This window comes from Cryptomeria japonica, chromosome 8, assembly GCF_030272615.1.
Source record: "Cryptomeria japonica chromosome 8, Sugi_1.0, whole genome shotgun sequence".
Classification (NCBI taxonomy): domain Eukaryota; kingdom Viridiplantae; phylum Streptophyta; class Pinopsida; order Cupressales; family Cupressaceae; genus Cryptomeria; species Cryptomeria japonica.
This window is the reverse complement of record NC_081412.1, coordinates 701,027,626-701,171,804: the sequence shown is the minus strand read 5'-3', so window position 1 is coordinate 701,171,804 and position 144,179 is coordinate 701,027,626.

Sequence of the window (144,179 nt, the reverse complement as noted above, 5' to 3'; positions counted from 1 at the left end):
TTTAGTAAAAATATCTACAATGTTCCCTTTAGTATTCACATAAACCAGTCTAACTTCATTTGCTTCCACCTTTTCCTTCAAAAAGTTATACTTGATAGATATGTGCTTTGTTTTAGAATGAAATGCTAGATTCTTTGATATATCAATAGCAATAGAGTTATCACAGTGAATAACTACTGATGCATCAAAATCCACCTTTATATCCTTCAATATTTGCTTCATCCATAAAACTTGTGTACAGTTAGTAGCAGTAGCAACATACTCAACTTTGTTAGGATTCCCAAAGATACTGAGAGGGAGGGGGTGAATCAGTATCTAACCGGTTTTTGAATTTACTTGAATTAAAACATGTAAAGCATATCAATATTGTGTACTGGTAAACCAAAAATAATGCAGTAAACAAGAATAAAAACAACCACATGAAAAGCACACCATAACACAATAGTTTAACAAGGAAACCCGGTGTGGGAAAAGCCTCGGTGGGATTTGTGACCCACAATATTCACTTATTGGCCAATAAGGGAATATTATTGTTTTACAAGAGGGGCCTGCACATGCAGGAAGGCCAAGTGCCTAGAGCTCACTGCTCAATTACAAAGGAAGTCACACTAAATTACAGAAATGGATTATACAAATCCAATGTCTTGTACTGCTTCAAATTAGCATTTGCTATGCCAGATCCAATACCAGTTTTAGCTTTGTTTCATACATAAACCCTTAACCTATAATTCACATATTAGGTCTGCATAATTTTGCCTATCACATTATTACTAAATGTTCTACAATGATCTCATACATATATGAGTCATATTACAACTCACCATGTCGGCTTACAATGATTTTACAATTAATTACAAAATATATTATCAACAAAATTCCTATCGCCCAGAGTATCGGTATCCATCCTTTCACTGCTGGTGTTCTGTGTGTTGGTGTAGAGTTTGTCATTGCTGATATATTTGTTTTGCCGGTATCATATGATTGCAAGGTTTTCATGTATGACAAAACCTTCAATCACCTACAATTTCTCAATCGAGTGTGCATTTGCCAACAATCTCCCCCTTTTGCATTGATGGCAATACTCATGAGAAAAAAAAAAAGTGTTCAAAAATGATATCCAAAAAATAGTTTGCCAAAAATGTCTTACCAAAACTGTATGCTCAAAACTGTGTGCTCCCCAAGAGTAGATGAACCATTTTTCTCATTCCTCTACTCCCCCTTTGATATCAATGACAAAGGTTGTCATTCGTTGTTAGTGGAGTCCTGCCTGAATTCTTGTAACTAGTGGGTTACAATCTGAAAAATGCCTATCAAAACTAGATTTATTCCATTGCTAAATGTTTTGCAGTCTTTTATGGCTTCTTGAGTCCTCTGCACTATATTAGTGAGTATGTGCATTTTCTCTTCTAGTGTCTTTAGTCCAGGAACCAGAGCCTTAGATATTTCTTTTCTCAAAGAAATAAGATACTCTAGTCTTGGACCAAGTCTGCATTTTAAGTCCTTTGCTTTGTCCTTTATTCTTTATTTTTCATTTTCCAGTTTCTTGATTTTCTCTTCCTGCTCAGCAATTTTCTTCTCTAATTCCAAAAATGAGCCTGATGTTCCAATCAAATTATCAATAATATTATTAATCTTATCCTGTGCTTTTCTGATTTCTTTGTCAAGATCCTCTATTAATACATCCATTTTGCAAGTGTCCCTGTACAATTTCTTGAAGTCAAGAATGATTTCATTGAGTTCCAGTAAAAGAGTATCCATTTCCCCTTTGTTCTTATTCACAATTTCCATAAAGAATTTTTCTTTCTCTTTTATCATTCTTTCCTTAAATGTATCCTCATTTATTTTGTCTAGTGTTATTAGGTTGTCGATTATATACTTAGACAATGTGTCTAATTGGCTCAAAGAATCTTTATTCTCAACACTACACTTTGGTGCTATCATCTTCAAAATTGGTAAAGTGTCATCTATAGCCTTATAGGCTTGTGCATTGCACTCTGTTATTTTCTTTATTGAATCTAATAAGACCTCAACTACATTAGTAGGTCTGAATTCTATCATGGCTGTACTGGATGTTTGTCCAACAGTTTTTACAATCTGTAATCCATCAGTTGTAGTTGTAGCTTTGCTTTCCTCTTTCTCTAGAGGATCTGTTTGAGTTTGCATTTCTACAAACAAAATTTTAGGATTTTCATTTTGGGTCGGTGGCACTATCTCTATCTGTACCTATGAAGGAGCCTGTTGCTCTACCTATTTCTCTATGTTCTCCACTGCCAGTTTTTCCTCTTTGTTGCCTGTTGCCAATGACTCAATTGGTTTTTCAGTTTCAGTAGTTGTCGGTGGCTCAGTGGATGCATTAGTATGCACATATGTGGTTTTTGCCTTTCCAGTGTCTGAGGGTTCACTTGATCTTTCAGTTTGTTTTAGTTCCCCAATTTCAATGTTTTCTACTGCAATATTTCCTACTAGTGGCTCTGTTGCCACATCTAATTTCTCAGTTGATTCCTTATCCACCACAATATTGACTTCCTGAGTGTCAATTTTCATTGTATATAACACCTTAAAATTAGGATTTGTATCCTCATGTGGTGTGTCTATACTCTTAGTTGCCAGTTGATTGTCAGTAGTGTCTACCAGTGGAGTATCTAGAGGTGGTGGGGGTAAGTTGTCTGTTATCTTTATACTGGGAGGTCCACCTACCTTACCTTTTCCTTTGTCCCTATCCTTTTGATATACCTTGAAGGTTTTAGGTTTTTTATACTCTTCCCGTTTCTCTTTTTCTACCAGGAATATGTCCCATGCATCTATTGTTTCCTTTGTTACCTGATTCACTCTTCCTGCCATCAGTGCTACATGTCGGTGAGTAGTTGAGAATACTAATAGGTTATCCTTAGAGATTAATTGATCTATCTCATTAGGTGAGTTAACAGGGTGCACTGCAAGTAGTTTTTCAATCTTTATTTTCTTATCTAGCTCAACAATAGCTACTCTTCTAGCTTCTAGTCTATTATATAGATCTGCTGGTATTTCATCAACAACTTGCATAAAAAATTTCTTGAAAATATCTAAGTGTAAGACTACACTATTCTCTACTTTCTCTTTGTCATCAGCAGATAGTGTGTCATATAATTTGTTGATGTTCTTCAACTTTCCATCCTCTATAATTTCACTGAGAATTTTATCAATGGGAGCAATAGTTTGTTGTGTCTTCTTCTTAGGAGTCATTTTCTTTTTCTTTGGAGTTAATTTCTTTGTTGAGGGCCTCACTTCTTGTTGCTTCTATCTTGTCCTCTTTGGTGTAGGAGAAGGTGCCGGTGAAGGTTTTCTTTTCCTTTCAACTCTCCTAAATACAACAGGTATGTCACTTTCTGAAGAAGTTCCAACCGGTGAAAGGTGAGTTTCTGGTTGAAGTGCTTCCAAGTCACTTTCAGTTATACTGGTTTGTTTTAGCACATCTTCTTTAATAGCTTTTGCCTGTCAGGTTCCTTTTCTAACAGTTGCCTCAACCTTCTTAACTCTTTTCCTTGATTGAATTTGGATTTTTATAGTTTGAACACTACCAAATAATTTTTCTTCCAGTTCCTTAGGAGCTTCTAGGAGGACTTTTGCATAAGTTTCTATTATGCTGTCATTAGTCTCATACCCAATTTCAGTTACCCAGATGGTTCTAGGAATAACTACCTCCATCCAAATTTCATCTTTCTTTATTACAAAATAGATTTCCTTTTGGTACTTATCCACAATAGCTTGTGATAGCCTTACTCTTGTTTTCATTCGAGCCTTTAGTGCTTGAAAGTGCTCATTTATGGTTTTCTCCCTATTCTCTCCCATATTGTTCAACAATTCTGATAGTTTTTTTCCTACTGGTATATCAAATCCAAAATCTTTGGCACCAATACCAGGTACTTGTTTGGTTATGTATAGCATCAGACAAACAAGTAGGTTTCCAAATCTGAATGTTCCTTTCTTTTCCCTTTTGATCTTTCCTAGATTGTCTATTAGCTCATCTTTAAGCCATTCACATATGTCTATCCTTGCATTATCATCTACCATATCATAGGAACTCTTAATACATAGGCTAGAAACTGAGTTTAACCTATTTGCATGTGTAGCCTTGTAACCTAAGATCATACTGATAAATCTTATATTTGTATCCTTTACATCGTTTACCCTTAGTGATCTTTTATCAAATGTTGCACCAGTTAGGTTTGTCACTAAGTCATTTGAGACCTTCTTAGTTTTGTTAGATCTATTGCCGGTGGAGGGTAACCTTGTTACTACCCTTATCACTTCTTTTGTGATCTTGTGAATAGAGTCTAACCAGAAAAACTCACCATGTACTTTTCTTAACACAATCCTTATGATATCCTTGGGGAAATCCGGGATACTAAGTATTTCAGTGAAACCTAGGGTTTCTACTATCTTGTGTTTAGGTTTGACATTTCCGGATTCATCACAGATTACAATCTCATACATATTTTTAATTTCATCATCACCTAGTTCATCAATATGACAATGTATATACATTCTAGGGTCTTCAGCATATACTACTCCTTTAGGGATTTGGGAGAATGCACCTATGTTGTCATCTTTCTTAGCAATTTCGGGAACTAGCTGAAAAACGGGTCTAGGTTGCTTAACAACTTCAACAACAGTAGGGTTTGCAATAAATTCAGGAGTGGATGAAGATGCCATAGCTATAAATACCTCAATTTGCCTTAAGGATGGATGCTTTGATGGATTGCTTCACTTCTTTGCTTGGAGTACCTTCACTCAGGAGTCTTCATGCTCTTGAAGATTTGAATGCTCGGTGAATGAAAAAGAGCCAAAACACTTTCTTTATAATGTTATTTTTGCCAACTACCACATTTAATGCTTGTTAGTTAAATTACAAATTAAGTCATATGCCGGTATAGAAGTAATTTCAACTTCTCACCATCAACTGAGGGAATAATAGCACATTTTTCATTTTGTTGCTAAACCCCCAAAAGAATTTTCTTCAGTTAGATGAGGAGTCTCCTACCGGTGGAGTGTTACTCTATTCTACCGGTGGAGGTGTAATCATATCAACATTCTGATCCATTGTTTTGATAATTCTTGCTTTACCTCTTCAACTTTTTCTTTACCTTTCAAACTAGGACCTTTGTTATTTGTCGGTGATGCCTTACTTTTGCAAAATTTAGCAATATGTCTGATCTTGTTACAGGCATAACAAGTCACATTGTTCTTTTGAATAGCTTTCCCATATCCTATGTCGGTATGTGTTCTGCATTGATTAGATAAGTGCCCAAATCTTCCACAAACATAACATCTCACATTCATTCTGCAAATTTCTGAATTATGACCAACTTTGTTGCATTTAGAACATTGACTAGTGGGTGTATTAGTGTTCTGATAATTTCTAGATCTACACTGATTTGCTCTATGACCATACTTATTATAGTTAAAGCATTTGCCATTAAACTTGTAAGCAGTAGGTTGTCTTACCAGTTTTCTATGATCATGATTGTTTTCAGTACCGGAGCTTTCACCAACTTCAAAGCCAAGCCCATTTGTATCACCATTAGGTTTCTGATTCTTAAGCATGTCACCAAGTTCTTCTAAAATTTCTTGAATTTTTCTTTGTGATGATTTGCAGCAGTTAGTTTACTTTCCAAGATTCCTTTCTGTCTTATGAGTTCAATTCTATCATTTTATGTGCATTATATCTGTCTTCAACATATCATTTTCATGACTAAGTCTTGTGTTTTCATTTCCAGCATCATTTAGTCTTCTGGCCAAGTCTTCTTCATTCTTCTTCCTATCTTCAATTTATTTACAAAATCTCATAGTCATATCTTGCATCTCATTTTGTGTTGTACTGATCTCTTGTCTTAGCTTGTTTATGAGATCATTAAGTGTTTCTTTTTCATCATTCTCATTCTGCATCTTTTCACAAAGTTCTCTTCTCTTATTTCTTGCAATGGTAAGATTTTCTTGAAGTGCTTGAATGATATCCTGAGCAGCCTTTAGATCATCTTTAAGTTTGATATTATTCACCTTTTCTGCATCATAGTCTAAAAGAGCTGTTTTCAATTATTCTCTCAAGTTTTCCATTTCCACCGGTGACAAGATCTTCCTCAAGCTATTAGGCTTCTGAAAATAGAGGACCAGGCTCTGATACCAATTGTTAGGATTCCCGAAGATACTGAGAGGGGGGGTGAATCAATATCTAACCGGTTTCTGAATTTACTTGAATTAAAACATGTAAAGCATATCAATATTGTGTACCGTTAAACCAAAAATAATGTAGTAAACAAGCATAACAACAACCACATGAAAATCACACCATAACATGATAGTTTAATGAGGAAACTAGGTGTGCGAAAAACCTCGGTGGGATTTGTGACCCACAATATTCACTTACTAGCCAATAAGGGAATATTACTGTTTTACAAGAGGGGCCTGCACATGTAGGAAGGCCAAGTGCCTAGAGCTCACTACTCAATTACAAAGGAAGTCACACTGACTTACAGAAATGGATTATACAAATCCAATGTCTTGTACTGCATCAAATTAGCATATGCTATGCCAGATCCAATATCAGTTTTAGCTATGCTTCATACATAAACCCTTAACCTATAATTCGCATATTAGGTCTACATAATTTCACCTATCACATTATTACTAAATGTTCTACAATGATCTCATACATATATGAGTCATATTACAACTCGCCATGTCGTCTTACAATGATTTTACAATTAATTACAAAATATATTATCAACAAAATTCCTGTCGGCCAGAGTGCCGGTATCCATCCTTTCACTGTTGGTGTTTTGTGTGTCGGTGTAGAGTTTGTCATTGCTGGTGCCAGTAGATTTGTTTTGCCGGTATCATATGATTGCAAGGTTGCCATCAATGACAAAACCTTCAATCACCTACAATTTCTCATTGGAGTGTGCATTTGCCAACAAACTTCAGCAGTAGATAAAGAAGTACATGACTATTTCTTGTTGATCCATAAAACCAACTTCTTTCCAAGAAAGAAAGCTCCACTGAAAGTGATTTTCCTCTCATCAATATCTCCAGCCCAATGAGCATCTGTATATGCACATAAAGTAAAGTTATTATCCTTAGGGTACTACAAACCATATTCTAATGTACCTTGCAAGTATCTAAAAATCCTTTTCACCACAATCTCATGATTTTCTCTAGGATCACTCTGAAATCTTGAAACAATACAAACAACAATCATAATGTCAGGCCTAGTCTGAGTCAAATAAAGTAGACCTCCAATCATAGATTTGTATCTTGTAGGATTTACTGGTGCAAAAATTGTTAGAAAGTTCAGATAATCGGAAGACAATTGAGAGGGGGGGTGAATCAGTTGTCATAGATTATCGGAAGCAATTAGAAATTAAAACTTTAATACTGGAACCCAAAATAATAATATTGGAATAGCAGTTAATCCAATTAAGCATAAACAATAATCATGGAATAAAATCCATCCACACAACACCAAGATTTGTACGTGGAAAATCCGGTAAACGGAAAAACCATTGTGGGAAGCCTACCCACAGTTAGTTAATACTTTTGCAGTAAGTATGTGAATTACAATGAAGGGGCTTGCACTTGCAGGAAGTATAACAACCTAGATCACACTGGTCATCTGATACAGAGTGGGCAACAAGAAGGTAAGAAGACCCAATTCACCCTTCTAAGCCTAGACAAGGCTTGTTTCAACCCATAACTAGGTTCTACACACACACCAATGTACTCAATCAACCACAACACTTCCTAAGGAGGGTTAGGGATATTTGACAACCAAGGTCACTCATCCTATTCCTTTCACCCAAGTTTGAAGACTTCCTACTGCACTCGGGTCAAGGAACCCCCAATTAGGCCTATTACTTGTAGCCCTATCTGACTGGTATTTCTCAAATAATTCACATTTTCCTCAACACACCCTATGAAAAAAATACATTTTAGAGTACCCATTTGGGGCTTACATCCAATTACAAAAGATAGAGTTATGACCTTGCTCCAGTACCCCTAAGCACCTACTGGGTTTCCATACCTAATAGGCCTAATTAGGCCTATTTTCCAAAGCAACTACTTAAGAATGGGGTTGCAAAACCTAAATCACTCCTTGGGAATGTTCCTTAGGCTTCTAATGGACTAAATCTACCATTAAAATGGTTCCCAAATGCTCCCTAGGTGACTGCTTTCTCATTCCTCCTTATGGCTAGGCTAAACACATGGTTTTGTTTAACCTAGGGTTTGGTGGAAACCACAACAAACTCACTCCCAGATTCCACCCTTTTGTAACCACAATATACACACCCTCAACCTGCATTTCCCAAAGGGCCTTTGAATTCCTCAGTAGGATCTGTAAGTTAGGGTCATGTTTTTATTAAAACCCTATGAACTGGTCTTTAAGTGACAGTTTTTGGTAAACTGCCCACAACTTGCTCCAAAATCCACCAATTCAAGTTAGACCACTTGCATTTGAACTTGCATTCACACCAAAATCCAACCAATTCAAATTTTCATTCCAACCAATCCTTTGTCAGATCGTACAGTATGGAAAACCAATGAAAATGGGCAAAATTTGAGTTTTTTGTTTATTCAAACCACCAACTTCTTACATCCATCATCCAACCCACTCATAGATGATCTCAAAGGGAAAAATAGGCCTTCCCCCAATAGCTACAACTGATTTACAACTAGTTATGAGCATTGGAACTTCTTTTCCAATCGGTGGGTAAATGTTGCTTTAGCAATTTTTGCAACTTTTGACAACTTTTGACAACTTTTCACATTTGACATTCCAAAGTCCCTAATGGACTTGTAGACCAACCCTAAGCCTAAAACAACATAGGAAAACCTAACAACATACCTCCTGACTGTTGGCAATATTACATTATAAGGATATTGAGAAGGTTGTTGATGATTATGGACATAACTGATTAAAGATGTTTTACTGTCTTGATATTATTATTTTGTCATTGATGTCAAGAAATTGATTTTCTAATTCAGTATGATGTTTCCATATCTTAAGAAATATGATATGAAGATTATAAAGAAGCTAGTAAAGACACAAGAAAGAATATGATGAATAAGGGGATAAGTTATTCAATGGGCAACTCTACCGAGTCAAACAATGATGAGATCTTGATGTTTTAGATTGTTTTAACATCATACATATGTTGTAAAATGTAAAGGTTAATACTATACTATGTTATCAAGCAAAGAACCTAGTTGATAAACCCTAAGGTTATCGCAGTCGGTTAATGAAGACAGAATGTCTACCGAGTGAAGTTTAGTATTCACCGAGTTGTAACCGAGCTATAATAGAATGCATTAAATGTTTACATGTGATATTTAATGAAAGATGATGATGAGCTAGAGTGGATCAATGATTAGAAAGTCGTAGAAGAAGTTTGTTAGCAAATATAAGGCAAGGGAAATTCAGCAAGAAGATCTATAGCTCAGATTGAACCGCATTACCCTAGCACAAGTTCCAAGGTAGGGTAAAACATTTTCAGATCGAAAGATACAATGAACCTGGACAAGATTGAAGATCTAATGGCTATGATTGATCATGGGAAATGTGATCAAGGAGATTAAGTGGTTAGAAGATTGTTTATAAATAGGAAACTATTGATAAACAATGTAAGCGAGAAAGTGTATGCACAGGGATGCTACATAGTGATTACCGAGCACAGAAGCTTGAAGACCTATTATAATAACAAAGTATTGATGCCCAATAGATAGACAAGATTAGTTCTATGTCTAGATTGTATTGAACAAATAGGAATCTGCTTTAGCATTTTAGATGTGAAGTTGCAGATAGATTGTATTACTTTTATTTTGTGAAAGTAACAGGAAATCTTTTAACCGAGTGGACTTAACAGTCTTATATGAAAATCCTCTAACAAGGTGACATTCTGATTGAGTGTTTGAAATCCTTTGACAAGGTCACTTCTAACAAAGTGAAGATCCTAATAGATCTGCGGGAAATCCCTTAACCGGGTCACATCTAGCAATGTGTTTGTAATCTTTAATAGGATTTTCTTTTAACCGAGCATACTCTAGAAGAGTATATTTCTTAGTGGGTCTGAAATCCCATAGTGGTTTTTCCCTATTTGGGTTTCCACATTAAATCTGGTGTTATGAGGTTCATATTGTTCATGTGTTTTTGAGTTTGCATGTTTGACAGTTTTTGGTTATATGACTAATATATATGTTACCGAGGTTGAATTTGATGTTTTTATGGATGATTAAGTTTGTATGATTCACCCCCCCCCCTCTCATCTTGTTGGCTATTAGATTTGTACTTATATTAAGTATCAGAACTATCACTGACTACATGAACCCATGGTCAAAGTTAGTTTCTAGGTTTATAAATGACCTAGAGCCAATTGACCTTACAAGAGGTTCTTTATCACAATCATAGGATTCAAAGATCCAATCTTGATCCAAACACCATCCTGAAGTGTAGGACCACCTACCAAAACATAAAAAAAAATATAAAAAAATCCAAAACCAAGAGGTGCCCTGCACCATCATCACAAAAGGAGTCTCATTGACTATATACAAAATATAGACTACAATCTGGAGAAGTGTTGAACTACAAAAGATAGCATCTCCTATGCCTGAGTAGAGTTCTGGTTAAGATCAATACTGAAGGACTAAATCCTCTTACATAAACCCAATTTGATCTTAAATGATCGACCGACTCCTATTCCTGAATGATATTACATTTATTCACACATTAAATTCCTTGACCATGACCTCTTACATTAACCATAATGATCTACAATGAGATTTTACATATATATACAAACCCTCAACCATAAACAATCAGGTCAACCACCAAACAATAAACCAATTATATAATTACAAATCATGTCATCCTTAGACCAAACAAGTAATATCAACACATAAGACATCCCAAAAATACATCAATAGGTCTTATCCAGGCGTTACATTAATGTCAGTGCATAACCTAGATCAACCGGGACCAAGTATAGGTCCACACACTTCAACAATGATCTCCAACCGCAAAGTCTCAAACATGATCACCAACAACATCTTGGAACTCCATTAGAAGCTGCACCAACACAACTTATGCAATTCATGAAATATCTCCATCAAAAGCTTTACCGGTGAAACCCTCACCAGAACCTGAAACCAAGCTCTTAAGTAAGCAGGATAGAATCCAATCTCTAGACCAAAACCAATTGACCAAATAAGAGTATAAGTATCAAGAAAAAGCCAATTCTATCACTAGATTGTACCAGAGCCTATCGGATCATGTTGGATCCAAGTTAACTAGAAACCAGTTAACCTCCTGGGACTAAAAGGGTGTCGGTAAAACATGCAAACAAGTAGTGTTGGCATCAATGACAAAACGTCAATGCAACATATAATCAATTCCAAATGGCCAACAATCTCCCCCTTTGGCATTGATGGAAACACTAGATGTAAAAAAAATCTAAGTACTAAGAAATGCCAAACAAGTATCCCCCTATGAAAGACAACCAACAATCAACTACATATAACTCTAAATATCTCTCCCTTTTCATATTTCTCCCCATTTGACTTTTTCTTTTTCTTTCTTTAACTTTTTCATGTCAATATCACTCCCCCTTTGACATCAATGCCAGAATTATGAAAGAAATATCATAGTAAAAACATAAGCCTCTGAATCTCAAAGTTGACTACTCCACCTGAGCAGTAGCATCCCACATCAGTGTCAGAATGAATAGTATCTCAGATAATGAATGTCGCGCTAATGCCAAACCGCATCAATCAAGTCTTTGTCGGAGGGACAGAAACCCTTAATCTATCTCTCAGGTACTCAAATGATTCCTTGGATAAAGGTTTAGGGAAAATATCTGCAATCTACTCTTTAGTGTTCACATAAACCAGTCTGACTTTATTTGCTTCCACCTTCTCCTTCAAAAAGTTATACTTGATAGATATGTGCTTTGTCTTAAATAAAAATACCAGATTCTTTGATATATCAATAGAAGAAGAGTTATCATAGTGAATAACTACCGGTGCATCACAAACCACCTTTATATCCTTCAATATTTGCTTCATCCATAAAACTTGTGTACAGTTAGTAGCAGCAACAAATACTCAGCTTCAACAGTAGATAGAGAAGTACAAGACTATTTCTTGTTGATCCATGAAACCAACTTGTTTTAAATAAAGAAAGTTCCACCAGAAGTGATTTTTCAGTCATCAACATCTCCATCCCAATCAGCATCTGTATATGCACATAAAGTAAATTTATTATCCTTAGGGTACCACAAACCATATTCTTATGTACCTTGCAAGTATCTAAAAATCCTTTTCACCGCCATCCCATAATTTTCTCTAGGATCACTCTGAAATCTTGAAACAACACAAACACCATTCATAATGTTAGGTCATAGTCTGAGTAAAATAAAGTAGACCTCTAATCATAGATTTGTATGTTGTAGGATTTATCGGTGTAGAAACATCTTTTCTTGTCAATTTCTCACTTGTAACTATAGGAGTACTTACTGGTTTAGAATCTCCCATACCAAATTTATTCAACAATTCCTTAGCATATTTAGTTTGACAGATAAAAATTCATTTGTCATTCAAAGTAATCTACAAACCTAAGAAAAATTTCATCTCACCAATCATAGACATCTCAAATTCTTTCTCCATATTCTTAGAAAGTTCTATGCATAGTTTATCTTCACCTCCAAAAATAATGTCATCAACAAATACTTCAACAATCAGTATATCATCATTAGTGATTTTATAATATAAATTACTATCAGCACTGACCTTAGTAAAACCAAACTTCAAAATATATTTATCCAACGTTGCATACCAAGCTCTAGGTACCTGTTTCAATCCATATAAAGCTTTCCTTAACTTGCAAACCATATCAGTATCATCTAATAGTGAAAAACCATTAGGTTTCTCAATACAAACTTCCTCATCAAGATCTCCATTCAAGAATGCACATTTAACATCCATCTGATAAACTTTGTAGTTTTTGTAAGTAGCATAGGCAAAAAATAATCTTACAACTTCAATCCTAGCTACGGGTGCAAAAGTCTCTCCATAATCAATCCCTTCCTTCTGAGAATATCCCTTACAAACCAATCTAGCCTTATTCCTTATAACTTTACCATCCTCATTCAATTTATTTCTAAAAAGACATTTAGTTCCAATGACATTTTTATTTTTAGGTCGGGGAACCAAAGTCCATGTGTTATTTTTCTCAATCTGATCTAATTCTTCTTCCATAGCTTTTTAACCAATGTTCATCTTTGCATGCCTCAATTGCTGATACCGGTTCAACTTGTGAAATTAAACATACCTCATTAGTTGTCAACCTTCTTCTTGTCATCACTCCATTTCTCTTATCCCCAATGATTTGATCTTCAGAATGATTCAGTATCACATACCTAGGAGTCTTCTGACTCTCTGTTCCTCTTCCATGTTCTTCAGTTACTGTAGAATTCTTTGATGTTGCCGAAGTAACTAGTTCAACTCTCAGTTCTGGTAAAGGTATTACCTGTTTAGATATATTCATTTCCACTATTAGTTCCTTCTCATAAACTTTGATTTGACTTCTGTTTAGCTCATCTACTTTGACATTAACACTCTCCACAATTCTCTGCAATCTCTTGTTATAACATCTATATGATTTTCTTTTATTAGAATAACCAATAAATATGCCTTCATCACTTCTAGGATCAAATTTCCCAATAGTTTCATCTCTCTTGATATAACATTTACTACCAAAAATTCTAAAATACTTAACTGTTGGTGTATTGCCAAACCATAATTCATAAGGTGTCTTACCAGTTTCTCCTTTGATATGTACTATGTTGAATGTATAAACCATTGTACTCACTACTTCTTTCTAGTAGATATGAGGTATATTAGCTTCCATCATCATTTTTCTAGCAGCAGCCAAGATAGTTATGTTTTTCCTTTCCACAACTCCAATCTACTGAGGTGTCTGGGCAGCAGAAAATTGTCTTCTTATACCATGCTTGTCACAAAAGTTATTGTAGACACATAAATCTGTCCACTTAATTAAATGAATATTTAATGTTTATTTGATTAATAAACCATCAATAACCAATTAATTAAATTGAATATTTAATTAATTCACCCTCAACCCCTTCTCCAGTTAATTCATTAAACCACTCTAAACAATCAGTTAAATGGATAAAACATATTTATGTAATTTAACCCCCTTTCCTCCTTTAGATAAATAGATAAATATTTATTTAAATCCCTAAACTACCCCCCCACTTGCATTCTCCTACAAAACCAAGTTGCGACTATTTTGTTGAAATAAATGAATTTTATTTTAATTAAAATCTTATTTTCTCTCACCCACCAAACCCATTTGCATCCTAATTCCCCTTCTAGACTCTTCTAATCCCCTTATAGACTCTTCTAACCCCTTCTAATTAGCCTAATCCATCTCCTAATTATTGTCACATTCCTAAGCAACTTGAAGTCACTTCTCAAAGCCTCCAAAGTCTTTTAAATACATTAAAGGCTTTATGTCTTCAACAGCTTAACCCCTAAAGTCTTCCAAACCACTTATGGCTCTTACATAACCATTAATGGTTAACTCAACTCACCCAAATGGTTAGAGACTTTCCCTCTAGCCTAACCCACATCTAACTCATGTGTCTCCTCAAGCATTCATTGCTTTGACCATGGTTATCCCCACTAACTCTTGCACAAGAGTTTGTCCATTGGATAAAGGCATTATTCATTGGATAAAAGTTTTTATTCACAAATTTAAGCCTAAACTTACCTCCTAAGGTAACCTTCATGTCATCTCAAGCATTTAATGCTTCTTCCCTCTCCTCTCAAGCCATCTCATGATGATATTTTTCATCTTGGGATTGGGTTGAAATCCCTCACATGGATCATAAACCTTTCAATCTTAACCCTTGTTGAGATTACTTAATCTCAACCATCCATTTCTCTATTTTTCCTATAAGTAGAGCCCATTTCTTCATATCCAGATCCAAAAATCTTGTATGCATCAAAGTTATACCAATTTTAAGAGAGCATTCTAGGAGCATTTTTAATTTGTTATTTTGGATAAAATTAACATAGGATAATTAGGTGCTTTCTCATATCTAGTTTGTTTGCATTTGTATAGTCTTTTATCTTCATTTTCATAATCTTGAATCTCCATAAGACATCCATAATAGTGCAAAATGCTAAGAGCTACACTCATGCATAACTTGGAGAGGATATGAACAAGGGAGGAGCAACTATGAGCATAATGGAAGGCATCTTGGAGGGTTTTGTGTCTTTCCTTTGTTTTTGTGTGTTTTCCATAATCTATTTTATATCTCTCTTGATATGCATGCTTAGGATTGCAGTTTCAATCATCTTTTATTTTTGTTTGTCAATAAAAAATCTAACTTTTAAATCTTGTGTTTCTTGCATCCTTTTCGACGCGCATCATTTGGTGAAGCTGACGTGAATTGAACACGCAACCTTCTGATCTTAACTAACTTTTTTTTTGATTCCCCCATAAATTGCCACACACAGTGTGTGCTTTAGTGTTATTGAGATGTGTTTTAGTGCCTTTGACATCAGAAGATCTAGTGCTTTGGTCCGAGTTCTAGCGCTTTTGTTGCAGAATTAGCGCCTTTGTCTGAGTTATAGCACTATTGTTGGTTAAATAACGCTATTGTAAATCTTTTAGCGTGTTTGCGCTCTTTGTCTGACAGAATTTTCATTTGGTTGAGAAGTTTTAATTAGCACGTCTGTCTATATTTTGGCACTTTTGGTGTTCTTTTAGTGTGTCTGTTAGTCCTTCAGCGCTCTTAAAGTGGTGTTCTTGTGTTTATAAAGAATAGCGCTTTTGTAATAGAGAGTTGAAAAAAAAGACTTGTGTAATCGAAAAAATTAAAAATTTTAGGCTTGTAGAAGCCCACCAAAAACCTTCATTTGACTAACTGTTTCCTTTTCTTGTGCAGGTTGCTAACCACTTGTTTGCAAGATTCAAGGAGTTAGAAAGTTAGGAATTTAATTTCTTTTTTCTTTCTAGCTTTGTTTCAAAGTTAAGATTAAAAAGAATTCACTTTCCTTTTGGACTAAAATCAACTTCATCTTTCCTTTTGGACTAAAATAAACAAAATTTTCAATTTGGACTTAAAAAGGATTTCATTTGCAAAGCTAAAAAGAACCACAAATCAAACAAACAAACTTTGCTTTCTTTTGAAAGTTAGGAAATAAACTTTTCATTTTGGTGCTTAAAACAAACAAACACATTTCATTTCTTGTAAGAATAAAAATTCACAATCAACTTTTCATTTTTGCAAGTTAAAAAGAACAAACAACTTGTCCATTTTGTTTACAAAATCGCTTTTACTTAAAGCAACGTGCTTTGAAATTTTTTGACCAGGATTTTCAATTTCCTAGCTAGACAACAAATTGCTTTGTGGGGATTAAAAAAAAGAACACCATGATTGTTGGAGAAACATCTCCAAATAGCAAATAAATCACATTGTGATAAAAGGGTTAAAAAGAACAAGTGTTTTCCATGTTTGGCATGCTTGTGCAAGTCTGTTGAGTGGTCCCATTTCTAACACACACTATCCTCTCCCTTGGCTCTTGTGGTCCTAGGTGCAAGAGAAAGTGTTAGTAATGCTCTAATTATCTATTTTTAAGAGAGGCCTACAAAGAGACACATCACTCTTGGGAATGACTTTGTGCGGTAAATCCTTTGAGTCGCTATAGAAATCAGGTGAGAGCTAATGTTGTAGCCTTGGGTGTAGTTGTTCCTATAGTGTAACTTGCCGAAAGGACATATGGGCCCCACCAGAATTTGCAAGGCTCTTAAGTGAGTCACTATAGAATGAACTTACGTCCAAAAACATTGTACATTACTAGACACCTTTTATTATAGAAGCCCACCCATTCTATTGATTGAGGATATTTGTGAAAATTTCAGTGCAAGAGCATAGATGGTTTTGCTCCCAAGATACTCACCATACATATTTCCTTGAGTAGAAATAGAGCTTTTTGAAAGGCTACTTGTAGCTTGATAAAAGTGGTGACTCCCCCATCATAGGGATCATCTATCTATTATGCTCACACAAGACTTAGTATATCACATCCTTACCTACCACGACAGGATTCATAAGGTATGTAGTACCAAAGTCGAAGAAATATCAAGCTGTGGACTGAAAATATCGCAACTAGCCATGACCTTAGGGATAAAAAGTGTTTGAGTTGTCTTCATCTTGTTTCAGACCAGTAACAATTTGAGCCGACTTTAGGCTTTGGAAAAACAGGAAAAACATTTGAAAATGGTCAAAAAGTTCATGATTGGGTTGATTTAGATCCACACCTATTGTGCCTTTTATTGAAAAGGGGCAAGATTATTGTGCTTGTGTGCTTCTTGTGTTTTCTTGTCAAATAAATTCAAAACAAATTAAAACCAAGTATCAATCCAACAAATCTACATCAACATTGACCAACAAAAACAAACATCAACAAGTGAAGCAAAATATCAGTTTGTATGACTATCACTCATATCTTGAGAAGACGAAATCTTCATCAAAATACCAAATTGAAGAAGAGACAATTGATTTCAAAAGCTCTTATCAAAACAAGGAAGTTTTTCTATATAAATAGACAAATTTTTCTCTCACACAGAGCCTTCTTGCGCCATATGCACTTGTATCTTCAAGGAAAATCCAATGAATTTGGCAAAGAACCTTTGAAAAATAGAGCTTTTACTCAGTATAGAGCCTTCGGTTATCCCTAAAACAATGGGGGCAAGATCAATCCTGCTTTCTTTCAACAAATCTGTATCACATACAATGAAGCTCGAGGGGAACCACCAACCCCTAAAAGAGAGGAAGAAGTAGAAACCCCCTTTGTGACATAAAGTTTTTATTGAGGTCCATATTCTATCCACTTTCACCTTCATACATCACAAAAAACATTCAACTCTCAAAACACAAAAAGGTTGTTGTCCTTAGCACTTTCAGATATTGCTTGAATCAAACCAACAAATCACTTTTATGATGTCTCTACATCTAGGATCAATCATCCTAACAGACATTTCTACATATCTAGATAGGTTAAAACTAGTTTATGAGTGTATCCTCTCATTCCTAGGTAGCTTGGTTTGTAACACATCTCAAACCCTGTTATACCTCATCACATCAAAATTGTTGAAAAATACAAGAACAAGCAATTCAAAAAGATCTCTGTTAACATCCAACCTTTAGTGTTAGAGATCCATCTTCCAACAAATATTTCACAAAACTTGTCTTCCATCAAACACTTCATCAACACCTCATAATCATTTTCACCAAAATCAAAACATAAAACTTTCAAAAACATGGCTCAAACAAGATCAATGAGGAACTGACAACCAAAAATTGAAGAAGAGGAAGAAAACCTCAATGATTTTCATGAGGCTGTTGGAGGGGGTACTAATGATGAAGAACCTAGCACTCCAACTCCAAAAGATATAGAAAGAGCACAACATAATCCTAAATTCAATAGACTCTTTGATGAGATTCTCAGAAACAATACAAATTCTCATTTCTTAAAACTTGCTCAAGAGGGTACCAAACTACCCTCCAATTTTGATACAACATAGCCATGACAAATATCCAAACAAAATACATCACAAAGGTGGAAGAGGTAGAGACTACTTATTCTATGACCTTGGTCATCAAGGAAATCCCCCCCCTTTATAAATGGAAATGTTGAGACAACAAGTAGAAAATATCGCTCAACAACTAAACAGTGGTGTAAAGACCAACCGATTCTCACTTAATGACGTTTGTCCATATCCATTTGATAGGGACACACTTATGCAACCTTTTCCACGAGGGTTTGAAACACCCAAGTTTGAAAAATATAGAGGCAAAGGAGATCCTAGGGACCATGTGCGAGAATTTCACTCAGCTTGCTTAGAGGTGGTTTATGAAGACACATATCTGATACACATTTTTCCTCAAGCTTGGGGGCCACAACTACACAATGGTTTTCATGATTACCAAGTGGCATTAGAACATTTGAAGAACTAGTCCAAAAATTCATCGCTCATTATTCACATAACATAGAATGGGATGGTGTTGAGACATGGACTAGCTAGGACTCAAACCTAGGACCTTCCATACGCTGCTGGAGTTCTCTACCACTGAGCTACTGGCCCCTCTTGGACCAGTCCATCATTGGTCTAGGTGTGGCTTATTTCCAACACCAACACCCCCCCTTAAGCCACACCTCTCATGTGTTTGGGGCTCTTAGCCTAGACCTGGCTCTAATACCATATTGAGACATGGACCGGCTAGGACTCGAACCTAGGACCTTCCATACGCTGCTGGAGTGCTCTAACACTGAGCTACTGGCCCCTCTTGGACCAGTCCATCATCAGTCCAGGTGTGGCTTATTTCCAACACCAACAGATGTCACCATGGAAGATGTGTGCAACACCAAACAAAAACCAGGAGAATTATTCTCAACTTTCCTAAAATAGTGGAGGCAATTATCTAGCTGACTCTCCCTTCATCGACCTGAGCAAGACCTAGTGGAAATTTTCATTTCCAACTTGAATGATGAGATGGAATTCCATTTGTACATGAAGGGTACAAAATCCTTTGAAGAAATGATCACTCACGGACTGAAAAGTGAAAGGGCCCTCATCAAAAAGGGACTTATCAAAATCTATAATGAACCTAAAGATGGCCCTCGACCATGTTTTAATAGTGATAAACCAAATTTTTGGAACAAAAACAAGAACATTGTCAATGACAGAATAGTAGATGCAAGAATAGTAAAGACTACACAACATGTGGTCAGATTTGTAGGACAAAATCCCCCTCCTAATAACAAAAACATCAATAATCAAAATCAATGTCACAATGCACAACAAGAGGCACCAAAACAACAACAACAAAACTACAAGCCAAAATGTACATACACACCCTTAGAGGAACCCATCAAAACAATATTGCATCAATTGGTCTCTTCCAATCTTGTGACCTTACCAAAAACATCCAACTATGAGCCTCGGGTCAAACCATCATGGTGGCGCGATAATTAACATTGTGACTTCCACCAGGGAAGAGGAGACAAAACAAGCAATTGCCATCGACTGAAGGATCTTGTTCAAGATCTTATTGATAGAAGAGAAATTTAAATAGAAGGACATAACCCTAAAAAATCCAATGATGATCATCTAATGTTCAAGAACCCACTTCCATCGCATGATCAAAGGGATCCTTCCACCTCAGGGTGAAACATAGATACTACAACTAATTATACCCAAGCTGCATATAATTATACTATGAATCACCTTTATGATGTTGATGAACAAGTTACAACTCTTACCATCAAAGATCCAAATCCTACATGCAACTTTGTTACGCATCGTAGCAAGATTACCATTAGAGTGGCATCACAAGGAACGACACCCTTGCCCCAACAATATAATCTTATGGAACAATTGGATAAGACCCCAACCCTCATCTCTATATTAGAACTTTTGTGCTTATCCCCCTCACACAAAACAATCTTGGACCAAGCTCTCCAAGAAGCATTCATCCCCACCAGCTTCAACACAGATCAATTTCAAGCCATGGTTGGTAGTTTGAAGTCATCACCATGTCTTGTTAAACACAATGCACCATTGAGAGGGGGAGGGGGTGAATCAGTGGTTCTTAAATATTTTCCCTTTAGCAATCCTATGTGAGCATACTGGTTAATAGATCTATCTCAATGTAGACTTGCTAGTTAGTGGGGAGACCAACACAAATGCAATCACACAAGGAGCATCACATAACACTAGCATATACAAGCAAAACCCAAGATGGGAAAAACCTTGGTGAGAAATTTTGCTGGAGTCTACTGCTCCAATCTAGCCTCACAATGAAAATATAGTTACAAAATTTAGGGCACCAACCCCTAACTTTAGGGCACCAAACCAAGGAGATACAACCCCTGCACCGAGCTACAACTCAGTGTTTTCAATGTAAACTTCAATTACAAAAGTAGTTATCTTGTTACAAGTGAATCTTGCAACCATTACATATATCTTACTCTGTCGGTGAGATACCTTCTCTGCTTCACTGACTCACTTTTCTACTGCATCTTTGCCAGTATAACACTTTGTCGGTTCTCTGTCTGCCTTCTCTGCAGCCTCCTTCACTTTTGCTCTGCCCGTATGAACACTACCGGTTCTTCTCTCCTACTGGTTGAACATTTCAACTAGGTTCTCCCTCACTCTCACTCACTTCTCAAATGCTTGTTAAGCACTTGGCTGATTTTCTCTTACATGCAAAGGTATCACACTTCGCAGTAGCACTATGTTCTTCTCTTTAGTAGCAGAAAACAATCTCGCTAGCCTTCATACTTATATGAACACCAGTGAGATTGTACCAACCCAAAAAGCACCAACCCCTGACTTTAGGGCACCAAACCAAGGAGATACAACCCCTGCACCGAGCTACAACTTAGTGTTTTCAATGTAAACTTCAATTACAAAAGTAGTTATCTTGTTACAAGTGAATCTTGCAACCCTTACATATATCTTACTCTATCGGTGAGATACCTTCTTTGTTTCACTGACTCACTTCTCTGCTGCTTCTTTTCCAGTATAACACTTTGTTGGTTCTCTGTCTACCTTCTCTGCAACCTCCTTCACTTCTGCTCTGCCCGTATGAACACTACTAGTTCTTCTCTCCTACTAGTTGAACATTTCAACTAGGTTCTCCCTCACTCTCACTCACTTCTCAAATGCTTGTTAAGCACTTGGCTGATTTTCTCTTACATGCAAAGGTATCACACTTAGTAGTAGCACTATGTTCTTCTCTTTAGTAGCAGCTAAAAATCTCGTTGGCCTTCATACTTATATCCAAGTTTTCCTGCCAAAACATAATTCAAAATCCAGGTGGTTAGGATTTCCTCACCATCCTCGAGGCAAATCGAATTCAATCAGATCTTGCTTGATCTAATCACTCTGACATCCATCTGCACAACTCCGCCAATAACATGCCTTCTAAAACATGCCTTCCTTCTTCAACAACTTGAAAACAATCTATCTACATACTTCTTGGTCAATCACTATTAATGGCATGATGGGTTGCTTCAACTACTCTAATCTGCTCGATCAGTCTATCCTCAGTCCTCTCTTGTACATTTAATCTCGAGCCACGGACTTCTTCAACTTCACCTCAAGCTTCACAGTCTCCTTTAATGTCGACCATCTCTACACCTACCCCGTCGGTGTACATTTCATCTTCATCCGGTGCATATTCACCACCTTGATTCCATGTGGCAAGTCAACCAACTCTACCACCTTGACTCTTCATGTCGGTCCTCATATGATCATCGACCAAACATTCTACCGGTTCCTCCTTTCTGTCGATTTACCAACTCTGTCGGTATTTCACATTCTACTGGTTTGCACATCATGTTTGCACTATATTGAACTATCGATGGAACACGTAAACTGGTCTTTAGACATGACTAACCTAAGCATACACATTCCCATCAAGTATGAAGTCTTTTGTATTTGCACCTTGTCCATATTGTCGGTGGGCTTACAAACCAGTTACCACTCTTGATGACACCATGTCATCAACCTTCACAAGACTCCATCTTCAATTAGGTCATTCTACTTCTGATTGTATCTGCTTAGCCTTTCCTTCTCCCTGATCAATTTTCTTCATTCCTCTACTAGTTTGTCAAGGTGGCAAACACTTCACACTTCCTTTGTATTGGCATCTCAACATGCCTTCTTTGTCGGTCTAGTGCATAACCCTGATCTCATGCACTTAAGGCATTCCCTTAATTCATTGGTAGATCTGGTGTGATCCTTCAAGTACTTGCCTTTACCTCTTTAATCTTATCTCACCTAACTATGATGTACACAATGCATAATAGGAGATAAGCTCCTCTTACCAGTGGAGTAACACCTTGTCTTCTGTATACTGTAGTGCACTTCATGTGACTTCCCTGGTTGTGCAGCATCTCTTCAAATAGACACATGTGATCCAGTGTGGGCACACTCACTGTCAATCATTTCTTCTGATGATGATTGCACCTTCATTAGGTGGGAGTCCTATTTTTTTGCAACCTCATAGCATACCTGTGATCTATTCATTCTCCTCTTCTTGTGTTGCTTTGATTCAGATAACATTTTGCCTCTTCATCACAAACAACTACCCAAACACTTTTCTATCTTATCACACAAGTCAGGCACTAAATTGTGTATTGGTGACTGCTGAGGTCATCTTCCTTACCTTATTGGTGTTCTATGACACAAGGTGATATCCAAGATATCACATCCTATACTCCTTCATAACTATGTTGCACAACCATCTCTACTACCGGTAGTCATCCCATACCGGTTGACATCAATGACAACACAGTGCCAACAATATCCCCCTTTGGCATTGATGTCAACACATGTATTATCCGGTATACTACATAGTCTTTCTCCCCCTTACTATGATCTATGGATTCACACACATGTAGTATGTGGTATACTACATAATCCTTTTCCCCCTTTGACAACAATGGAAAAGGGCACTATCAGGATATTATTTCTCTTTGTATGTACCGGTAGCTGATAGAATACTTTCTCCCCCTTTGTCTTCATTGGATGCAACACTTTCTTTGATACCACTTGTTATCTTGTCACCGGTTGTTACATCTTCTCAAGTCACAGTACTTGAGATGGGGAACTTAACCATCAACTGACACCAATTGAGCATGCAAGTCTGATTCTATTTGAACTGAATTTGCAGAAAGATTGATACCAATTGTTGATGTGTTAGTGAATACTACTCACTTGTTGGTCAACCTGCAACACCTCTCCAATTTCCATCTCTTGCAGTTTGAGCAGTCAATATCCTTGCAAGTTCAAGCAAGCCCACTCTTCATTATGAGACTCTTCATGATGAGCACTTGAACTCCCCCTAAGTCATACATCTCAAGTTCATATCTTCGGTCAGGTACAATTCCCAAACTCAAATCTTCACCATATACCAATTTAGTTGTGCATATGTGATCATTTGATGATCCTTTAGCTTCATTGTATGCATCACAACCTATGACATGATCCTGGATCTACACAATTCCAGACAATGTTATTATCAAGCCAAGAATTAAACCGGCTAGCCCAAGAGCATGCATGCCTACATGAACAACCACGGGGCCAATGTATGTCATTTCAGGTCTTTTCCAATACCACCTGAGACATGAACTCCACATTCCATGCTATTGGGGCTAATGCAATTAAATTCCAACTTCATTGTCTTAAATAACCTACAAATACCTATTAGCATACATATCAGTAACATCTTGCACATACCGATCAACATCTGATGCCAATTGTTAACCTCCACTTATTGACACATGCATTAGTGATCCATCACTGGTCTGTAGGTGTGTAGTCAAGGCAACATCTACACACACTTATCTTTACATTTTCTTCTTTCATACCGGAAACAACATGTTCTTCCATGTTGCCTTCTTCGGGGGTGAGTAACAAATTCAATGTACTACTCCCCCAAAGATCCTACATCTCCTTTAGGCCTTAGGAGATATCACCTGTGCAAAGGGTGCATAGTGCTAGTCCATGGTCTTCTTCCTCCATACCTGCTTGGACTCATTCTTCTTCCCATTTTTCAGGCTTGGGAGAAAATCTTTCCTTCTTCTGCTGATGGGTCCTTCCATTTCCTGATTCTCCATTATAGCCAAAAGCAGTGCTATAGTAGCACACAACATCCATCCCAAATTCATGTTTGGGGAATCTCTTGACATACCAGTTTAACCATCTCCTTCTGGTCATGTTGTGACTAGCAACCAAAACCAGTGGACCTCTTGCTCCTGCAGGGACATTTCTTCTTTGGTTCCAAGCAGGACTTTGATTTTCATATGCTCTGAATTTATTTTTCTGTAGAGCATAGTTGTTATACTGACCTCCATGTGACTACAAGTTCCTCTTCATGCATTCAAACATTTTATGGCCAAGACCATTGTAGTTATGACAAACAACATTTGCATAACCGGGAGAGGGAACATGCGTGTATCTATTCCTAGATACATTTTGCTGATGTGCATGTTGTCTATGAGATCCCATATTGTTCTTTCTAGATCTCTTTCTACATTCTTCTACCCTATGGCCATAGGCATTACATGCAAAGTAGTAACTGATAAAGGATGGCGTATGACTTACAAATTCATTTTTCCATGCATGGGGAGATCTTATCGGTTTTGCATCTCCATTTCTTCTTCTTTGAGAATGGATCCTTGGATGTCCATTCTGTGCAACTCTTCCATTTGATCTTTTCTTCTCCCACACTTGCTTCCCCCTATGGGTGGTAGCATTTTTTTTTCCTCTGCCAGTAGAGGGTCTTCTTTGTTGCTTCCTTATCTTCCTACCTTTGGTGAAGTTGTCTTCTCCCATCTTCCCTTTTCCTTTGGGATCTTTAGTGTTCCTTCTTCTTGCAGCACCAGTCTTCTTTCTTGTCTACAAGTCCTCTCTGATTGTATCTAGATCAACCTTCTTTTGGGGAGCATTTCTCACTGAGAAGGTTTGGCCTTTGTTTTCTCCATTGGAGGAGACAAACAAAATGCCATTGTGGCAGACATTCTTGCTGGTGGAGAATTCATTGGCACCACTGCCTAAACCTTCAGTGTCCTTGGCATGCTTCTGCTTCTTCAACATTTTATCCAAGGCATCACTACTTCCATTAAACCAGATTCTTACCTTGAGCTCATCCTAACACTTCTCAAGGTCATTTTAGAGAACCTCCATTTCTCCAACCAGCTATAGATATTCTACAGTTTTTACTTCTAGCCTTGATGCTAGATCTTCACACTGGCATCCCTTGGTGTTCTTTACCTGAGTCTTCATTTCTGAGATACTTTTCTCAGATTATTCAAGGCATCTTGTCAGCTGGTTCTACTCTACTATGGCAACATTCTTGAATATCTTGTATTCCTTTCTCACTCTATTGAGTTCTTCAAGTGCATTTACAAGCTCAGCTTCAAGATCAACTTTGGCTTCATCCTCTTCTTCTTCACCTTCACTATCACTCCCTAACACATCTTGTCGGTAGGAGTGTTTTGTACGATCATTTTCAGAAGTGTGTCTTTTATCTTTTTATTCTTGAGCAATGAAGAGGTGGGTTCCTACATCATCATTGCTGCAGTTGCTAGTGGATCTGCCTTCATCATCTGTACATGTATCAACTGCATTGTTCATCTCACTTCCACACACTGATCTAGTAGTCTAGGGTTCATTTCCATATAGCTTCTTCAGTCTATCTCATAGACTCTTTGATATTTTGCATTTATCAACCTGTGAGGAGATATCACCGTTGAGCCCACTAAATATGGCCTTCATGACTTCTTCATTACATATGCATCTTCTTTCATCTCCAAATCTGGTGGGAGGACTGACATTTCTAGGGAGACCATTGATAACCGACATCCATACATCAAACCCTAGAGAGGAAAGGAAGACTTCCATTTTGAAACTCCAAATAGCATAGTTAGATCCATTAAACATTGGAGCAGGGATTGACACCAAACAGACCATTGTATCCTTAGGCCAAAATCTACTAAAGCTAGAGAAAGCTTGTCTAGCTGGGAACCTATTCTCTGATACCAATTTTTAGACACAATGCACCACTGAGAGGGGGAGGGGGTGAATCAGTGGTTCTTACATATTTTCCCTTTAGCAATCCTATGTGAGCATACCGGTTAATAGATCTAAATCAATGCAAACTTACCAGTTAGTGCGAACACCAGCACAAATGCAATCACACAAGGGCCATCACAAAACACTAGCATATACGAGGAAAACCCAAGATGTGAAAAACCTCGGCAAGAAATGTTGTTGGACTCTACTACTCCAATCCAGCCTCACAATGAAAACAAAGTTACAAAGTTTAAGGCACCAACCCCTGACTTTAGGGCACCAACCTAAGGAGATACAACCCCTGCACCGAGCTACAACTCAGTGTTTTCAATGTAAACTTCAATTACAAAAATAGTTCTCTTGTTACAAATGAATCTTGCGACCATTACATATATCTTACTCTGTTGGTGAGATACCTTCTCTACTTCACTGACTCACTTCTTTGTTGCTCTTCATCTACTGCTTCTTTGTCGGTATAACACTTTGCTGGTTCTTTGTCTACCTTCTCTACAGCCTCCTTCACTTTTGCTCTTCTCGTATGAACACTATCAGTTCTTCTCTCCTACCATTTGAACATTTCAACTAGGTTCTCCCTCACTCTCACTCACTTCTCAGATGCTTGTTAAATACTTGGCTAATTTTCTCTTACATGAAGAGGTATCACACTTCAAAGTAGCACTATGTTCTTCTCTTTAGTAGCAACAAACAATCTTGTTGGCCTTCATACTTATATCCAACTTTTCTCACCAAAGCCCAATTCAAAATTTAGGCGGTTAGGGTTTCCTCACCATCCTCAAGGTAACCCGAATCCAATCAGATCTTGCTATATCTAATCACTCTGACATCCATCTAAACAACTCCACCAATAACGTGCCTTCTAAAACATGCCTTCCTTCGTCAGCAACCTGTAAACAATCTGTCTGCATATTTCTTGGTCAATCACTATTAATGGCATGATGGGTTGCTTCAACTACTCTGATCTACTCGATCAGTCTATCCCCCATCCTCTCTTGTCTATTTAATCTCGAGTTGTGCACTTTTGCAACTTCACCTTGAGCTTCACAGTCTCCTTTAATGTCGACCAACTCTACACCTACCCCGTCAGTGTATATTCACCACCTTGATTCCATGTGGCAAATCAACTAGCTCTACCACCTTGACTCTTCATGTTGGTCCTCATAAGATCACCGACCAAACATTCTACTAGTTTCTCCTTTCTGCTGGTTTACCAACTCTGTTGGTATTTCACATTCTACTGGTTCACACATCATGTCTACACTCTACTAAACTATCGATGGAACACTTAAACCAGTCTTCAGACATGACTAACCTAAGCATACACATTCCCATCAAGTAGGAAGTCTTCTGTATCTGCACCTTGTCCATATTTTTGGTGGGCTTACACACTGGTTACCACTCTTGATGACACCATGTCATCAACCTTCACAAGACTCCATCTTCAATCAGGTCATTCTACTTCTAACTATATCTGCTTAGCCTTGCCTTCTCCCTGATCAATTTTGTTCATTCCTCTACCAGTTTTTCAAAGTGACAAACACTTCACACTTCCTCTATACTAGCATCTCAACATGCCTTCTCTATCGGTCTAGTGCATAACCCTAATCTCATGCACTTAAGGCATTCCCTTAATTCACCAGTAGATCCGGTGTGATCCTTCAAGTACTTTCCTTTACCACTTTACTCTTATCTCACCTAACTATGATGCACACAATGCATAATAGGAGATAAGATCTTCTTACCAATGGAGTAACACCTTGTCTTCTTCATACTTTAGTGCACTTCATGTGACTTCCCTATTTATGCAACATCTCTTTAAATGGACATATATGATCCGGTGTGGGTACACTCACTGTTAGTCATTTCTTCTCATGATGACTGCATCTTCATTAGGTGGGAGTCCTTCTATTCTGCAACCTCACAGTATACCTATGATCTATTCATTCTCCTTTTCTGGTGTTGATGTGATTTAGATAACATTCTACCTCTTCATCAGAAACAACAGCCCAAACACCTTTCTATCTTATCACACAAGTCAGGCACTAACTTGTGTACTAATGACTCCTGAGGTCATCTTCCTTACCTTACCGGTGTTCTGCAACACAAGGTGATATCCAAGATATCACATCATATACTCCTACATAATTGTGTTGCATAACCATCTCTACTACCGGTTGACATCAATGACAGCACAATGCCAACATGTCTCACTTTCACTGAAAGTGACAATGCATGATTCCAACAACCTCATAATGCATCCCTTCATATTGAAGGATTTATAAACTAACATAGAATCAAGCGAGTCTTGATTGACAATGGAGCAGGCTTAAACATATGCACCTTATAGTTGGTCACAACACTGGGCTATGCAGTAGAATCAGTGGATTCCAGGAAAAGGATAAGCATTAAAGCCTATGATGATGCAGAGCATTCTTCCAGAGGAGCTATTGTATTACCTATCAGAGTGGGACCAATGGTGAAACATATAGTCTACAAAGTTCTAGACCTTCCTTTTCCATATAATCTCTTGTTAGGAAGACCTTGGATACATGCCATGCAAGCTGTTCCATCTACCTATCATCAGTGTATCAGGTTCCCACATAACGGTGTAGAAATTACAATCCTTGGCGATGCAAATACATTTGCATATTGTAATAATATTAACCGTCAGCCAGAGATTGTCGTACCTAACAACAGAGAAGTTATCTCTTCCTCATCATATGTCAATCCATCCTCTCTTTCCAGCTCAATAACTCATATGCCAAAGTAGGAGAAATTGAAGATGAAAATGGGCGAGGAACGTCCCAGTGAATATAATCTTATCCAACTCTTTTGTGTTGGGAAGTTATCCACATCCCTTAGAACTCATGGAAAACCCCAAAAGTTGCTTCAAACACCATGGGGCAAAAGAACTTTAACTTTGGCACAATTCATCCCTGGTAAAAGTCAGGAGGAAGAAACAAGGGATGAGGACCTGGCAGAATTGATCTACAAAGACCCTATCAACAACAAAAGCATGAAGGCTAAGCTTCCCACAGACAACCCACCATCATGCAAAGAATGGGCTATGATGGCCATAGTACTTTGGGACATTGCAAACAAGGATGACACGAGCCCTTACAATCCTAGCCTGGTACAGTAATTGGATTTTACAAAGTGATTCTGAGACAGACTCACATGAGTGGGAATGGGATTCAGTAAATCTAAATACTTCAGATTAGGAATACAAATCATCTCCCCCACCTCGTAAAGATATACCAGTATATGGAGAAGCATGGATACAAAAAAATTGGGTTCTTGAGCTCGCGAAAACTTCCACAAGCTCTACGTCACATCCCACACCCAAATCTGACAAGGAGAGTACCATCAATGCACTTCACTGATCTATATTAACCCTCACTGATGCCTCCTCTGAACTCAACTTAATTGATGAGGTAATGCCTATCATCCACCCCAAACTCATCGACTAGAACCAGCCAAATCCCCCATGTCTTGATCATTTCCAAAATAATGAAGCGCTCATACATGTTTTAGAATTACGGGATAACATACCAAGTGGGGATCATAAACCTGGGTTTTCCATTGAACTCAACAATGCTACATACTTTGGGGCAGATGCCAAACCTTTTAGCTGCAAAAATATCAAGATAAAACATGGATCTTCTAGTGAAAACCACACAGTGGCACTTACTGATCCCAAAAAAGTAAAAATAAAGAGCTTATCCGAAGGTGAAAACCTCTCTGAGGCACTTGAGGATGAAAGGTTTGACATCCTCCCCTTTAGTACAAATTAGGAGAGATCAACAATCCTAATCAAAGAAACAAAGGAATTCAATGTGGGAACTCCTGAGACTCCTCACCAAATACATTTGGCATCTTTATTAACTTCAAAGGAACAACCAAAATTTATGGAATTATTTTAGAAGTGTCAAATCAAATTTGCATGGTCTTATGCAGACATGCCCAACTTAGATCCTGACTTAGTCATGCATCATCTAACTGTAGCAAAAGAAGCTAAACTAGTCAAATAAAAGCTTTGAATGATGCACCCACAAACTGTTGTTCTTGTCAAGGCTGAACTCAAAAAGCTCTTGGATGTTGGTTTCATCAGACCCATCGATTATGTAGATTAGATTTCCAATATTGTACATGTCGGTAAACCTAATGGGGGCATCTGTATCTATACAGACTTCAAATATTTGAACAAGGCATGTCCTAAAGATGACTTCCTATTAACAAACATTGACATGATTGTCGATTTAACAACAAGTCATGCAATGCTTTTTCTTATGGATGGTTTTTCAGGGTACAACCAGATCAAGATTGCTCCAGAGGATCAACATAAAATTGCTTTCACATGACCATGGGAAACATACTGTTGGAATGTGATGCCCTTTGGTCTGAAGAATGCAGGGGAAACATATCAAAGAGCTATGACTAATATCTTTCACGATATGATGCACACCATAATGGAAGATTATGTCGATGATTTAATAGCTAAATCATTAACAAGAGAGGGTCATCTGGAAATATTGGGTAAAATCTTTGACAGATTAGAGCAATATCATGTACATCTCAATCCAAATAAATGTGTCCTTGGAGTAACCTCTGGGAATCTCTTAGGATACATTGTCTCAAGCAAAGGCATTGAAGTAGATCCAATGAAAGTCAAAGAAATCATGGACATGCCACCTTCGAAGAACATCAGTTAGTTAAGGACACTACAAGGGCGGTTACAATCAATTTAGAGATTCATTGCACAATTGGCTGATAAGTGTCATCCCTTCACCCATCTGTTACACAAGAATATTCATTTTCAATGGGATACAAAGTACCAGCAAGCATTCCAAATGCTTAAATATTACTTAATGCATACACCATTGTTGATCCCACTAGATCGAAGTAGACCTCTATTTCTATATATTTCAGCTACAAATACGATATTAGGAAATATGTTGGCACAACACAATGGAGAAGGAAAAGAATGTGATGTATACTATACTTCAAGCAAAGGCATTGAAGTAGATCCAATGAAAGTCAAAGAAATCATGGACATGCCACCTTCGAAGAACATCAGTTAGTTAAGGACACTACAAGGGCGGTTACAATCAATTTAGAGATTCATTGCACAATTGGCTGATAAGTGTCATCCCTTCACCCATCTGTTAATATTCATTTTCAATGGGATACAAAGTACCAACAAGCATTCCAAATGCTTAAATATTACTTAATGCATACACCATTGTTGATCCCACTAGATCGAAGTAGACCTCTATTTCTATATATTTCAGCTACAAATACGATATTAGGAAATATGTTGGCACAACACAATGGAGAAGGAAAAGAATGTGATGTATACTATATCTCTCACACATTGGTAGGCTATGAACTCAATTACACACCTATTAAGTGAGCTTGCCTAGAAGTTATCTTGACAACCACCAAATTGAGGCACTACATCTTAATACACAAGGTACAACTCATTGCTAAAATAGATCCACTCAAGTACCTACTCAGCAAGGCACCATTGACAGGCCGCTTGGCCAAATGGGTTATGGTCCTGGGTGAATTTGACATTGAATACGTGGCTTGCAAGGCTATAAAAGGGAAATTTATTGTAGATCAGTTGGCCAATGCACCACTCACAGGAGACCATCCTCTTTTTTCTAACTTTTCAGATGAAGAACTCTTCATGATTACAACTACACAACCCTGGAAGCTATATTTTGATGGCTCCTACACTAGAGATGGCTCGGGAGTAGGTATTATTTTCATCACACCTCAAGGTGACAGCATCCCGAAGTCATACAGGCTCACCTTTCCATGCACAAATAATATCGCCGAATATGAGACCTTGATCACAGGACTCAGATTGGCTATACAATGGCATCTAAAAAAGACAGGTATATGGAGAATCCCAGCTAGTCATTCGACAAGTCATCGATGAATATTAGACAAAGGCTAATAAATGCATGTTGTATAAAAGGATGGTGGATAGTTTCAAAGACTCATTTACAACTATCACATTTGAGCAAGTACCCAGAGATCAAAATCGAGTTTCCGATGCAATGTCTGCAATTGCATCTCTCTTGGATCTTCCATAAAATTTGACATGCTATGAGTTCTTGGTAGAACAGCTTTGGATCTCTTCTTATGATATCCTTGAAACTCAAATGATATGTCGCCTTACCGGTTCTAACTCCCCATGGTATGGTGATTTCTTCACTTGCCTACGTGATCAAACACTTCCTCCCAACCAATCAAATAACCAACGAAAGACCTTCATCCGCCAAACTACTATATACACCATCATTGTCGAAACCCTATACTAGTGAAGTCTTGATGGTACTCTCCTTTGATGCTTGGAACAAGATGAGATAACAAAAGCTTTGGAAGAGGTACACAAAGTAATTCATGGGGCTCACTCAAGTGATCCTTCGCTAGCAAATAAAATCATGCGAGTCGGATACTATTGGCCCTCCATGGAGAAAGATTCCTACTACTTTGTCAAAAAGTACAAGAAATGTCAAGTTCACAGAGATTTGATACATGCCCCAACACATGAATTACAACCAATCATAACACCATGGCCCTTTTTTCAATGGGGACTTGACCTTGTGGGTGAAATCCATCCATCTTCATCCAACGATCACAAATTTATCATTACCACCACTGAATACTTCACAAAGTGGATTAAAGTTGTTCCACTTACCCAAGTCATTGGCAAGAAAATCGCCTCATTCATCCTTAATTACATCATTTGTCGGTATGGTGTACCCATGTCCATCATCACAGATAACAGACTCCCCTTCAAAAATCAGGATGTCTATGAGCTCTATGAACAGTTTCATATCCAACATCGCTTTTCCACCCCATATTACCCACAAGGCAATGGTCAGGCTGAAGCATCAAACAAAAACATATTAAGGATCCTCAAGAAAATAGTCAATGATGCTGGTAATGATTGGCACATTCCATTAAATCCAACACTATGGGAATATCAAACCAGCATTCAAACCCCTACAGTCGCAACTCCCTACCCACTGGTTTATGGAGTAGAAGCGATCTTGCCTATTGAGATTGAGATGCCTTCTCTATGGGTCTCCTTGCACAATTTGATAGATGGTGAAGCATACCGATTCTCATGTCTTCAAGACTTGGAACTACTTGATGAAAGGCGACAAGCTGCATACAACCACTTAAAAGCATATCAGCAGCGTAAGACCAGAAGTTATAATCATAGAGTCAAACCTCGCACATTTGAGCTAAGCAATCTTGTTCTCAAAGAGAATCCTCATAACCAACCAAACAAAGAACATCAGGGGAAGTTTGAATCAAATTTTCTAGGTCTGTATGTCATCACTGTCATCTTCGGGTCTGGGGCATATCAGTTGGTAACTTTAGATAGGGAACCAGTAGTAGATCCAATCAACAACATGCATGTCAAATGGTTTCATAAATAAGCTATACAAATAATCAGACTCCACCATATACCAAAAAATACCAAAACATTTAGAAAAATGTCCTAAAGAAAATTTAAAAAAAATCAAGAAAATAGTAAAGAAAAGTCATGCATCCAAACGGTGAAAACTACTTTGGTGGCACCTTGGGTAAGTGCGGTGGTGAAAACCTGGTAAATAGGAGCTATTCATAAAAATTTATAGCTCCATTATCTTTCAAGCTTGTGGCGATTGCATCCATTATATCCATTGCATCCATTCACTTATCATTCAAATCATGGCTTGTTATTGATCTGCACTCAGGGTTATTACTTCTTGTGTCCTACATCCTACTTTTATAGCAACATCTAACTAGGGGGCACTACTCTTAAACCTACTGAGGAAAGTATATTTGACATTACTTGTGATTCATTAAGTTCCTTATTCAAAAATGTCTTGAAATACATACCAAAAACATTCATAAAAACTCAGAAAATACCAAAAACATTCACAGTGATGGTATGGTGAAAGAATAAGTATCTGGTAGATTATTGAGAGGGAGGGATGAATCAATTTCAATCACTCAAAGTAAACTTATCAATGAAATACCACTGTCAAGATAAAAACTCATAAGATAAATCGGTTGACTGTTACAACAAATTAACAGTAAACAACATCAAACTTATAAACATCCAAATGCTTTATCACATGTCATCAGACTTCATTTCTTAATGCTTATGGTTATCATGACTTGTCAGAATAGTTAAGTAGTTAATCAAATCAACCAGATCATAACTACAAAAAGATTCACCACATGACACAAATATTTTTCATGTGGAAACCCAAATGGGAAAAACCACGGTGAGATGAGACTCATAAGATAACTATCTGAACTCTTCTAAAGTTTGCCCTATTAGGAGCCAAGCCTGTTAAGGCTTTACAAAAGTCCTGTTAAGAACCACCCAGTTAAGGGATTGACTACAAATGCCTTATTAGAAGCAATACCCTATTAGGAGTAACCTCGGTAGAGGATTTGAAAATCTAAGCTAATGGACCACCTTGTTAGAGGATTTGAAAAGTAACCAAGCTTGTTAGAGATTACCCAGTTAGGGGATTTCAGTTCTATTGTAATTGTTAGAAAACAATAGGGGTTTGCTTGATCTGTCTGAATAGCACTACACTTGCTTGATTAGATCCTTTTTAACTTCCTATTTGCCTTTACTCAAACTGCAGACACATCACCCATTTCAGCAATCAGACACTAAACTGATCTCTGCCAACACTCTCAACAAAACAACTTTATTGACCTTATAAGCAAATCAATTAGGTCAGAAACATCATTCAAAATCTCATAGAGATTACAAACAAGTCGATTCAAGTATGACAATTGGATTACATAGAAATCTCTACAAATTAATCAAGAAAGCCTTGATCGCTCATTGATCACCTCTTCGATCTCCATAACTCATCACATGCTTTGCATTAGATACAATACACTTTTCTCATTCCCTATACAAAAAAGAGTTACAATAATGTGCCAAAAACATTTTGAAATTGTTTTCATACAATGACCATACGTGTCACCATCATTATTGCTCATCATCAGATCATAAACCAACACAACCAATTCAACAACCTTAATCAGTTAGGGTTTAACAAAAGCAACAGGTAGGGGCTGCCGGTTACACCAAATAGACAGGGTTTAACCTTTTACCAGTTACTGGTTCAACTCACAAACTTACATACCGATATACAATTTCCTTCACATAGCTTATCCTACCAGTTACAAGACAATATCAACACTAACAATAATATCATTAGCAATTAATTGACATCAATGACAATGTAGCATATCATTAATGCAATCTTCATGCAAATGCCAAAAATATCCCCCTTTGGCATTGATGGCAATACAAATATCAACACCATTGATTGTTGTTGTGATTGTGAATGATTGTGAATAGGAATCTTGGTTTACATTACCAAGTATTCACCATGCTCTCCATAACTTCAGCTTGTCACTGGTTATCCTTCTCATAATCACATAATTCTTCTCCCCCTTTGATAGAAATGCCAAATTGAAATTAAAACATGTAATGCTAAATTTCACTGTGCAACAACAACAATCTGCAACTTGATGCTCCCCATGTGGAATAACTTCCACTACTACACCAATCCTTCTATAAAATTCTGCAAGTGGCTCAAGGACTAATGTAATCTACATCATGCTCAACTAACCTCATGAAGGGGTACAACCCCTAGTTGACTTCTAAGATACTCAAATGTATTCTTAGGTAGAGGTTTAATAAAAATATCTACAAGTTTCTCCTTGGTAGAAACATGCTCTAAGATAACATCTTTGTTCTGCACTTTTTCCCTCAAGAAATGATACTTCAATTCAATGTGCTTGGTTCTTGCGTGCAAAACAGGATTCTTGGAAATATTTATGGCACTTGTATTATCACATTAAATCTTTATAGGTTTTGAAATGTTCATCTTAAAACCTTCCAAAATGTGCCTCATACAAATAGCTTGTGTGCAATTTATGTAAGTTGCAACATACTCAGCTTTAGCAGTAGATTATGAAGTACAACTATTCTTCTTACTACTCCATGAAACAAGTCTTCCTCCAAGAAAGAATGCTCCATTGATTGTGCTTTTCCGATCATCAACTTTTCCTGCCCAATCTGCATCTATGTACACCTTCAAATCAAAGTTTCCTCGATATGGATACCATAATCCATAGTCAACAGTTCCTTTTAGGTATCTAAAAATCCTCTTGGTTGCTATCAAATGTGTTTCCTTAGGATTCTTCTGGAATCTGGCAACTATGCCAACTGCATGATCTATATCCAGTCTACTGTGAACAACATAGTGCAATTTGCCAATCATTGACATGTATTCCTTCTCATCAATAGAATTATATTCATCTTCCTTAGACAACTTACAAAATGTAACCATTGGTGTCCCAACTAGTTTACAGTCACTCATGCCAAATGTCTTCAAGACCTCTTTCACATAATTAGACTGTGTAATGAAAATACCATCCTTCATTTGTTGTATTTGCAAGCCTATGAAATTTTTTATTTCCCCTACTAAAGACATTTCAAACTCATTTTTCATTTCATCTGCAAAACCATTACTCATGACATCATTACGTCCAAATATGATATGATCAACTAATACTTCAATGACCTATGTTTCATCTCCTTCAGATTTGAGATATATGCTACTATCATAATTGGTTCTTACAAAGCCTCTCATCATCAGATGTGTATGAAGCCTTTCATACCATGCTTTGGTTGTCTGCTTTAATCCATATAAAGCCTTATGTAATCTGCATACCATATCTTTCTCATTAGTCAAAGCATAACCATCTGGCTGCTCTATGTATACTTCTTCCAATATCCCATTAAAAAATGCAGATTTAACATCCATCTGGTATACCTTGAATTTCTTATAGGCTGGAAATGCAAGTAAAGTTCTGGGACCTTCCAGTCTTGCTACTGGTGCAAAATTTTTGCCATAATCTTCTCCTTCTTCTTGTGCATAACCCTTGCAAACCAACCTAGTCTTTTTACGAATTACAATGCCATCTTCATTCAACTTGTTCCTGAATATCCATTTAGTGCCTATTACATTTTTATTTACCGGTCGGGGTACTAGGGTCCAAGTATTGTTCTTCTCAATTTGATCCAATTCCTCCATAAATTTCCTTCAAAGAAATAAATTTGTTCGGATCATCAGTCATATGATGTGAACAACCACTATCAATGATCCAATCATCTGAGTTGTCCATCCTAGACACTAATGTTTTCTGGTCTGATATCTCTTCCTTAATAGCTACAAACACAATATCTTCATTAGCATCACCATCAGATTCTTCATGAGTGATACCACAATCAACAACAATAAGACAATCTCTCTTGCCTTTTCCCTTGTACTTCTTTAATTTCTCTTTCTTGTGTTCATTTTCACCATTAGGATAGTTAGTAGCTATGTGACCAATCTTGTTGCATGTAAAACATTTTAAAGGTAATTTACCTCTATATTTACCAGTGCCTCTAGGCAACCGCTTTGCCAATAATTCTTCAAGCTCCACTAAACTGTCTTCATCATCAACATCTCTGCTAGATCTAGATTCATAACCGTGACTAGTATCTCTTCTTTTTCTCATAGATGGGTTAGAAACATAAGCTCTAAATGCAGACTCAAATTTTTGTACACTACCATCATAATCGTTCAATTTAAAAGCAGTAAGTTTTCCAATTATGGAGTCAAGAGTTACCTTAGTTTTTTCTATGGACTTCAGCTCTTGAATAGCTGCAAATCAGATAACGTAGACTTTTAGTAGGGTTCTCAGTATCTTATTGATCACTATGGCATCTTCCACTTTCCCTCCTGCACTCTTAATTTCACCATCTCTTTTATCCTTTGACCATATTGCTGGATATTCTCACCTTCAGCAATCTGCATGTCATCAAACTTTACTCTTAGACTCTCCTCTTTAGCAATCTTAACATGTTCATTACCACTATAAATCTCTTCAAGTTTTTGCCATACCTCATGTGCAGTCTCTAGACCATGAACATCTACATATTCAGCATCAGACAAGGAACTAATAATGGCCTCTAATGCTTGATGATTTTCTTGTTGTTCTTTCCTTTGATCATCAATCAAAATCCCAATGGGTGCAGCATATTTAGTATTGACATGTTCCTAATAATGACTTCCCAGACTCTTGATGTAAATTTTTATTTTGTCGCTCCATATCCTATAGTTCTCTCTATTAAACTTTAGACCTTCCTTCTTCATCATGATCTGTAAGATCTTTACCTGAAGTTGTTAGGCTTAGATCTTAGAGGATCTGAGATGCTCCAATACCAATTGATGCTATGATAAAATAATAAGTATCTGGTAGATTACTAAGAGGGGGGGGGGGTTGAATTGATACAAATTTTCCCAATCTCAATTTCAATCACTCAAAGTAAACTTATCAATGAAATACCACTGTCAAGATAAAAAATCATAAGATAAATCAGTTGACTGTTACAACAAATTAATAGTAAACAACATCAAACTTATAAACATCCAAATGCTTTATTATATGTCAACAGACTTCATTTCTCAATGCTTTCGGTTATCATGATGTATGAGAATAGTTAAGTAGTTAATCAAATCAACCATAAGAGCATAACCACAAAAACATTCACCACTAAACACAAATATTTTTGACATGGAAACCCAAATGGGAAAAACTATGGTGAGATGATACTCACAAGATAACTATCTGAACTCTTCTAAAGTTTGCCCTGTTAGGAGCCAAGCTTGTTAAAGCTTTACAAAAGTCATGTTAAGAACTAATCCTATTAAGAACCACCCGGTTAAGGGATTGAATATAAATGCCTTGTTAGAAGAAATACCTTGTTAGGAGTAACCTCGGTAGAGGATTTGAAAATCCAAGATAATGGATCATCGTGTTAGAGGATTTGAAAAGTAACCAAGCTTGTTAGAGCTTACCTGGTTAGGGGATTTCAGTTTTGTTGTAATTGTTAGAAAACAACAGGGGTTTGCTTGATTTGTCTGAATAGCACTACACTTGCTTGATTAGATCCTTTTTAAGTTCCTATTCGTCTTTACTCAAACTGCAAACACATCACCCAGTTCGGCAACCACACACTCAACTGATCTCTGCCAACACTCTCAACAAAATAACTTCATCGACCTTATAAGAAAATCAATTAGGTTGGCAACATAAGTCAAAATCTCATAGAGATTACAAACAGATCAGTTCAAGTATGACCGTTGGATTACATAGCAATCTCTGCACATTAATCAAGAAATCCTTGACCGCTCTTTGATCACCTCTTCTATCTCTGTAACTCATCACACACTTTGCTCATTCCCTAGACAAAAAAGAGTTACAACAATGCACCAAAAACATTTTGAAATCATCTTCATACAATGACCATACGTGTCACCATCATTACCATTCATCATCGGATCTTAAACCAACATAACCAATTCAACAACCTTAATCGGTAAGGGTTTAACAAAAACAACAGGTAGAATTTATCGGTTACACCAAATAGATAGGGTTTAACCTTTTACCAGTTATCAGTTCAACTCACAAACTTACATACCGGTTTACAATTTCCTTTACATAGATTATCCTACCAGTTACAAGACAATATCAACACTAACAACAATGTCATTACCGGTTAATTGACATCAATGACAACATAGCATATCATTAACGCAATCTTCATGCAAATGCCAACAATCTCCCCCTTTGGCATTGATGGCAATACAAATATCAACACCATTAATTGTTGTTGTGATTGTGAATAGGAATCTTGGTTTACATTACCAAGTATTCACCATGCTCTCCATAACTTCAGCTTGTCACTGGTTATCCTCCTCATAATCACATAATTCTTCTCCCCCTTCGATAGAAATGCCAAATTAAAATTAAAACATGTAATGCCAAATTTCACTGTGCAACAACAACAATCTGCAACTTGATGCTTCCCATGTGGAATAAGTTCCACTACTACACCAATCCTTCTATAAAATTCTGCAAGTAGCTCAGGGACTAATGTAATCTACATCATGCTCAACTAACCTCATGAAGGGGTACAACACCTAGTTGACTTCTAAGATACTCAAATGCATTCTTAGGTAGAGGTTTAGTAAAAATATCTACAAGTTTCTCCTTGGTAGAAACATGCTCTAAGATAACATCTTTGTTCTGCACTTTTTCCCTCAAGAAATGATACTTCAATTCAATGTGCTTGGTTTGTGTGCACAAAACAAGATTCTTGGAAATATTTATGGCACTTGTATTATCACATAAAATCTTTATAGGTTTTGAAATCTTCATCTTAAAACCTTCCAAAATGTGCCTCATCCAAATAGCCTATGTGCAATTCATGTAAGCTACAACATACTCAGCTTCAATAGTAGATTGTGATGTACAACTCTACTTCTTACTACTCCATGAAACAAATCTTCCTCCAAGAAAGAATGCTCCACCGGTTGTGCTTTTCCGATCATCAATATTTCCTGTCCAATCTACATCTATGTACACCTTCAAATCAAAGTTTCCTCCATATGGATACCATAATCCACATTCAACAGTACCTTTCAGGTACCTAAAAATCCTCTTGGTTGCTATCAGATGTGTTTCCTTAGGATTCTTTTAGAATCTGGCAAATATGCCAACTGCATGAGCTATCTCTGGTCTGTTGTGAACAACATAGTGTAGTTTTCCAGTCATTGACTTGTATTCCCTCTCATCAAAAGAATTAGATTCATCTTCCTTGGACAACTTACAACCTATAACCATTGGTGTGCCAACTAGTTTACAGTCACTCATGCCCAATATCTTCAAGACTTATTTCACATACTTAGACTGTGTAATGAAAATACCATCCTTCATTTGTTGTATCTGCAAGGCTATGAAATTTTTTATTTACCCTACTAAAGACATTTCAAACTCGTTTTTAATTTCATCTATAAAACTATTGCTCATGACATCATTACCTCCAAATATGATATCATTGATAACTCAATGATGAACGAATAGTACCAAACCGATACTGAGGGGGGGGTGAATCAGTACAGACAAAAACACATTCCTAAAATTGGTTTGTCAGTAGACGCTGTGCTTTGGCAGACAAACAGTAACACCGGTTTTAAATAGAGTACAATCGACAAAACCCAAAATAACTAAGACAAGCATAAACCGGTTGACACTTATCTTTTCATACAATCTAATACTTCACTTCCATTTCACCCTAGTGCATGAACAGGTAATCTATCGTCAAAAATATATAAACAGCTAGATCAACATGATTTACCTTCAGACACAAATCACTTAAACCATCACATGAATAACACCACACATGACACATAGATTTTTCATGTGGAAACCCAACTGGGAAAAACCACGGTGGGGATGAATACCCACAAGCTATTTTTGAACTCTTTAGAAGCCCACTCTATTAGGAGCCTTGTCCGATTAAAGACTGATACAATAGGTTCTGTTAGGAACCGATCCTGTTAAGGATCGCCCGGTTAAGGGATGGCTAGAATACCCAGTGTACGTTAGGAAATAGGAAATCATCACAAACAAAATAAACATACTAATCATTAGCCTAATCACAAAAAGCACAATTGCAATGATCTATCCTAAACAACACTCAATGGAGACATGAAATAAAAGCATTCAAAAGTAAAGACTATGCAAACCAAAGGTGTGATTTGAATGCTCCTTCATGCGGCTCCATTGTTCTTCTTTCCTCTTCAAATGGTTTGGTTGTGGATCTCACCTACAAGTGCATACACATAATTGAAAGCAAGTAGACAAGATTTTTGATCAAGAGTACTCGAAATATGATTGACTAGAAATTCGATAATCTGATTACCAATTAGCTTTGATTGATGAAGATCATCCAATTTATAGAAGAATTGGAGAGATGACAAGATTAGCATGATTCAATTCAAATGGAAATTGCAAATCAATTATGTCAATTATGACAAATTATGACAAATTATGCACTTTCTATGCAAAATTTGTTGATTGATAATTTATGACAAATTATGACAACTTCTATGTCAAAATTGATTGATTGTCAATTATGACAAATTTATGACAAATTGACATGTCATTTCCATGAATTTAGGAGAGAAATAGGAGGAAATTGAAATTAGGAATTAGAAAATTAGAAATTAGAGAATTAAGAAATTAGGAATTAGGTAAATTAATTAATAATCTTTCATTTATTAATTAATTCACAAAGAGGAATAATTAGCCAATTAAATGAACATTTAATTGCAATGAGAAGACTTAGGACAAATAAATAATTTATTAATCCTAAAGGAAGAAATGACAAACTAGGTTAAATGATTAAATCACGAAACCCTAGAAGATGAATTAGCAATGTGAGAATGACAATTAGGTCTTGATGAAAGATAATTGACTTGATCATGATTTGATTTTGGATTGATAAATGACCAATGTAATAAATGATTTGATTGAGAAAATGTGCCAATTGACGAGGAACAATGACAAATTGATCCAAATTGACATGATTGAGACAAACAACGATCGATGACAAATCGATCGCAAAATGACAAGATTGACAAAAGGACAATGATTGATGACAAAATAGATTGCAAAACGACAATATTGAAAATGACCACGATCAATGACAAATCGATTGCAAAATGACAAGATCGAACATGACAACAACCGATGACAAATCAATCGTTAAAATGACAAGATTGAAAATGATAAGGATTGATGATAAATCGGTCGCCAGATGACAAGATTGATAAGAGTACAACGATCAATGATAAATTGATCGCAGGATTGACAGGAGGACAAAACCCTAATTAGGATTGACGATGTCCAAAATGATGACAAATAAGCACGCATATTGATGCAATAGGATAAGATCGATTAAAATCATGACTGGATAATGTTGTCGACAAGACCAAATTCGAGAGCGAGATGAATGAAGAATGTAGAAGAATGACTCGATGTTTGCAAATGATAAAAACCAAGTACGAATCATAAGAGAAATGCTAATGTAACACAAAAACCTGAAATGAGGCAATGCGCAAATGTTAAAGTATGACTCCGCAAGCGTTGACCATTTTTAGGTGTCTACATTTTGCCCCTCTTTGAGACAATGCGATTTTAAGTCTTGTTTCAAAGAACTTAATGAAAATGCCCCAGACAATGAAAATGACATATGAAAATTCCCTAGACAATAATAATGACATATGCATGCCCCCTCGAGGAATTGGCCGGAAATGTCTAGAAAAGAGGCCAATTGATCGATAAGAATGACAAGATCGAACGGACTGACAATCGGAGATCGGATGCATGAAGGACAAGCAATTGAAGATGCAAAAGACCGCGACCAACATAAGATGGAGAGGGTGCATGTCCATCTATGCACTAACAAAGATCTACAAATGAGACCAAGAGAGGGAAAATTGCTCATTTGCACTAGCCAAGGAGGAGAATTTGTTGCTCTGGACAAGGACACTTGTAGAGAGATGGCGAACATTCCAATGGCAGATCACCTCGGGGAACATGTACGCACATTCAGATGACCGGACGCTGCAGGAGCAGCGGTATGGATCTCAAAAACCCATGTTTTCAATTTCAGGAATTTTGATTGCTTGCGGGACATTGCGGGGCCCACAGGGGATGCCGAAAAGGACTCCTGTGCTTGTGTAGGGCAAATCTTTCACTTGTGTAGGGTCTTCTGCACTTGTGTAGGGAGACACAGGCACAGGTTACCTGACACAGGTGCAGGTTACCTTACACAGGTGCAATTGTGCAATGCAAACCCTAATTTTGGTCAAAATGACATGCAAATGATCCGGAAAAGGGGAATAAGGGTAGGATAGGTCAAATTAGATGAAAAACACCCTGATTGGACATGAAAATGAGGAAATGCAACCCGTAGGAGCAAACCCTAAAACTGACAAAATGTGCGCCAATTGTGATGCAGAGTCAACAGTATCCATTGATCACATGAGAGAACCGACCAGATTGCTTCATGCTACGACATAGACTCAGGAGCACAGAGAGAGATACCTTAACAGGACTTGGGATATACTATGTCATGTTCATGCCCGAGATTAGGGCAAACACAAGACTGCTTACCGCATTGGCAGAGCGATGGCATTCAGAGACTTCCTCATTCCATCTGGCGACTGGAGAGGCGACGGTGACACTGGAGGATGTATGGCATATCCTCCTCATTCCAATTCATGGAGAGATGATAGAGTATGACCCAGTGATAGGGAGAGATGCATTGTGCAAATTGTTTGAGTGTGACGTAGATGATCTGGATATTGTCGAGAGGGAGATTGGCTGGGAGACTATGGCTTCAGAGTATGATTGATGATATGTGGTGATAGCCGTGGTGATAGCATGTCTACTAGAAGGAGACAGACGAGGACATGGATTCCCTATTGGATGGGGAAGAGTGCTAGAGTGGATGGCGACAGAGGGGATGGTGTACGCATGGGGACCATGTGTACTGGCTATGCTTTATTTTCAGCTGCATCAGATAGCATATCAGGGAGTGCAGACTTTGAGCTGTGGAGTTACATTGCTACAGGTATGGGCATTTGAGCACATAGCCATATGTCGACCGATCACAGATAGACAGGTAGTACCACACCGACCATATGTGTATTGCTATGGGGGAGCACTAAGACAGGGTCCTTTTGGATACATACTATATTGGCGACATGAGCTAGACCGACTGAGAGAGTTCATATGGAGGCCATATCGTGATTGCCCGGGATGGTCAGATGATAGTGATGAGCTACCATATTGTAGACAGGAGAGGTACTTGATTGGGCGACTAGTGAATCGCCAGAGAGAGTCAAATGATAGTTTGGAGAGAGGTAGGAGGTACCTAGGAGGACTGCACACTTTGCCCGATCTCACAGAGAGACGAGTCAGTGGGGGAGTATGATTCAGCCACACACAGCATATGTGGACTTCTCACAGCTACAGCAGAGACAGTGGGATTGGAGATCAGATGTGGTGGACACTGGGACTATAGAGGAGTATGATAGATGGTTTGCACAACGACAGCCAGTGCCATTGACAGATCTGAATATTCCAGTACCGAGGCAACAGGAGGACTTCCCACTCACAGGAGGGGAGGAGGGAGATGACGAGGATGAGGAGGATGAGGGGGATGATGAGGATGGAGATGGGGATGAGGATAGAGATGAGGATGGGGATGATGGGGATGATGAGGACAGAGACAAGGATGGCGAGGATGATGAGGATAGAGATGAGGATGGTGACCAAGAGGCATTACAGGACATACCCATAGAGCCAGAGACAGCTAGGACAGAGGAGATGGAGATATTTAGGGCTACCATAGCGAGTCAGCAGGATCACATTGCAGCTTTAGAGAGAGAGCATGAGTAGTTCAGAGCAGAGATAGCCAGACTCACAGCGGCTCGAGACACAGCAGTAGCACAGGCACAGCGAGAAGGACAGAGAGTCACTGAGTATATTGGGTCGATCTGGGATGCCAGTGCACGCGAGATGGCACAGATGCTGGTAGAGACCGGAGAGGAGATATGCCATTGGAGGACACTATATGAGAGTACAGTTCCACCATAGTAGAGAGCACCTTCATATCAAGCACGATCGAGGACAGAGAGTAGGGCACGCTCTCGGAGGTCATTGAGTAGCATGGGGGTGAGTGGACCTATGAGACCACCACAGCCAGGACCAGGAGGGACATCATCCACAAGACCTTGCAAGGATGAGGAGGACCGAGGGAGCACCCAGTGACAGAGGCACGTGCTCCTTTAGACAGACAGTAGACATTATGTAGTTTGACATTTTGTAGTCAGCCTGCGGACCATACTTAGGACAGACAGTCCGATTTTGTACTCCGATATTATTATGATAGATGATATGATATGCATCGATATGATGAGATGCAAATGACTTATGTGATTTTCCATGTATGGATGACTTATGTACTATTTATGTACCATTGTGGAATATGTATGGATGTGTTTTTGGTTTATGTGTTTTTGATGCATTTATAATATGAAATGGATAAAATGCTTGATATGGTGCTTAATGTAATGCAAATGTACTAACCAAATGAATGCAGGATGCAGCATGTATGTTTGGGGAAATCGGAGCACTAGACCGAACTGAATATCCAAACTGACGGAAGAAATGTTAGTAAGAAGAAAATGAGACAGAAGACAGTTAAAGATGAAGAAAAACTTGCTTTCAGTAATGCACTTTGTAGGTGAGAACCTTTATTTTTATGTAGCAAAATGGATGTGTAGCATCATGGAATTGAAGGCCAGAGTTGAAATGCAACCCTTTTTGCAAAAGACAAACACATCATAGACAAACAACAATCAAAAAAAGAAAAGGGACCATGATCCATCTCGGTCACTCTAAATCACTCAGTGACATCATTGAGCAACATAGGAACATGACCGAAGCCAAAGATAAATCAATAAAAAGATAAGATGCACAAATTCCAACAAATCAAACAAACATCTTGATCTTCATTGTCAAAAGTTGAAAGTGCGGATAGGACGATCATGCTGTCTGGTTTCAGGGAATGTGGTACCCCGTCTAAGACAGGACATAGTCTGGTTTCGAGTATACCACACCCTGTATAAGACTCATGATAGTGTGCCAAGGACGAATGATTTTGATGGTGACGTTCGATTGATAAGACAATTTTGATCAGTTTGAATGTCTAGTTTGATGGAAAAAGTTCACCTGTTCATGCATGATTTCATTAAAGCACAATGTGTGATTGCGTGTCGTTGGAGGGATGCTCAGTGATCTGTCTATGCACAAAGAGAGATCCTTTATTGACAAAATGCTTGTTTTTGGATTTTAATGTTTTGAAATGTTTTTGTGTTCATTTTTTCAGGACATTATTTGACTTTTTAGGGATTTTTTCAGGACATTTTTCAATTTTTTTGGATTATTTCAGGACATTTTCAAAAAAAATTTGAATTATTTCAGGACATTTTTCAATTTTTATGATTTTTTTCAGGACATTTTTCAATTTTTTTTGAAGATTTTTTCAGGACATTTTTCAATTTTTTAGATATTTTTTCAGGACATTTTTAAATGTTTTTGCTTCTTTTTTTTCAGGACATTTTTAAATGTTTTTGCTTTTTTTTCAGGACATTTTTAAATGTTTTTGCTTTTTTTTTTCATGACATTTTTAAATGTTTTTGCTTATTTTTTCAGGACATTTTTAAATGTTTTAAGTTCCAGTGATCGATCATGACAAGGGAACACACCCAATGCGCATCTGAAAGACATACATAGACCGGGACCAAAACATATGGACAAGGAACCGGGGTATGTAAGACAATGGTGTTGACCAATAACAGGCCTGGAATAGGACATTGGGTCAAGACAAAGATAGACATGAGAAACCGGCCGAGAAAAAGCATAGCTTAGAGGTCATGATAGATGACGGAGCAACGATCTCATTTTACACATGGCGCCTATTTGCGAGGTTTTCACCAAGGTACTTGCCCCAAAGTGCCTATTTGCCAGGTTTTCACTAGAGGGCGAATCATTTTTCTTTGCTCTTTTTGCTTCTTTTTTTTTCTTTTTTCTCTTTTTTTGATTTTTTTGTATTTTTTGATTTTTTTGTATTTTTTCATTTTTTTTGATTTTTTTGTATTTTTTCAGGATCATATTTGAAGAAGCACTGATAGAAAATTATGCCCAGTACTTGCGAAGATGCATGCTATTTATAGGATTGGACAGAGGTTCACCTTCCAGGGTAGCAAGCTGATATGCCCCCGAGCCATATGTTGCAGTTACTATGAAAGGACCAACCCAATTAGGTTCAAATTTACCTTTGATGATGTCAGTAGACTGTGCATTCTTAGGGTTTGCCTTTAAAACCAGGTCTCCCAATTCAAAGTGTCGCCCTTTGACCTTCTTATTATAAGAGCGATGGAGACAATTTTGATATGCTTGCAAATGTGTCAGAGCTGTCTGACGTTTCTCATCTAACATCTCAAGCTAATGCAGCCAAGAGACTCTGTGTGTCTCATCATCAATCAGATGTTGCAAGGAAACACACAAGGAAGGAATCTCCACCTCCAAAGGTAAAATAGCTTCCGCACCATACACCAAGGAATAAGGTGTTGCGCCAATAGGTGTGCAGATAGAAGTGCGATAGGCCCATAGTGTTGGATTCAACTATACATGCCAATCTCGACCAGCATCATTGACAACCTTTTTCAGGATCTTGATAATGGTTTTATTTGATGCTTTGGCTTGACCATTCCCCTATGGATAGTATGGACTGGAGAAATGGTGTTGGATATGAAACTTTTCGCAGAGTTCTTTAACATCTTTATTCTTGAAGGGACGACCATTATCTGTGACTATGGCAAGGGGAACCCCATATCGGCATATGATATAATTCAGCAAGAATTTTGAAATTTGGACACCCGTGATATAGGTCATGGGGATAGCCTTGATCCATTTTGTAAAATACTTTGTGGCTATAATGATGAACTTGTGTCCATTTGCAGATGTCGGGTGAATCTTGCCAATAAGATCCAATCCCCATTGAGAAAAAGGCCATGGAGATATGACAGAATGAAGCTCTTGGGCTGGTGAATGAATGTAGTTTCCATGAATCTAGCATTTGTAGCACTTCTTAACAAAATCATGAACATCTTTTTCCAGAGTGGGCCAATAATACCCAGCATGAATCAACTTTTTGGCTAAGCATAGACCATTGAAATGGCCCCCACATATACCATCGTGAACCTCGTGTAAAGCCGTTTGTGCTTTGTCAGAATCCAAACACCTGAGGAGGGTATGGTCAAAGGAACGGTGGTAAAGGGTGTCGGTGATGATGACATATTTGGCTGTCTGTCAAATAAAGGCTCGGCGTTGGTTAGCGGAAAGGTTGGGTGGTAAAGTTTGGGATTTTAAATATTGATAGACGTCATTGTACCATGGGGAGTTGGGACCAACAAGAAGGCACATGACATTCGTCGTCGGAATGTCAAAAGAAGGAACCAGCAATTGTTCGACTAAAAATTCACATTTGTCCATATTGTTTGGCATATTCAACATGGAAGCAATCGTAGCCATCGCATCTGCCGACTTGTTTTGCATTCTTGGAACTTGACTGAAATGGATAGCCGTGAACTTGGTCTTGAAGAAATCTACCATGTGCTTATAGGGAATAATCTTTTCATCTTTTGTTTCGTAGTCATCATTCACTTGTCAGATGACTAATTGAGAATCTCCATAGACTTGCAAATGCTTGATGTTCCAGTGGACTGCTACTCGGAGTCCTGTAACCAGCGCTTCATACTCTGCAATGTTATTGGTGCAGTGGAAAGTTATTCTGTAGGACTTTGGAATAGCATCACCTTGAGGGGTGACAAACAAGATGCCTACTCCGGACCCGAACTTGGTATGGGACCCATCAAAGTATAACTTCCATTCATTAGAGGATGTGAGAGCAAAGACTGATTCATATGGAAAATTGGTCAACATGGGATGATCATCAGAAATAGGAGCCTCTGCAAGTTGATCTGCTATGACTTGTCCTTTTATGGCCTTTCACTCCATATACTCAATGTCAAATTCACTGAGAATCATGACCCATTTTCCTAGGCGACCCGTCAAAGCTGCTCGGCTAAGCAAATATTTTAAGGGATCAATTTTTGCAACCAACAATGTTCGGTGGCTCAGCATATAATGTCAGAGTTTCTGTGTTGCAAATACCACTGCTAAGCATGCCCTTTCAATAGTTGAATAATTTAGCTCATAGCCTACCAGTGTCCGGCTGATATAGTAAATGGCTTGCTCTTTGTCGTTCTCATCTTGTTGGGCCAAGAGAACTCCTAATGTCATTTCAGTTGCAGAAATATACAATAAAAATGGCTTTCCTTCTATTGGAGGCATTAAAATAGGCGGCAACAGCAAATACTCTTTGAGAGCTTGAAAGGCTGATTGACATTGCTCAGCCCATTTGAAAGCGACACCTTTATGCAATAGATGCTGGAATGGATGACATTTGTTAGCCAACTAAGCTATGAAGCAGCGAATTGACTGGAGCTTTCCTTGCAGACTTCTTAATTGTCGGAGGTTTGAAGGTGGAGGCATATCCATTATTGCATTGACTTTGGTAGGGTCGACCTCAATGCCTCGGTGAGAAACAATGTATCCTAGTAATTTTCTAGCTGTGACACCAAAGACACACTTCTTTGGATTGAGCCTGAGTTTGTAGGTCTCCATTCGGTCAAAAATCGGGCCCAGGATGGCTAGATGACTATCTCTGGTGACAGATTTGCATAACAAGTCATCAACATAGTCCTCCATCAAAGTGTGCATGAAATCATGAAAAATTGTCATCATTGCTCTTTGATATGTTGCACCTGCATTTTTAAGACCGAAGGGCATCACATTCCAATAGTAGGTACCCCAAGCATAGGTGAATGTTGTCTTATGTTGATCTTCAGGAGCAATGCAAATTTGGTTATAGCCGGAGAAACCATCCATCAATGAAAGCATCTCATATCCAGCCGTCATGTCCACTATGATGTCTATGTTTGGCAATGGAAAATCATCTTTAGGGCATGCTTTATTGAGATCCCTAAAATCTATGCAGATTCTGATGCCCCCAGCTACTTTGCTAACTAGTACTAAATTTGAAATCCAGTCTGCATAATCAATGGGTCTGATGAAGCCCACATCTAGCAATTTTTTTAGTTCCACTTTGACCAAAAGAGCCACTTGAGGATGCATCTTTCTAAGTTTCTGTTTGACAGGCTTGGCATCAGCTTTTAGTGGCAAATGATGAAGAACCAATTCTGGATCAAGGCCAGGCATGTCTGCATAGGACCATGCAAAGCTGATCTTCCTCTCAAGAAAGAAATTGACAAAATCTACCTTTTCCTGTTGTGAGAGAGAAGCAGCAAAATGAATGACCTTAGGGTTGTCAGGTGTACCCAAATTGATTTCCTCGGTCATTTCCACAAGCAATGTTGATTTGTCCTGACCTGATAGGGGTATGTCCACTCTTCCACCTTTGGGCGCCTCAGAGAGGTTTTCCCCCGCAGGTACGTCTTTTATTTTGACTTTTGTATGATCAGAGAGTGCCTTACGGTTTTCACCCAAAGATCTATTCTTTTGATTTTTTATGATTTCTTTTCTTTTTTCATTTTGATGACTAGAAGAGGGAGTTGACTCCCCAAAATATGTCGTGGAATCTAGGTCAATACCAAATCTTGCCTTATGATCACTTTGTGGTATGCCTTCCCATAGTCCAAGGAATTCTGCAATTGCTTCATCATTTTGAAAACAGTCCAATGTGAGCGGTTCTTGTTGGTCATGTTGGATAAGCTGGGGATAGATGAGAGGCATGTCATCATCAGTTGTAAGGAGAGAGAGGGCTGATATGGTAGAGATATGAACATCTGTAGTGTCACTATCCGAACTGCTTGTATCGGATTCGGAGCTTGGATCCCAAAATGTCTCTATCCAAGCATGAGGACATGTTTTAGGAAGCAGAGTTATTTCGTGTTTGTCTTCCATAGGCAAATTATCAGGGTCAATGAAAATATTATCGAGGGCATAGGAGCTAGAAGAAAAAGAACTCCACTCCCAATCATTAGAATCAGTTTTGGGTTAGGTATCCTCAGGTGTTATTTCATCGTCAGAATCATGCCCTTTTCTACACGTGGGCACTTTGGTAGATGTGGATCCAATTCACAATGGTACAAAACCTAACCCTAAAGTTGGAGGTTGTCTCTTGGGTATGACAGGTTCTAGCCTTCCATTATTATTCAGGCCTAAGCCACTGCAGCCATCATATCCTTTCTTTTGCAGCATAGTAAATCCTTTGCCATATCGTTCCATTGGCAATCTGATAGGTGGGGTCTTAGTTGGATCTTTATAAAGCCAATCTATGACATCATCATCTACAGTTTCCTTGTCAAGTTCACCCCATCTTGTAAATGTAGTAGGAGGCTGATATTGAATAATCACCTTAGGTTCCTTTTGCAATAAATGCGGTTTGCCATATGATTTTGGAGATATTGGAAAATTCCCGATGAGGAATGTTTGATCCATTGAATATTCTCCACATCCTTGGTCTTGTATCTTCAATTTTCCTTTGACAACATCTAACAATTGATTAGGATCCACATAGCTATGTGATTTGGCCTCTCTATTGACTGGGACTTGCTGCTGAGGGGTATCCTTTAGAGTAGCACAAAATTGGAATGGATTAGGATCTCTCAGAATTGTTATCTCAGTTCCATTGTAAGGATATTTTAAACATTGATGATAGGTGGATGGAACTGCTTTCATTGCATGGATCCATGGACGACCAAGGATCATATTATAAGGGAGATCAAGGTCGAGGACTTGCAAGAAAGTGTTTTCTATCACTGGACCAACTCTGATAGGCAATGTAATTATCCCTTTGGATGGGCGCTCAGCATCATCATATGCTTTGATTGTTATTCTTTTAGAAGCATCAATGTCATTTTCTGTATATCGAAGGCCAATAACCACTCTCAAAGTACAAATATTAAGACCTGCTCCACCATCTATCAAGACTCGTCGGATTTTGCAGTTATGAACAAAGACTTCAAGGTGTAAAGGATCATTGTGAGGGAGCTTATCAGGTGAGATATCATTGTCAGAAAATATGACATTTTGGGAAACGGCTAAATGTCCAATCCGGGCTTGAAACTAGTCAACATCAATATCTGTTGGGATAGTGGACTCAATTAAAGCTTTATCCAGGACTGCACGATGCATGGGAGACATTTTCAGTAACTCAAGGATTGATATTTGTGCAGGTGTCTTTCCTAGATGATCCAAAAGATTATACTGACTTGCAGGAGTTGGCTTGGGAGGAGCTGCAGGAGCTCCTTTCAGGACTATCTTGGATCGACGAGTGGTGACTGCACAAGAAGGATCTTGTCCCTTTATTCTCAGGGTAGAAACATACTCAGTTGATGCGCGAAAACAATTAATGACATTATTATAACCAGAACTTGCATAATTGGCCATTTGGGCAGAGTTGGAAGAAGACACTTTACCCTTGTCATGATCAAGCAAAGGAGTTTTGAAAATAGTATGATCAGTGTTAGAGGTCAGATGGGGTGGATCTACCTCAATTACTCCTTGCTCTAATAAATCTTGAATCATGTGTTTCAATTGGAAACAGGATGCAGTTTTGTGTCCTTTGGACTGATGATATTCACAGTACGCATTATCATTCCACCAATGCGGTTTTACCGCTAGTTCTGCCTTGATATCTGGTAGCTTAATAAATTTTGCTTGTATCAATTGTCTCATTACTGATTCAATAGGCTCTCCCAATGGCATAAATTGTTGAGGAGGCCCATCCCGCGATCGGAAGGGTTTGCGCTGCTGGTTTTGTTGTTGGCCTTGTTGTTGGTTATATTGTTGAGTATGCTATTGTTGAGCATGATGTTGGTATTGCGGCTGTTGAGTAACATTGCTCATTTGTGCTTGATTTTGTTCCATGGTTGACATATTAGGAACACTCAATTTCTTGATCGTGAATGGGGGTTGATTTGCATTCACCGCTCTTGCATCAACAACTCCATCATTAGTGACATTCTTGTTCTTATACCAAAATCTATTTCTATCCCCCGAATAATTGGTGTTGTCATTGTCTTTATTGAGCTTGATAATTCCTTTAGCTACGAGAGCCGTTTCAATGCTCATTCCTTTCTTAATGAGTTTCTCTATAGTACTGGGACTTTTCAATTTTAGCTCATACATCATTTCTGGGACCAAATTCTGGATAAACAGATTCACTTGTTGTTCTTCGGGTATATCAAGAGAAGAACGACTATACAAGCTTCACCATCGTTACAATAAAGTCACTAATGATTCACCTTGATTTTTTGCTTGGTGTTGCATAAGTCTGACATGGTCACATCACTGTCGATGTTGAATGCGAAATGAGATAAAAACTTTTGAGCCAATTCTGACCAAGTTTTTATATTCCCTGGCAGATGTGAATACCAATCCATAGCTTGTCCCATGAGACTTCGTGCAAATAAGTGCATTAAATAGGTGTCCTCATAACTTACCTCAGTACATGCCACAAAAAATGCTCGAATGTGATCTTTTGGATTGCCATTCCCTTTATATTTCTCAAAATTAGGTGCCTCAAAATGCTTAGGGAATGGAGGCATGTATACACTCTTGTCAAATGGATTAGGACATAAATCTTGATCTGTATACAACTTCTTTGTTCCTTTAGTTTCTAATGTATCAACTTTTCATTGCAACTTCTCAAGTTGTTGCGCAATTGTATCAAAATTTAGAGGTCCATCATTAATCCCAGTTGGTATCCTTTGTCGATACATCGCAGTTCCGATCGGTTGTTGATACTCTGAAATGGCCGTTTTTGGTGTTTCCGGCATATAAAGTTCTTGGTACATTGCTTGTTGCTGCGGTTGTGCTATGCCTTGATATTGACCTTGTTGTTGTGCTTCTTGGAGCCTAGGTTGATATTGCAATTGAGTAGGTTGTTGATATTGCACAGGTGCCAATTGCAGTTGTAAAGTAGGATAGCTTGTTTGCCTTGGCACATATTGTGGCACATGTTGGTGTTGAGACTGACGGATAAGAATTTGTTGACTTTGTTCCAATTGTTGTCATGGTGTATATCCCATCATTTGTAAAAAACTTTGTTTAGGTGCTTTTCGTTGCTTCTCCTTAGGATGGGGTATAGCACTTGCATTAACTTGTTGTGTTGTTTGTCCAATCCATTGTGATGGTTGCAAGTTTGCATTAACTTGTAATGGTGCCGAAGGCGCTGCAATTTGTTGTCGAATGCGAAATTGTTGTTGTTGCACATTACTTGTTTGCACATTCGATTGTACCTTTTGGATATTACTCAATTGTTGCAACAATTGTTGTTGGTGCAAACCACTATCTGTAGCTCTTTGTGTCACCATTATTGAAGGATTTGTCGCAATAGTGTTCGGAAAAGATATTGAACTTAATGGGACATAAGAACTTTGTTGCATCGTGGAATTATTTTGGACATTGGTGACATTAGGCATTCCAGTTGTGAAGCTTTCCTGCATCTTAGATTTTGATCCCACTTTATGCATGTAAGGAACCATTTCTTGTTGAGGGACAGCTGTGAATACTTGCGTGTTCTTCGTTTGATCTTGTGTTATAGGTGTTGTGTTGAATAGTGGATTATTTATTGTCTCAAATGGTGACTTTTGAGGAATAGTCACTATCAATGCCTTTGAAGCACGTTTACTCATCAATGTAGGTTGAGTTGCTTGTTGCACATTTTCTTCATTTGGATGCAAGGAAAAACTTAACAACTCACCGCTTTGTTGTTCTTGCACATTGATTTGGTCACTTGAAGATGTCACATTACTCATCATGTTAAGATACTTTTGTGGAAACATCTTAAAGACCTTGTTCAAGAATTTATCCATCTTTTTTGTTATCTTTGGATCTTGAAGGAACATGTCAACATCATCAGAAGTATCGGAATCAGATGAAGAATCTGGTTGGACATTTGGATTCGTTTCTTGTTGAATGCCTTGATCTGAACCAAATCCTTGTGAGAGAGTTTGTTCTTCATATAATGTTTTATTTTGAATGTCATGTTGCAGGTGTGGTTGATTCAAATTGAAAGGCATGTCCTGGTTTCATAGGTACAAACACTAGTTCATATAATGGAGGTGGTCCAAGTTGAACCATTCCATATGGTGGTAGAGATGTGTTTGATGAACCTTCAATTTGCACTGTTTGACTAGTTTGAAACTGCGAATTTGCTATGTTGTCCATGGGTTGATACGTTGGTTCACCCATCTTTTTAGATTTTGATCTTGTCTCAACAGGCATGTCACTTATGCAAATGCAATATTTTTGGAATTTTTAAAGATAATGTATAATATGCAACTAAGTGCAAACTTAAATAGATGAAAATGCAATCTATGTTTTTGGTTGTTCTGAAGATTTTGACAAACTTTTTGAATGCAAATCTAAGAGAGGGACCCTTAGGAAATTGGAATGATATCTAGACCTTAAAGGACAAAAGGACAAAATGACAAAGTCTCCCCTATATGCTTCGATACTAAGCTAGGTTTGACCAAATGATATTGATGACAAAAGGACAAAAGATTTGATAAGGTCTAGACTTCTTAACAATGACTTAGGGTTTATCAAAGATTTGGATTACTCAAGTATGGAAAAACTTAGTTTTGAGACTATATGCAAAAGGACAATGACCTTAATATGATATGATAATAACCTAAACTTAATGAAGAGACTTAGGGTATGCAAAGTATGACAATGATATGACTTTGATGCAAGAGGACATATGAAAATGGATGACTCTTATTGATATGCAAAGAAGTATGACTTAGGTGAAACCTAACCTTGGTACTTGACAATGACTTTTGCAAAATGCAACCTAGGATGAACTTAAATGTAAGTGACATGAATGTTGAGACAAGATTTTGAACAATATTTGACAACCATGTTTGAAGATGAGTTTTGAATCTTGATAAACTTTTGTTGGATGAATGTCTCTTGTGTTTAATCTTATGCTTTCAATCAATTTGTTTTTGCTTTTGAAATGGGATGCAATTCAACTTTTGACAAGAAAAGAATACAAGATATTGCAACTTAGACTCAAGACAATCATGCTCATTTCCACATTTCTTATGGTAGGCAAAGACATTAGGTACTTGAGAGGTAGACTCATTATGAGATTCAAGGAGAATACATAGATGCTTGACCCCACGGGCTCCCCTCCACGGCACTCACTTCTCAGGGCAGCCAAGCATCAGTCCCCATGGAAATCTCCCCATGGCGAACTTAGTATCTCTTCCAAGTATCCGAATTTGTCCTTCTCAAGCAACTAGAAGGGTTTTTGGCCTCTAAAACAAGGTGTGTAGTAAGGATTTTTGTTAAGCGTTACTCCTTGATGTCACGCAAGCATGATTGAGACATTAAGCCCATCAAGATACCAAACAAATAAAGTCGTGCAAGCATGATTTAGACCAAGAGGCCCTACTTAGATGTTGATATGAGAAAGAGTTCAAGGGTCATCACTTCCCAAGTAACTGCAATTCCCACATAACACTTCCTTCAAAGCTTTCACTCATCAGGTATTTTTTTATAGTGAGTTAGAATGCCAAGGAATTCTAGTCGTACTCACTTTGGGTTGTTCCCTTCTCATGATTATCACTTGCTTGCAAAAACAAAGTGGTCGGGAAGGCAGGCTCTCTAAAGGAGACACAAAAATCAAAGACAAAAGCATGGTATCGAAGATCTGGATTTCTGATCACCCTAAAAGGATGAGAGCATACTCTCCTACTCCAATGTCACACTCAACAATCAAAGCAGAAACATTTTCATTCCAACCTATTTAAAAATCACTAGGTGCCTAAAACATTTAAAGACAAACACCAAGTTTAATTGTTTCTCCAAGGCAACCTGCAAAACCCAAGTTAGGAGTTTGATTTGTTGTCTTTGACTATCGATTCTACATAACCCATGTTAGTAGTTTGATTTATTTTCTTTTCCATGCATATGCCAAGATTCTGCACAGATAATTAGTACCAAAATCCAAAGCACAGAAAACAGAATGCAAAAACTAAACAAATTTCAAATAAAATACTGCATTTTTACCCCTATTCTGGACTTTACACAAGCGCAGAACTTAGAACACAGGCGCAGAATGCAAGACACAAGCACAGAATGTCTTCAACACAGGCACAGAATGCTCAACACAGGCGCGGGTTGCTCAACACAGGCGCAGGAGTCTCCAGAAAACCCTGCACGGCCCTATTTTTGGGTTTTTTGGCCTGCAAATCAACTTGAAAGCACTCAAAAACACCATAAAGAGGTTAGAAGGTTAGTGTTCACATCGGGTTCACAAATTAATGTATGTTAGGAAATAGGAAATCATCACAAACAAAATAAACATACTAATCATTAGCCTAATCACAAAAAGCACAATTGCAATGATCTATCCTAAACAACACTCAATAGATACATGAAATAAAAGCATTCAAAAGTAAAGACTATGCAAACCAAAGGTGTGATTTGAATGTTCCTTCATGCGGCTCCATTTTTCTTCTTTCCTCTTCAAATGGTTTGGTTGTGGATCTCACCTACAAGTGCATACACATAATTGAAAGCAAGTAGACAAGATTTTTGATCAAGAGTACTCGAAATATGATTGACTAGAAATTTGATAATCTGATTACCAATTAGCTTTGATTGATGAAGATCATCCAATTTATAGAAGAATTGGAGAGATGACAAGATTAGCATGATTCAATTCAAATGGAAATTGCAAATCAATTATGTCAATTATGACAAATTATGACAAATTATGCACTTTCTATGCAAAATTTGTTGATTGATAATTTATGACAAATTATGACAACTTCTATGTCAAAATTGATTGATTGTCAATTATGACAAATTTATGACAAATTGACATGTCATTTCCATGAATTTAGGAGAGAAATAGGAGGAAATTGAAATTAGGAATTAGAAAATTAGAAATTAGAGAATTAAGAAATTAGGAATTAGGTAAATTAATTAATAATCTTTCATTTATTAATTAATTCACAAAGAGGAATAATTAGCCAATTAAATGAACATTTAATTGCAATGAGAAGACTTAGGACAAATAAATAATTTATTAATCCTAAAGGAAGAAATGACAAACCAGGTTAAATGATTAAATCACGAAACCCTAGAAGACGAATTAGCAATGTGAGAATGACAATTAGGTCTTGATGAAAGATAATTGACTTGATCATGATTTTATTTTGGATTGATAAATGACCAATGTGATAAATGATTTGATTGAGAAAATGTGCCAATTGACGAGGAACAATGACAAATTGATCCAAATTGACATGATTGAGACAAACAACGATCAATGACAAATCGATCGCAAAATGACAAGATTGACAAAAGGACAACGATTGATGACAAAATAGATTGCAAAATGACAATATTGAAAACGGCCACGATCAATGACGAATCCATCGCAAAATGACAAGATCGAACATGACAACGACCGATGACAAATTGATCGTTAAAATGACAAGATTGAAAATGATAAGGATTGATGATAAATCGGTCGCCAGATGACAAGATTGATAAGAGTACAACGATCGATGACAAATCGATCGCAAGATTGACAGGAGGACAAAACCCTAATTAGGAATGACGATGTCCAAAATGATGACAAATAAGCACGCATATTGATGCAATAGGATAAGATCGATTAAAATCATGACTGGATAGTGTTGTCGACAAGACCAAATTCGAGAGCGAGATGAATGAAGAATGTATAAGAATGACTCGATGTTTGCAAATGATAAAAACCAAGTACGAATCATAGGAGAAATGTTAATGCAATGCAAAAACCTGAAATGAGGCAATGCGCAAATGTTAAAGTATGACTCCGCAAGCGTTGACCATTTTTAGGTGTCTACACCCAGTTAAGGGTTAAACCTTGTTAAAGGTTACCTTGTTAGAGGATTTCAAGATCTCAATGGTTTTGAGTCACCCTGTCAAAGGATTTATAGTAAGTCGGTTAAAGCTACCCTGTTAAGGGATTTCCCAACTATTGAAGTGGTTAAAGATCAACAGGTATTACAATGCTCTGGTAACAGCACTAAATGCTAATGCAAATCGGCTTTAGCTCCTCTTCACCTTCTGCACTTACACTCTACAGGTATCACTTCTCTCCTCTGGTCTAGCCAGAATTAAATATCTCTTCAGTTGGATACACACACACAACTTTTGCCAACAACCTCAGAAAGAAACACAACATCGACCTTATAGGAAATAGATAGGTCGGTAGCATAAACCCTAAACCCTAAACCTATTAGGTTAAGCAATTCAAATGGCTCAATCCTAATAGTTGAGCACATTGAATTAAATAGAATAGTCTTGAACCAATCTCAAGACGTTCTCCATCGTTCATTTTCCACCGCTTTCATGGTTCTTGGTAACATACTAGTTCTCTCTTCTTCAACATATTGACATCAATGACAACATACAATGTCATCATGTCCTCATACCGGTTCACATAATGCCAACAATCATCAACAAATACTTTGTTGACTAATATTTCATCTCCTTCATATTTGAGATATATGTTACTATCATCACTGGTTCTCAGAATCCTATCTTCATCAGATGTGTATGAAGCCTTTCATACCTTACTTTGGGTGCCTACTTTAATCTATATAAATCCTTATGCAATCTGCATACCATGTCCTTCTCATCAATCAAAACATAACCATCTAGCTTCTCTATGTATACATTTTAAAGGTAATTTACCTCTATATTTACCAGTGCCTCTAGGCAACCGCTTTGCCAACAACTCTTCAAGATCCACTAAACTGTCTTCATCATCAGCATCTCTGCTGGATCTGGATTCATAACTGTGAATAGTATCTCTACTTTTTCTTGCAGATGGGTTAGAAACATAAGCTCTAAATGCAGACTCAGATTTCTGTACACTACCATCATAACCGTTCAATTCAAAAGTAGTAAGTTTTCCAATGATGGAGTCAAGAATTACCTTTTTTTTTTTGTCGACTTCAACTCTTGAATAGATGCAACTTGGATAGTGTAGACTGGTAGCAGGGTTCTCATTACCTTACTGATCACTATGGCATCTTCCACTTTCCCTCTTGCACTCTTAATTTCACCAACTATCTCTTTTATCCTTTGACCATACTGCTAGATATTCTCACCTTCAGCCATCTGCATGTCATCAAAATTTCCTCTTAGACTCTCCTCTTTAGAAATCTTAACATGTTCATCACCGCTATAAATCTCTTCAAGTTTTTTCCATACCTCATGTGCAATCTCTAGACCATGAACATCTACATATTCAACATCAGACAGGGAATTGATAATGGCCTCAAATACTTTATGCTTTTCTTGTTGTTCTTTCTTCTGATTATCAATCAAAATCCTAGTGGGTGCAACATATTTAGTATTGACATGTTCCCAATACTAACTTCCCAGACTCTTGATGTAAATTTTCATGTTGTCGCTCCATATCCTATAGTTCTCTCTATTAAACTTCAGACCTTCCTTCTTCATCATGATCTGCAAGATCTTTACCTCAAGTTTTTAAGCTTAGATCTTAGAGGACCTGAGATGCTCTGATACCAATTGATGGTATGATGAAAGAATAAGTATTTGGTAGATTACTGAGAGGGGGGGGTAAATCAATAAATAGAAAAACTGATACAAACTTTCCCAATCTCAATTTCAATCACTCAAAGTAAACTTATCAATGAAATACCACTGTCAAGATAAAAATCATAAGATAAATTAGTTGACTGTTACAGCAAATTAATAGCAAACAACATCAAACTTATAAACATCCAAATGCTTTATCATATGTCAACACACTTCATTTCTCAATGCTTCTGGTTATCATGACTTATGATAATAGTTAAGTAGTTAATCAAATCAACCATAAGATCATAACCACAAAAACATTCACAACATGACACAAATATTTTTGATGTGGAAACCCAAATGGGAAAAACTACGGTGAGATGAGACTCACAAGATAACTATCTAAACTCTTTTGAAGTTCACCTTGTTAGGAGCCAAGCTTGTTAAAGCTTTACAAAAGTCCTTTTAAGAACCACCCGGTTAAGGGATTGACTACAAATGCCTTGTTAGAAGCAATACCCTGTTAGGAGTAACCTTGGTAGAGGATTTGAAAATCCAAGCTAATGGATCACCTTGTTAAAGCTTACCCGGTTAGGGGATTTCAATTCTGCTGTAATTGTTTGAAAACAATAGGGATTTGTTTATTCTGCTTGAATAGCACTACACTTGCTTGATCAGATCCTTTTTGAGTTCCTATCTGCCTTTACTCAAACTGCAGACACATCATGCAGTTCGGAAACCACACACTCAATTGATCTCTGCCAACACTCTCAACAAAACAACTGCATCGACCTTATAAGCAAATCAATTAGGTCAGAAACATAAGTCAAAATCTCATAGAGATTACAAACAAGTCGGTTGAAGTATGACCGTTGGATTACATAGCAATCTCTGCACATTAATCAAAAAATCCTTGTCTTCTCTTTGATCACCTCTTCAATATTTATAACTAATCACGCACTTTGCATTAGATGCAATACACTTTGCTCATTCCCCAGACAAAAAAGAGTTACAACAATGCACCAAAAACATTTTGAAATCATCTTCATACAATGACCATATGTGTCACCATCATTATTGCTAATCATCAGATCATAAACCAACATAACCAATTCAACAACCTTAATCGGTTAGGGTTTAACAAAAACAAGAAGTAGGGTTTACCAATTACACCAAATAGATAGGGTTTAACCTTTTACTGGTTACCAGTTCAACTCACAAACTTACATATCGGTTTACAATTTCCTTCACATAGCTTATCCTACTGATTACAAGACAATATCAACACTAACAACAATATCATTATTGGTTAATTTACATGAATGACAACATAGCATATCATTAATGCAATCTTCATGCAAATGCCAACACACAACACTCACAAAATCCATAAAAACATAACAAAAATGTCAAAAATCAATCAAAAACATTGCAACATATATTATTGTTTGTACATACACATCACAACAGACACCAAACAAATTTGTTTTGAGCTACTCAAATGATGATCATGTATCAAATCAACCAACCAATCCAAATGTCTACACATAATTGTCTTCACAAGGATGCATCCTTCCACACAAACAAGACATGGTAACAATTTCTTTGACAAGAAAATTATGTTTAAGCCAATAAGCACTTGGTCAATTTTTTATTTGTTTATTTATATCAGGTTCCTATGCTACTCTGGGATATCCACAAGTGATTAGAGTAGTCGGGATGGCTCTTGATATATTTTTCTTTGTTTGTTGTTTGTAGATTGTTCCAATGAATTTTTGGGGACGTGTGCTAATGGTGTCTACGTGGGAAGTTCACTAAGCTATGTGATCCTATGCAAATATAGTCATAGATCACTATGGCTTACTAACTACAGTGTATACCTCGACCATTTGTACATGAACCAGAATGGAGGGTAACTTTCCTTGTGTGTGATGCTTGCTTACAGGTGAAATGTTCAAAACTTGGTTCCTGCTACCTCAGCCAAGAACGACACTACCATGCTCAATGATGAAAGTAAAGAACTATAAATAATCTATGGATTGTCATTTCATCTCATTTGTTTATATTTCATTTTATTGCATTCCATCCATCCATACATCCATATCATTGCATATCATTCATACATAGTCAAGACAATGGATACTCTATTTTGCTCCCCCATACCTTCTATCTAACATTGAATCACCCCCCTCACCCTCCCCATCTTGATCATCAGCATCACACACCCTAAATTGTGCCCCATCAACCCAATCAAGCCATGTTCATCACCGTCCATCTCTAACAGGAGAGGTTGCACTTCCCATCCTCGGTCATCCTATAAGCCAAGCAAGTTACTTTGTCTACATAGGTAGATTGACTCACGCACACCTGGACTATCAATAGATACTTTGATCAAGTATCTTCGGGTCTCAACAGGTAATTGATCAAGGAAAACCTAGAATACAACATAGATTTCTCATAATGACCTAGTTTCAATAGGGCTACTATGATTCACCACAAACAACCTACAACGCAAACACTATCAATTGATCAACCAATCAAACACAATCAAAACAGACAATTACATCAATTGTTTAAGTCTCAATGAGTATTTTTCTTCAGATACCTTGACTTCATCAAGCAATTACATCAATTGTCTAAGTCACAACAAGTCACTTTGATTCACTTACTCAAACTTTATCCTGTCCAAGTGAACAACTGACATCAACTATCACGCTTTGACTCAACTGGGGAAATTTAACCGATTGCACCAGACTGTCTAACCAATTTTGATCAATTGTATAGTATCAATCAAAAGCACACACTACCTTTGCATTGTATCTCTTGCATGACCTAAGGGTACTCATTGGCTTTCCCTTTCTCTGTATTCACTCCGTTTTCTTTCATTCTTTCACCATTATTTCTAAATTCTTCTATTCTACCTCCCTTCCACTTCTTTCTGTTTTTCGAGAGATCGCCCGATTTTCAAAATTCTTTCGGCCCATCTCTCAAGGGGGCATACCACCCACTAAATTAACATTTATAGGGCATATTTCTTCACACCTATTTTTCTTTCTCTGAAAAGAAGTGATAAACCGCACCATCTCAAAGAGGGGTAAATGTAGACACATAAATTTGTCCACTTAATTAAATAAATATTTAATGTTTATTTGATTAATAAACCATCAATAACCACTTAATTAAATTGAATATTTAATTGATTCATCCTCAACCTCTTCTCTTATTAATTAAATAAATTATTCAATTTATTTCAATTAATTAATTAAACCACTCTAAACAATCAATTAAATGAATAAAACATATTTATTTAATTTAACCCCCTTTCCTCCTTTAGATAAACAAATAAATATTTATTTAAATCCCTAAACTATCCTCCCACTTGCATTCTCCTACAAATGCAACTTGCAACTATTTTGTTGAAATAAATGAATTTTATTTTAATTAAAATCCTATTTTCTCTCACCCACCAAACTCACTTGCATCCTAAATCCCCTTCTAACCCGTTCTAATTAGCCTAATCCATCTCCTAATTATTGTCACATTCCTAAGCAACTTAAAGTCACTTCTCAAAGCCTCCAAAGTATTTGAAATGCATTAAAGGCTTTATGTCTTCAACAACTTAACCCCTAAAGTCTTCCAAACCACTTATGGCTCTTACATAACCATTAATGGTTAACTCAACTCACCCACATGGTTAGAGACTTTCCCTCTAACCTGACCCTCATCTAACTCATGTGTCTCCTCAAGCATTCATTTCTTTGACCATGGTTATCCCCACTAACTCTTTCACAAGAGTTTGTCCATTGGATATGTTATCACTGTTTTAAAATTGGGTTCTTCTTTTCCCATAATTGGCTATGGTACCTTGAAAATTTTTCGAATAAGGTGTAATCTCAAGTGCTTCAACTTTGTTCTAAACCTTAGGGGTTTAAGGGTCTTGATTTTTTAGATTTTATCCTTTTGTTAAACCTTTTGGTTTCTAATCTTCTGTTACTTTATTCACTTAAGTTATGGGTCGCGGGGTCGTAGGAAGTGTCCCCCCTTGTTTTTCGCCTAGGCGGCTACGTTGATTATTTGAAAAATTTATGCCTTGTATGCTTTTCTTCTAAAGTCGTCGGGCTAGTAAATGCCGATCAATTTAAGAGACGATCCGACGGTCCGCGCTATTTCGCAAGGGCAAAATGCTCACCCTTTAGGTCCGCGAAATAGCGAGAATGAATGAGGGTCGTCCATGTGTCATGACGGAGAAAGTAAAGAGTGTAGCTATCAGAGGTGGTTGGAGCCCCATGGCTTTCTTCTGGTGTATTAAAAGGTAGCACGTGGCACAAGTCACTACAGTCAGCGGGTCAGGATTAAAGGTTCAAAGTGGGCCCCAGAAATGAGTCGGGATGCAGGTGGAGATGACCTGGCAGGTACAGCTGTTAACAATTTATTGAGACTTCGTGGCTCCTTCTAGCAAATGACAGAGTGACAAGTCAGCTCCGAAAGTGACAAGGCGCCAGGTGTCCATGACGGGTCAGCGGGCCCACATCTCCTGAGAGCCTTCTCAGAGAGTTAAATGCTGGTCAACTTAAAAGATGATCCAACGGCCCGCGCTATTTCGCAAGGGTAAAATGCTCACCCTTTAAGCCCGCAAAATAGCGAGAGTTAACGAGAGCCGTCCATGTGTCATGATGATGACGTGAGAGATAGACCTGTTGAGACAAAAGTGGGGCCCCTCGTGGCTTCTTTTGGGCGAATGAGAAAATGACAAGTCGGCGCCACAGGTCACTGGATGCCAGGTGTCCATGATGGGTCAGCGGGCCCACCATTCCTGAAAGCCTTTTAAAAGGGTTAAATGCCGATTAACTGCAGAAATGATCCAACGGCCCGTGCTATTTTGCAAGGGTAAAATGCTCACCCTTTAAGCCCGCAAAATAGCAAGAGTTAACGAGAGCCATCCACGTGTCATGATGATGACGTGAGAGATAGACCTGTTGAGACGAAAGTGGGGCCCCTCGTGGCTTCTTTTGGGCGAATGAGAAAATGACAAGTCGGCGCCGCAGGTGACTGGATGCCAGGTGTCCATGACGGGTCAGCGGGCCCACCATTCCTGAAAGTTTTTTAAAAGGGTTAAATGCTGATTAACTGTAGAAGTGATCCAACGGCCCGCACTATTTCGCAAGGGTAAAATGCTCACCCTTTAAGACCGTGAAATAGCAAGAGTTAACAAGAGCCGTCCACGTGTCATGATGATGACATGGTCAAAAAGTGAGCCCGTCATAGTATAAAGAAAGACACACGGTTAGTATCAAGTGGAATGCGAAGGGATTTCTAAAGCCAATGGTTGGGTGTCGCGTGGTATTATGTAGCCAATAGAAAAGCAGGACCCAGACTAAAGACAAAGCCGTCAATAACGAAAGGTAACAGTGAAACACTTGCAGGAATGTTATGACCCGTTGGAGCGAAAAATATGAATTCTCGTATGAATTTGATTTTGAAGGGATGGTCGGAGCATGCAGAATCAATGTTATAGTTAAAGCCCTGAGTACAAGTATTTGATTTTCTAACAACCTAGTAAAGATATCTTTTAAAAGATTTTGCAGGAGGGTAGACACAGAGTTATCTTTTTCAAATACAGAGCAAGAGGTTCAGTTGCAGAGCAAAATTCCTTCAAACAAGCATCAGGTTCTTTCATGTTTTGTAGCAATTCTTGTGTGGTGTTTTAAATAAGAATCATTCTCGTGTTGCAGAATTGTTTAAGAGTGTATTCATTTTCTTGCATTTTCAAATGGCTCCTAAAAGGGAATTTTCCGGAAAGGTTGATTATTTAGAAAGAAGTGTATGTGACGATTTTTTAGAACAGTTGACGTTGTCAACTAACCAGGCATCAAAGGCCAAAGAGTTAGTGCCTAGGGCTCCCCGTCTGAAGATAGGAGAAGGATTGTATGACAAAGGTAATTGGCTGAGAGACCCATGGGTTGGACTGTCAGGGTTGGGGCTGTTTAGAGTCGGATTTGGAATGAGGAATTCTCCTGCTCCTCAAAACAGTATCTGGGAACTAGATGTTAGGAGATTAGTAGTCCTAGGGGTATTCATGGATACAGACTTGCTAACCTGAATGGCATTGAACTATGATTCAGTCACAAGATGCATCCGGGATGTAAATGGGAAAACCCTTGTGGAAATCAATGCAGAAGAATTCAGAACAGTATTTGGGCTCAATGAGTTCACAAACTTCTTGGAACCGATAAATTTCACACAATTAGCTCAAGTGTAGAGTGCACAGAGGAGTCATCTTAGGAATGGGCCTCTTAAAGAACTTTTTCTGAAAATAGGAGGGTTAGCAGTTGTAGGGCCCAACACACAAGAGCCTTTTTCATTGAGTATGTTTACCTTGAGAGCTAAAGGAATGTACTGGGCACTTTGCCAAGTTCTAGGAGAAGATGCTGAAGCAAATATGCCAAATCATTATTTGCTAATGATTGTTCAGATTTTGAATCCTTCTCTTGCCATCACATTCGATTATGCTTCTTACATTGCTGATGCTATCCATGGAGGGTTGGTAGGAATAAAAAATGGAAAGGTGGATAAACCTTTCAGATGGTATTCACTCTTAATGCACCTTTTTCTCTTCAAAGGTGGTGATTATTTCGCCAGTGGACTGGACCTGGTTAAAGAGAAGGAAGGAGAGAAAATGCCAGTACAATTATGGAGTACTGTGTTGTCATGGGACAGAGAGGATGCTAGTTTCCTAAAGTTCAATAAATATTTTGCATCTAAAATAAGGACTCTCCTTTGCTCTGATAACCCAAGAGTCCCCAAGGTTCTTCTGGAATTTCTAAGGCCAAAAGAATTCGCAGAGAACATCAAAATTGTTCATAACTGGGGTGACATGTACTTGTATCCAGTCTCCACGGTCTTTAGAGTTTTTGGTTTCAGGGGTACTCCATTTTTGTTACCTTACCAGGTCCCTCTCAAAGCGGGAATAACTGAGATCCTCAGACAAATTGGTGGCCTACAAAAGGAAGAATTAACAAGCAGAGGTAAAGGGACCATTTTCCCTGCAGCTACCATAGCCCACCAATTTGTAATTACAAAGGGAGGTTGGAATTGTTTTGAGGATTTCCTCAAACCCTACCATTTATCCACTGCAGTGTCCAGATGTGCTGATCCAAAGGACTTCTTCAATGGTGTGTTCAGGAAGAAGGTAGCATGCAGCGGTAGGCCTCATCAATTCCAATTTCCTGAAGACCTCATCAGAAATGAAGTTGATTTAGATGAGCAGGAGTTGAGGAAAGAAAAGTGGGTGGCTTAAAAGAAAGCCTTGGATTTTGTGCATCAATTTGATGCTAGCTATGACCCATTGTCTAGCTTTTTCCCATTGGAAGAAAAAATAAAATTTTTGATTGTATGTTTTGAAGATGTGATGCAGACATTGAAGGAGAAGAGGGAAGCTCTGATTAAAAATGACCCAGAAAAGGCCAGAGTGATTCTGAGCAGGTCAACTTCCACCAAAGCAATTCCTCCTGGTGATTACATACTGCAAAAGAAATCAGGTTATAGTGTGTTGGTGCCTACAACAGGGGAGCCCTCTTCATCCAAAGGAAAGAGGAAAGTACAAGATGTCATTGACATCCAAGACAGCCCAAAGAAGCAAAGGGTGGGGAAGGAAGTGCAATCAGATACACCCTTGTATTCCCCATCCCAATCCCCCATCCACATAGGAGATGAACAAGCAGCAGCTGCACACCTCTTGCAGTTGGGCAGCTTGGGGGAGATTGCATACACTTATGATGAAGTGGAAGAAGGGATGCCAGAAGAGCCCATTGAAGCTGAAATGGACATTACCTCAACTGAACTTAAAGGCCAGGAGTGGGATCCTGAGATAAAAAAGGCAAGTAGTGCCTTTTTAGTTGATGACAGCTTTGTCACATCTGAAGCATTCATGCAATTCATTTGGAAGCAGCATATAGATAGATATAATGCTAGATGTGAGACAAGAAAGGCAGAGAAACCCAACAAAGCTCTAGCCTCAGTGGAGGAAGAAATAAAATAGGAGATGATGGAAGAATTCAAAACCATCACTCCTGAACAAGGAAGAGATCTAGTAGCACAAGAATGGAATATTGTTGATGCTCTGGTGCTGGATGCAGTAAGAAAATAAACTAAACCCCTAGAAGGGGTTACATTCAGTAAGGATAATGCTGCACTAGTTATGTGGTCCCTTAAGAGAAATGAGGGCAAAAAGGGCAAAGACACTCCAGGGTCAAGTCACCTTGGTGGATTGATGGTAAAAAGAGTGCAGAGTACAGGGGTAGTAGAGGCTGCTAGCACTGTGCTAGAAACTGCAAAATTCAGTGTTGCAGTGGCTGAGAAGGAAGCCCAAGAAAAGGAGGCCCTCCAAATTAAGTTGGAAACAGTCCTGAAGGCCTATAACAGTGCCAAGGAGGAGGTAAGAGGTAAAGATAGCATCATTGTCAAATTGCAAAGCCAGCTGATGGGACAACACAAACAAGGTGAGTCTTCAACATTGATCATTTCCTCTTCTCCTGCAAGACCTCTGCCTACTAGCCCCATTATTGAATTTCCACCATCTCCTGCACCTTCCAACTCCCAAATGATTGAGATTACTCCCCAAGAACTAGAGAACCTGAAGCAAGCTCAGGCCTTTTATGCGGGGAAATATGAGGAGAAAATAAAGGCCACAATCTCCAGTTTTGCAGATACGATAATTGCCTCCTTGCTTTACAACAATGTGGGCAAAGTCATGGAGATATGGAATGAACTGAGGAGAGATAAGGCCATTTTGACACCCATTTTTGACAGATGGAGGCCTAGGGAGCAAGATCTAGAGTTCATGTGTGTATCCTGTGATGAAGCAAGGGCCAATCCCATTATCAAATCTACCTCTGATGTCGCTAAAGTTTTAATACAATTGGCAGCAGATGTAGATAATGTGGATAGGAAGGTCAATTTATGCAAGAAGGAATACATTGATCAGGTTTTTGAGTTGCTCCTAGGAATTTTTGCCAATCCGGATCACCTAAAAGATAAGCAAATATGGCTCAAAGAGATAGAAGTCAAATTGTCAACAAGGGTTAAGGGAATCATTGATCTTGATGATACCTCTTTTTTTGTTATAACAATACAGGAAATAGAAAAAATTAAATCACATTATAGTTTTCTTAATTCAGAAGTCAACAAACTGAGAAATTCCTAGAAAAGGTTGACTAAAGTTAAAAATGATGTGATTAACTTTTCATGGCCGACAGAAGAGACATATAATGAGTGGGGAGTTAAATATTCCACCCATGATCTGGAGCAGTTGGAGAGCGCCCCTGAAAAGCCAGAAGAAGTTGCAACCGAACAACCTGTTGAACAGACTGCAAAGGCTAAAAAGAGTGCATAACTATTTTTACGTAAAAATTGTAACCTCTTCAATTTTTGAAATAATTGTAACAAACTCTCCTCGAGAAGTCTGAAGCTTTGTGCATCCATGTTGTTATAAATGGATACCAGGACTAGAGAGTAAGAGATCACAAAAATTTTGTAAGAAAATGCTGCAGAAATTTATCTGAGCTTTTCCAAAATAAATGGAGAATCAGAACTTCTTGTAACATCTCTTCAAATGAATATCAATATACAGGCTATCAGTTTTGAGTAGAGCTTTGTGTTGTCTTCAAGTTTGTTCACAAATTTACTTACTGTTTTCATTCTGAATAATCCAGGATTTTTTTGTTTGAATGGAGTTGCAAAGCAATCTCAGTATAAGTGTTTGTTAGCTTTTCTCTTTAGGAGGGAAATTAAATACGCGGGATCACTTATACCAGTAAATTCTTTGGAAAGAACTTTGAATTTTGAGGACCATAGTTTAGTTTGAAATGATTGAATTCTTGTATGTGTCAGGCATATGCAAGGATTAGTGGAAACCAAGCTGATAGGAAGCATAAAGATATATTGTTTTAAGAGTTTTATTTGAGTTTAGGTGACTCTGAAACCCTGGATAAAGCACTGGTATTAATCGAGGTTGTTTATTGCATGCTTTGTTGATCAAAATGCTGAAGTTAAGTATCGTTCCATTCTTTATTTTCAGTTGATTTCAAGGTGAACAAATCCACTGGTTTCCGGACTGGTTTGCTGTGGGTTTATTGTTTGAAAGTGTGAACTTGGTTGACAAAAGTATACCCACCTGGGCTCCAAGGAAGCCCGAAGTGTAGAAGGTTTAATCAAACCTTGTCATATGTTGTCTCTGAGATTTCCTTATCTTTGATGTCTCTTCTGCACCCAGTTTAAATCATATTACTCTAAGTACATTGAAGGGAATCAGATTTTAGTTACAACAAAAGTGGCGACTCTGCTGGGGATAGTTATAACAAAGGTATAGACACAGATCTGTGCAGAGACTTCTAGACAATATCGTTGTGTGTTTGTGGGTAAGACTGCTTGTTTTCATTTTTCCCATAGTTTTGTGGGTGGTGACTCTGTTACTTTTGAACCAGTCCTTGTGAGATACAAATTTTCTAAAAGAAAGACAAGCGAAATGCAAGGAAATAAGAACACAAGATCATTCATGAAGAAACATCCTCGTGAAACCTTGCAAGAAGGTCTGCCAGAATTGTCACAAAGAGGCCAGAAGAGATCTGTGATGCATGAGCCATCAAATGCTGCGTAGGTGCAGAAAAACAATAATACTGGTAAGATACCTGATCGACCTGTCTATGCAAAGTCAAATTCATCTTCTAGAGATTCAGAGCATGATATTTTAGGTTTCCATTCAGGATTGTTTGGAAATATTGATGATGCACCTGCTTTAAATCGAGATCTATCTCATGTTAGTGTTTCTGCAAAAGATAGAACCAGTTCAAATGCAATTAGGCACTCTGTTCCTAGGACAATAGATGGGAACATTAGCTTAATTGACATAGATCAAATTAATGCATCAGACTCTGAAGAAAACTACCCTGATGAGGATAAAATGTCTCAAGAGATTGAAGATTTAAACAAAAGAGTCCATCATTTAATCTCCCTAAGAGCCCAAAAGGAGGCAAATAAGGAAAAGGAAGTTAAAGCTAAATTGATGGAGAGAGATAGGCTCCTTAGACAGATAGCTAATATTGAAGTGCTTGCTAAAGAAAAGGAAAAAAGTGATGAGGAAGGCCCAGTGGTTAGGGAGATCCTAATCCCTAAGATTAGACCAGCTTCTAAATCAGTAGCCCAGCCAATTAAGGAAGCATCTAATAACTCCCAGCTTCCTAAAGTCAATCTAGACAAAGGAAAATAGATATGGGTAGATGATGAAGTAGAATCTAAAACCGCAGAAGGGATTTCTCATAGGATCCTAGCACATGAGAGAGAGATGGAAAGGATGAGAAAGGAAAAGGAAGACCTCCAAATGGAATTGGAAAAGGCTGAGTTAGAAGCAACAAATCAGGAAGTGAAAAGAAAGATTAGTTACTTAAAAGCTCCCCCTATTACATTCCCATCGGAAGATCTTAGCAAGCCTAATCCCCAACACATCTCTTTTCCTCAGGTCAATACTCAACCTGCAGTACATGCTAATATTGCCTCAGCAAGCCAAAGACCCCCAAATACACAGTACACCCAAACATCTCAATCTCCAATTCGAAAAGCTAAAATGATCATGGGAAATAATAGTACTATTTCCCCTTTTCAAAGAAGGCCAATTAATCTAGAACAATATAGGCAATTGTTTTTTGATGGGATCCCAGGGTATCCGAATCATGTCCCCACTGAGCTAAGAGACAGACTCCACAAGTTTGCTAGGAACAATGCAGTCAGTGAAGAGGAACATTTGAAATCTTTTGGGGATTTGATAAATGATTATGAGATAGCAGATGAAGATGTTATTATGAAACTGTTTGTTCAATTCCTGGTTGATGATGCAAGGGATTGGTACAAAGGTCTTCCAGTAGCTAGCATAGGTTCATGGGAAGATTTCAAAAATTGCTTTCAAGAACAGTATGGTGATAAGACTAATGTGAGTTTCATGCTGAATGAGTTCAATAACATTAGAAAATCTGAAAATGAAATAGTCACTAATTTCAATGCTAGATTCCAGAAAGCTATGCATAGATTGTATCAGGTAATGAGGCTAGATGACAATATGTGTCTTAATACATACTACAATGCATTTGATTCCAAAATGGCTTATATCTTGAGAGATAAAAATCCTCATAACCTGAGGGATGCCTTTAGAATTGCCATAAATGTAGAAAGTAATAGAAAAGCGTCTGGAAAATTAGGAAGAAGGATAGATGGTAGACTATGGCATGAAACCAAACAGCAACCAAACAAAGTTGCTAAAGAGGAGGATAAAATAGAAAAACTAGTTACGGCTATGAAAGATTTGACTGCTAAGGTCAACAAAAATGATAAGCCCCATTATAACTGGCAAGATAGACCTCCTAGATTACATGACATGCCATACAATACAAATTGGAAGGATGGTAAACCCCAAGTTGAGAAGCCTAAAATTGCTCAAAGCCAAGACACACCAGATCCTTTAAAAGGGAAAACTGTTAATAATATAGAAAATACTCCTTGGTGTATTGCTTGTGATGGACCACATTCTCCTCATCAGTGTGCAGTAGCTCAAGCTCTGGAAGAATCTATGAGGCCAGAAGCAGAACCTAACATTAATATGTTTGAAACCATCATAGAAAGTGATGAGGAATCTATGCATAGTGAATACAGTGATGTGCTAGATGATGAAAGGATAGTGCAAGGACAGTTAACCTTAGGTTGGCATCCTACATTGAATGTGATAACAATTGAAGATGAAGAAGTTCATCTTAGGAGGCCTAGTGAGGAAGAAGTTAAAAATCTCACTAAGGCTGCAATCGCCAAAGCAAAACATAATTACAATCTGAGAAGCACCAAAAGAGACACTGATCAAGGTGAACCAGGTTCTATGTTTGTAAAAGAAGTTACAAAGAAAGGGGCATCTAGCAGTGTTACTGCTATTCCCAAAGATAGTCAAGAAAAAGAGGAACAAGTTAAAGACTTACTTAAAGGTATAGATGCCAAAAATGCTGGTGAAGTACAAAAGGCAGAGATAATAAAAAAGGCCAGTCAATTCAAAATAGAAAAGGTTAAGGTTAATACTAAGAAATGTAATAATTCTACATTTGATATGGCCCAAGCTTTAACTCAAATGAAAGTCACTATTCCATTAATAGAATTACTAAAGATTAAAGAACATAAGGATGCAGCTTTGTCTTTATTCTCTGGTATATCTGATAGTGACTCGGTATTACCCACTGGTTCGGATAAAGTTGGAAAGGATCAAGAGTTCCAAACCCCAGAGGTATATGTGGGAACCACTATCACTCAGGAGCCTTCTCAGGTAGATCCCTTCTATGTTACTTTGCTAGTTAATAACCGATTGATTAAAAATTGCATGATAGATTCAGGAGCAGCTGCTAATGTAATGCCCTATGGTGTTATGAAAGAACTAGGGTTATCAATAACCACTGTGTATGGGAAATGTTATGCCATGGATAACAGAGAAGTGCCTGTGATAGGTACAATGAAAGATTTAGAAGTAAAAATAGCTGCATTTCCTGAAGCCACTTATAAAATGGATGTTATTGTTACTGATACTAAACCCCACTATGGTATGTTACTTTCTAGGCAGTGGGCAGCAGCAGTTGGGGGAAATGTTCAACTAGACTTGTCTTATGCTACTATTCCTATTGGTGGCAATCAGGTCAAACTATATAGGGAGCCACGAGCTCCTAAGGTAATTGAAAATGTGGACCCTGGTATGCTTAATTGTATGATTGATGTGGATTTAGATAACTTCATACTTCAACCAGTATCACCTCAATTGAGGAACACTGACCCAATCGTAGTCGAGCTACAAGCATAGCAGTATGGGTTGTGGCAGATGTATTTTGATGGAGCTTGCTACAAAGAAGGATCTGGAGCAGGGGTTCTTTTTGTGTCCCCATCAGGTATAACTTTTAAATATTCATTCTTATTGGCATTTCAGTGCACAAATAATATTGCAGAGTATGAAGCCCTATTATTAGGACTTGAGGTAGCAAAAAAGCATGGAATCCAACTGTTGAAAGTAATGGGGGATTCAGAGTTGGTTGTCTCTCAGGTGAGATCTAAATATGCATCCAAGAACGATAAATTGAAGCAATATAAGCATGCTGTTTGGGATATTATTGAATATTTTGATGAATTTTCTATCAATTGGATAGAGCAAACAAAAAATATTATGGCAGATTTCCTAGCTAATGTTGCTTTAAAAAATGATGATGCAACACTAACTGGTATTTCCACTGTGGAAATAAAATCTAGGCCGGCCATCCCTGATAATGTATATAATTGGCAAGTTTTGCTGATGATGAAGATATTCTTAGGTTCATCCAATGCGTTGATGATTATGATGGACAGAAGATTGATTGCAATGCATTGGTGGAAGTGGTGGATGACAGGGAGACAGTGTTTGGAAATGATATTGTCCAGTTGGAAACCAACGAGATACCTAAAGGATTGGTGGAGCTAGAAAGTATGTTCAGTTATAATGATAGTCATTTACACCAGCAATCTACCACCAAGTTAGAAGAGTTGGAGGAGGTGAACCTGGGGACAGAATCATTCCCCAAGTTGGTATATATTGGAAAGAAATTACCCCCCCATGTTAGGACTAACCTTATCAATTTATTGAAAAGGTATAAGCATGTTTTTGCTTGGTCTTATGAAGACCTAAAGGCGTATAGACAAGATCTTTTTCAGCATGAAGTTCCCTTACTTCCAGATGCTAAGCCTTTCAGACAGAAACAGAGACCTATCAACCCCTTATTAGAAACTAAAATGCAACAAGAGTTGACTAAATTGAGAGAAGGGGGGATTATCAAACCAATAAGACATTCTTCATGGGTCTCTAATCTGGTCCCAGTAAGAAAGAAGAATGGAGACATCAGATTGTGTGTTGATTTTAGGAATCTTAATGTTGCTTCTTTAAAAGATAATTATTCATCCCCAAATATGGAAGCAATGCTACAAAGAGTGACAGGATGTGATCTTTTATCCATGATGGATGGTTTTTCAAGATACAATCAAGTGCTAGTAAAGGAGTCTGAACAGTTTAAAACAACTTTCACTACTCCATGGGGAACCTATGTATATATGAGAATGCCGTTTGGATTAAAAAATGCAGGAGCTACATTTCAGAGAGCTATGGATGTGGCTTTTAAGGAATTCATAAATATAATTATGGTGGTTTACCAAGATGATCTAACCTACTTCTCAAAGAAAGCTGATGATCATTGTGGACATCTAGAGAAGGTGTTCGATAAAGCCTTGGAATTTGGTGTATCACTGAACCCCAAGAAATGTCATTTTGGGGTCATTGAAGGAAACTTACTGGGACACATAGTTTCCAAGGAAGGGATAAGAATAGACCCTGAGAGAATTGAATCAATCAACAAAGTGCCTGAACCTAAAAATGTGAAAGGAATCCAGTCTTTTTTAGGCAAAGTGAATTTTGTCAGGAGATTCATTGTGAACTTTGCTGAGATAGTGAAGCCTATTGTCAAGTTGCTCAAGAAGGACGCAAAGTTTCATTGGGATCAAGAAGCTTCAGAAGCTTTTGATGAGATTAAGAAGGCAATCCAGGAAGCACCAGTGTTGAAATCCCCGGATTATGGTAAGCCTTTTTCTCTGTTTTCTTTTGCCTCATATCACATGGTGGCTGCAGTATTATTACAAAAGGACAATGAAGGATATGAACATCCCATAGCTTTCTATAGTAAATCTTTGCAAGCGGCAGAACTAAAATATGAAACCATGGAAAAACAAGCTTATGCCTTAGTTAAAGCTGTTAAAGCTTTTAGGCCATATCTGGTGAATGCAAACATCATTGCTTATGTTCCACATGCTGCAGTTAAAGATATTTTGTCTCAGTCTGAGGTTACTGGGAAGAGATGTAGGTGGATTAATAGAATTTAAGAGTTCAATTTGGAGATAAAGGTCACTAAATTGGTGAGAGGGTTAGGTTTGGCTAGGCTCATGACTGAGTCAAATCTCATGAATGTAGAAATACACAATGTTGAGGTTGAAGATACTTTGGTTACTAGTATTGAGAGACAACCGTGGTACATAGAGGTAATCCAAGTATTGAAAGGTAACATACTGCCAGAAGAAATGACACACAATCAGAGGAGAACTTTGAAGCTCAAGTCTCAAAAGTATGTGCTCATTCAGGGTGATCTTTTCTGGAGAAAAATAGATGGGGAGTTACTAATGTGTTTGGATGAATTTCAAGCTAAACAAGTATTAATTGAAATGCATGATGGAGTATGTGGAGGTCACTATTCTGCTAAGACTACTGCTGGTAAGATAATACGGGCTGGGTATTATTGGCCTACTTTATTTAAAGATACTCATGCATATGTTCGAAGATGTGATCCATGTCAAAGATTTTCTTCTAAGCTCAAGTATGAAGGAGCCTTACCCTTAAATCCAGTCTCTGTAGAAGCTCCTTTTGTCCAATGGGGCATTGATTTTATTGGAGAAATTGTTGAGAAGTCAGGAAGAGGTCATGGATGGATTATCGTGGCCACTGATTATTTTACCAAAAGGATAGAAGCCATCCCTACAAAAAGAGCTACTAGTAAAATTGTCATTGATTTCCTGATGGATAATATTGTGACTAGATTTGGAACACCTGCAAAATTGGTAATGGATAATGCTATGTGTTTCAGATCAGAAGAATTTGTAAGTTTTTGCAATAGTCATGGTATACTCACATCATACTCATCACCTTGTCACCCTCAGGGGAATGGACAGGCAGAATCCAGCAATAAAAGCCTGTTGAATATCATCAAGAAAATTTTAGAAGAAAACAAGAGATCTTGGGATCAAAAGTTGAAATTAGCTATGTGGGCAGATAGAATAATAGTTAAAAAATCCATTGGAATGTCACCTTTTGAGTTGGTTTATGGTACCCAAGCCAAATTACCAGTAAATAACCTTCTTCTAGTATATAAGTTTTTGCAAGATGAGGACATGGAAATATCTGAACCAATAGAGAATAGAATGATCCAAATTGTAGAAATGGAGGAGCTTAGGACTTCTGCCCATAAGAAAAATCAGAAGATCCAGTTGCAGTCAAAGTATCTTTTTGATAAAAGGACATCCTTAAGGAAGTTTCAAATTGATGACATGGTTCTTCAGTGGAATGCAAAAGGATAGGATAAAGGAAAGCATAAAAAATTTGAATCATTATGGATTGGCCCTTTTGTGGTTTGTGGCTTGAATGGTAAGGATTCATATTTTTTGAAGAATATGAACGATGAAATGCAAGAATTTCCAGTGCATGGACAATTCCTGAAGCATTATTTCTCTTAATGTCCATGCACGGTAGGTCCTTTGTTTGTATATATTTTGTTTTCTTTCCTGCTTTCCTGGTTTTGGTCTCTGTTTTGGTCTGTTTCTCCAGAGTTTCTAAGTTTTCTTGTGTTGATCTCGCAATCAACCATCCCCAGACAGAGCCACTATTATCATTGTTTTAAAATTGGGTTCTTCTTTTCCCATAATTGGCTATGGTACCTTGAAAATTTTCCGAATAAGGTGTAATCCCAAGTGCTTCAGCTTTGTTCTAAACCTTAGGGGTTTAAGGGTTTTGATTTTTTAGATTTTATCCTTTTGTTAAACCTTTTGGTTTCTAATCTTCTGTTACTTTATTCACTTAAGTTATGGGTTGCAGGGTCGTAGGAAGTGTCCCCCCTTGTTTTTCGCCTAGGCGGCTACGTTGATTATTTGAAAAATTTATGCCTTGTATGCTTTTCTTCTAAAGTCATCGGGCTAGTAAATGTCGATCAATTTAAGAGACGATTCGACGATCCGCGCTATTTCGCAAGGGCAAAATGCTCACCCTTTAGGCCCGCAAAATAGCGAGAATGAACGAGGGTCGTCCATGTGTCATGACGGAGAAAGTAAAGGGTGTAGCTGTCAGAGGTGGTTGGAGCCCCATGGCTTTCTTCTGGCATATTAAAAGGTAGCACGTGGCACAAGTCACTACAGTCAGCGGGTCAGGATTAAAGGTTCAAAGTGGGCCCCAGAAATGAGTCGGGACATAGGTGGAGATGACCTGGCAGGTACAACTCTTAACAATTTATTGAGACTTCGTGGCTCCTTCTAGCAAATGACAGAGTGACAAGTCAGCTCTGAAAGTGACAAGGCGCCAGGTGTCCATGACGGGTCAGTGGGCCCACATCTCCTTAGAGCCTTCTCGGAGAGTTAAATGTTGGTCAACTTAAAAGATGATCCAACGGCCCGCGCTATTTCGCAAGGGTAAAATGCTCACCCTTTAAGCCTGCGAAATAGCGAGAGTTAACGAGAGTCGTCCACGTGTCATGATGATGACGTGAGAGATAGACCTGTTGAGATGAAAGTGGGGCCCCTCGTGGCTTCTTTTGGGCGAATGAGAAAATGACAAGTCGGTGCCACAGGTGACTGGATGCTAGGTGTCCATGACGGGTCAGCGGGCCCACCATTCCTGAAAGCTTTTTAAAAGGGTTAAATGTCGATTAACTGCAGAAATGATCCAACGGCCCACGCTATTTCGCAAGGGTAAAATGCTCACCGTTTAAGCCCGCGAAATAGCGAGAGTTAACGAGAGCTGTCCACGTGTCATGATGATGACGTGAGAGATAGACCTGTTGATACGAAAGTGGGGCCCCCCATGGCTTCTTTTGGGCGAATGAGAAAATGACAAGTCGGCACCGCAGGTGACTGGATGCCAGGTGTCCATGATGGGTCAGCGGGCCCACCATTCCTAAAAGTTTTTTAAAAGGGTTAAATGTCGATTAACTGTAGAAGTGATCCAACGGCCCGCGCTATTTCGCAAGCATAAAATGCTCACCCTTTAAGCCCGCAAAATAGCGAGAGTTAACAAGAGTCGTCCACGTGTCATGATGATGACATGGTCAAAAAGTGAGCTCGTCACAGTATAAAGAAAGACACGCGGTCAGTATCAAGTGGAATGCGAAGGGATTTCTAAAGCTAATGGTTGGGTGTCGCATGGTATTATGTAGCCAATAGAAAAGAGGGACCCAGACTAAAGACAAAGCCATCAATAACGAAAGGTAACAGTGAAACACTTGCAGGAATGTTATGACCCGTTGGAGCGAAAAATATGAATTCTCGTATGAATTTGATTTTGAAGGGATGGTCGGAGCATGCGGAATCAATGTTATAGTTAAGGCCCTGAGTACAAGTATTTGATTTTCTAACAACCTAGTAAAGATATCTTTTAAAAGATTTTGTAGGAGGGTAGACGCAGAGTTATCTTTTTCAAATACAGAGCTAGAGGTTCAGTTGGAGAGCAAAATTCCTTCAAACAAGCATCAGGTTCTTTCATGTTTTGTAGCAATTCTTGTGTGGTGTTTTAAATAAGAATCATTCTCGTGTTGCAGAATTGTTTAAGAGTGTATTCATTTTCTTGCATTTTCAAATGGCTCCTAAAAGGGAATTTTCCGGCAAGGTTGATTATTTAGAAAGAAGTGTATGTGACAATTTTTTAGAATAGTTGACGTTGTCAACTAACCAGGCATCAAAGGCCAAAGAGTTAGTGCCTAGGGCTCCCCGTCTGAAGATAGGAGAAGGATTGTATGACAAAGGTAATTGGCTGAGAGACCCACGGGTTGGACTATCAGGGTTGGGGCTGTTTAGAGTCGGATTTGGAATGAGGAATTCTCCTGCTCCTCAAAACAGTATCGGGGAACTAGATGTTGGGAGATTAGTAGTCCCAGGGGTATTCATGGATACAAACTTGCTAACCCGAATGGCATTGAACTATGATTCAGTCACAAGATGCATCCGGGATGTAAATGGGAAAACCCTTGTGGAAATCAATGCAGAAGAATTCAGAACAGCATTTGGGCTCAATGAGTTCACAAACTTCTTGGAACCCATAAATTTCACACAATTAGCTCAAGTGTAGAGTGCACAGAGGAGTCATCTTAGGAATGGGCCTCTTAAAGAACTTTTTCTGAAAATAGGAGGGTTAGCAGTTGTAGGGCCCAACACACAAGAGCCTTTTTCATTGAGTATGTTTACCTTGAGAGCTAAAGGAATGTACTGGGCACTTTGCCAAGTTCTAGGAGAAGATGCTGAAGCAAATATGCCAAATCATTATTTGCTAATGATTGTTCAGATTTTGAATCCTTCTCTTGCCATCACATTCGATTATGCTTCTTACATTGCTGATGCTATCCATGGAGGGTTGGTAGGAATAAAAAATGGAAAGGTGGATGAACCTTTCGGATGGTATTCACTCTTAATGCACCTTTTTGTCTTCAAAGGTGGTGATTATTTCGCCAGTGGACTGGACCTGGTAAAAGAGAAGGAAGGAGAGAAAATGTCAGTACAATTATGGAGTACTGTGTTGTCATGGGACAGAGAGGATGGTAGTTTCCTAAAGTTCGATAAATATTTTGCATCTAAAATAAGGACTCTCCTTTGCTCTAATAACCCAAGAGTCCCCAAGGTTCTTCTGGAATTTCTAAGGCCAAAAGAATTCGTAGAGAACATCAAAATTGTTCATAACTGGGGCGACATGTACTTGTATCCAGTCTCCACGGTCTTCAGAGTTTTTGGTTTCAGGGGTACTCCATTTTTGTTACCTTACCAGGTCCCTCTCAAAGTGGGAATAGCTAAGATCCTCAGACAAATTGGTGGCCTACAAGAGGCAAAATTAACAGGCAGAGGTAAAGGGACCATTTTCCCTGCAGCTACCATAGCCCACCAATTTGTAATTACAAAGGGAGGCTGGAATTGTTTTGAGGATTTCCTCAAACCCTACCATTTATCCACTGTAGTGTCTAGATGTGCTGATCTAGAGGACTTCTTCAATGGTGTGTTCAGGAAGAAGGTAGCATGCAGAGGTATGCCTCATCAATTCCAATTTCCTGAAGACCTCATCAGAAATGAATTTGATTTAGATGAGCAGGAGTTGAGGAAAGAAAAGTGGGTGGCTTACAAGAAAGCCTTGGATTTTGTGCATCAATTTGATGCTAGCTATGACCCATTGTCTAGCTTTTTCCCATTGGAAGAAAAAATAAATTTTTTGATTGTATGTTTTGAAGATGTGATGCAGACATTGAAGGAGAAGAGGGAAGTTGTGATTAAAAATGACCCGGAAAAGGCCATAGTGATTCTGAGCAGGTCAACTTCCACCAAAACAATTCCTCCTGGTGATTACATACTGCCAAAGAAATCAGGTTATAGTGTGCTGGTGCCTACAACAGGGGAGCCCTCTTCATCCAAAGGAAAGAGGAAAGTACAAGATGTCATTGACATCCAAGACAGCCCAAAGAAGCAAAGGGTGGGGAAGGAAGTGCAATCAGATACACCCTTGTATTCCCCATCCCAATCCCCCATCCACATAGGAGATGAACAAGCAGCAGCTGCACACCTCTTGCAGTTGGGCAGCTTGGGGGAGATTGCATACACTTATGATGAAGTGGAAGAAGGGATGCCAGAAGAGCCCATTGAAGCTGAAATGGACATTACCTCAACTGAACTTAAAGGCTAGGAGTGGGACCCTGAGATAAAAAAGGCAAGTAGTGCCTTTTTAGTTGATGACAGCTTTGTCACATCTGAAGCATTCATGCAATTCATTTGGAAGCAGCATATAGATAGATATAATGCTATATGTGAGACAAGAAAGGTAGAGCAACCCAACAAAGATCTAGCCTCAGTGGAGGAAGAAATAAAATAGGAGATGATGGAAGAATTCAAAACCATCACTCCTGAACAAGGAAGAGATCTAGTAGCACAAGCTGGAGTGCTCATCTTGCCAGAATGGAATATTGCTGATGCTCTGGTGCTGGATGCAGTAAGAAAAGAAACTAAACCCCTAGAAGGGGTTACATTCAGTAAGGACAATGCTGCACTAGTTATGTGGTCCCTTAAGAGAAATGAGGGCAAAAAGGGCAAAGACACTCCAGGGTCAAGTCACCTTGGTGGATTGATGGTAAAAAGAGTACAGAGTATAGGGGTAGTAGAGGCTGCTAGCACTGTGCTAGAAACTGCAAAATTCAGTATTGCAGTGGCTGAGAAGGAAGCCCAAGAAAAGGAGGCCCTCCAAATTAAGTTGGAAACAGTCCTGAAGGCCTATAACAGTGCCAAGGAGGAGGTAAGAGGTAAAGATAGCATCATTGCCAAATTGGAAAGCCAGCTGATGGGACAACACCAACAAGGTGAGTCTTCAACATTGATGATTTCCTCTTCTCCTGCAAGACCTCCGCCTACTAGCCCCATTATTGAATTTCCACCATCTCCTGCACCTTCCAGCTCCTAAATGATTGAGATTACTCCCCAAGAACTAGAGAACCTGAAGCAAGCTCAGGCCTTTTATGCGGGGAAATATGAGGAGAAAATAAAGGCCACAATCTCCAGTTTTACAGATACGATAATTGCCTCCTTGCTTTACAACAATGTGGGCAAAGTCATGGAGATATGGAATGAACTGAGGAGAGATAAGGCCATTTTGACACCCATTTTTGACAGATGGAGGCCTAGGGAGCAAGATCTAGAGTTCATGTGTGTATCCTGTGATGAAGCAAGGGTCAATCCCATTATCAAATCTACCTCTGATGTCGCTAAAGTTTTAATACAATTGGCAGCAGATGTAGATAATGTGGATAGGAAGGTCAATTTATGCAAGAAGGAATACACTGATCAGGTTTTTGAGTTGCTCCTAGGAATTTTTGCCAATCTGGATCACCTAAAAGATAAGCAAATATGGCTCAAAGAGATAGAAGTCAAATTGTCAACAAGGGTTAAGGGAATCATTGATCTTGATGATACCTTTTTCTTTGTTATAACAATACAGGAAATAGAAAAAATTAAATCACATTATAGTTTTCTTAATTCAGAAGTCAACAAACTGAGAAATTCCTAGAAAAGGTTGACTAAAGTTAAAAATGATGTGATTAACTTTTCATGGCCGACAGAAGAGACATATAATGAGTGGGGAGTTAAATATTCCACCCATGATCTGGAGCAGTTGGAGAGTGCCCCTGAAAAGCCAGAAGAGGTTGCAACCGAACAACCCGTTGAACAGACTGCAGAGGCTGAAAAGAGTGCATAACTGTTTTTACGTAAAAATTGTAACCTCTTCAATTTTTGAAATAATTGTAACAAACTCTCCTCAAGAAGTCCGAAGCTTTGTGCATCCATGTTGTTATAAATGGATACCAGGACTAGAGAGTAAGAGATCACAAAAATTTTGTAAGAAAACGCTGCAGAAATTTATCTGAGCTTTTCCAAAATAAATGGAGAATCAGAACTTCTTGTAACATCTCTTCAAATGAATATCAATATACAGGCTATCAGTTTTGAGTAGAGCTTTGTGTTGTCTTCAAGTTTGTTCACAAATTTACTTACTGTTTTCATTCTGAATAATCCAGGATTTTTTTGTTTGAATGGAGTTGCAAAGCAATCTCAGTATAAGTGTTTGTTAGCTTTTCTCTTTAGGAGGGAAATTAAATACGTGGGATCACTTATACCAGTAAATTCTTTGGAAAGAACTTTGAATTTTGAGGACCATAGTTTAGTTTGAAATGATTGAATTCTTGTATGTGTCAGGCATATGCAAGGATTAGTGGAAACCAAGCTGATAGGAAGCATAAAGATATATTGTTTTAAGAGTTTTATTTGAGTTTAGGTGACTCTGAAACCCTGGATAAAGCACTGGTATTAATCGAGGTTGTTTATTGCATGCTTTGTTGATCAAAATTTTGAAGTTAAGTATCGTTCCATTCTTTATTTTCAGTTGATTTCAAGGTGAACAAATCCACTGGTTTCTGGACTGGTTTGCTGTGGGTTTATTGTTTGAAAGTGTGAACTTAGTTGACAAAGGTATACCCACCTGGGCTCCAAGGAAGCCCGAAGTGTAGAAGGTTTAATCAAACCTTATGTTGTCTCTGAGATTTCCTTATCTTTGATGTCTCTTCTGCACCCAGTTTAAATCATATTACTCTAAGGACATTGAAGGGAGTCAGATTTTAGTTACAACAGGATAAAGGCATTATTGATTGGATAAAAGTTTTTATTCACAAATTTAAGCCTAACCTTACCTCCTAAGGTAACCTTCATGTCATCTCAAGTATTTAATGCTTCTTCCCGCTCCTCTCAAGCCATTTCATGATGACATTTGTCATCCTGGGATTGGGTTAAAATCCCTCACATGGATCATAAACCTTTCAATCCTGACTCTTGTTTAGATTACTAAATCTCAACCATCCATTTCTCTATTTTCCCTATAAATAGAGCCCATTCCTTCATATCGAGATCCAAAAAGTTTGTATGCATCAAAGTTATACCAATTTTAAGAGAGTATTCTAGGAGCATTTTTAATTTGTTATTTTGGATCAAATTAACATAGGATATTTAGGTGCTTTCTCATGTCTAGTTTGTTTGCATTTGCATAGTCTTTTATCTTCATTTTCATAATCTTGAATCTCCATAAGACATCCATAATAGTGCAAAAAGTTGAGAGCTACACTTATGTGGAACTTGGAGAGGAGAGGAACAAGGAAGGAGAAACTATGAGCATATTGGAAGGCATCTTGGAGGGTTTTGTGTCTTTCCTTCATTTTTGTGTGCTTTCCATAATCTGTTTTATATCTCTCTTGATATGCATGCTTAGGATTGTAGTTTCATTCATCTTTCATTTTTTATTGTCACTATCAACACTAACATATGAATCTTGTGTTTCTTGCATCCTTTTCGGCATGCATTAGTTATTAAACTCACCGGATGTGAATTATCCACCATGATCTGATCTCAAACATTTAATCTTCAATCATGTCTCAGATTCCACTTTAGCCTTAAAGATTTTAAACTTTTCAAATGCTTTAGATTTTTCTCTCAAAAAAGTAACCCACATCATTCTAGAATAATCATCAATGATTAGCATGAAATATCTATCACCATGAAAAATTTTAACTCTAGCAGGGCCGCACAAATTAGTATGAATAAGATGAAGAACATCATTTGATTTATCTTGTATACTCCTAAAAGAGGTTTTGACCTGTTTACCCATTTGACATTATTTACATACCAGATTATAGGGCTTCATAATCTTAGGTATATCCCTAACTTCCTTAGTTGTACTGATCTTCACAATGCAATCAAAATTCACATGACATAACCTTTTATGCCATAGCCAACTCTCATCAATCTGTGTAATCAAACATGTCTTATCACCAGAGTTCAAATGAAATATATTACCTTTTGTCTATGTATCGATTGCATTCTCCAAGCTAGATCTGTTAATGATTTTGCATTTTGCTTCCTTGAACTATAATTGAAATCCCTTATCTACCAATTGTCCTACTCTCAAAAGATTATACTTCAAACCTTCAACATAATTAACATTGTCAGTATTGTTCTTACCAACCAAGGATATAGTTCCTTTTCCTTTGATCATACATACCATGTCATCTCCAAATCTAACTAATCCACCATCAAACTCTTACAAAGATAGAAACTTCTCTTTATCTCCAGTCATATGATGTGAAAAACCACTGTCAATTACCCATTCGTCCTTGTCCTTAATTTTAGCAGCAAGTGCCTTCTCTTCAGGTATATTATCTTCCAGTGCCAGATCATCTTCGTTAATAGCTAAGAATACCCATTCTTTCCCATTGTTGGATCCATTAGCAGAGCCTTTTGTCAGTTCATCATCAGAATTAGTAATGCCTTCCTCATCTGCTATGTAGCATGATTTGTCTCTGTTTTTCTTGAATCTATATTTGTTCTGATATCTAGGGTTAGGCTTAAATGATCTTTTAACTCTTTCTTCAAATCATGAATTCCTTCCAAGACATCTAGATGCAAAATGACCAATCTTATTTCATGCAAAATATTTAAAAGATGCTTTTCCTTCATACTTACTTCCTACCGATCCTTTCGGTACCCATCTAGAAAATAGTACTTCAAGTTGCTCAAACTCATCATCTTCTCTCTTCATATCTTCTAATTCTTTTGCATATAAAGCTTTCTAGTCTTGCTTACTGGTTGCAGATGTAGATGCATGAAAAGAGGGCTTAGTATTTATAGCTCCAGAAGGTCCAAATTCCTCAAGCTCAAAAGAAGATAGTTTCCCAACCAAGGTATCTATGCTGATAGATGTATTAGCCATTGCTCTCAAATCATTGATAGAAGTCGCCCTCATTTTGTAAGTCAATGGTAGGGCTCTCAGAACTTAAGAAATAATTTCATCTTCGCTCAGAGTTCCACCACAACATTGAATTCCCATAACAATCTTATTTACCCTTTCCATGAATGCAGTAATCCTTTCATCTTCTTCCATCTTTAGGATTTCATATCTCACCTGGTAACCATCAAGTTTAGAAATATTCACTGTAGGGTCACCTTCATTAAGAGTCTCCAACTTATCCCATATAGCTTTTCTAGATGATTTGTCTATTAGTCTCATTATTCATTGATCAAATAGTGCACACAAGAGGGCTTCTCTTTCTCTAGAATCATTCTCAAGCTCCTTGTCCAAGTTTGTCGGAGGAGGATTTCTAGATCCCAGATTAAAGGGTGTGACACCATTCTGTGTGATCTCCCTAATCTCCTTGCCAAGACATCTTAGATGAGTCTCCATCCAAATATTCCATACTGTGTAATTTGTTCCATCAAGTCTTGATATATCCCTTCAAAAGATAGCTCCAAAAGAACTGGATGAACTTGAACTGTTAGTCGCCATAGGATCTTCCTCATGCGGTTAATATTTCTACAGAGAGGACCAAAGCTTTGATACCAATTGTTAGACAGTTCAGATAATCAAAAGACAACTGAGAGGGAGGAGGGGGTGAATCAGTTGTTAGAGATTACCAGAAGCAATATGCAATTTAACTTTAATAATGGAACCCAAAAACAATATTGGAATAGAAGTTAATCCAATTAAGCATAAACAATAATCATAGAAAAAAATCCATCCACACAACACCAAGATTTGTATGTGGAAAACCTGATAAAGGAAAAAACCATGGTGGGAAGCCTACCCACAATCAGATAATAATTCTTCAGTAATTATGTGAATTGCAATGAAGGGGTCTGTAGTTGTAGGAAGGCCAAAATCCTAGAGCACACTACTCATCACAAAAGGAGTCTCATTGAATACATACAAATCTAGACTACAATCTGGAGAAGTGTTGAACTGCAAAAGATAGCATCTCCTATGTCTGAGTACAGTTCTAGTTAAGCTCTAAATCCTCTTACATAAGCCCAATTTGATCTCCAATGATCAACCAACTCCTCTACCTAAATGATATTACATTTATTCGCACATTATATTCCTTGACCATGACCTCTCACATTAACCATGATCCTCTACAATGAGATCTTACATTTATTTATACAAACCCTCGACCATAAACAATTAAGTCAACCACCAGCTAATAAACAAATTTCATAATTACAAACCATGTCGGCCTTAGACCAAACAAGAAATATCAACACATAAGACATCATATAAATACATCAATAGGTCCTATCCACACATTACATTAATGTCGGTCCATAACCTAGATCAACCGAGACCAAGTATAGGTCCACACGCTCAAAAATTATCTCCAAATGCCAAGTCTTGAACATGATCACCAACAACATCTTGAAACAACATTAGAAGTTGCACCAACACCACTTACACAATTCATCAAAGATCTCCATCAAAAATTTTGCCAGTGAAACCCTCATCGGAACCAGAAACCAAGCTTCTAAGCAAGCAGGATAGCATCCAATCTCTAGACCAAAACCAACTAACCAAACATGAGTATAAGTATCATGAATAAGCCAATTCCATCACCAAATTATACCAGAGCCTACTAGATCATGTTGGATCCAAGTTAACTAGAAACCACTCAACCTACTGGGACCAGAAGGGTGTTAGTAAAGCATCCAAACAACTAATGTTGGCATCAATGACAAAACATTAATGCAACACATAATCAATTCCACCAAATGGCCAACAGAATCAGTCTTCACTAGAATAACAAACTTAACCACAAAACACAGATCTAATAAACTACAACAATAAGACAAATAAGAAAATTAAAAACACAACACATAATACCAAGATTTTGACATGGAAAACTCGGTTAAGGGACAAACCACGGTGGGAACCTACCCATAGTAAGATTATACTCTACAATAGTCTGTGAAAATATTTTAATGGGGAATGCACATGCATTCAGGCACACTACTTAGAGATCACTGCTCAAATATAATGACCTAGAAGGCTACAACCCTTAGGGAAGTTTCACTAACTTACAATAAGATTTAGACTACAATTCGAAAGAAGTGAACTGAAAGAATAACATCTCAAAATGCTTGATTATAGTTCCGATTAAGCACAATTGTTTGCTCTGCAACACCAATCTCCACACAAGTTCAACATTGAAGGATAAATCATGTGTTCACACATAAACCTCTCTCTAATAATGTAGACACAACATCGACACACAACTTATATGAATATATCACCTATATATACAATTCATCAACCTTAAAAATAATGTCTGCTAAACCCTCAACCCTCAACTACAAAATTATATCACACAATACAAAGACCCATCACCGAACCAATATAATGATTTACATAAAATAGCATGGTCCTAAATCAAATTCCCAAATGATCACATCCACCAAAAATCACGTCAAGATCAACCGCAACACGTTGCACCACCAAAAATACCACATAATATGCAAATTATCACCGGTTAATAGAAACCACCAAGAAGTTGCACAATGATCAATTCAAATTGCCAAGACAAATAGGACATGATTAGAAAACACTAGCAAGAATGTTAGAATCATCAAGAATAGTTGCACCAACACCACTTATCAAATCTTCATTAATCAACATCAGAAACTCAAGAACACAACCAATCAACAACTATCATGAAGAAACATAACTTATTAGGCATAAAATCATGAACCATATGAATGGAAGATACACAAGACCAACATAAGAAAATGCTCAAGAGCTCAGCACCAGATCTGATCACATCGGAATATACCAGAGGATATACAGAACTCTGCAAAACAGTGATCAACAAAACACAACTGCCAACCAGATCATAAGATCTTCCCAAAATGGAATCACCAGATCAAGTCATGGGAATATGTTGAAATCAATGACAACAACATATATCCTAGCAAAATTGGGTTTGACCATTACCCCGTCTCCTTTACTACCAACTCTTTTTCGACCAAGAGAAACTTCCCTTTCAGATTTGAAAAAGCTTGGCTTTCTTATCCTTCTCTAGAAGCTCGTATTGCTAAATGGTGGAATTCTGAAGTGGAGGGTACAACTCTTTTTAGAATTGCCAAAATGCTCAATATCTTAAAAGATAAAATTAAAATCTAGAACAAAGAGATTTTTGGTGATATATTCAAAAGAAAAATTCAAGTCAAATCTGAAATAAAGGAGGTTCAGGATAGAATCCAAGAGGTTGGGTTGTCTGAAGATCTTAGGATGGCCGAAAATGATCTCTTATCCAAATACCACACCATCATTTCCAATGAAGAGATGTTCTGGAGACAAAAATCCAGAGCCTTGTTCCTGAAGGAAGGAGATAAAAACACCCAGTTCTTTCACTTAACTGCTCTCAAGCATAGGGTAGCCAATAGAATAGCCAGTTTATCCTGCAACAAAGGCATCCTAACTAAGGATAGCGATATCAGAAAGGAAGCTCTCAAGCATTTCAGCACCCTGTTGGGAGATGTGGATAACCTGGATTTTAGCAATCAAAACACCCTTTTGCAAGCTATTCCTTCTATCATGATGGAAGCTGATAACAACCTTTTATCCCATGTTCCCTCTAATCTAGAAATCAAAAAGGTGGTGTTCTCCTTTCAGGGAGATAAATCCCATGGTCCGGACGGCTTCCCTATGTTCTTCTTCCAAAATTTTTGGCACATAGTGGACGCTGACATCTGCAATGGTTTCAAAGAATTCTTTGGCTCTAGAAGACTCCTTAAGGAACTGAATGCCACCTTCATTGTCCTCATCCCAAAGATCCCCGGAGCTAATTCTCTCAACAAGTTTAGACCTATTAGCTTGTGTAACATTGTTTACAAGATTCTATCAAAGGTTCTGACTTCTAGGTTGTTGGAAATTCTTCCTAGGATTATCTTTGTCCAACATAATGGCTTTGTCCCTGGAAGACTGATTTTGGACTCTATCATATTTGTTCATGAAAATATCCACTCCCTCAAAGTGGTGAATAACCAGGGCTTCTTCCTAAAGTTAGACATGGCTAAAGCTTTTGATAGAGTAAACTAGCAGTTTATCCTTAGGATCATGAAAGCGTTTGGTTTTGGTGACAAAGTTATTCAGCTATGTTCTCAACTCATGGAAACTTCCTCCTCTGCCGTCATAGTCAATGGTTCCCCGTCTAGTTTCTTCAAAAGCTCCAGAGGTCTTAGATAGGGGGACCCCATATCCCCTATCCTATTCACTATTCTTGTTGAATGCCTGGGCAAATTTATTCTTAAAAATGTGGAAGGGCAATCTTAAGGATTTGAAACCTTCTTCCTCCAATGTAGTTTGTTCTCATGAACAATTTGTTGATGTCTCTCTTACCATGGGGGAAGCCACCATTCTGGAAGCTAAGAACATGAAGAATATTCTAAACACTTATGAATCTACCTCTGGCCAAAAAATCAACTGGGATAAACGTTCTTTGTTCTTCATCAATACCCCAGTCCAAAGGCAACCAAGGATTGGAAGGATTCTTGGCTGCAATATATCTAAGCTTCCCTCTACTTATTTGGGGCTTCCTCTATGTCTCAAGCCTGAGGATTCTTTCTGGAATAAGCTGATAGATAGACTTAACTTGAAACTTGCTAGTTGGAAAGGGGTTGTCCTTAGTCAAGCGGGCAAAATTACTCTGCTCAAAGCCACTCTTCAAAATCTTCCTGTTTATGCTCTCAGCCTATTCAAAATTCCATCAAAGCTTGCAGAAGCCATTGAAAGAATCCAAAAAAAGTTCCTTTGGTCAGGGGTGGAAGTAAAAAATAGAATACCCCTTATTGCCTGGAATAAAATTTCTTCCCCTAAGGCCTCAGGTGGGTTGGGCTTAAGGAACATTGGTTCTATGAATAAAACTTTATTAGCCAAACAAATATGGAGACTGAAAGGGGAGGAAAGAGAATGGAACTCAATCTGGAAAAACAAATATCTCTATATGCAACCCTCTGAGGAAGAATTCCTTGATAATTATTTCATTGTTGAAGGATCTGCTATATGGAATGTTGTTCAATCTGCTAAAAGCTGGGCTACTGCTGGTAGAACCTGGACCCTTGGGGATGAGAGGAGAATAATATTTTGGGAAGATAGATGGATTCTGGATAAACCTCTAGAGGAAATCCCAATCCTTAAAGATTGGAAAGACTGGTTCAAAAGCAAGTTTGGTGAGTTCATCAGAGATTACTAGAGAAATGGGAACTGGATTGATTTTAGCCAACAGTACCCGGGGCTCAAGTTCCTTCAAATAGCTCTCTCTGCTAAAATCCCTAGAGATAACAAAGATGACAGATTGATATGGAGGGAAACCCTGGATGGGAAATATTCTATTTCCTCAGTTGTGGCAATTCACAATGATTCGGTGGAAGCAATTCCCATCTGGGCTAAAGTTTGGAACAAGAAGTTAGTTCCAAAGGTTAATATCTTCTTTTGGATTTTCATCCAAAATAAGGTTTTAACCTTGGACAACCTTCATAAAAGAGGTTTTATTTTTCCTAATAGGTGTTCTCTTTGTTGCAAGGAAGAAGAGACGGCTTGCCATATTCTCCATCAATGCACTTTTAGTCAGGACATCTGGAAAATCATCTTGAGCAGGTGGAACCTAAGCTAAGTTTTCCTGAACTCCCTTGGGGATTCCTAGCAACAATGGCAATGCCCTAATTATAATCGTAAAATTGTGGAGACTTGGAGAATCACTCTACCGATTATTATTTGGAATATCTGGAAAGAGCGTAACAATAGGTTTTTTAGGAATAAAAGGGATATTTCTGAAGTGGTGGCAGATAAAAATTTTAGGAGTATTTTTTAATGCCTCTATGGCACTGATCATGGACCTGCTGCTAAAGATGACTTCAAAGACAGGTGGAACCTCTCTACCACTACTACCAGCAAGGAAAATGAAAGAGAAGGTCTCGTCTGGTGTTTTCCTCCTCAAGGGTGGATTAACACTAACTTTGATGGGGCCTCTAAAGGGAATCCGGGTAAAGCTCGATATGGAGGCATTGTCAGGAATTTTGTTGAAAGTTGTTTAAAGGCGGTGGCTGGTCCCCTGGGAAATCAAACTAGCCACTTTGTCGAAGCCTCTGCCGCCCTGAACACCTTAATTTTAGCAAAAAATCTTAATTATGATAAATTATGGCTCGAGGGAGATTCACTTAATATTATTAAGTGTTTAAAGGGGGAGTCAAAGCCTTCTTGGTCAATTAAAAATATCATTATGAAAGCCAGGGAGATCATTGCAAGCTTTAAAGAAATAATTATTCAACATGCCTTTAGATAGAAAAATAGTGTTGTGGATTGTTTAGAGAATATAGGAGTTAACTTTGACTCCCAATCAGTTTGGCATGAGGAGGATCTCAATTTAAACATTAAAGAGTCCCTTAGAAAGGACCATTGTGTGGGGAGAGAAGGACAATTAAATCATGACAGGTAAAAAGAATCATTTATGCCTTGTTGGAAAGGTCATCATTACTTAGCAAAGTGGCAGATCTCCAACAATCTTTAATTATTTGTCACATGCTTTGTGGGTAACCCGCTTCAAAATCTCAAGCAACTTTGGGAAAGAAGGAATTAGTTTGCAAAAAAATAGAGCAGATAGCCTGAATCCGAAGATGGGAGGTGACCTGAGGTGGGAGGAACCAGATAATACATCGACTTGGAGAGTGATGCCAAAAGTCTGGGAAAAACTGGAAAAGGGTTCTCTCACCAGCTTCATGGAGAAGCTCATGGACTATGACAAAGGTAGGGTCAACCTCGCCATTTCCAAGATTTCTGAAAACTAGTCAAATGGCTCTTTTAAAATCTATGGAGTCAAGTTTAAGCTGGATGATGGGCTCATATCTACTATAACTGGAATGCCCCACACTAGGATTAATTTCTTTTGAGACCTCAAAGTCTCCAACAATGTATTCAATCTGTTCTCGTGGAAAGAGAAAGAAAGGATTAAAATCAGCAAAGCTACTAGGGGCTACTACGAAGCTGCAAATCTCAAGAAATTGTGGGGTTGGGTTTTGAATGCAATTATGGAATACATCACGGTTGAAGGTCATTTCTCCAGGTCCCACACCTACCATTTCATTCTCTTAAACCATTTCAGACACAATAAAAAGGTATCCCTACCCTACTACCTTTTTAGGTCACTCTGCAGGTCCCTTAATAAACATAGGAATAACCCTTCCAGCCCGATTGTCCACTGCGATCTTTTGCTGCTCATCTATGAGCATTGCAAAAACCTTTCCCTACTAGAAAATAAGAGGATTTCTGGCTCCAGGTAAGAGAAAGATGGAAGAAGGAGACTCCAGCAAGGAGAAGGCATCCTCTAGCAAAAAAAGGAAAAGTGCCTTTGGGTTGGAAATAGAGGAAATTGAAAAGGAAAGCAGTGGTATGGAGACGTACGACTCCATCGGTGAAGAGAGATGGAAAGATGAGGAGCTGGGTAATGAGGAAGAAAGTGGTGGTAATGAGCCTGGTCATGAAAGGCCTATCCTCAATGATTGCCCTGGTAAGGACAACAACCATCCGATGGAAGAAGTGGATTTCAAGGATAATGAGGAGATGGATGTGAATTCTGAGAGGGGGACAAACAAAGATTCTAAGAAGGACCTGACTAAGGATAGGGTTAGTGAGGATAAGGAAAGTGCAGGTAAAGGACTAATCTTAGATAACCTCAAGAAACTCTCTGAGGCGAGAATGAACTATGACAGATGGACCTATGAGCACTTGAAGAACCTGGATAAAAAGGGAAAAAATATGGATGAGAAGAGGGAGGTTGAAAATAGAGAGCACCTAAACTGGAAGCAGAATATGGAGGATAAGGTTAAATCATTGGAAGATGGGAAGGAAGCGATGAAAAATCTTATGGGCGTTATCCCGAGTTTCCTTTCTGCTTTCATTAAAAACCTGGAGGATATCGCTAAGATCTGTGATCAAACCTACTCACCAAAACTGGTTGTGGATCTTGATTTGGATGAAGAGACCATCCAGACTGGTAGCGGTGATGCTACTCCGGTGGGTGGCACTACGAAGAGGACTAGGGCTAGTGTCAAGAAAGATGTGGCTGCTCCTACAAAGAATCTCCCTAATCTTAGGGATAACATCAAAGATCTGCACAAAATTAGCAACACTTTGGCAAAAGCTCTAGAAAAAATCAACTAGTATCTTCTAGACTCTGGATGGCCTGTTGGCTTTGCGGGGCTTTTTCTGGTTTTCTTTAGTTTTCTGCTGGTTTTTCGTAGGCCTATTCTCTTTTGTTTCTTGTCGTTTTATTGTTTAAGTTCTGCTTTGTTAGTGAACAGATTTGTCCTTTCTTAAAATGATCAATTTTAAACTTTGTCGCCTTCTTTTAAAGACAAGTGTTCCCCTAAACAGTTGGGTAAGTGTTGTATAAACCACTTCCCTCTGAATTTTCCATAGGTACAACTCCCTATTTCAGTTATTCAAGGAATAATTTAATTAATTTTATTTGAGCAGTAGCTTTTAACCTGAAAGCATGTAAGGCTGCCTACTTCATTCTTGGATGAAAGTCCAATATTTCACACATATTTATGAGAAAAACAATCTTTCCAATCTTTTCAATACAAGAGATGAAACTAACTGAATCAAAGTTCAAAACACCATTTCCACAATTTCAATAAGGAATGAATAGATAAGAGAAACCGAATATGTTCTCAAACATGGATCTTTTCTAAAAGAAAACAAACACTCAAAGGAAGGAGTGCCAGAAAAATAATAATTTTCTGCAATAGAAGGGTCATTACTGTTATTTGATTAGATAAGCATATGCAAAGATATGTGTCTACATAGATTCCAAACCCACAGATTTTCCTTCTCCCAAAAATAGTATGATCTTTGTATATATATATATATATATTCTTATGCAACAAAGGCATGATAATACATCTCTAAATCCTTTTCCATTCCAGATTTAAATGTCTGATTCTTCCTTCCACAAAACAAAAACTTTACAAAAAAAAATAGAGGAAAAACAAAAACTAACGGAAAATTTGTCACCAACTCTAACCCCTATTCTATCGATCTTTCCTTAATTTATAGTTTTTAGAATAGGGGAGGTCTCCCTAAAAACATGACCTCTCCCAAAACAGTTATGAAACCAACGAGATGTATCTTTGGGATAGATGTCTCAAAGTCTTTACATAAACATGAGAAATTAAAAAAATAAAGGAAATCAAGCCTAGATCAATGTATTATGTCGCTTTCCCATCATCATCATCCTCTCCGCTTTCGCAGGCGTCATGGGCGGTTGTGAGTTCTTGAATAATAGATTGACTCGAAACCTTCATCGCATTGAGCTTTGCCTTCATCGCCTCCTTATTCCCCCGATGCTTCACCATCTTTTCAGCATGCTTCGGCAACTGATCATTTCCAATGAAGGTCATGGACTCAATCCTAGCCACCCTTGTTATATCTTTCGGAGTGAAATTACCCTTGGCTTTGATTTTCTCCATGTTTATTTGGAAAGCCCTGGTTGCATCTTGTGTGTTCAACCCACAAATTCCCAATTGACAATCATGGTCAGGGAACCACCTTGTTATCATTAACTATACTGCACTAGAGATCCTGGAGCTCATAAACAGAGGTCTTAGCATCGGAGATCACAAACTTGAAGGTAAGCACTCGCCACATTATGGTTTTCTTCAGCACAAAGAGCTAACATTCATCCGCTACCAGTTTGATTGAGTGTTCCATCAGAAACCTGGTAACTCCATATTCTTCTATTTTGGCAAACAAAGGCAAGAAATTCTGCCACTTGTGTTCCTCTTTCTCCCACAACATAAGATAATTTTGAACTTTGGTGATAAGACTCTGTATCTCATCACATAACTTCTAGGATTCATTGATATACTTCTCCCCATCCTTGATTATTCCCTCAATCCATTTCTCCATGACTTCTGCAATACTCTTGGCCCATTGAACTTGACTCGTTAACTTTTTATTTTCTGGCGAAGTTGGGTCAAACTTCTCTATAACATGAGATATAGGGAGTTCCCCAAAGCAACCAATATTGTCGATGAACTGGGCAAGAACATTTATGTGTCGCTTTAGCTCTCTCTTTTCCCACCCATCTTTCTCTAATCTGGTGAGCATTTTCTTTGCCGATACCTAGAAGAAATGATTGCTTGAGTCTCTACTCATATTTCTCAGTTCCACCTTCGTGATCTCAAAATCATCGGGGCTAGCTTCCTTGTTTTCGTCCTTGGGTTTGTATGAGACGATTTCAGCAACCCATTTTCCAGTTCCTTCATTATTGTCCAAGTGGGTGGAGGTTTTGAACTTTTTTGGCTTGGGGCTCTTCTCTATGTACTTAACGACCATTTCTTGAATTATAATAGTCACGGGAAGAAAATTCTGCTTTATGTTCACCGAAGTGGTCAACCACTTAGGAGTTGCACTGGAACTGGTTGTTCCTTCGATCACTTTGGAAGGTGGTGTCATAGCCACGGTCACCATATGAGAATCCAGGGCATTAGCAACATTGCTATCCAAGTCTTCAACTTCAAATATTTGGGCATCAAGAATCGTATCTTTCACTCCTATATCATTTGCTTGATCCATCTTTTTTTGAGCGACACTTCGAGACTGGGTATGCCGAGGAGTATAGAAATCCAAAGCTGAATTAGACCTATGTCTAAGCTGGGGTGACTTGTTATCTTTACCTGCATGAATAGGCATAGAAGCATTGTTAGAAAGACACTTTGGTGAACGTAGAGGGACCTCATTACTTCTCGCAGAATTAGACTTAACGCCTAATTTCGCTGCTTTCTTCCTAGCAATCCATGCTATGGTCCTTTCCAAAACTCCTTTGGTCCTTAACTGTATATCATCTTTCTCTTCCTCATCCCAGTCAATTAGAGGCATTTCAATTTCTGCATGAGCTAAGTATCCTGGTTTGAATAGCTCTAGATAGTCCTCTTCGAGCCCCTTACTGTCCAACTTTACCTGTAATGAAACAACTTGTTATAACACCATCCTCATATTTTCCTTTTTGAAAATCTCGAGCTCATCACTATAGTTTTCCCAGAAGTCTTCCAATTGTGGCATTGGGAGGTATGGCATTAGACCAAGACTTCAGGAAAAACCCTTATTAACAAAACCTTTCCTTTCAGGATATAAGGAAAAGTTAAAATTCCTAAGATCTGCTCCAATACTCAAAGCGTCGGACATCAAACTACAGGACAACACGCCCAATTGGATGGGAAAATGACCCTCCCATTTATCCCTGGGTTGTGCCTTTTTTATTACAAAAGTCAGCTGGCTACATATCTCCACTAGAATAAAGCAATTTGAACAAAAATGAGGGAGCTTGAAAGGCTCCTCTTCAAAACCACCTATCCTTATGTAATAGAAGCATGGAAACTAGATATAGAAACTGCCAAACCTCTTTATCAATGTCTGTGCATCCTCAAAGATCCTTTTGGTTTCCATAATCTTCAATTCATGGCATAAGTCATCCAGAAAAGCATTGTGCACCCTTCTGAAATCCTGCAAGGCCTTATCCTTTTGCAGCATGGGATAGAACTCATATAGGGGAACATCCTCCTCAGTGAGTTATTTTGGTATTCCAACTAACTCCTTAACACATGCCAAACAATACAAGAGATATGAAGACATAAAGAAGTTCTTCTTGAACTATTTAGCCATACTCAGTTGTTCTCTCGTTGAATTAGCAATCAATTCAGCCCAATCAAGATATTGCTTCCCTTCCAAAACCAGCTACACATTGTAATAAATCCAGTCATCGAAGCTATAAGCTTCAACAAACCCTCTAACTCGATGCAACAAAAGCATAACATCATGAATGTAAGGCAACATGTGATTCTTATTAGGATTCTTGGGTAACCTGGAACCACCTCTTTGAGGGACCTTCAACTAGAATTTTGCTACATTATTACAGTGTCCAGTTCTATCCACGTTGAACTCGGTGATTGACTGAGCAGGGGAAAAGTTGGAAAACTGGTAATCAGGTATCTTGAAGACAGAGGAAATTACTTCATGATTTATGGCCAAAAGGGTTTCACCATTGTCTCTCCTAATGGTCTCAGAGACTAGGTCGTATCTAGTGATACATTCCCGAATCAATTCTAGGCAAGGAATGGCTGGGGGAAAAGCTGCCGCTTCTATGAGACCGCTACTCAAAATCTCCACACCAAAAGATTTGGAAATTCCCTTGAACACCCTCTCTTTTAAAACCTCAAGATTTTTCCCTTTAAGGTCAATATCGCTAACTATGGGTTCAGTACATGCGAGGCTAAAAACATTCCCGAACAAATGCAGTGTGGACTTCATAATTCAAAGCAATATGTCTTAATTGGTTGCAGCAAACCTTTCTTATGAGAGAGAAAATGCAAGTAAAAACTACTGGAGAGAACAAGAAAAGGACTCACCTTCACAGTTGAACAACCAGATGACGACTAGCAACAAACAAGACTCCTATCTAGGAAAAACAAAACCGCAGCAACGAGGAATGAATTCAGAGCATTAATAATCCTTCATACCCTATAGTGAGAGCAATGATGTGGAACCATTGAATGCAATCATTCTAATTGTCAGTCTGAATGTGTTAAGTTTGTGGATTGGACCTCACACACATGCATTGAATGCATGGTGGCATTTTTGAAGTAACCACCAGTTCCCAAAATGATTACTTACTTTGAAAAGCCAAGGATTGACGTCACTGAAGACATGGTTCACCTTCCGCATATTTGGCAATAAATGTAGTATCAAATCATTTAACCCGCAAGACCCACCAACTTCGTACACATATGAACATCCTGAACAAACTTCATCGACATTCAGGTAGTTCAAGATGTACGCCGTGCTCAAGGAAAATCTTTGCCGAGAAAATTAATTATGCCAAGCTGCTGACCATTTGTGCTATATTGAACATGTTGAACACGTTTGAACCTCTTGAACTTGGTTCAATGAGTTCAATGCCCGGAGAGAAATGAAGTAACACATTACCAAACAAGAAACTTTAAAAGAGTCGCTGCAAGACACTTGAAGAAAATGTTAGTATGAAAACCTTCCCAAACACCTAGGAACCTATGGAACCTAAATGAACCTGTTGAACCTAGTTCAAGATAGTTCAATGTGTTCATAGAGTTCGACCAATTACTAAAACTTGACCTTTTTTATTGAAAGACGATTTACAAATGTACTAAGGGCTTGAACCGAGGTGTTACAAGAAAGACAAGCACTCTAAATGGAATTTTTATTATTAGGATGACTCGCTCTTATTATGAGGATTGAATAACGTAGTAACATCGGCTCTGACTGGGGATTGTTATTTATGAAGGGAAAGGCAAAGAACTCCTAATCTCTGGTTTCGCATGACCAAAAACAAAAAGAGAAAAGGAAAAGGAGACCCACAACTAACAAACACCTAAGCTACTATATACAGAAACTCTCGACCACAAGACTTACAATTTGTAGATTTTGAGATCTTGCCCGTTGTAGGTATAAGGAATAACCGTTCCATCGGCGTAGCTGATTCTAAAAGCATTTTGTCCCACCACTTCACAGATTTTGAAAGGGCCTTTCCATAATGAATCAAACTTGCCATGAGCACCCTTTGGCTCTTTCCTTTAATCCCATAACAACACTTCATCTCCTTTTAGGAAACCTCTTGGTCGAGACCTCATGTCAAAAATCCTCTTCACTCTGCTCTGATGCTTTGTGATTCTATCCACCAGCACCGCCCTCTCTTCTTTCAACTTCATCAGGTACATAACTCTTTTCTCCAAAGCATTCTGAAAGAAAGAATCTTCCACTACTGTCTGTAGCTTGGTTGCTAATAATTCCAGAGGTAAAGAAAGTTTTGTGCTAACCCCATACACAAGCTCGAAAGGTGCCATTCCAATGGACCTCTTCGGCATGGTTCTATCTGCCCACAAAGCTTCATATACCTTCTTATGCCAATTTCGAGCATTTTCGTCAATCAACTTTTTCATGATGGCTATCAAGTTCTTGTTGTTGGACTCTATCAGTCCATTACCCTGTGGAAAGTAATCATAGGAATGTGAGAGAGTAATTTGATGCTCATAACAAAACATAGTTAACTCCGTAGAAGAGAAATATGATGTGTTATCTGCAACAATCTTTTGGGGAACCCTGAAATGAACTAGGATGTAATCTTTAAGAAAACTACACACAACCTCTAAGTTTTCCTTTTTAGTGGGAATGGCTTCCACCCACTTGGTAAAGTAGTCAGTTGCTGTCAAAATGTACATATGACCAGAACTGGAATGAGGGTTTATCGGCCCTATGAAATCGATGCCCCACTATTTGAAAGGTTCATCTACTACCACAGGTCTTAAAGGCAGGGCCGCTAAATGTGGCTTCTCATAAAAGAGTTGGCATTTCTCACATTCCTTAACATAAATATATGCATCCCTAAACATGCCTGGCCAATAAAAACAATTCCTCAAAATTTTGAAAGCAGTGATGGATGATGAGAAGTGCCCCCCATAGGCTTCACCATGGTAAATCTCTAGAAGTTTTTGTTGTTGAGCTTTATCTACACACCTTAATTATGTTCCATCCAAACCTTTCTTGTACAAAATATCCTACCAAATTACATACTTAGCAGCCTTTAATTTAAGATTCCTTTGTTCTTTGGCTGACAAATGACTTGGGCAGCTGCCATTAGTCAAATAATAGGCCACATCAGAGAACCAGGTATCCTGCAATCCAACTAAAAGAGTTAATGGTAATTCTACTTCTGTCTCCATCTCATTTTCTGCTATTAACATGCATAAGCCTTGTCCTTTGATTGTCTTCATAGGGCAACTATCTAAATCATATTCTCAAATTTTTGTTACCCAAGTTGCTCTTTTATTTAGTCCAACCTCTTGCTAAGTTAAAATGCTTTTCACTACGGAGTCTGGAACAAAATCCAAAGAGTGAGAGTGCAGAATATAATATCGAAACTATTTCACAGCCTTGACTACAGCAAAGGCCTATTTCTCCAAGAGTGAGTACTTAAGCTCATGCTTCTTGAGCAGAATACTCATGAACACTATAGGTGCTTCGGCCCCAGATTCATCCAACTGTAACAGTATTCCAGACATCATATGTTATGAGATGTAGCAGTACAAAATGAAGTCCTTTGTGAAATCTGGGTTAATGAGAGTAGGAGCATTTGCAACTGAACCCTTAATTCTTTCAAAAGCTTCTTTGGCCTCTTCAATCCATTTGAAAGGATGTTGTTCACTCAACAAGTTGATGATGTGTTTTGTAGTTTCTGCAAACTCCGGAATGAATCTCCTTAAGAAATTCACTTGACCAAAGAAAGACCTTACTCCAGTCCAGTTTGAAGGTAAACTGAGATGTTGAATTGTATTAACTCTCTCAGGATCAATCTTGACTCCTTCCTTTGAAACAATATGTCCTAGCAATTTGCCCTCTGTGACGCAGAAAACTGATTTCTTTGGGTTCAGGGAGATTCCATGCTCTCGACAATGTTGCAGAACTGCCCTCAGGTCTTTGAGATGGTTCTTCCTCTCTTTAGAAAATACCGTCAGGTCATCCAGGTAAACAACAATAATTCTATCCCAAAAATCTTTAAAAGAGGAATCTATATCTCTTTGAAAGGTGGCTCCGACATTTATTAAACCGAAAGGCATACAGTTATATGTGAATGTTCCCCATAGAGTGATGAATGTTGTCTTGTATTGTTCATGCTCTACAACACTAATTTGATTGTAACCAGAAAAACTGTCTAACATCAACATTATTTCTGACCCAGATACCATCTACAGAATGTGATCCATATTGGGTAAAGTGTAGTTGTCCTTCAGACTTGCCTGATTCAAATTATGGAAATTGACACAGATACAAATCTCCCCATTCTTCTTCCTTACGGGCACAATGTTGGCTACCCAGGTAGAGTGATGAATTGGATATATGATTCTGGCCTTAAGCATTTTATCAACCTCTTTAAAAATTGCATTTGCCATTATGGGGTTGAAATTTCTCAATTTTTGTCTGAAGGGAGAGACGCCTAGCTTCAATGGAATCTAATGCTAAAAGTGTCCATCTCTAAACTCCTTTAGATCATCGTAGGACCAAGCGAATACATCAATGTATTGTTTCAGTAGTGTGCCAAGTATTCATTTTTCCTCCGGAGAACAACACTTGCCAATTGTTACTTCTTTTGGGTTGGACTCATCGCCAAGATTCATTTTCTCACAACTTCCTTTCCCGTCATCCTTGGGGAATTTCTTGCCTATGAATGCATCATCTCTGGTGAAAAACCTCTCCAGAGTCACTAGCCCTTTTAGAATTTTGTTGCCTTTGAGCCAAATAAAACTATTTGTGGGATCAACATTCGGGTCTGGACTAAACTCCTTGCAATTATTTTCAAAACCTTCAAAATATAATTGGGAGAATGAGTGAACACATTCCAAAAAATCTTTGATCTGAGCATCTGCATCAAATACTTGCCAATGATTTACATTATCAGGGACACTAGGCCTATAAATCATTTCAATCCTATATGAATTATCCTTAAAGTCTGGATGTGGTAATAAAAGCAACACCGAGATGGCCAACGAATCCGCCCTACTGTTTTGATCCCTCGGTATGGCTTCAATCGAGAAAGCATCAAAGAATTCTAACTCATCCCAAACCCTATTTCTATAATGTCTCAATCAGTCATTCTTAATTGTATAGATATTTCTCACCTGTCTGACAATCAACTTTGCATCTCCTTTAACTTTGAGCAATTTGATACTTTTACATCTGGCCTCATTTAATCCTAATAATAATGCTTCATACTCTGTAGTATTATTAGTATTCTTAAATTCCAACTTGAAAGAAAAAGGGAAAATATTACCATTGGGTGACAGCAAAACTACCCATGCTTGAGAGCCAGAGTTGGCACAACTTCCATCGAACTCCATCTGTCACAATCCACCAAGTTCATCAACTGCTTCTTTAGGTTCCCTTTTGCCAGGTGCAAGGATGAGATAGTTTCCAAACTCGCATTCTTGAAAAAAAATCTGGGCTTTAGGGTTATTCAAATGAAAAAAAGTGTACTTATTTTTTGACTCAGGTTCAAGCTTGATTTTCTATTTTCCAAGAGGAATAATAGCTTCAGACTAGTCCATCTTTATTTCTCCTCCAAGGTCCTTACAAAAAGTTCTACTCAAGAGCATCCCGTAACTTGCGGGAATGTTAGCAACCAGGATAGTCAATTTTACTCTTTTATCACGGCATGCTGCTAGCACTGCCTGGATGTCTTTTACCTGTCCAATAAGAGGAACCTATTTCCCATCCATCAAAAAGCATCTCCCAAATGTTTTCGTGAGAGTTAAACCTAAAGACCTAGCAACAGGTGAAGGCATTATGTTGTCTGATGCCCCTGAATCTATTATGCAATTGTTAAGCTTTTGACCATTTAGGAGAAGGGATATGTAGAAAGGTTTAGGTTTTAGAACCTCAACCTCAAGCCCGTTTTTAGCATCATGAAAAGCACAGGGATCAACCAAGTTAGCTAATGGGCATGGAAGAAATGAAGATTCTTCAGTAGCAATCAAATCACTATTCTCCACACATCCATGCACCAAGGACTCCGAAGAAGAATCTCCTTTAACATATTTGTCCAGCTTATCTAGTTCTTTTGGGTTTAGTTTCAAATACTCAGTAGTGGAAAGTTGAACAGTAGAAGCTTTACAAAATTCAATGATGTCAAAGGAGGAGGAAGAGGAAGAGCTATTGTTATCTTCCTGATTCCTTTGCAAAATCCTAACCTCAGGAGTCTTTTAATGAGATGAAAAGCTATTGTTTGGGAGATCTTTACCTTTGAAATTACCTCCAGAAGGGTTCACAAAAGGAGAAGACTGGGAAGTTCATTGATTCCTTGTTAGGATTGCACATGTAGGACCTTCAAGGATTGCCAAAATATTACTACCTCTTTCCGAATCCGACTCATATTCGAGGTAGAATGATCCAAAGTCACCATGTACCTCTTGAATTTTCTCTACTTCAGTGAACTCACCTAATTCATCCTTTGTGTTTTGCATTTTGTGAGGCCTCACCTCGACTCAGTTTGACATTCAGTGGATTTTATATTTTAGACTACTATGGATACTTTGTGTTGATGCATTTTGAGACTTAGAAATTATATGATTTCAGGATATTGGATAACATTGCTATGAATTGATGTTTTACTTACATGCTTTATGAGATAGAACACTACATGATTATTAGATAGAATGATATTGCAATGATAGATGTCGTTAATGAATTTGCAGGACTTTACTTTGAATATAGAACTATGATGTATGTTTAGTTTATGTGAATTGGGATGAAAATTGTTTATGTGAATTTGCTTGACAAAAGATGTATTCAATCTGTGCAGATGAAAATTGTATGCAAGTAATGATGTGCATTGTTGTATAATTGAATTATATTTTATATGAATATTTGGGAGTACTAATGTGTAAATTGAGATGCGCAGGAAATTTACCATGTGACCATGGAAAATTACGGAGAATCAAACCTAGACTTATGTATGTTCGTAAAGCCAGGGTTTGTCTATTTGGAGAGACAACACTCCGTTTGTGTTGTATTTTATTCGTATCAGTATATGCTGCATGTGTGTTGTGTGTTATTTAAATTTATTGTGTAAAAACCTCAAGAGACAATTTCATGTTTATTTTTGTAAAAGTATTTTATTAGTGCCACTTGACACATGTGTGGATTTAAATTTTAATATTTTATCTTGTCTCTTGATGGGAAAGTGTTAATTATTATTATTTTTAAATAAAATAATGTGTTGTCAAAAAGATATTTTGAGAATATAATATTTGGTGTGGTCAACTTATGTTTGACCCGAAAATAAACTCCAAAGGGGTTTAAAATGGGTTAAATGAACACCTAGGGGTAGTTTATTAGGGTTTCCTGAAGCCCATAAGGTATACCTAGGGGTTAGGGGTAATTTTAGGCAAGTTTCTACTTTATTATGATCTTTTTAACGCTTTAAAAATTGGCTTTTTTGAGTTGAGCGAAAATTGAAAATTGAAGGAAAATCAAATCCAGATTTTTCCTCTTGGAAGGAAAGTTTTTTTTTGCATTTTTGCTTTCTTCCTTCTTTTTGTTGATTTTTCTTAGAATCTTGTGAGAACTCAGTGAGTGAGCTTCTTAAGGAGGATTTTTGGGAATAGCTGGTTAATCACCCACTCTCCATTTTTGGAGACAGAAGAAAAAAATTTGGAAGAAAAATAATGTTATGGGATAAAGAAATTGATTAAGGAAAATAAAGGATTGTGGATTGGGCAGCTCTTCTTCAGATATCATTATAACCTTTGGGCAGATTAAGGTTGGTTTCATTTTTACTTTTAATGACTTGTTTTTGTTTGTTTCTGAAAGTTGTTGAATAAGAAAATCTGTATTCTTGAAAACGAATGTTTGAAAATCTTTTGGTTTTGTTTTATGAATGAATGTGTTTTGGGAGTTTTCTCAAGATCTCTCTTTCTCTTGGGAGAGAAGAGGATCTTGAGGGTGGTAGCAGTGACAGCCCTTGAGTGAGAGACTCTCTTTAGAGAGCGATCACAAGGGATCTTTGTGTGACCCTTGCTGCATGGCCTGTTTGTGCAATGGGGGTCATAAGGAGGGTTATAAGGCTAGAATGCCTTTGGGGGGCATAAGGATTATGGGGTTGAGATTTTTGATATGTTATTTGTGCCATGAGGTGGCTTCTTGTTATTACATACTTGCAGATTCTCCTCAGGGTATTTGGTCCACTACCACCCTTTTAAAATGTTCACCACCAGAGTGTGGTGCTGTGAAAACCAGGTTGGGAATGTGTCTGGAATATTTGTATGTTTTGTGTTTCTTTGTGTTTGCCTGTTTGTTACCCGTCTAGGAATTGGTTCTCCGAGCTCGAGGGTGGCTACCAGTTAGCCTAGGCTGGGAGGTGAGCACTCCGTGGTCAATTTTGTGTTTTCTATTATGCAGGAAATTCAGAAGAAAGAGGATAGGATTCATGAAAGATATTCAGAAGATTGTATTTGAAGATATTTGAATTCAGTTGCAGATGTATGTTTAAAGTTGTTGTAAATAAATGCCTCAATTCAAGAGAAAGGAGAAGCAAGTTGAAATTTGTATTAGTAGACTTGAAGTCTTAATGTTGTGACTGTTCAGAGAAATCATTCTGTAAATTTGGTAGAGTATTTAGAGATGTTTTAAAGAAAGAAAAGCTTGTTATTTCTACTTCTGGTTTTATAAAAAAAAAGGGGGTTAAATTGTGTTGCATGCAAGAAAAAAACTTCTTGTATTTTGGAAAGAAATAAAAGATTTGTTTTTCATTTAGACTTTAATTATGTTTCACTTGTGGCAAATAAAAGATTATTGTTGTTGATAGATTTCTATGTTTTTTTTATAAAAAAAGGTTGTTTTAAGTGAATATTCTATTTTTAAAAAAAATATATAAATGGATTTCTTTATTTCCAGAAAAAGTATCATGTATCTTTATAAAATACTTTGAATTGTATTTTTGAAAACATTGATTTAAAAGCTAGTTTTATAAATGAATTTATATATATATATATATATATATATATATATATATATATATATATATATATATATATATATATATATATATATATATATATATATATATATATATATTTCTATTTTTGATTAAACTTAATGTTATCTTTTTCTTTATTATATTAGCGTAAAAAAAATTGCATGTAATAATTCCCTTTTAAAAAAATATATAAATTTTATTTGGAATTAAATTTATCTTGTTATTTACGCATGTTAATTTTTGTAAATACCATATATATTTATATATATATACATATATGTATATATATAAATATATATATTTATATATTTATATATATATATATATATATATATATATAAATGTTAATGTTTTAAAAAAAAAATATAAGTTGGGGACCCCGCGGGCTCCACTGTGTGTACGCACAGTGGACGACCGCGCGGCGCCCACTGTGTGCACACACAGTGGAGCCGCTTGCGGCTCCCACTGTGTGGGCACACAGTGGACGGCCACGGCCGCCACTGTGTGGCCACACAGTGGTGCCGCCAGCGGCGCCCACTGTGTGGGCACACAGTGGTGCCGCGGCGCCACTGTGCGCTCACACAGTGGTGCGCGCGGCCAACCTGCCACCCGAAAACCTGCCTCCTTCCTTCCGCGACCTGCTATATGATTTCATGGCCGCCTTAGGGGTTTCGGCCCAGCTTGAAAACGGTGACATGTTAAATAAGATTTTTGGGTAAAAAACCCTAGCCGGATGGGCTAGGGCAAATTTGGTTTTCAATTAAAAGTTAAGTATTAGTTAGTTAGATAATATAGATATGGTAAAAAAAAAAAAATTAGAACCTTGATTAGGGTTGGGCAACAATATGGCTGTTAATTAGGAAATTATAATGGAATTCAAATTTAGAATTAAAATATTTTCCATTTAAGAAAAACATACATATATATATATATATATATGTTTCCATATAAACATATGGGAATATATGTATGTATATAAATGTATGAATTTGAGCACTTGTATAGTAATTAAATTTTAATATATAAAAATAGGCATATTCCAATATGAATATATGTATATATTTAAATAATCCTGATTTTTATTTGGGGTAAAATATAAAGAGAAAACTTTTAAAAATTTGAAAGGGCTATATAGTCATGTTAGAGGACAAATTGAAATAACTCTCTTAATGCTATTAGTAAGATTAATTTAATAAAATTATTAACTAAATATCTTATGGAGATAGAATTTAAACCAGTAGGTTTTTTTTTCGCAATTAAAATATAACAGATTGTCGATGCTTCGTTCGTTTCCGAATGAGCTCGAATTTATTAATGAAATTTTCGTTAACGCTTGTCGCAAGAGTGTGCTTGTTAATTAAATTAGTATCTTTTAAAAAAAAATTTGTTCCGTTTTTGCCCTAAATTTTGGGCATGACACATTTGAATATGTCTTATCATATCAGTACAAGAACCCCCATCATGATCTGTGGTAAGATGGAATGAACACATGACACCCTTGTCAGGAGGTGCCTCTATTTGTAATCTTTGTGGAGTAGCAAGTAATTGCAATGGTCATCCATAGTTATATTGATTTGGAGTTTTTCTGCCTATATCCTGATAAGGCTGTGGATAGGAATTTCTAGGCTTTGGTGTCTACCTCTTCAAAGCAATCATATCATTGACAAGCCATTGAACAACTGGGTCAATGGAAGAGGTAGATGCCTGAGGTTGACCCTAAGGAGTTTGTACATTTTTCCTCCATTTCCTAGTTGTTATTAGATCATCTTCAAGTTGTATAGCTTCATTTTGTGTAGTCTCAAGATCAGTCGGCCTATTTCTTCTAAGGTGAAAACCTACATCAGGAGGCATGGAATTTATGAAGAAACATTGTTGATTATCAGTGGTTGGCCTTTTGGCCTGAGGAATTTTATGGATAATCTTATTATACTTGGCTACATAATCCCTCATTGGCTCATGAATTTCTTTTTTCATTTGTGTGAGCTGAGCCAGTAACGAATGTTCATCATTAGCACTTTTGAACGTTTTCTCAAAAGCGGTTTTCATCGTTTGCCAGTCAGTTATGGATCCTGCTCGTAGATGACTGAACCAATCTATTGCCCCCTTAGTAAGAGTTTGTCCTAACGGCCACATCTTCATATTGGACTGCTAGAATCCCAGTGGCTACATTAAAAGAATTCAAGTGTTCTTCAACTGAGGCTTTTCCGTCTCCATTATATTTAGGTAAGACATCCCTCGCCCCTTTTGGGAGCAGATTATGAGCTGCGAGAGCAAGAGGTCCAACAATGCCACCCCATAGTTGGGACATATTGAACATAGGATAAATGGTTACTAGAGGAGTAGCTTGAACTCCAGTAAGTGTTAGTGCTTGCCTAGGGTTTGAAGAAGAGGGTATAGGAGTAATTCTGACAGGAGAGGAAGGCCTACTTTTAGCGTTTCTTTTGGGAGTAAAGTTTGTAGAAAATGGCAACCCTTGCAATTCTTCAAAACAATTATCAAGTATTCCCTCCCTCCTCTATGATCTGGTATAAGGACAAGAATCCAGTGTTGTTACCCCTAGGGTTCTCGGGTCCTCAACAACTCCTTTAAACCCAACAATATTCTTGTACCTTGGGAATCTGTTTTAGGCAAGGCAGGCCTGTGAGTATTGTTTGTTATTTTTGAATACAACTCTTTCAAACTCAAAGCATGTTGGTCTATTGAAAGTTCTACTTGTCTTGTCATTCTTTCCCCAGCAGAGTCGCCAAAAATCTGTTAGTGAATAGATTTGTCCTTTCTTAGAATGATCAATTTTAAACTCTATCGTCTTCTTTTAAAGACAAGTGTTCCACTAAACAGTTGGGTAAGTGTTGTATAAACCACTTCCCTCTAAATTTTCCATAGGTACAACTCCCTATTTCAGTTATTCAAGGAATAATTTAATTTTTATTTGAGCAGTAGCTTTTAACCTGAAAGCATGTAAGGCTACCTACTTCATTCTTGGATGAGAGGCCAATATTTCACACATATTTCAAAGAAAAACAATCTTTCCAATCTTTTCAATACAAGAGATGAAAGTAATTCAATCAAAGTTCAAAACACCATTTCCACAATTTCAATAAGGAACGAACAGAAAGAGAAACCGAATATGTTCTCAAACACGAATCTTTTCTAAAAGAAAACAAACACTCAAAGGAAGGAGTACCAAAAAAATAATATTTTTTTGCAATAGAAGGGTCATTATTGTTATTTGATTAGATAAGCATATGCAAAGATATGTGTCTACACAGATTCAAAACCCACAGATTTTCCTTCTCCCAAAAATAGTATAATCTTTGTATATATATATTCTTATGTGACAAAGGCATGATAATACATCTCTAAATCCTTTTACATTCTAGATTTAAAAGTTTGATTCTTCCTTCCACAAAATAGAAACTTTACAAAAAAAATAGAGGAAAAACAAAAACTAACCCAAAATTTGTCACCAAATCTAACCCCTATTCTATCGATCTTTCCTTAATTTATAGTTTTTAGAACAGGGGAGGTCTCCCTGAAAACACTACCTCCCCCAAAATAGTTATGAAACCAACGAGATGTATTTTTGGGACAGATGTCCTGAAGTCTTTGCATAAACATGAGAAATTACAAAAATAAAGGAAATCGGGTCTAGATCAATGTATTATGTCACTTTCCAATCATCATCATCCTCTCCACTTTCGCGGGCGTCATGGGCGGTTGTGAGTTCCTGAATAATAGACTGGTTCGGAACCTTCATCGCATTGAGCTTTGCCTTCACTGCCTCCTTATTACACTGGTGCTTCACCATCTTTTCAACATGCTTCGGCAATTGATCATTTCCAATGAAGGTCATAGACTCAATCCTAGCCACCCTTGTTATATCTTCCGGAGTGAAATTACCCTTGGCTTTGATTTTCTCCATGTTTATCCAGAAAGCCCTGGTTGCAACCTGTGTGTTCAACCTGCAAATTCCCAATTGCCAATCATGGTTAGGGTTAACCACCTTGTTATCATTAACTATACTGCACTGGAGATCCTGGAGCTCATAAACAGAGGTCTTAGTGTCGGAGATCATAGACTTGAAGGTAAGCACCCTCCACATTATGGTTTTCTTCAGCACAAAGAGCTGACATTCATCTGCTACCAGTTTGAATGAGTGTTCCGTCAGAAACCTGGTAACTCCATATTCTTCTATTTTGGCAAACAAAGGCAAGATATTCTGCCACTTGTGTTCCTCTTTCTCCCACGGCATAAGCTGATTTTGAAATTCGGCGATAAGACTTTGTATCTTGTCACATAACTTCTGGGAGTCGGTGATATACTTCTCCCCGTCCTTGATTATTCCCTCAATCCATTTCTCCATGGCTTCTGCAATACTCTTGGCCTGTTGAACTTGACTCATTAACTTTTTATTTTCTGGCGAAGTTGGGTTGAAGTTCTTTGTAGCATGAGATATTGGGAGTGCCCCAAAGTAACCAATACTGTCGATGAACTTGGCAAGAACATTTATGTGTCACTTTAGCTCTCTCTTTTCCCACCCATCTTTCTCTGATCTAGTGAGCATTTTGTTTGCTGATACCTGGAAGAAATGATTGTCTGAGTCTCTACTCATATTTCCCAGTTCCACCTTCATGATGTTAAAATCATTGGGGCTAGCTTCCTTGTTTTCATCCTTGGGTTTGTATGAGGCGATTTCAGCATCCCATTTTCCAATTCCTTCATCATTGTCCAGGTGGACGGCGGTTTTGAACCTTTTTGGCTTGGGGTTCTTCTCTGTGTACTTATCGACCATTTCTGAATTGGAATAGTCACGGGAAGAAAATTTCATTTTCTGTTCACCGAAGTGGTCAACCACTTAGGAGTTGCATTGGAACTGGTTGTTCCTTCAATCACTTTGGAAGGTGGTGTCATATCCATGGTCACCATATGAGAATCCAGGGCATTAGCAACATCGCTATCCAAGTCTTCAACTTCAAATATTTGGGCATCAAGAATCATATCTTTCACCCCTGTATCCTTTGCTTGATACATCTTTCTTTGAGGGGCCCTTCGGGACCGAGTATGCCGAGGAGTACAGAAATCCAAAGCTGAATTAGACCTATGTCTAAGCTAGGGTGGCTTGTTATCTTTACCTACATGAACAGGCATAGAAGCATTGTTAGAAAGATGCTTTGGTGAACGTATAGGGACCTCATTACTTCTCGCAGAATTAGACTTAACGCCTAATTTCGTTGCTTTCTTCCTGGCAACCCATGCCGCGGTCCTTTCCAAAACTCCTTTGGTTCTTAACTGTATATCATCTTTCTCTTCCTCATCCCAGTCAATTGGAGGCATTTCAATTTCTGCACGGGCTAAGTATCCTAGTTCGAATAGCTCTAGATAGTCTTCTTCGAGCCCCTTAGTGTCCAACTTTACCTGTAATCAAATAACTTGTTCTAACACCATCCTCATATTTTCCTTTTTGAAAACCTTGAGCTCATCGCTACAGTCCTCCTAGAAGTCTTCCAATTGTGGCATTAGGAGGTATGGCATTAGACCAAGACTTCAGGAAAAACCCTTATTATCAAAACCTTTCCTTTTAGGATACAAGGAAAAGTTGAAATTCCTAAGATCTGCTCCAATACTCAAAGCATTGGACATCGAATTGTAGGACAACATGCCCAATTGGATGGGAAAATGACCCTCCCATTTATCCCTAGGTTGTGCCTTTTTTATTACAAAAGTCAACTGCCTACATATCTGCGCCAAAATAAAGCAATCTGAACAAAAATGAGGGAGCTTGAAAGGCTCCTCTTCAAAATTGCCTATCCTTATGTAATAGAAGCATGGAAACTGGATATAGAAACTGCCAAACCTCTTTATCAATGTTTGTGCATCCTCGGAGATCCTTTTGGCTTTCATATTCTTCAATTCATGGCACAAGTCACCCAGAAAAGCATTGTGCACCCTTCTGAAATCCTGCAAGGCCTTATCCTTTTGCAGCATGGGATAGAACTCATACACGAGAACATCCCCCTTAGTGAGTTGTTTTGGTATTCCAACTAACTCCTTAAGACACGCCAAACAATACAAGAGATATGAAGACATAAAGAAGTTTTACTTGAACTATTTAGCCATACTCAGTTGTTCTCTCATTGAATCAGCAATCAATTCAGCCCAATCAAGATACCACTTCCCTTCCAAAACCAGCTGCACATAGCAATAAATCTAGTCATCAAAGCTGTAAGCTTCATCAGATTCTCTAGCCCAATGCAAAAAAAGCATAACATCATGAATGTGAGGCAACATGTGATTCTTATTATGATTCTTGGGTAACCTGGAACCACCTCTTTGAGGGACCTTCAACCAGAATTTTGCTACGTTATTACGGTGTTTGGTTCTCTCCACATTGAACTCGGTGATTGACTAAGCAAGGGAAAATTTGGAGAACTGGTAATCAGGTATCTTGAAGACGAAGGAAATTACTTCACGATTTATGGCCAGAAGGGTTTCACCATTGTCTCTCCTAATGGTCTCAGAGATTGGGTCGTATCTAGTGATACATTCCTGAATCAATTCTAGGCAAGGAATGGTTGGGGGAAAGGCTGCCACTTCTATGAGACCACTACTCAAAATCTCCACACCAAAAGATTTGTCAATTCCCTTGAACACCCTCTCTTTTAAAACCTCAAGATTTTCCCCTTTAAGGTCAGTATCGCTAACTATGGGTTCAGTACATGCGAGGGTAAAAACATTCCCGAACAAATGGAGTGTGGAGTTCATAATTCAAAGCAATATGCCTTAATTGGTTGTAGCAAACCTTTCTTATGAGAGAGAAAATGCAAGTGAAAACTACTGGAGAGAACAAGAAAAGGACTCACCTTCACAATTGAACAACCAGATGACGACTAGCAGCAAACAAGACTCCTATCCAGGAAAAACAAAACTGCAATAGTGAGGAACAAATTCAGAGAACTAATAATCCTTCATACCTTATAGTGAGGGAAATGATGCGGAACCATTGAATGCAATCATTCTAATTGTCAGTCTGAGTTTGTTAAGTTTGTGTATTGGACCTCACACGCATGCATTGAATGCATGGTGGCATTTTTGAAGTAACCGCCAGTTCTCGAAATGATTACTTACTTCGAAAATCCAAGGATTGACGTCACTGAAGACATGGTTCACCTTCCGCATATTTGGCAATAAATGCAGCATCAAATCATTTAACCCACTGGACCCACCAACTTCGTACACATATGAACATCCTGAACAGACTTCATTGGCATTCAGGTAGTTCAAGATGTACGCCGCGCTCAAGGAAAATCTTTGGCGAGAAAATTAATTATGCCAAGCTGCTGACCATTTGTGCTATATTGAACATGTTGAACATGTTTGAACCTCTTGAACTTGGTTCAATGAGTTCAACGCCCGGAGAGAAATGAAGTAACACATTACTGAATAAGAAACTTTAAAAGAGCCGCTGCAAGACACTTTAAGAAAATGTTATTATGAAAACCTTCCTGAACACCTAGGAACCTATGGAACCTAAATGAACCTATTGAACCCGGTTCAAGATAGTTCAACGTGTTCATAGAGTTCAACCAATTACTAAAACTTAACCTTTTTGATTGAAAGACGATTTACAAACGTACTAAGGGCTTGAACCGAGGTGTTACAAGAAAGACAAGGACTCTGAATGGAATTTTTATTATTAGGATGACTCGCTCTTGTTATGAGGAATGAATAACGTAGTAACAGGCTTGTAAAGGGTTTTGGGGCCCCTTCAAAACCTACTTTTACCTTAATCAAAAACATATATCCTAGTAGCAGAAATGCATGACAATATCCAACAGTTGTAACCAGAAATATGTTGATTTGTTATGTTTGATCTTCATAAATGTATTTTTGAATATATTTTAATGTGAACAAGCAAGCTTAGACAGGTAACTCTAGTTCAGTGGCCACTTGTATGATGACGGACCCCGAAGTATTCTAGATTGAAGATCCTCTTGATCTTACCTATTTCTATTTCATCAGTTGTCTTGGAACTTTGACTTCCTTCTGAACTTTATTAGTTTGATATTAATTTTTCTCCAATTCGGTTGTAGCCATTACTATGCTTTAAGTGGGTAGCAATAGTTTGAATTTGAATAAAGATGGATATCCATAAATATCCAATTAAGTTCTGTAGAATTTAATAGGAAAATTATTCAGTAAGTTAGCTAGCAGTAGAGCTCCATATTTTTTAATCAGCAAGTCTATTTTTTTACTTCCTATTGGAAGTACATTTCAAGGAAAACTAGAAGTTGATCTAAAATTCTTGTACTTAGGATACTACCAGAGGAAGAGCAGGGCCCTCTCAACTAAAGGGAGGTGATCCTTGTGTTATTTATTTTTCATGTTTAGTTTTGTGCATTGAAGTTTATTTCACATTGTTTAGATTATTTGTTAATGCATGATTGACTAGATTAAGTGTTAAACTTCAAAAGTTGTAGTCATTTAATCTCTGTTTAGATATTGTTTCGATGAATGCATGTTAAGAAGTTTTAGTTTTCTTTTGTCAATTAATTCCTTTATAGTAAATGAATTTAGTTTCTCATTTTAGTAAGATGAAGAATTTGGAACTAAGAAAAGAACAAAAGCATTGTTGGGTTAACTCATGGAATTTAATTTTTTTTTTTTGTTTAAGTAGATTTCATTTCTGCAACTATAATTTAGATTTATTTCCTGCAAAAGTAAATTAGATTTCACTTTCAACAAGCGTAAAATTTAGTGATAGATTTCATTTCATAAGAAGATAAAAGCTATTTAAATTTTTGATTAGTCAATTCCATGATTTATATCTCAAACTCTATTTTGTTTGGACTCTTGGTATCATATTTGAATTCTTTGTAGGATAGTTGATTTCTGTGGCTTAAAGTAGAAAAGTGTCTTCTTTTTAGTTTTAAACCGCAATCATAGGAGTAGGAAGGAGTCCTTGTACAGGATTAGGAAGAGGCATATCCATAGGTGAAGAGTCTTAAGGTATACTCAAGGATGATATCATCTCACTTTTCCATTTTTGATAGGATAGGGAAATAATATCTATTCAAGATTTCAAAGGTTCAAGTTGTTGAGGCCAAAAGTAATCAAGCATGAAATTTCCACATCTTGTTGTGGGTTGGTAAAAGCTATGATTAATCATTATAATAATCCCATTATGAGGTAACTTAAAACACTTATGCATGGTAGAAGGACTAGCTTGCATGGAAGAGAGCCAAGGATGTCCCAACTATTGGACATTGTTGTTGCTAGGATATGTTGTTGTCAACATATTCCTTCTTCAATGATTGCAGATTGGTTTATTGGGATTTTGGTTTGGTGTATGGAGTATTTATAATATCACTATATTCTTCTATATTATTTTTGGTGATCCAGGAAGCTTAATTCATCATATCATATGATCCAGTTTTGTAGTTTGTTTTTCTAATCAATGTTTTGTCGAGTTCAGTATTTCCTCTGGTATATTTCGGTGTTATCAAATCTTGAGCTAATATTTTGAGATATTATTTGGGATTCTCTTGTGTATCATCATTGCAGATGGTTCATGATTTGGTGCCCCACAAGTTATCTTTCTTCATGACAATTGTTGTTGTTTGAGTATTCTTGAGGTTCAGATGTTGATCGATGAAGATTTGATAAGTGGTGTTGGTGCAACTATTACTATTGATTCTAATGTGCGTGTTGGTGTTTCCTAATTGAGTCTTATTTGATTTGATGATCTGCATTGATCATTGTGCAAGTTCTTGGTGATTTTGTCGATCTGGTGATATTCATGTTATGCGATTTTCTTGGTGGTGTAGCGTGTTGCAGTTGATTTTAGCGAGATTTCTGATGGTGTTGTGTGTTTGGAAATTTGATTTAGGTATATGTTATGTCATGTATATCATTATATTGGTCTGCGGTTGATCGTTGTATTGTGTGATGTAATTTTATAATTGTCGATTGTGATGATATGATGAAAGAATAAGTATTCGGTAGATTACTGAGAGGGGGGTGAATCATTAAATTGAAAAACTAGTACAAACTCCCAAACTCAAATACTCAAAGTAAAACTTATCAACAAAATAACTCTGTTAAGATAATATCTCATAAGATTACCAATTTGACTGTTATAGCAATTTAACAGTAAACAACTTCAATCTTGTAAACATCAAAATGCTTAATCAAATGTCAACATATTCAACTCTCATTGTTTCCAGTTATCATGCCTTATCAGAATAGTTAAGTAGTTAATCAAATCAACAAATAAGATCATAACCACAAAAACATTCACCACTTGACACAAATATTTATACGTGAAAAACCCAAATAGGTAAAAACCACGGTGAGATGAGACTCACAAGGATAGCTATCTGAACTCTTCTAAAGTTTTCCTTATTAGGAGCCAAGCCTATTAAAGCTTTTACAATAAGTCTTGTTAAGAACTAATTCTGTTAGGAATCACCTGGTTAAGGGATTTACAAAAATGCCTTGATGAAAAGTAAAATACCCTATTAGGAGTAACCTCGATAGAGGGTTTGAGAATCCAAACTAATGGATCACCTTGTTAGATGATATATGAAGTAACCAAGCTTGTTAGAGCTTACCCGGTTAGGGGATTTCAATTTTGTTATGATTGTTAGAAACAAATAGGTTTTTCTTGATCTGTCTAAATAGAACTACATCTGCTTGATCAGATCCTTCTTAAGCTTCAATCTTCTTTTACTCAAACTGCAGATTCATTCTCTGGTTAGGCAACCTCACACTCAACTAATTTCTGCCAACTTTTGCCAACACCAAAATAAAACAACTTCATCGACCTTAAATATAAATCAATTAGGTCAGTAACACAACAAAAACCTAATTCTCATCATCGCTATTACAAACAAGTCGATACAAGCATGATCGTTAGATTTCATAACAATCTCTTCACATTTATCAAGAAAATTCCAATTGTTCCATGATCATCGCTTCATCGGACTTGTAACTCATCACGCACTATGCATTAGATGCAATCCACTTTGCTCCTTCCCTAGACAATCAAACATGCCAAAATAAGTTGAGCTTATCTTCATACAATGGCCATACATGTCACCATCATTACCGCTCAACATCAAATCTTAAACCAACAAAATTTGATCGATTAGGGTTTAACAAAAAAAACTGGTAGGTTTTATCGGTTACATAACATAGAAAGGTTTAACCCTATACACCGGTTTACTAATTCAACTTACAAACTTACATATCGGTTTAAAACATCTTCCACAAATTTCATCCTACCGGGTACAAGACAATTGCAATAACAACAACAACATCAACAATATCATGAATACCATTTACCGATTCAATTGACATCAATGACAACATATCATTAATGCAATCTATTGGAGCTTCAAATTTCCAAATAATTTCAAGCACCCTCTTATTAAAAATGGTGTTCACTTCATGGAAATGACACATAATGGATGATTAATGATTTGATTAACTAGAGTAAAGGAGGATATGAATAAATTAATTCCAATGGACCCCATGAAAGACTAGTGTTTTTTATCTGTAGAGAAGATGATATGAACAGAGAATTAAAATGAATGAAACATGAAAATATAAGAAATACCCATTTCATAAAATCAATTTTTCAAGCTCTAGTAAAAATATTGGATTTGTACAATATGTTTTTGGTTGTAGGCCATACAGAAGACCATAAGAAGGTTGAAAAGCCTGTTATTTTGACCTGCTTGAAAGAAGATGTCGACTTGGAATGAAGATGTATGCAAATATCAAATCTGATGAAGATATATTTTAGAAGTGGATGTTTCCTACCACCACAAAAAATTTCAGATTCATATCTAAAGTTTAAGGCAACCGACCAAACAAAAACCCGAAAGATAGCTTAAAGCAAGGTTATTGACTAACTAGTTTGCATATTAATTTCAAAGGGTTTTGTTAATTTTAATGTAAAATGGTGAATTTTCACCCCAAAAGGGGTATGGTTCCCATTAAACCACATATATAAGTGGTTAAAAAATGTAGATATGAGGGGAGAGTCATAAGAACAACATAATGTTGTAAGGATTGAATATCATTTTGTATTAGAGAAGTCTATAGGAAGAAGAAATATCATTTTGTGCAAGCAATATGTAATGAAGTATTTACAAGTGCATCTTATGTATGCAATTATTTCCTAAAGATTAATATACAAGGTTCACTATCTCTTTTTCCAAATATTGTGTATACTTTTGTGTTGATGAGTTGTCTTTGTCCTCTTGATAAATTTGTTTATAGATTTGCTATGATGTGAATCACATGCTGTTGCATTGAGTGAAATCTTTAGTTCTTAATGTTTGTGTAACACATACTAAACCTTCATAGTTGATGAGAAATTGTCTCTTGAGTTGATAAGATATTCTGTCCACAAAGTATCATATATATCCGTAGATAGAGGCACTGGTTTGTTATTGATTTTTCAAGGTTTTGATTTGTATGCATTCAAGGTCCTTGACAGAAAAAACATTCTTCCCAAATCCTATATGAACTGATCTATGCATATGTTTGTTAGGTCTTGAAAGAAATCTCATTTTCAATATACATTCACAATCAAAGCTTTTCAAAGGCATTTATTTAAAGCACATAATAAAGCATAATTGCAAACAACAATTTGTTAGTTTGTAATTTACTAAAAGGCTTAAATCCACTTTAAATAATCACTTTTGTGCTTGAGAGTGTGAGGTATTCCCGCCTAGGTTTAGTGGAGCCTAAAGTATGGAGGGATTTAGTCTTTGACTATCCATGTTTGTTGGCCAAGGCTAATTGGACTTCTTGAGGATTTGGCAAGTCTTTGAGTTTTCCAATCTGTGGTTTTGGGCTCCAACACAATCTATATGCAAAATGCCAACAATCTCCCCCTTTGGCATTGATGGCAATACAAATATCAATGCCTCTAAATTGTTGTTGTGATTAGTGAATAGGAATCCTAGTTTACATAGCAAGTATTCACTATGCTCTATCTATCATGATCTTGTCACCAGTTCACCTAATTCTTCTCCCCCTTTGACAACAATGCCAAATTGAAAGTAAAACATGTAATTTCAAATTCTCACTGTGCACCAACATACTACAACTTGATGCTCCCCCTGTGGAATACATCCACTTCAACATCAATCCATGTAAAATTATGCAAGTAATATAGGGATTGATGCAATTAGCATCATGTTCAACTGACCTCATGAAGGGGTACAACCCGTAGTTGTCTTCTAAGACAATCAAATGTAGAATTAGGCAGAGGTTTGGTAAAAATATTTGCAAGTTGCTCCTTGGTAGAAACATGCGCTAAGATAACATATTTGTTTTGAACTTTATCCCTTAAGAAATGATACTTCAATTCAATGTGCTTGGTCCTTGTGTGCAAAAAAGGATTCTTAAAAATATTTATGGCACTTGTATTATCACATAATATCTTTATAGGTTCTGAGATCTTCATCTTAAAACCTTCCAAAATGTGCCTCATCCAAACAACATGTGTGCAATTCATGTAATTTGCTACATAGTCAGCTTCAGTAGTAGATTGTGAAGTACAACTCTTCTTTTTACTACTCCATGAAACAAGCCTTCCTCCTAGAAATAATGCTCCACCGGTAGTACTTTTATGGTCATCAACATTTCCTACCCAATTAGCATCTGTGTACACCTTCCAATTAAAATTTCCTCCAAATGGATGCCATAACCCATAGTCAACTGTACCTTTTAGATATCTAAAAATTCTCTTGGTTGCTATCAGATGAGCTTCCTTTGGATTCTTTTGGAATATAGCAACTATACCAACTACATGGGCAATATACGATCAGCTATGAACAACATAGTCTAATTTGCCAATCATTGACCTATATTCTTTTTCATCAACAGACTTAGATGCATCTTCCTTGGACAATTTACAACCTATAACCATTGGCATTCCAACTGATTTACAGTCACTCATACCAAAAGTCTTCAAAACCTCTTTCACACTTAGATTGAGTAATGAAAATACCATTCTTCATTTGTTGTACCTACAAGCCTATGAAATTTTTTATTTCCCCTACTAAAGATATTTCAAATTCATTCTTCATTTCATCTGCCAAATTATTGCTCATGACATCATTACCTCCAAATATAATGTCATCAACAAATACTTCACTAACCAGTATTTCATCTCCTTCAGACTTGAGATAAATGTTGCTATCATCACTGGTTCTTGCAAAGCCTATCTTCATCAAATGTATATGAAGCCTTTCATACCATGCTCTAGGTGTCTGCTTTAATACATATAAAGCTTTATGCAATCTCCATACCATGTCTTCCTTATCAATCAAAGCATAACCATCAGGTTGCTCTATATATACCTCTTCCTCCAATATCCCATTCAAAAATATAGACTTAACATCCATCTGGTATACCTTGAACTTCTTATGGGTGACAAATGCAAGTAATGTTCTAACACCTTCCAGTCTTGCTACTGGTGCAAAAGTTTCACCATAATCTTCTCCTTCTTCTTGTGCATAACCCTTGCAAACTAATCTAGCCTTGTTGTGAACTACAATACCATCTTCATTCAACTTGTTTCTGAACACCCATTTAGTACCTATGACATTATTGTTTACCGGTCGGGGTACCAAGGTCCAAGTGTTGTTCTTTTCAATTTGATTCAATTCCTCCTCCATTTCTTTAACCCAATGATCATCACCAAAGGCCTCCTTAGCACTTCTTGGTTCAATGGTAGAGATCATGCAAGAGTTCTCTCTTATTCTTCTTCTAGTTAGTACTCTAGCATCTTTATCCCCAATAATTTGTTCAGGACTGTGACTCAGTCTCACGTATCTAGGAATAACATGATCATTCTCTTCAGGTTCATCTTCTTCTTCAGAATTTATCTATTCTGGTTGAACAAGTGCATCAGAATTTGCCTTACCGGTTTCAGATTTAACTGTTTCAGGTTCAAAAGAAAAATGCAAGGATCTTCATCCTTTTTCTCTGAATTGGTTCCTTCTAAAACTTCAGGATATTCATCTACTTGAACATTAGCACTCTCAACAATTCTCTATGTCCGGTTTTTGAAATATTTGTAGGCCTTACTCTTGGTGGAATAGCCAAGAAATATGCCTTCGTCACTCTTAGCTTCAAACTTGCTAATGTAATCACCTCTTTTAATAAAACATTTGCTACCAAAGATCTTAAAATAGCTAACATTGGGTGATCTTCCATACCAATATTCATAAGGAGTTTTGTCCTTACCTCTTTTCACCAGAACATGGTTCATTGTGTAGACAGTTGTACTTACAGCTTCTCTCCAAAATGTTTTCGCTACACCTCCTTGTATCAACATTGTCCTAGCAGCATCAGCCACTGACCGGTTGTTCCTCTCTTCTATACCATTCTATTGTGGTGTCCTTGGTGCAAAAAGTTGCCGCTTGATACCATTCTCATCACAATACTTAGTAAACCCCTCAGAAGTAAATTCACCGCCTTGATCTGTTCTCAAACATTTTATCTTTTTGCCACTCTTTCTCAACTAAGGCCCTGAATGCCTTGAATTTATGAAAAGCTTCATTCTTATCCTTCAATAATGTGACCCACATTATCCTTGAACAGTCATCAGTGAAGATCATAAAATATTTGTCACCTTGAATGCTTCTAGTCCTTATTGGTCCACATAGATCTGTATGAACCAAATCTAGTAAGTGCTCTGATGATAAGGACTTGCTCTTGAAAGTAGAAGAAGTCATCTTCCCTAACCGACATTCTTTACAAATAGAATTAACCGGTTTGTCTATCTGAGGTAGACCTCTTACTGTCTTAGACTTACTCACTTTACCAATGTTGTCAAAGTTTATATGACAAAATCTTCTATGCCAAAGCTAGCTATCATCTATCTTTGCAATCAAACAGCTGCTAACTTTAGGATTAAGATGAAATAGATTACCTTTAGTGTGTTTCTTGATTGCAATCAATTCACCTTTGTTGTCAAAGATTTTGCACATACCATTTTTAAACTCCAGTGGGTATCCTTTGTCATTAAGTTGTGCCACACTCAAAAGATTATTCTTTAGACCTTAAATCCAATAAACATCATCAGCACTACTCTTCCCATTAAGAGAAATAACCCCCTTACCTTTAACCATATAGGGTGAGTCATTGCCAAATCTGATAACACCGCCATCAAATTCCTTCAAGGAAAAAAATTTGATCCAATCACCAGTCATGTGATGTGAACAACCACTATCAATGATCCAATCATCAGAGTTATCCATCCTGGACACTAAAGCCTTCTGGTATGATATCTCTTCCTTAATAGCCACAAACACAATATCTTCACTAGCTTCATCGTCAGATTCATCATCTGTGATACCACTGTCAATAGCTACAAGACAATCTCTCTTGCCTTTACCCTTATACTTCTTGAATTTGTCTCTCTTGTGTTCATTTTCACTATTAGGGAAATTTGTTTCTATATGACCAATCTTGTTGCATGCAAAACACTTTAAAGGTAGCTTACCTCTGTATTTGCTAGTGCCTCTAGGCAGTCATTTTGCCAACAATGCTTCAAGCTCCACTAAATTGTCTTCATCATCAGCATCTTTGTTGGATATGGATTCATAGCTATGGTCGGTATCTCTACTTCTTCTTATATATGGGTTAGAGACAGAAGCTCTGAATGTAGATTCTAATTTATGTACACCACCATCATAGCCATTTAACTCAAAAGCAGTAAGTTTCCCAATGATAGAGTCAAGATTTACCTTTGTTTTGTCAATGGATTTCAGCTCCTGAATAGCTGCAACTCTAATAGCATAGACCGATAGCAGGGTTCTTAGTACCTTACTGATCATTGTGGCATCTTCCACTTTCCCTCCTGCACTCTTTATTTCACTGACTATTTCTTTTATCCTTTGACCGTACTGTTGGATATTCTCACCTTCAAACATTCTCATTTCATCAAACTTTCCTCTTAAACTCTCCTCTTTAGCAATCTTAACATGTTCATCACCTCTATAAATCTCTTCAATTTTTTTCCACACTTCATATGCAGTTTCAAGACCATGAACATCTACATATTTAGCATCAGATAGGGAGCTTATAATAGCCTCTAATTCTTGATGATTCTCTTGTTGTTCATTCTTCTGATCATGAGTCAAAGTTCCAGTAGGTACAATATACTTAGTTTCTACATGCTCCCAATATTGACTACCAAGACTCTTGATATAAATCTTCATTATGTCGCTTAAAATTCTATAGTTCTCTCTGTTGAACTTATGACCTTCCTTCTTCATCATGATCTATAGGATCTTTTCCTCAAGCTATTAGGATTAGAGATCTAAGAGGACCTAAGAAGCTCTGATACCAATTGATGATATGATAAAAGAATAAGTATCTGATAGATTACTGAGAGGGGGGGTGAATCAGTAAACTGAAAAACTGATACAAACTCCCAAACTCAAATATTTAAAGTAAAACTTATCAACAAAATAACTCTATCAAGATAATATCTCATAAGATTACTGGTTTGACTGTTATAGCAATTTAATAGTAAACAACTTCAATCTTGTAAACATCAAAATGCTTAATCAAATGTCAACATATTCAACTCTCATTGCTTCCAGTTATCATGCCTTATCAGAATAGTTAAGTAGTTAGTCAAATCAACAAATAAGATCATAACCACAAAAACATTCACCACTTGACACAAATATTTATACATGGAAAACTGAAATAGGTAAAAACCACGGCGAGATGAGACTCACAAGGATAGCTATCTAAACTCTTCTGATGTCTGCCCTATTAGGAGCCAAGCCTATTAAAGATTTTACAATAAGTCTTGTTAAGAACTGATTCTATTCGGAATCACTCAGTTAAGGGATTTACAAAAATCCCTTGATGAAAAGAAAAATACACTGTTAGGAGTAACCTCGGTAGAGGGTTTGAGAATCCAAACTAATAGATCACCTTGTTAGAGGATTTATGAAGTAACCAAGCTTGTTAGAGCTTACCCAATTAGGGGATTTCAATTCTACTATGATTGTTACAAAACAACATGTTTTTCTTGATCTGTCTTAATAGCACTACATCGGCTTGATCAGATCCTTCTTAAGCTTCAATCCGCTTTTACTCAAACTACAAATTCATTCTCCGGTTAGGAAACCTCACACTCAACTGATTTCTTCCAAATTTTGCCAACACCAAAAGAAAACAATCTCATCGACCTTAAATACAAATCAATTAGGTCGTTAACACAACACAAACCTAATTCTCATCATCGAGATTACAAACAAGTCGGTACAAGCATGACCATTAGATTTTATAACAATCTCTTCACATTTATCAAGAAAATTCCAACCGCTCCATGATCACCACTTCATCGGACTTGTAACTCATCATGTGCTATGCATTAGATGCAATCCACTGTGCTCCTTCCCTAGACAATCAAACGGGCCAAAATAACTTGAACTCATCTTCATACAATGACCACATGTGTCACCATCATTACCGCTCAACATCAAATCTTAAACCAACAAACTTTGATCTGTTAGGGTTTAACAAAAACAACTGGTAGGGTTTACCGGTTACATAACATAGAAAGGTTTAACCCTATACACTGGTTTATCGGTTCAACTTACAAACTTACATACCGGTTTACAACATCTTCCACAAAGTTCATCCTACCAGTTACAAGACAATTGCAATAACAACATCACCAATGTCATGAATACCATTTACTAGTTCAATTGACATCAATGACAACATATCATTAATGCAATCTGTATGCAAAATGCCAACAAGTTGAGGGTTTGGTCGACCTTGTTGTCAAGGTTGATGAATTGTATAGATAGGTGATATTGTCATGTAATTTGTGTATTGAGGTTGTGTCTGCATTATCAAAGAGTGGTGTATGTGTGAACAAGTGATTTATCTTTCGGCATTGTGATTGAGCAGAGATTGGTGTTGTTGCAGAGTAGACAATTGTGCTTAACTAGAACTATCATCAGGCATTCAGAGATGCTATTATTGTAGTTCATTCCTTCTGGATTGTAGTCCAAATCTTGTTGTAAGTCAGTGAGACTTCCTTGAGGTTTGTAGCCTTCCAGGTTATTATATTTTGAGTAGTGAGCTCTAGGAAATGTGCCTAAATGCTAGTGCATTCCCTATTGTTATATTTCCACATACTACTGCAGAGTATCATCTTATTGTGGGTAGGTTCCCATCGTGGGTTTTCCCTTAACTAGGTTTTTTACGTCAAAATCTTGGTGTTGTGTGTTGTACTTTCAAGTTTCTTATCTTTGTTATTGTTGCAGTTTATCATATCTATATTTTTGGTTAAGATTGTAGATCCATTGAAAACTGATTCACCCCCCCTCTCAGTTTTCCTTCATCGTTGTTGCCAACAATTGGTATCAAAGCTAGATCCTCTAGAAGAATCTTAACCGCTTGAGGAGAGCCGGGATGGAAACTGGAGGTGTTATATTTAAGAAAGAGAGTCCAAGATTTGATGGAAGTAACTATTCTATATGGAAGAACCGGATGGAGGTGCACTTGAGATGTCTTGGAGAAGATTATTGGAAGATTACAAAGAATGTCTATTATGTTCCTCAAAATGGATCGGTTCTGGTGATGAGATTAATGAAGCTAAAAATAACATTAGAGCAAAGGAAGCATTGTTGAGCACCCTAACTGATTCAGAGATGACTAATGTAATGGGACTTCAGACAGCACATGAGATCTGGGAGAATCTTGAAACCCTATATGAAGGAGATAAAGAAGTGAAATTTGCTAAGCTGCAAAGTTTGAAAGGGAAGTATGAGAGGATGAGAACATAAAAAAATTCATGGCTAAATTAAATGACCTTATCCTAGGTATCAGATGTGTCGGTGGAACCCTTGAAGAAGATAAAATTTTTGCTAAGGTGTTGAGATCATTACCTCCTTATTACAAGCATAAGGCAGCTAGTATTGAAGAGATCCGAAGTGTGGCTACTGTGACAAGAGATATGTTGGTTGGAAAGATTGTTGCATTTGAACTGAGCGAGTTTGGTGAATCACATGGAAAGTCTAAGACAAAATTTAGAGAATTTATATCCAAAAAAAAAATTATGATCTTGATGAATGCAAAATATCTAGATATGAAATAGAGAGAAGAGAAATGGAAGAGAAAGAAAGAAAATCAGATGAGCTTGAAGCATTGATTGCCCAAAGACTGCCTAAGGGAGTTGATGAAGAATCAAAAGGAGATGAAGTTGTGTTTATTGCTATCAAATAAGATGGACTGGTGCCTGTTGATTCCACAAGTTGCATTATTGATGAGAAAGCTTTAACTACTAAAGTAGAAGAAAAAGATGAATGAGTGATTGACAGTGGTTGTTCACATCATATGACTAGTGATAAAAGCAAATTTGTGAGTATGGAAAGGTATGATGGTGGAATAGTAAGATTTGGAGATGACAAAGCCTGTGTGATCTGTGGTAGAGGTTCTATTTCCTTTTATGGTAAGCATAATATTGATGATGTCTTGTATGTTGAAGATTTGAAGCATAATCTTTTGAGTATTGGACAAATGGTTGACAAAGGTTATGATTTACAATTCAAGAATGATAAATGCACAATCCTAAATGCCTCAGGCATAGAGATTGCATCTAGAACTAAGACTAAAGGTAATATCTTTCATTTGAATGCTGGTCAGAAAAGTTGCTTGATTTCTCATATTGATGAAATTGTTGTGGCGTAGGAGAATGTGTCACGTTAACTTTGATTCAATGATTAATATCAGTTCTACACAAGTTGTTAGAGATTTGCCTAAAAATTTTAAGCCTACTAATCCGGTATGTAAAGAATGTCAAATGGGTAAGTAAACAAGAACTTATTTCAAAACAAAACAATATACATCTGATGAATTGTTGGATCTTGTGCATATTGACCTATGTGGACCTACAAATGTTAGAAGTGTACAGGGTGATAGATATTATATGTTGCTAATTGATGATTATTTCAGGATGATTTGGGTTGTCTTTTTTAAGGAGAAATAAGAAGCATTAGATAAATTCAAGATATTCACATCAAAGATTAAGACTGAGACAGGAGTGAAGGTGAAATGTTTGAGATCTGACAGAGGAGGAGAATTTTATTCCGATGAGTTTGATTCATTATGTGAGAAGCATGGGATCAAAAGACAATTTTATGCTCCTAGAACCCCTCGGTAGATTGGAGTTGTTGAAAGGAAGAACAAATTAGTTTTAGATGTTGCAAGGACTATGTTGATTGAAGGAAATGTTCTAAAGATCTATTGGAGAGAAGTTGTTAGCATCGTTGTTTACACATTCAATTGAGTTCATATAAAAGGTGATACCAGTAAGACTTCTTATGAGCTATGGTTTGGTCATGTTCCTATTGTGAGATATTTCAGGATTTTTGGTATCAAATGTTATATCAAGAGAGATGAGGATATAGGAAAGTTTGATGCTAGAAGTGATGAAGGAATTTTCTTAGGATACTCAACAAAGAGAAAATACTACTTGTGCCACAATAAGAGATTGCGAAGGATAGTGGAAAGTGCAAATGTGAAGGTTGATGAGATCTATGGAAAATATATTAGAGCTTGTGGATATGATGATGGTCAACACATTGTTCAAAATCTTATTCAGACTGAAGAATTGAAGAAAACTTATTTGATAGAGTTTGTTAATCCGGGTGTTGTTGCTATCGATGGAGAGGTGCAAGAACCTAAAAATCGGGATAATCAGAAGACTTTGAGGTATGTAAGATTGAATCATTCTGAAAATCAGAATTCTGAAAATCAGATTATTGGTGATAAAAATAAAAGTGTGATGACTAGAGGAAGGTTATTTGCTAAAGAATTATGTTTGATTTATAAAATTGAACCTAAAGCTACTGTTGAATCTTGAAAAGATGAAAATTGGATGAGGGCTATGGAAGAAGAGTTAAATTAGATTGAAAAGAATAACACATGGGAGCTTGTGCCTATACCTAAAGATAAGAATGTTATTGGTACAAAATGGGTATTTAGGAACAAATTGAATGAAGTCGATGAAGTTGTCAGAAATAAAGCAAGACTGGTATGCAAAGGATATTCATAGAAAGAAGGAATTGATTATGAGGATACTTTTTATCCAGTATCTAGACTTGAATTTGTTACACTATTGCTTGCATATGCTGCTTATAAGGATTTCAAGGTATATCAGATGGATGTCAAGTTTGCCTTTTTGAATGGTGATCTTGAGGAAGAAATCTACATTGAGCAACCTGATGCATTTTCATTATCAAATGATGGGGACATGGTATGCAAACTGAAGAAAGCTCTTTATGGATTGAAACAAACCCCTAGAGCTTGGTATGCTAGATTGGATAAGTATTTGCTGAAATTGGGATTTAATAAAGGTACTACTGATAGTAATTTGTATTTTAATATTGAGAATGATAACATCTTGATTTTTGAAGTTTTTGTTGATGATATTATCTTTGGAGATGATGACTTGAGTATGAAGTTTGTCGGTGATATGCAGAATGAATTTGAGATTTCTATGATAGGAGAGATAAAAAAATTGTTAGGTTTGCAGATTTCACAGACTGGAAAAGGTATTTTTATATCTCAAACTAAATATGTGAAGTAATTGTTGAAGAAGTTTGGGTTAGATGACTCAAAATCAGTTGGAATTCCTATGGTGACTGGTTGCAAATTATCTAAAATGATGAATCTCCAAAAACTAATTAGTCTTTGTACAGATCTATGGTTGGTGGACTACTATATCTTACTCAAACTAGACCAGACATTATGCATGTTGTGTGCATGGCTTCTAGATATCAAGTTGATCTGAAAGAGAGTCATGTCACTGCTATAAAGAGGATAATCAGATACTTGAAGGGGACTGTGGATTATGGTTTATGGTTTTCGAGGAATGATGATTTCATGTTATGTGCTTACACTAATGTTGATTGGGCTAGTGATGTTGATGACTAGAATAGTACCTTCAGTAGTGCATTCTTTTTGGGTAAGAAATTCATTTCATGGGCTAGTAAGAAACAAGATTCAATTTTTGTATCTACTACTAAAGCTGAGTACATTGTTGCTACTGGTAACTTCACTCAGGTAGTTTGGATAAAGAAAATGTTGAAGGATATTAGAGTTATAAATGATGAGCCTATTGTCATATACTATGATAATTCTAGTGCTATTAATATGTCAAAGAACCCAGTGCAACATTCAAAGACTAAACATGTATCAATCAAGTATCATTTCTTGAGAGAAAAGGTCGGTGAAGAGGAAGTTAAGCTGGAGTATGTATCTAAAAAAGAATAGATTGTTGATATTTTCACTAAGCCTTTGCCTGCAAATACATTTGTCTATTTGAGAGACAAGTTAGGGGTATCCACCCCTCCTGATGAGAATTAGATGCATTGAGCTGCATCAATCCAATGGACTTTATAGTCTTATTTCTTTATCCAGATTGATGAGTTGGATTGGTTATTTGTTTATGATGGAGAGAATCATGATTTGTTCATCTAAGGGGAGAGTAAATTTGGTTTTTTGTTCTTTGGCATTGTTGTCAAAGGGGGAGGAGAAGCTTGTGAAAAATTGTTTTATCTACTTCATCTTAGGGGGAGTCTATTGGAGATGTTTTCTTTCTTTGCATTGATTGTTTTTCACATTCATATATTGCCATCAATGCCAAAGGGGGAGATTATTGGACATTGTTGCTGCTAGGATATGTTGTTGTCATTGATGTCAACATATTCCTGCTTTGGTGATTGTAGATTGGTTTATTGCAATTTTGGTTTGGTGTATGGAGTATTTATAGTATCACTATATTCTTTCGTATTGGTTTTCGTAATCCAAGAAGCTTAATTGATCATATCATATGATTTGGTTTTGCAGTTTGTTTTCTAATCAATTTTTTATAGAGTTTGTTATTTCCTCTGGTATATTTCAGTGTGATCATATCTTGAGCTGACCTTTTGAGATATTTTTTGGGATGGTCTTGTGTATCTTCATTATAGATGGTTCATGATTTGGTGCCCCACAAGTTATCTTTCTTCATGGCAGTTGTTGTTGTTTGAGTATTCTTGAGGTTCAGATGTTGATTGATGAAGATTTGATAAGTGGTGTTGGTGCAATTATTACTGTTAATTCTAATGTTCTTTTTGGTGTTTCCTAATTGATTCCTATTTGTTTTGATGATCTGAATTGATCATTGTACAGGTTCTTGGTTATTTTATTGATCCAGTGATGTTCTTCATGTTATGCAGTTTTTTTGGTGGTGTAGGGTGTTGTGGTTGATCTTGGTGAGATTTATGGTGGTGTTGTGTGTTTGGAAATTTAATTTAGGTCCATGTTATGTCATGCATATCATTATATTGGTCCATTGGTTTATCTTTTTATGGTGTGATGTAATTTTGTAATTGTGAGTTGAGGGTTTAGTCGACCTTGTGTCAAGGTTGATGAATTGTATAGATACGTGATATTGTCATGTAATTTATGTATCGAGGTCGTGTATGCATTATCAAAGAGTGGTATATGTGCAAACAAGTGATTCATATTTCGGCATTGTGGTTGAGCAGAGATTGGTGTTGCAGAGAAGACAATTATGCTTAGCTGCAACTGTCATCAGGCATTTGGAGATGTTATTATTGTAGTTCATTCCTTCCAGATTGTAGTCTAAATCTTTTTGTAAGTCAGTGAGGCTTCCCTGAGGGTTGTAGCCTTATGAGTTATTATCTTTTGAGCAGTGAGCTCTAGGTAGTGTGCCTGAATATTGGTGCATTTCCCATTGTAATATTTTCACATACTACTACGGAGTATCATCTTATTGTGGGTAGGTTCCCACCGTTGTTTTTCCCTTAACCATGTTTTTGATGTCAAAATCTTGGTGTTGTGTGTTGTGCTTTCAATTTTCTTATTTTTGTTATTGTTGTAGTTTATCATATATGTATTTGTGGTTAATATTGTAGATCCAGTGAAAACTAATTCACCCCCCCCCTCTCAATTTTTCTTCATTGTTGTTTCCAACACCAACTTCAAATGAAATTGATCAGAGGTAGGGATGATAGAAAAGGTAACATCTAAGAACTTAGTACCAACCTCAACTAGAATAGTGATAGAACCTATAGTAGGACAAGTGAAACCATCATGCACCTTGATCATAACATCGAATTTGTTATATGTTTCTTGATGAAATTGTTGAGTAAAGAGATGTTCTTCAGTGATCACATTCACCATATAGACTGGATCAATGGGTACTCCATGTGAGAGCTTTCCTTTAATCTTCACAGTAATGTATAATGGTCCATAATGAAGAGGGGAAAATGGAATGAAAGGTTAAAAGATCAAAAACACAATGAAATAAGCAAGAAAACACTAAAACATCAAAAGATCATTTATACCTTACTATTTTACCTTCTCCTTTGGATTGAGCTTGATGAAGTGGATGATGACGATGTGCCCTTGATGCTCTAATTGATGTGCTCCTTGCTTGATTTGGATGTGAATTGATCTCCTTTGCTCAACAAGATAGATGGATAGATAGGATTTGGGATTGATGGATACAAGGATTTGATAATGGAGGGTTATGAGGACATGATAGACGGATGATTAGAAGAGGATGAGTGGAGAAAAGAGCAACATAAGAATGCCATAGAAGATGATGATTTAAGCAGAAATATGCAGCATGACAATGCATGAGAAGTGGATTATTTGTGAGGAGAATAGGCTCCAATTTATAGATTGGAGAAGGCCAATGGAGGGCCGAGATTGATTTCCTTATGGAGGGTTGAGATTAATTTGAGATAGAAGGCATAGATCAAGGGTGCCTTGGGAAAATAAATAGGAATATAAAATTCCTTGGGAAAAAGGAGGGGAGAAATTTGAATTTCAAATATGAGGAATTAAAAATTACAAAATAAGGATGCATTGAGGGATTCAAAGAAATTTGAATTTCTTTGAGAGACTCAATGTTGATGTGACATGAGTGGGAATTAAAAATTGAGAATAATGATAAGCATGATTATGAGAGATTCTAGAAGGATTAATTAGGTTGAGTGGGATTAGGAAAAGTGATTTGTAGGAATCACATGAATATGTTAATTAATTAAAATTAATTAACTGAGTGGGTTTAGAGGAAATAATCATTGGAGGGGACTTTAGAAGAATAGGGGAATACATAATTTATTTTATAAATTAAATATTGGACAATAGTGACAAGAGTAATTAAATTAGATTCAATTGTTTCTTAGAGGAATAAGGATAATACAATTTAATTAATTAATTATGTTGATAGGCTTAAATTAATTAAATATTGATTTAATTAATTTTAGGTGTCTACATTTTTCCCCTCTTTGATATAGCATCATGAAATGATGTTATATCAAAGAAGAATAAAACATAGTGTAAGAAAAGGATGAGGACTAGTAGCATGATGCCCCAATCATGAGATGAGGAAGAATGATAAGGAGGAAGGATGACGAGGAAGTAGTTGCATGCCCCCTTGAGAGGACATACGGGTTCAAAGAAAATGGGTGTACTCTCGAAAGGAATTAGAAGAATAAGTGATGAAAGGATGAAGATAATGAAGGAGGGAACTAGGATGGGTTGAAGTGTTATGAATGAAATGAGACAAAGAAATGATAAATGGATTGGATTTCTTGTTGAGCAAGTATAGAGAGAAAACCTAGATTTGATATTGCCATAGATAGTATACACCATTGATTATAAGAACCAAGATGATATGAAGATCTAAGGTGTGGACTGATGCTCAGTCAAATAGGAATGCCTTGTACACAATCATGCAAGTTTTCACAAACACTAATGTAGGATTTTCAGTCGTACAAGGAAGACCTTCAAGCACACCATGCCATGAAAACTATGCCCCATTATACACCAGCCAAGAAATAACAAGATATAGGATGATCAAGGAAGTCCTGAACAAGTACAGTCCTAGGACGCAAGATGAAAATAAAAGAAAAAATCTCAGGCATGCAAAAGACATGCACATGACCAACTATCATCTCTTGCCAAGTGTAGGACATGGATTTGGATAAACTGTTGGACTAGGGAAGGAGGCATCTCAATGGGTAGGTGATGGATTTGGATGATGAACTGCCAGACATGGGAAGGATTCATATCAATGGGCAGAGTGATGGATTGATTGATGGATGACAAAATACATGTTGGATGTGCAAGATTTGTAGATGAGTGGATTGTTGCTTGGATTTGATTAGAAAAGTATGGATGTGTGCTTGGATTAGGCACAAGTCAATATAAGCTCAATATGGGAAAGCTCAGTTTGATGGGGAAAGATTAGTTTGATGGATTGGATAGGATTGTAAGAAGGATAAATGATTAGATAGGATGCATGATTGAGTAGGATTGGATTGGGGATGGGATTATTGATTAAATTGGAAGAGATAGAGAATATGATTGGATGAGATAGGATTGGATTAGAATTGGATAGGATTGGATTAGATTGGAACCAATGACAAGGAAGAACCAAGGATTGGTAAGAGGATGGATGAATGGAAGGAGGGAGTTATTGTTCGGATAGGAGACAGGTGGATGGAGTGGATGGATATGGATAAGATATGGAGGAATAAAGAATGGAGGGTAGGGTGATGGAGACCCAAGGACTATGCTACAAAGGAGTGCAATTCCCCACATTAGAGGTAGTGGAATTAAGGATATGAGGACTGCGGATTGAGATGTATGAGTTTGAAGGATAATATGTAATGGATATGGATGGTAGAGGATTTTAGGCTTGTGTTTTCCAAAGCATATATGCATATACATTATTTTGCCTCTATGTGATCAAGACCAAAGATAAGAATGGAGGATTCATTTTGATAGGATGAGGGATATGAGATGGAGGATATGGATAGGATAGTCAAGATCAAAGATAGGAGAGGAGAATGGACTTAGATATGATGTAGATGGATGGGAGGATTTCATGGATGAATCTTTCCCCCAAGTATAGAGTGCAAGAGGATGAGGGAATTATGCATGACACTTATTTTCCAAGTTTTCATCATGGTACTTACCCAAGGCACGACAAGAGGTGGTTTTCACCATTGGATGAAATGATTTTTCTTTACTTTTTCTAATTTTTTTTTTTTGTATTTTTCTTGATTTTTTATTTTGAATTTTTAGAATAGTTTGGATGGATAAGGATGAGGCTGAATGGATATGGAAGATAGTGGATGCATGAAGGAGGAAGGGAGGACTCAAGAATCTAGTTCCATAGATGGTATCTCTTAGTATTTCTTTGAATTGGAGGTATTCTCATCGATGTTGGTAACAATAATCGGGGAGACGAAATGGATAGGGGATGGAAGATAAGGATTTGGAAAGGATTAAACTAATGGAATGGGATTGTGAAAAGTGGATGTTGGATAATGGATGGGGTTTTGAAGAATTTGTGGAAGATCAACATTGGCACACACCTTGAAGGGTGGTGGAGTAGTGGATGAGATGATTTTGGATTAGATGGAGGATAAAGTGTGGATTTTGGGAAATGTGGACCCAAAATAGAATAGGGGGATGATGGAGTTGGGATGGTAGATGTGGGGACATAAGGACCCAAAATGGATTTTGAAGATGGAGGAGTATTAGATGGAGGATTGGAGGACTTATGAATGGATGGAGCTTTTGGATTAGCAAGTTTGGATCCCAATTTTAATTTTAACTCTTTGGGAATCCACATAGTTTTTTATTTCTTCTTTTGGGGCCTTTGTGGCCTTTATGATTTTTCTTTCTTTTGGATCATATTTTTGTTTTGAGCATGTCATTTTGAGGGGACATGTTGACCCTTTGATTTTTGTGGATTTTGAGCTTTATGCTTTTTAGATTGGGCTGATGAATACTAAAAGGGGGGTGAATTAGTATACCAAAGAATTCTAAACTTAAACACTTAAATAGTTTAGCAGTAAACCGGTATAATAGTTTTACTAACAAACTGGTTAACACAAATGCAAACCAGACAGCAAAAAAGGCATTCACCCACAGAAGGAAAATCACCACAACACAAGAGATTTTGACGTGGAAACCCAAATGGGAAAAACCACGGTGAGATGAAACTCACAAGTAACTATCTGCAGAATAGTAACTAGACCGATTAAGGTCAAACTGGTTAAGGTCATACAATGTTCTTCACCAGAACAGATCCTGTTAGGACTCTCAATCTCTATTAGGAGATAAGTCCGATTAAAGACTACCTTGTGAGAGGATTTCAGATCCACATATGTGAACCGCCTTGTTAGAGGATTTACAAAGGCTTTTCTAGGCCTACCCAGTTAAGGGTTTCAGACTTGTCAAAGATGTGAGTAATCAACAAGTGAATGATCTAGCAAATAGCATAGTCTGCTTGGTTAGATCCATGATAGCTCATTGCTAATGCATTTCAGTATTACTTTAGTCTCCAATAAATCCACACTCTGTTACAACACACAAACTCGATCTTCTCTTCTAAGATCACACATACAAAAACTCATCAACCACACAAAAACCCTAACAACTACATCTACTAAAACCCTAGACATGATGTCCTTAAAAAGGAATCTGATTTCATGTCGGTCCAACAGGATTACATTGAAAGTTCCTAAGTTCATTGCATCTAGACACATTTGATAACACAACACAAAATCACCATCAAAGTGTCGGTGGATGGTAACTCATCACAAAAATACCGGTTGGTAACTCATCACAGAGTACTACCGGTTCATACAACTTTACCAATTACCAGTTGGTAACTCATCATAGAGTAATACCGGTTCAAACATTAAACTGATTACCGATTGTCCAAAAATGAAGACTGGGAAAATGATAATTGCTGCTTCAGATTCTTTGCTTCGCTTGAGATCCTTGAACCGCTTGAGGTCTTCATACTGCTTGAGATCGGTAAACACTTTCTGCAAAACACCGATAGCCTAAAGACTATAATACATAATACCAATTTGGAACAAATACCGGTTGAGCACAACTCATACATAAAAAGTGATCTCAAAGCAAGTGTGTGTCCATCAATGATAATCACAACATAAACATAAAAAATGCCAACAATCTCCCCCTTTGGCATTGAGGGAAACACTTAGGAAAATTTTTGACATCTAAGTGTTTTACAACAAAAATATGCCATAATCAAAATTACTCCCCCTAAGCATATACACTACCTGTTTTGCAGAAAATATAATATATACTAGTCCCTTATAGAGATAAACATGAAAGTATACATAACATGCATCAAAATTTTAAATATAGAATACTACTCCCCCTTTGCCAATAATGACAAAGTACAATTGAATAACCCTTGTTTCCATTTCATTAAAATCATAAGAGTTTATGACAATAAAGAGTGAAACTTGTCAAAAACTGATTTAAAGTCCTACATAAATGTCTTCATGGATAAAGACCATGACTCAAGCAATGAGGTAGCAACTTCACTTTTCGTTTGCATCTGGGATACCTATTCCTCCATGGCGTCCAAGGTACTCATCTCTTGAGTGACCGTTAAGGCATCCAAATTAAGATAGCATTTTTGAAGTATTTGCAGTCTTGGTAGTAGAACCAGTTGAAGTTCCTACAAATCTCATGTCCGGCTGTTGATCTCTAACTCTATTCTTGCATACTGGAGTTAAAACCGGTGAACGGTTTTCCTGTATGCGGTGAAGGAATCATAGGGCATCTTGAAGGTGCTTATGTATGTCTACAAATCAGTTTGCAGTTTGTCTTTCTGAGCAAGCACATCATCACAGAATAGATGAGGTTGACATATCTTACTGAGCAGCAGATTCCCCTCATCCAGAGCATGTTTTATGTCCTTATGTTCTTTCTATAGATCGGATCAGAGCTCATTTAACTTCTTTACCAAAGCAGTGTTCAGAGCCTTTTGATGCTTCTTTTTTGCATTGGCTTCAGCAACATCTTCCAAACATTGCACTTGGTCATCTACAACTATGCATAGGAGCTTCAATTGAGCTAGAGAGGAATTGGTACAAGGGAGATTGGTACCAAGAAGCAAACCGGTGAGAGTTTCCACTGCAGTTTGAATGACATCTTCCTCCTTTTTCCTCCTTGGTTTTCCCGTCACTCTTGAGCAAGCTCTGTTTCATTTCTAGACTAGAGGTCAATGGGACTGGTGATGTCAGTCGGTTTGGCTTTACCACCGGTTGCCTTTGGGGTCTCTACATGTACACTCTTTGTCGCTTCCTCCTTTTCCTTGGCTTTTTACTTACCTTCTTCTACCTTCTTTTGCTCCTCAACTTCTTTCTTTCTTTTCTCTTCTTCCTTCTTCCTTTCTTCTTCTTTCCGCTTCTCTTCTTCTTTCCTCTCCTCTTCCTTCTTCTTCTTCTCCTCTTCATGTTTCTTCTCCTCTTCCTTCTTCTTCTTCTCCTCTTCCTATTTCTTTTCTTCTTCCTTATTCTTCTTCTCCTCTTCCTATTTCTTCTCTTCTTCCTTCTTCTTCTTCTCCTCTTCCCATTTCTTCTCTTCTTCCTTCTTCTTCTTCTCCTCTTCCTATTTTCTCTTCTCCTCTTCTTTTCTCTTCTCTTCCTCTTTTCTCTTCTCTTCCTCTTTTCTCTTCTCCTCTTCATTTCTCTTCTCTTCCTCTTTTCTCTTCTCCTCTTCATTTCTCTTCTCTTCCTCTTTTCTTTTCTCTTCTTCATTTCTCTTCTCTTCCTCTTTTCTCTTCTCTTCCTCTTTTCTCTTCTCCTCTTCATTTCTCTTCTCTTTCTCTTTTCTCTTCTCTTCTTCATTTCTATTCTCCTCTTCCTTTTGCTTCTTCTCTTCTTCTGCATGTTTCCTCTTTGCTTCCTCCTTTCTCTTTTCCTCGTCCTATTTCTCTTGTCGTGTTGTTTCTATTAGTGTATTCAAACTAACATCTTCACCATCCCAAGCATCAACATCAATAGGGTCCATTTTCTCAATGACCCATTCTCCTTCATTGTTATACACCTCATCTAGTTTTGCTATTTCTAGTTCTTGTTCAGCCTTTTTGTTGGCTTCGGACATTTGGTGCAATCTCAGAGCTTCCTTGGCATGAAAGTGGGTATCTTTCACCACCTTAGGGACTTTCCCTTCTAGAAACAAGAGTCTCCTTCTCTGCATAAAGAAGAGGCCTTTATATTTTTCCATAGCTTCATAAAGTTCAGAATTCGACACATCAGGAAAATATTGAGCAAATATTTCCTCTCTTATCTCCTATTCCTTTTCTATGGCAATGCGCCATTTGTTGTCTAAAGAATTATATAAAGAATCCAGTGTCACAGATTTAATTTCTAATGGCGACCGATCATTAATACATAAATATTGAATGACTTCCTATTCTACTTCCTCCTTCTCATTATCATTGAAATCATCAAAATAATCTGCCAAATCACTCAGCACTTTTCTCCTAATGTTCTTAATAGTTCTTTGACAATGTGTTAAAGGTTTGTAAGAGGAAATATTGATATTTATCGGTGCTGATGATGCCGGTTCATTGTTGGTTGTCTTTGTCTTCTTTCTTATTTTGCTAGTCTTCTTAGGTTGTTCTTCAACTTCTGTTTCTTCTAAATCCTATGTGTTGCCTTTTGTCTTTTGCTTTCTCAAATACTTTGGTGGGTGCAACTTCCAGTTTCTTCTTTGTCGGTGACCGCTTGGTCACTTTAGGACTTGCTAAAGTAACCAGTGCTGATACAGATGCTGCTGCCTTTCCTTTCTTCACATAGGGCTCCTCAACCAGTGTAACCCTTTCCAGATAGGTAGTGGTTCTCTTCATTTTAGGATCAAGTGGTGAGGGAAGTAGGGTAGAAGCATACCCATCTAGCATGTCGTACATAACCTCATAACTCATAGGCTCCACTTCTTCCTTTCTAGGCTCAATAGCCTCCATTATGCACTCATCTACTTTGATGATAAAGTAGATGTCCTCTTCATACTTCTTGACAATATCACCAGATATTCTCAACCTTTGGCTCATCTTGCATTTGAACTCATCAAAGTATTTGTTCAAGACTTCAGGATAACTGGTTCCAACTGCTTGAAGACTTTCCCTGATTTGCTTTGTAAATGGTTGATCAGCAGACCATTGAATATCACCGACTCCTGAGAAGTATCCTTGGAAGTAGAAGAACAATCCAACCAATAGTTGTCCGAATTTAAATCTCAAGGCATTGTCCTATTTGATTGACTTCAGGTTCACCAATAGCTACCTTTACATACAATGCATAAATCAAATGAGGCATCTTTCATGATTATCCTGTAGCCAGAATTTACCACTGCAGCAGAGACAAAGTTAATTTTGCTAGCATGGAATGTCTGGTAACCTATCACCATGCAGGCATACTTGACCAGATTTTCCTTGATGGTATTGATGGTCATTCCCTATTGGTCGCTCACAAAACTGGTGAGCTTGGTCATTTTGGTCTTGCTGATCTTCCTTAGGGCTGGCACTTCTCCAACGTTACAGAAACCAGTGATGACATGAATCGATTCCAGTGTGATGTCATTTGTCCACTCCAAATAAATTTTGTCACCATGCACTCTGCTTAGAATGATCTGGATGTGATCATCTGTGAATTATTCAAGGAAATAGACCACATTGTGAAGCTTCTTCTTTTCCAAGATGTTGAATTCTGGTTTGATCTTCTTGTCCTTCCCGTAGAACAAACTCAACTGAGAATGGATCACTAGAGATCCTAGGTCTTAAATTTTACAATCAATGTATTCTAAAATACCTTCCTCAACTGTAACACCAGTGGGTATTTGGGATAGTGCATTATAATTTGCCTTCTATTGGATGAAATCTACTAAATCAATGGGTGCACTAGAACTAGAGTGTGATGCTGAAGCCATGATAAACAGAGAAACTCAAAAAATACCTTTGAAAGTTGAGATTTAGGGATTGAAAATTCCTCTTCGTCACTCACTACTTTAGTTGTTGGGTTACTGCTTTGATTTCTACACCTAACCAATTGATGTTATCTTCAAATTCTTCTTTAAGGTTTTGAAATCTCTCTGAATTGCAAGACAAATCATCTTTTGTTGCTCTACACTTGAAAACTTCTTCGCTTGAAAATTGATAAATGAAAATGACTTGAAAATCCCTTTTAAATGAATTCTCCACCTACCATAATAAATGCTCCATCATTAGGGAGTAAACCCTAATTTGCCTTTTACCTTTTCCAATCTTCCGCCAATTGACAGGTATCACATACCAGTTAAGGTTTTTTATCGATGTAAATCGGGGCTTCGAAATATTTTATCAATTTGTTTCCCCCTAAGCTTTCGTGTAGCTTAGTTTGCCGATTCAGAGATTTCCACACCAGGTGCAAAAACTGGTTCTTCTAGAGACACTTCTTCTGGCTTCTTTTTCCAAGTTTTCTTCATATCCACTTGAACAGTTTCAACATCAATCTTTCCTTCCGGAGTGACCAGTATATCATCCGATATATTCTTTCTCATTCTACAGAATCTTGTTGTATGACCTAGTTTGTTGCAATGATAGCAAACCATTCCAAGTGCTCTCCAAGGTCCATTATTCATGTTTCCATTCTTCCTTCTGCATGTTGTAGTTGTATGACCACTACCATTATAGATCAAATAGGTTGCTCTTCATCTAGTTACCGCTTGATAGCCACTGCTTCCTGGCTGATGATTACAGGTATTAAACCAGTTTGGATTTCGGTTCTCGGAGGGTTCAGGAAAGACTCCTTAACTCCTTTGAGGATACCTTCCGGTGTTGTGCATGACAGACCTACTTTCAAATGCTCTATGCCCAAACTTTTGCATGCATAACAATTTCCATTGAATCTATTGGATCTAGGCTTATTGTTTAGAAAGTAAGGAAAGTTATTGTAAGCCTTATTTCTACATACATTAGTAGTATGTCCTTCCTTGAGACAATTAAAGCAAGCAGGTTTGAACTTTTTCTTACATTTATCATTTGGTGTCAGTTGCTTCTTTGATGCTCCATCTTTTGTTCCAGAGGTCTCACCTTCCTCATAACCAAAAAAACCAAGTCCAGTGGTATTCTTCACTGGTTTTGCCGATTCAAGCTTTTGCTATAGCTTAATAGTGCTCTTATTGAATTTGGCAAGTATTTCTTTTGACTCAGTGAGTTATTTGGTAATAGCAGCATCGGATTCCTTCAAGGTTTCCTTCTCAGAAATAGCCATGTTTATTTCACCTTGAATTTCCTCTTTTTCCACTGTGCTCTCTTGGAGATGAGCGGTAAGTGCACTGATTTCTTGCTTCAGCTTGGAGATCTCATGATCTTTGTCTTTTACCAAATCTTTAGCTTTTCTCTTGTTCTCAAGCTCCTGACACATCCTAATAGTCAGTCCTTCAAGTTTTCTTCTCAGGTTGGCATTAGACTCATTCAGGTT